Source organism: Paramormyrops kingsleyae, chromosome 2, assembly GCF_048594095.1.
Source record: "Paramormyrops kingsleyae isolate MSU_618 chromosome 2, PKINGS_0.4, whole genome shotgun sequence".
Lineage (NCBI taxonomy): Eukaryota > Metazoa > Chordata > Actinopteri > Osteoglossiformes > Mormyridae > Paramormyrops > Paramormyrops kingsleyae.
Genome location: NC_132798.1, coordinates 20,925,070 through 21,060,193, shown reverse-complemented (window position 1 = coordinate 21,060,193; position 135,124 = coordinate 20,925,070). Strand labels below are relative to the sequence as shown.

The 135,124-nt window shown below is 46.4% G+C and overlaps 14 protein-coding genes and 1 non-coding gene across 29 annotated transcripts; 12 read left to right on the top strand and 3 right to left on the bottom strand.

The window, feature by feature from the left end:
* Window positions 1-9,174: 9,174 nt before the first annotated feature.
* LOC111839286 (uncharacterized) lies at window positions 9,175-10,160 on the bottom strand. Its single transcript, XR_011986050.1, has 2 exons — window positions 9,662-10,160; window positions 9,175-9,330 (listed from the first exon to the last, which is right to left on the bottom strand). It is a non-coding gene; the product is annotated as an uncharacterized protein (transcript).
* Window positions 10,161-15,311: 5,151 nt separating this feature from the next.
* Window positions 15,312-20,660, top strand: LOC111839176 (transmembrane protein 233). Its single transcript, XM_023802837.2, has 3 exons — window positions 15,312-15,841; window positions 18,673-18,807; window positions 19,408-20,660. The coding sequence occupies exons 1-3, from the start codon at window positions 15,668-15,670 to the stop codon at window positions 19,417-19,419; spliced, it is 321 nt and encodes a 106-aa protein (XP_023658605.1). The 5' UTR covers window positions 15,312-15,667; the 3' UTR covers window positions 19,420-20,660.
* Window positions 20,661-22,250: 1,590 nt separating this feature from the next.
* Window positions 22,251-28,510, top strand: prkab1b (protein kinase, AMP-activated, beta 1 non-catalytic subunit, b). Of its 2 annotated transcripts, none has more exons than XM_023803142.2 (8): window positions 22,251-22,660; window positions 24,144-24,303; window positions 24,532-24,701; window positions 25,074-25,167; window positions 25,610-25,724; window positions 26,799-26,932; window positions 27,203-27,271; window positions 27,426-28,510. In XM_023803142.2, exons 2-8 carry the CDS (start codon window positions 24,154-24,156, stop codon window positions 27,501-27,503), a joined length of 810 nt encoding a protein of 269 aa, XP_023658910.1. In that variant the 5' UTR covers window positions 22,251-22,660; window positions 24,144-24,153; the 3' UTR covers window positions 27,504-28,510. The 2 variants fall into 2 exon arrangements, with proteins under 2 accessions (XP_023658910.1, XP_023658911.1); XM_023803143.2 differs by having other exon boundaries at window positions 22,646-22,785.
* Window positions 28,511-28,914: 404 nt separating this feature from the next.
* On the bottom strand, window positions 28,915-30,125 carry LOC111839332 (phospholipase A2-like). The gene is made up of 4 exons (XM_023803144.2): window positions 30,083-30,125; window positions 29,793-29,949; window positions 29,483-29,610; window positions 28,915-29,217 (listed from the first exon to the last, which is right to left on the bottom strand). Exons 1-4 carry the CDS (start codon window positions 30,120-30,122, stop codon window positions 29,096-29,098), a joined length of 447 nt encoding a protein of 148 aa, XP_023658912.1. The 5' UTR covers window positions 30,123-30,125; the 3' UTR covers window positions 28,915-29,095.
* A 4,286-nt stretch (window positions 30,126-34,411) lies between these two features.
* Window positions 34,412-36,242, top strand: LOC111839311 (phospholipase A2-like). Its single transcript, XM_023803101.2, has 4 exons — window positions 34,412-34,536; window positions 34,877-35,027; window positions 35,376-35,509; window positions 35,616-36,242. Exons 1-4 carry the CDS (start codon window positions 34,449-34,451, stop codon window positions 35,732-35,734), a joined length of 492 nt encoding a protein of 163 aa, XP_023658869.2. The 5' UTR covers window positions 34,412-34,448; the 3' UTR covers window positions 35,735-36,242.
* A 2,868-nt stretch (window positions 36,243-39,110) lies between these two features.
* On the top strand, window positions 39,111-42,291 carry LOC140587695 (phospholipase A2-like). The gene is made up of 6 exons (XM_072709235.1): window positions 39,111-39,126; window positions 39,499-39,627; window positions 40,777-40,834; window positions 41,175-41,325; window positions 41,674-41,807; window positions 41,914-42,291. Exons 3-6 carry the CDS (start codon window positions 40,786-40,788, stop codon window positions 42,030-42,032), a joined length of 453 nt encoding a protein of 150 aa, XP_072565336.1. The 5' UTR covers window positions 39,111-39,126; window positions 39,499-39,627; window positions 40,777-40,785; the 3' UTR covers window positions 42,033-42,291.
* Window positions 42,292-49,066: 6,775 nt separating this feature from the next.
* Window positions 49,067-52,638, top strand: LOC140577619 (phospholipase A2-like). Its single transcript, XM_072707885.1, has 4 exons — window positions 49,067-49,195; window positions 50,072-50,222; window positions 52,108-52,241; window positions 52,334-52,638. Exons 1-4 carry the CDS (start codon window positions 49,105-49,107, stop codon window positions 52,450-52,452), a joined length of 495 nt encoding a protein of 164 aa, XP_072563986.1. The 5' UTR covers window positions 49,067-49,104; the 3' UTR covers window positions 52,453-52,638.
* Window positions 52,639-54,640: 2,002 nt separating this feature from the next.
* Window positions 54,641-65,503, top strand: LOC111858678 (phospholipase A2). The gene is made up of 9 exons (XM_023840636.2): window positions 54,641-55,389; window positions 57,815-57,965; window positions 58,445-58,578; window positions 58,671-59,017; window positions 59,637-59,718; window positions 60,366-60,480; window positions 60,690-60,796; window positions 61,411-61,876; window positions 65,440-65,503. The coding sequence occupies exons 1-4, from the start codon at window positions 55,305-55,307 to the stop codon at window positions 58,787-58,789; spliced, it is 489 nt and encodes a 162-aa protein (XP_023696404.1). The 5' UTR covers window positions 54,641-55,304; the 3' UTR covers window positions 58,790-59,017; window positions 59,637-59,718; window positions 60,366-60,480; window positions 60,690-60,796; window positions 61,411-61,876; window positions 65,440-65,503.
* On the bottom strand, window positions 59,019-66,883 carry LOC111858676 (hepatic lectin-like). Of its 3 annotated transcripts, none has more exons than XM_072707878.1 (9): window positions 66,602-66,883; window positions 65,361-65,448; window positions 64,641-64,823; window positions 64,458-64,541; window positions 64,258-64,353; window positions 63,863-63,895; window positions 61,847-61,986; window positions 61,343-61,455; window positions 59,019-59,706 (listed from the first exon to the last, which is right to left on the bottom strand). In XM_072707878.1, exons 3-9 carry the CDS (start codon window positions 64,756-64,758, stop codon window positions 59,574-59,576), a joined length of 717 nt encoding a protein of 238 aa, XP_072563979.1. In that variant the 5' UTR covers window positions 64,759-64,823; window positions 65,361-65,448; window positions 66,602-66,883; the 3' UTR covers window positions 59,019-59,573. The 3 variants fall into 3 exon arrangements, with proteins under 3 accessions (XP_072563979.1, XP_072563978.1, XP_023696399.2); XM_072707877.1 differs by lacking the exon at window positions 66,602-66,883 and adding an exon at window positions 65,699-66,052; XM_023840631.2 differs by lacking the exons at window positions 65,361-65,448; window positions 66,602-66,883 and adding an exon at window positions 65,136-65,178.
* Window positions 66,259-68,080, top strand: cox6a1 (cytochrome c oxidase subunit 6A1). Its single transcript, XM_023840757.2, has 3 exons — window positions 66,259-66,417; window positions 67,300-67,442; window positions 67,781-68,080. The coding sequence occupies exons 1-3, from the start codon at window positions 66,318-66,320 to the stop codon at window positions 67,868-67,870; spliced, it is 333 nt and encodes a 110-aa protein (XP_023696525.1). The 5' UTR covers window positions 66,259-66,317; the 3' UTR covers window positions 67,871-68,080.
* A 147-nt stretch (window positions 68,081-68,227) lies between these two features.
* hps4 (HPS4 biogenesis of lysosomal organelles complex 3 subunit 2) lies at window positions 68,228-79,446 on the top strand. 6 transcript variants are annotated; one of them, XM_023840754.2, is made up of 13 exons: window positions 68,228-68,544; window positions 69,144-69,288; window positions 69,445-69,535; window positions 73,558-73,701; window positions 74,038-74,145; window positions 74,418-74,534; window positions 74,762-74,856; window positions 75,301-75,373; window positions 75,714-75,850; window positions 76,214-76,847; window positions 77,241-77,370; window positions 77,726-77,852; window positions 78,126-79,446. In XM_023840754.2, the coding sequence occupies exons 2-13, from the start codon at window positions 69,257-69,259 to the stop codon at window positions 78,295-78,297; spliced, it is 1,860 nt and encodes a 619-aa protein (XP_023696522.2). In that variant the 5' UTR covers window positions 68,228-68,544; window positions 69,144-69,256; the 3' UTR covers window positions 78,298-79,446. The 6 variants fall into 6 exon arrangements, with proteins under 6 accessions (XP_023696522.2, XP_023696523.2, XP_023696521.2 ...); XM_023840755.2 differs by having other exon boundaries at window positions 69,144-69,291; window positions 75,714-75,823; XM_023840753.2 differs by having other exon boundaries at window positions 69,144-69,291; window positions 76,214-76,844.
* Window positions 79,447-79,601: 155 nt separating this feature from the next.
* LOC111858736 (uncharacterized) lies at window positions 79,602-82,908 on the top strand. Its single transcript, XM_023840756.2, has 3 exons — window positions 79,602-81,381; window positions 81,760-81,895; window positions 82,185-82,908. Exons 1-3 carry the CDS (start codon window positions 80,955-80,957, stop codon window positions 82,531-82,533), a joined length of 912 nt encoding a protein of 303 aa, XP_023696524.2. The 5' UTR covers window positions 79,602-80,954; the 3' UTR covers window positions 82,534-82,908.
* A 2,771-nt stretch (window positions 82,909-85,679) lies between these two features.
* pop5 (POP5 homolog, ribonuclease P/MRP subunit) lies at window positions 85,680-89,307 on the top strand. The gene is made up of 5 exons (XM_023840630.2): window positions 85,680-85,835; window positions 86,316-86,458; window positions 86,831-86,980; window positions 87,128-87,211; window positions 88,891-89,307. Exons 1-5 carry the CDS (start codon window positions 85,810-85,812, stop codon window positions 88,986-88,988), a joined length of 501 nt encoding a protein of 166 aa, XP_023696398.1. The 5' UTR covers window positions 85,680-85,809; the 3' UTR covers window positions 88,989-89,307.
* A 2,283-nt stretch (window positions 89,308-91,590) lies between these two features.
* rnf10 (ring finger protein 10) lies at window positions 91,591-101,076 on the top strand. 3 transcript variants are annotated; one of them, XM_023840782.2, is made up of 17 exons: window positions 91,591-92,162; window positions 93,874-94,067; window positions 94,318-94,523; window positions 95,778-95,868; window positions 96,060-96,244; window positions 96,338-96,474; window positions 96,907-97,067; window positions 97,320-97,439; window positions 97,580-97,745; window positions 97,975-98,108; window positions 98,224-98,341; window positions 98,463-98,564; window positions 98,940-99,080; window positions 99,226-99,317; window positions 99,594-99,651; window positions 99,736-99,900; window positions 100,004-101,076. In XM_023840782.2, the coding sequence occupies exons 1-17, from the start codon at window positions 92,000-92,002 to the stop codon at window positions 100,081-100,083; spliced, it is 2,313 nt and encodes a 770-aa protein (XP_023696550.1). In that variant the 5' UTR covers window positions 91,591-91,999; the 3' UTR covers window positions 100,084-101,076. The 3 variants fall into 3 exon arrangements, with proteins under 3 accessions (XP_023696550.1, XP_023696548.1, XP_023696549.1); XM_023840781.2 differs by having other exon boundaries at window positions 91,592-92,162; window positions 99,733-99,900; XM_023840780.2 differs by having other exon boundaries at window positions 99,594-99,900.
* A 222-nt stretch (window positions 101,077-101,298) lies between these two features.
* On the top strand, window positions 101,299-133,468 carry LOC111858686 (uncharacterized). Of its 5 annotated transcripts, none has more exons than XM_072707838.1 (13): window positions 101,299-101,906; window positions 107,365-107,451; window positions 108,393-109,669; window positions 110,307-110,400; window positions 113,377-116,532; window positions 120,124-120,249; window positions 128,405-128,520; window positions 129,568-129,715; window positions 129,830-130,001; window positions 130,186-130,319; window positions 130,537-130,679; window positions 130,815-130,902; window positions 131,147-133,468. In XM_072707838.1, exons 3-12 carry the CDS (start codon window positions 108,408-108,410, stop codon window positions 130,888-130,890), a joined length of 5,427 nt encoding a protein of 1,808 aa, XP_072563939.1. In that variant the 5' UTR covers window positions 101,299-101,906; window positions 107,365-107,451; window positions 108,393-108,407; the 3' UTR covers window positions 130,891-130,902; window positions 131,147-133,468. The 5 variants fall into 5 exon arrangements, with proteins under 5 accessions (XP_072563939.1, XP_072563943.1, XP_072563942.1 ...); XM_072707841.1 differs by lacking the exon at window positions 101,299-101,906 and adding an exon at window positions 102,067-102,085; XM_072707840.1 differs by lacking the exon at window positions 101,299-101,906 and adding an exon at window positions 104,672-104,970.
* Window positions 133,469-135,124: the final 1,656 nt, after the last annotated feature.

Below are 135,124 nucleotides of genomic sequence, written 5' to 3'. Positions count from 1 at the left end.
GAGCAGAGCGTGACACCGCACGTTGATAATTAGCTTCAAGTCCCATCATTGAGCGGATTGCGCGATTATGAATTCCTGTGTGCTAATGTACAGAAGGCAAATAAAGGATCTTGAAGGATGTATTGCTGGTCATTTGCATTTAATTGCTTAGAAACTATTCGGGCAAATGATATTGGAAACATAAAAATAGGTTTGTGGCTAAACGCCCTTTTTCATGAGCTATATCCATGTTTAATAAGGAATCTGCTTCATGCTTAAGGGACAAAAAGGGGGGTCTAAACTGAAACAAACACGTGCAAATCTGGCAAGCGTGTCAGAATATACCAGCTAGTATATACCATTCATGTTAACAGTCACCAGGGGTAAGTTGCAGGAGCTTGAATACCCAGGAGATTCGGGGAATGGGGGAGGGGGGCCACTTCACAGCAGCCACTAAGCAAAATTATACGATTATATAAAGTTAGGCTTGGGGGGGCAAGGTGACATTTTGGCAATGGGGTGCAGAATTTCTAGCTATATCCCCGATGGTCACAAAACTTGGAGGATATACTGTATATACCGAAATTCTGCATCTTTACAAGTTCTCAAATTTGTTAGCCTGTCCAATTTAGTTTTATTGTATAAGATATGGACGATGCTCTAGTCCACATGCTCCACAAAGCCTCCTTCCAACTGGACAGAGCTGAAACGACAGGACTGTGTTCTTCAGCCGCTCTAGTGCCTTCAAAACCACTTGATGTCTCCATAGTTTCATGAACCTCACCACTACCTGACCAACAGATGACAGTTGGTGAGGCTCCAGGACATTGTGCACAGGTGGTTGTGAGCAACATTGAGGTAGCTCAGAAAACCGTCCTGTGTCTCTTCCTGTTTTTGCCATTGTAGTGGGCAACAACATGGAGTCAGTCTACAGAAGTGTAGTGGAGGACTTGTGGTGCAGGGTGAGCAACCTGCAGGTCAACATCAGCAAGACAAAGGAGCTGGTGGGGAACCAGGCAGCGCTGGCCTGACATTCCCAGGCATGGAGGTCTGATTGCCATACCCATGCAGATGTGCATGTGCAGCCTGTGTGATCTTCCTGTGTTCCTCCTCTAATCCAATAACATGTGTTTGGGTGAGCTGGTGTCTCTACATTTCTCAGTGTGTCCCCTGTGATGGACTGGAGCTGTTATGGGCTTCCTGGGGTAGGATCCAGGCTGACTGAGTGGTAAAGGGAAAGGGATTGACTAGAAAAATCAATCAGTGTCTTTGGCAGTGTGGAAGCCGGTGGAAGCCCATGTGGAGCCCTAGGCAAGTTTCACCGCCAGCCCTTGTATCCCCCCCCCCCCCCATGGCAAGTTTCACCGCCAGCCCTTGTATCCCCCCCCCCATGGCAAGTTTCACCGCCAGCCCTTGTATCCCCCCCCCCATGGCAAGTTTCACCGCCAGCCCTTGTACCAAATGGCAAGTTTCACCGCCAGCCCATCCCCCCCACCTCATGGCAAGGTTCACCACATGCCCCGCCCCTCCCATGGAAAGCTTCACTGCCAGCCCCCACCCCTCCATTGGAAGTTTCACTGCCAGCCCCCACTCCTCCCATTGCAAGCTTCACCACCAGCCCCCCCCCCTACAGCAGGCTGCACTGCCAGTCCCCCCCATGACAAGCTTCACTGCCCGGTATGGTCCATGGACAGTCAAGACAATGACAGTGGATATTGAAAATATTGTTACTGTAGAGCAGGAATCACCAAGGACCACATGAGTTACCCGCAGACCTTTTCTAAAAATAGCACAACTCACCAGTGAGCAGCGTCTAAAATTTAATGTTATCCTGTTGCTATTCTTCTTTGATCACATTTGCATTTATATATATTTAAAAATTAAAATATCTTTAAAAAGCATATATAACTAAAGGTAAACTGAGCAAATTTGTTATTTAAGAAGAATATATCAAACTGGTAGCCCTTCGTATGGCTCAGTGCCCATGAAGTAGCTCTCAGTTTCAAAAAGGTTGGTGACTCCTGATGTAGAAGCTTTCCTGTAAGCCTCAGAGTGGATGGCCAAGTGCTCTCAACGCGTAGCTTTTAATGACCAACGTCCAAGCAGTCTCTGCAGGTGGGTGATGTTCCCGTTTATTACAAATCTGCGGTTCACATGAAAAGGACTTTTAGCTTTAACCTACCACACTTGTGCTGTATGATGTGCTGGCGGCTTGCTGTTGGTACCATGCTGCCTACAGGGGCTACGGTATGAACCGTTTTACCTTTGCCATCCTCCCCGTCCAAGTGGAAAAACATCCATTCATACCCACCTATTGACACATGACCACATACCCACCTGTAACCCTGGTTAATGTGTCCCATTCATTTGTCTAGTTGACTATGGGATATGTGTTAAATAAATAATTGAACTCATATAGCTCATATGACACAGATAGAACTCCTGATATAACTAAATATATAAATTCATATTGTTTCTAATGACATAAATAATTTGGATAGGATGAAAATATTAAAGTTAGTTAAAGAATAAACACACACATGTATTCACATTCCCATGAAAGGGCTTTTCATTGTATAAAAGGAAAAATGACTAATGTGCTTTTCCTGACTGTGATAGAAACATAGGTGATATGGAGTTCATGTGCTCGAGCTGAGCCAATCAGAAGTCGTCAGTGACGTTGCGCAGTTAGCGCGGGTTTTTTTCTTTTCTTTTTTGACGGACCGAGAATGAGGCTACTGCTTGCTGAAGTTCGCGGCAGATTTGTAACTTGAAAATTCGGTGTTTTTCGTTCTTTGTGCTGCTATTGTAAGCGCCAACAGGACGAAATTTATCCTGGCCGATTCATTGCCGAAGGATTTCGTGTATTGAGACTGGAAGAGTTGTAAGTACATTGATGGCTGTGCCACTAGTTTAAACCATTAGCGTATGAACAGTGGAAAATTCCGTTACAAAGCTTCACGTATATGAACTCCAATATTCCTTGTGTCTTTAAAAGCGGTTGGAACCTGGACTGGCGAGAGCTGTGTTCATCGTAGTGACTGTGTATGTGTGTACAAGACTTTAATCTCTGGTGAGTGAGCATTCATATTAGCAAATGGATGACATTTTGAATGCGTATAGGTTAAGTTGTTAGTACGGATGAGCAAGCTGTTAATTTCATATGTGGTATTAGTGAAAGGGAATGTTCATACTATGAAAATATGTAACTTGTTCATATTGTACATGGCCCTCACCTCATTTTTCCTGGGGGTGTGGCCATAATACAAGACATGAGACAAAGTTGATATTTAGGTATTTTATTTGTGTGGTGTTGATCATTCATATATATATACACTCACCTAAAGGATTATTAGGAACACCTGTTCAATTTCTCATTAATGCAATTATCTAATCAACCAATCACATGGCAGTTGCTTCAATGCATTTAGGGGTGTGGTCCTGGTCAAGACAATCCCCTGAACTCCAAACTGAATGTCAGAATGGGAAAGAAAGGTGATTTAAGCAATTTTGAGCGTGGCATGGTTGTTGGTGCCAGACGGGCCGGTCTGAGTATTTCACAATCTGCTCAGTTACTGGGATTTTCACTCACAACCATTTCTAGGGTTTACAAAGAATGGTGTGCAAAGGGAAAAACATCCAGTATGCGGCACTCCTGTGGGCGAAAATGCCTTGTTGATGCTAGAGGTCAGAGGAGAATGGGCTGACTGATTCAAGCTGATAGAAGAGCAACTTTGACTGAAATAACCACTCATTACAACCGAGGTATGCAGCAAAGCATTTGTGAAGCCACAACACGCACAACCTTGAGGCGGATGGGCTACAACAGCAGAAGACCCCACCGGGTACCACTCATCTCCACTACAAATAGGAAAAAGAGGCTACAATTTGCACGAGCTCACCAAAATTGGACAGTTGAAGACTGGAAAAATGTTGCCTGGTCGGATGAGTCTCGATTTCTGTTGAGACATTCAAATGGTAGAGTCAGAATTTGGCGTAAACAGAATGAGAACATGGATCCATCATGCCTTGTTACCACTGTGCAGGCTGGTGGTGGTATAATGGTGTGGGGGATGTTTTCTTGGCACACTTTAGGCCCCTTAGTGCCAATTGGGCATCGTTTAAATGCCACGGCCTACCTGAGCATTGTTTCTGACCATGTCCATCCCTTTATGACCACCATGTACCCATCCTCTGATGGCTACTTCCAGCAGGATAATGCACCATGTCACAAAGCTCGAATCATTTCAAATTGGTTTCTTGAACATGACAATGAGTTCACTGTACTAAAATGGCCCCCACAGTCACCAGATCTCAACCCAGTAGAGCATCTTTGGGATGTGGTGGAACGGGAGCTTCGTGCCCTGGATGTGCATCCCACAAATCTCCATCAACTGCAAGATGCTATCCTATCAATATGGGCCAACATTTCTAAAGAATGCTTTCAGCACCTTGTTGAATCAATGCCACGTAGAATTAAGGCAGTTCTGAAGGCGAAAGGGGGTCAAACACCGTATTAGTATGGTGTTCCTAATAATCCTTTAGGTGAGTGTATACCAAAGCGCTTTTTACCAAAAAAGACTTTTTACCAAAGCGCTTTACAATGTATGCCTCATTCACACCACACATTCACACACCGGTGGCGGAGGCTGCCATTCAAGGTGCCAACCAGCTCACCGGGAGCAATTTGGGGTTCAGTGTCTTGCTCAAGGACACTTTGATGGGGTCAGGAGTAGAGATGGGCGATCCACGTTTTTTCAGTTCCGATCCGATTCCGATACACAACTGCCGATACCGATACAGATTCCGATACAAGAGCTCTTTTTACTTTGTTATACTTTACATATTTTTTTTTTTAAGCTAGTAAATACAGATGGAAAATACATACATAACGTACTGTTCCACCTCATTTGTTTTAAGCGTTTTTGAGGCATTTGCAGTTCAATATGAATATCTTCAAAGCAAATATACACAAGTGGCGAATGCTTAAAATTTTAACAGTTTTTCTCCCATTGGCATCAGCGCAGTTACACTTTTGTTGCGATGGCAGCCCCTCTTGTATCACAAGCTGCAACGAGTTCGCAAAACAGTCCAATTAAGTTAGCGACTCCCAAATCATCCATTGCTTTGTTTTGTCTCGCAGTTGCGTGCGCTTTGTTAAATGGGATTTTCCATTAAACGCTATTCCCACCTCAAAACCTTATTTTACATAGATTGCAAAATGCTGTGCTTCCGGTTTCTGTTAAAAGCCTAAAATACTCCCAGATCGTCACGTAAAATACTCCTCGTACTGCGAAGGGTATGTGCATGACCTCACAGCAGGCGGAAGTCACTGTACTCACACCCACTGAGTAGCAAAAAAGACTTAGGGGCAGTGATAGCCTTCGATTTGAATTCCGCAAAAACACACATGTAAAATGGGAAAGAGCTGTCGTGCGATTGATTGCCAAAAACTAAATAAGTAAGTATAGGACGTGGATCGGTCACGCATGGCCGATTCCCGATCCGTCAAATAGGTCTGGATCGGCGCCGATACAGATCCGAATATCGGTATCGGTGCATCTCTAGTCAGGAGGACCCGGGGATCGAACCTGCAACCCTCCGGTTGCCGAACGGTTGCAAAACGGTTTGATTGTTACTACCTCCTGCACCACCATCACCCCATATATATTCTCATTCTGTTGTTAAGAGTAGTGTTGTAACCCCATTTTGGCCGGGTCTTTTCTTTATTATGGTTTCCCGCCTTCTGTGAAGCCCGAAGTCTGCACATGGACTGCTGTGATCACTTCAGTTTTTTAGAGGTGGACGTAGATCCCAGTGATTGTGACGAGCCAACCTAATTGGAGATAAGAGCTGTGTTATCAATCTGGCTGATATACACTCACCTAAAGGATTATTAGGAACACCATACTAATACGGTGTTTGACCCCCTTTCGCCTTCAGAACTGCCTTAATTCTACGTGGCATTGATTCAACAAGGTGCTGAAAGTATTCTTTAGAAATGTTGGCCCATATTGATAGGATAGCATCTTGTAGTTGATGGAGATTTGTGGGATGCACATCCAGGGCACGAAGCTCCCGTTCCACCACATCCCAAAGATGCTCTACTGGGTTGAGATCTGGTGACTGTGGGGGCCATTTTAGTACAGTGAACTCATTGTCATGTTCAAGAAACCAATTTGAAATGATTCGAGCTTTGTGACATGGTGCATTATCCTGCTGGAAGTAGCCATCAGAGGATGGGTACATGGTGGTCATAAAGGGATGGACATGGTCAGAAACAATGCTCAGGTAGGCCGTGGCATTTAAACGATGCCCAATTGGCACTAAGGGGCCTTAAAGTGTGCCAAGAAAACATCCCCCACACCATTACACCAGCACCACCAGCCTGCACAGTGGTAACAAGGCATGATGGATCCATGTTCTCATTCTGTTTACGCCAAATTCTGATTCTACCATTTGAATGTCTCAACAGAAATCGAGACTCATCCGACCAGGCAACATTTTTCCAGTCTTCAACTGTCCAATTTTGGTGAGCTCGTGCAAATTGTAGCCTCTTTTTCCTATTTGTAGTGGAGATGAGTGGTACCCGGTGGGGTCTTCTGCTGTTGTAGCCCATCCGTCTCAAGGTTGTGCGTGTTGTGGCTTCACAAATGCTTTGCTGCATACCTCGGTTGTAATGAGTGGTTATTTCAGTCAAAGTTGCTCTTCTATCAGCTTGAATCAGTCAGCCCATTCTCCTCTGACCTCTAGCATCAACAAGGCATTTTCGCCCACAGGACTGCCGCATACTGGATGTTTTTCCCTTTGCACACCATTCTTTGTAAACCCTAGAAATGGTTGTGCGTGAAAATCCCAGTAACTGAGCAGATTGTGAAATACTCAGACCGGCCCGTCTGGCACCAACAACCATGCCATGCTCAAAATTGCTTAAATCACCTTTCTTTCCCATTCTGACATTCAGTTTGGAGTTCAGGAGATTGTCTTGACCAGGACCACACCCCTAAATGCATTGAAGCAACTGCCATGTGATTGGTTGATTAGATAATTGCATTAATGAGAAATTGAACAGGTGTTCCTAATAATCCTTTAGGTGAGTGTATGTATATTTCATGCACTTAAGGACATTTTATTCATTTCTTTTGTTTGTTTGTTTTTCTGTTAATACAACATATGTAAAACTTACCTGTAGTTTGTCTGCTTTCATACTGTTCCGCTCAATGCAAATTTTGATGTTCCTATCTCCAGTGGAGAATCTAAACTTTTGATGTGCTGGTCCAGAAGTAAACACATAGTAGCATAGGTACTTGTAAGCTCTATCAATTACTATTAATAGTGAGAGCGGAGGTGGGCTACACACCTATCCTCACGTGATCAAACCACCCCATGCAATACACCTCATACTGGCCAAAAAACATTATACACCCCAACGTTATGAATGGCTCCCAAAGTCTCTGAATCAGGTTTGTAGGTCACAGAGCTATATTTGTGCTTTAATTTTCTGTATTCTTAAATATATGTATACATTTTGATTAAAATGGTTCTTATGTATCTTAGTTTTGTCTGATGTTTTTAAACCTTGACTTAGGAAACCGTGCAAGAAATCCAATGTAGGCCTACTTGTATTTCTGTGCCTGTGTAACTGGCACATATAGTTTAAATTGAATTAAATGAGTGAAGTGTGGATGGATCTGGGCCATTTACTGCCATCTGTTGGAAGTTAGGAAGGCGAGCTGAGAACCAGAGAAAGCAGCTGCCTTTTCACTCAGATAAGCATATGTGCGAAGCAGGAGTAGCCAAACTTTTCCAGAAATGTGGGTTTTCAAAGGAGCTCCCTAATTAGAGGACTGATTGTAGAGGAGTCCTCACACCTGGGCCTGAGCAGCTGACCTAATCCAGGGGCGGTTCTAGGGAGGGGTCGTGGGGAGCAGTGCCCTCATGACCCCCGTAAATAAATATGCTACTTAGGTCTGAAATAAATGTGTTGTTATTATTTACATTTATATATGTGAGCTAAAACTTTGTGCACTGGGAACAGGCGAAACAAACATGGGTGCAGTGGGAGGTCAAGTCGCTTCGTTTGGTGAAAAGCGAAGTTAATAGGAAAAATAATCAAGCTTGTGGAAGCAAGACAGTCTGAACAAGAAATCGGAGTGAGTTACATATTTGTAAAAACTGTAAAATGTGACTGCAAAGCATTGCATAAATAACATTGGTTTTCATAATTGTCTTTTGCTTATTAATGCTGGCAATGTAGTGTATGTGATACCTGGAGGACATTAAGGTCAAATGCAACTGCCCCCCCCCACAGAACAACTGGCCCCAGTCAGCCCCCAGGTAGAATGGTCTAGAATCGCCACTGAGGTTATCCCAAAAACCTGCCCCTTTGTGAATAAGACCCCTGTTATAAAGTGACCAGATCAGATGCTTCAGACACTGCCTGCCTAAATTTAAAACATGGGTTTATGTTCTTCATAGTTATGCTTCAGTACTGTGAATATAAAGAACAATTTAAAAGCTCTTAAGGTGAGCGGCTTTTGGCTGATATTTGGGCACCTGTCTGTGCGCTAACCAGACTGTGTTTAATCATGTGAACAGGCAGAGTGTAGCCCACACGGCTCCTTTGAAGTGCAACACATGGAGTGGAGCATTCATAAGCGGTTAGCACCCCACTGGCCGGGACCTCCGCGCACTCTCACCCTCCCACCGATCTAGAACCTAAACCCCTTCTGTAAACACACACACACAGACTCACACACACAAGTACACACAGACACAAGCACATGCACGCACACCTCCACTTACTGAGGCAAGACAGCTGACAAAATATTTAAAATTTATCTACAGAGGGCTCCTATGTTGTACGTTGCTGCTTTACTTTTAATGAAGCAGATTTTCAATAAAAACAAGAACTTTTATAAGAATATTATGCGCCATGCAACTATTACATCACACGTAGACCTGTCATTGTGTTATTCAAGAAATAATAATTCTCAAAATCACACCAACGTAAATTCATAAAATAACCTTCAATTAGGAACATCGGGCAAATGATGACATGAGAAGGGAGATGTATGACTCGACTCGATATGAAAACTATCTCAAAACAGCCTCCACAGCGTGCAGCAAATTTTTTGTCACATCAATTCATATTTTTATGCAATTAGAAATAAAGCAATATTGAGCACAATGAAGAAGACTTGCGTGCGTCTTTAATGAAATCTTTACAAATCGGGCATCATTTATTTAACTTTACGGTGTAGGTCGGCGAATTGCAGAGTACACAGCTTCAGTGAATTCCTCATTTCTCGGGCTTCTCGGGGACTCGGGTTTCATTTCGATTCCAAGATTCTGGAAATTAAGTATAGTCGTTTATTTTTAAATAGCATATACTGTCCGAGATTAAGGATAGAAACACGCTCACATATAGAGTGATTTCGCCTAAACGTGGGAGTTATAGTTAGTATTAATGAGCATGTAACCTCATGCCGCTATGTTACATGTATTTATTAGTAGTCCCATTTACTACAATAAATTACACATAACGCTTTCAGAATGTACTGCATCGTATGTTTTTGCTTATTTCACTCCTTTCAATCTTCTGGCTATTTTGATTGTTACATGATGAACATATCAAATCGAAATAAAATCTAAACGCGCCCGAAGGAACGAGAGGGGTCACCTGTCCTTGGCCGTCGCGGCTGTTAGGGCGCGGGGATTTTAATCTGACGTTCAGCGTCGCGTACTGGACCTCGGACTCCAGAGCATCAGATACCTGCGGGCAGCGACAGCACAGCAAAGTTACTACTGCCGTTACTGTTAGAAACCTTCGCCTTTCCATCAAATGGAAATTATGTTTTACGGGTCTGGATCCCCGAGTGCATGGAACGTACCTGACAATCGTTTTCGCCGGTGCTGGAGGCCGGTTTAGTTCCTGAAAATTATTTAGGGCTTTTAGTTTACAGTATATAAGAGAGTGGTAATAGTTATTGGTGTATATTTTTTTTTCTTAAACGTAAATCCAGTGTTCGTATTTTATTAGTTGGGTGAAAGTTAAGCCTTATTTGTTTAAAGCTTATTCAGAAAATCTTTCACGGCAACAATGACCTAATTAGACTACATATTTTACACTTTAATATTTTATAGCTGTTTTAGTAATATGCCTACATGTACGTGGCCAACCTATGTTATGAAAGGTTTTTAACATATTGTAATTTCCCGTTTAAATTGGGCATACTTTTGTACTTGCAGCAAATTAGGAAGCCAGTTCCCACAGTTAACGCCGCCATCGACAGCGCCGTCCACAAAGCGATGAAGAAGATGTGCTTTCGGGTATCACTGACGGCAACTGAGTCTGATACAAAAAAGACGTGATTTAGATGAACCTACGTTTCTCTGTTTTAACGTTTTTAAGATACAAAATTATGCTCTTCGTGGCCGATAAAATTTCAGCATGTACTGGCTAACGGTAGCCTATATCTGATGTAAGTTTTATTATGCAGCTGCTGGCGCGTTCCAAACTAAATCTCATTTTACTTAAATTGACAATAAAGCATTTTTATTTTTACATTTTAACGTCTATCATGCAGTTTTAGGATTTACACAGACAGCCTACAGAAAGTATTTCCCGAGAGCGCAGTTAATGACAGTTTTTAAGAAACAATGTTGAGGAGATTTCGCGAATCCTTCTTACCTCTTACAATAAGAACAGTGCCGTTTCCTTCCATATGTGATAATCGGGGTATTTCTAGACTCACTTCACAAACGTACGTACCGCTCTGATTACTTCGTACGGATGTTAAGTTTAGACAGACGAATCCGTTCTGGATTCCGGTTACGTTTACAATATCTGTGGTAGTAATTAATAAGTTGCTCTTCCAGTTAACCCGAATTCGCCCCCCTGCAGCGAAGTTACCCTGATAATGACATTTCATGGTAACATTACTGCCCGGCGCCACTTCCATCACCTCCGGCTCCTGCCGAACGGAGAAGAGCGCAGGGGCCGCAGCATTACCTGAGTACAGACAAGTGAAGATATTTCAGCAAATTACCACTCAGCGTGTGAAGAAGTGTTATCTGCGAATTATCGTTTCAATTTATATAATGAGTACGGTTCAATATGATTCATTATCTTTCAAAAAACAATAGTTTTCTTTAAGCACGTAGGTTTGGTTTCAACATTCGCAGGGACCTCATCGGCCCCGAACCCCCCGCCCCCTTAAACCGTCCATATCCAAATGTACACTATTGCTTTGCTTAAAGTTTACTTAGGAAATATATAAAACGATCGTCGAAATCAAACTCAGATTTTCTTCCTGTAATCAACAAGCACAAATATATACGTGTTTCTTACCTGACGTGCATTTCAGATTAGAAATTAATGACAAAAAAATAAACCAAATCATTGTGTTTTGGCAATAGGCCCACTGATTGTTAGTAGGGAGTTCATCAAGACACAGAGGTTAAATCAAATTTGTATGAAAATGTAACAATCTTCTTACAGAAGTTAAGTTGCAACCTTGTTGCAGTGAGCTGTGAAAATGAGGTTTTAGCGTCACAAACCTTTCGCTTTATTCGTTTCCTTTCTGACGTATGTGTGTGGAAAACCACCCGCATGGCTGCTGCTACACAATCGCTATGGCTTCGTATTAAATACTGGAGAAAGTTTATAAGTTTCATGTTATTTCATTAACTTTTTTGAACGTATGCCTGTATATTTTTTTCAGCGTTAATCCTTCTGTGGTTGAGCTGAATCTTTTAATAGTTTAATATAATAGTTGATTATTATTATTGTTATTAATAATCATAATAATAAAAACAACAACAATAATAATAGTTTTATATTCGTTCGTAATGTTAATTTTTATATTAATATTAATATTAAATTGCAATATCAATATCAGTCTGACCTTAGTGGTGATTAAGAGACGGTTGTAAGGTAAGTTTGGGCTTAAATAACTACCAGTATAACTCAGAACATCCTGGTGATTATAACAACCCGCGTGATTCTGAGGGAGCTACACCACTTGATAGTTACAGACATGAGTGGATTACGACTTCGGGCCACAGGGCCCCGACCCAAGGGCCCCGAGCGAAGTCCCCCGCTTTGGGACCGCGGTCCGTGGCCGTCCCACAGCTATGGCCGTGCTAGTTATTTAATAAGAGCCAGAGCTGTCTTACATACTACACCGTATCTGGCCAACCGTGGTTTCTGGGGGCCCAAGGCTCCTCCACCTCAAAAGGCTCATGCCCACACTCTCAGAAAAAGGGTAAAAATTTGAAACTTTGCTTGTCACTGGAGCTGTACTATCAAGGGTCTGCCAATTGTGCCCTTAGCTGTAGGTAATTGTACCTTTTAAGGTACAGAAATGTTCCTCATAGTCCATTTCTGTATCTTAAAAGGTTTGGTTGTTGGTACATTATTACATCAGTGGTACATAAATGCTGTTTGTACCATTGGGATGCTCCTCTGAGTCCATTTCAGAACATTAAAGGGTAAAATTACAAAGGAACAGCCCCAGTGACAAACAACAGTACAATTTTTTACCCTTTTTCTGAGAGGACATGGGCCTATGATTTCTTAATCTGCCCACGGTTACAATGTACCGATGTTTCCAAATTAACAGGCTGCTGATTAATTTGTTCATGCTCTAACCTCTTTACATGGTGCGCTGGCGCCTCTCGCAGGCAGTGCAGGGCACATGGCTGGGGGAAGTCATGGATGGAAGGCCTGTCCCTGGAGTGATTGTGGATTAAGGGCCTTGCTCAGAGGCCCAACGGTGACATCGCTCCACCAATCACGGGACCTTCTGATCATGATCCCAGTGTCCCATACCTGCAGAGCCACACAGCACCCCACCTAGAGAGCTGTGGTCAGGGGCGCTGCTAGAGATTTTGAGCCCCAGGGAAGTGTATCATATTGTGCCCCCAACCCAGGTCAATCCAATTATTCTCCAATTTCTGTTATTTATGTTATTTCCAGTCATGTGACTTAGCAAGCATGTTGAGTGATTCTGCCGGCATAACATGTTTTGTCAGTATTGCCAGTAATGTTCTTATGAGAATCATTGTTACCCATATTTAGGCAATTGTCTTATAGCTAAATGTCAGGGTCAGTACCGGACAGTCCCTGCCCTTCATGTCACTTCCCCACTTTGCCAGCAGGTGTTGCTGACCATCCTATTCCATCCCGTCTTTGTACTAGAGCCTTGTGTGTTTCCCCTGCTCCCCAGACCATAGCTCAACAGGCTGAGCGTGTGGCACAAAGGCTGTAACTCTGTAGCTCCCTGTGTTGCTCTATTTCCCTAGTGTGACGATCGGCAAGAATAGAGCAGGCAGACCCCAATATGCGGGAGCAAGCGGGTTTATTATATAGATCGGGCACAAACAAATACAGAGGGGCAATCCAATCGGGCAGTCGGATCACAGGCTGAGGTCGGGTTCCAGGAAGATCAGTCCTACACCAAGGGGCGTGACGAGGAGACGAGAGGCAAGGAGGAGCAGAGTCTGCAAGGCAACGGGGCGGGATGGAGGAGGCAGGTAGGCAGGACACAGCAGGCAGGACGAACAGGGAGAACAGGAGACAAGGAGAGTGCTCAGCAAGGCTCATTCAGAAAATGGCAACAATACTTCGTGAGTAATGTCTTGACAGCCAATCTTAAGTAACGAGGTGATCAGCTGGCGATCACCCGCCGGTGTTCGGCCCCGTCCATGTGGGCGTGACACCTAGTTGTTATCTTTCGATGATTTTGTAGTTAGTTCTTGTTTCTCCGATTTGCTTTTGATCCCACGTGTCCTTTTATTTTGTGATTTACCCCTTGCTGTTCCATTTTGTCTAACAAACCGCTTTTGTCTTAGAGCCTTAAGAGGATCGTCACCCTTACTTCTCCCTGCACCATGCCCCACCACTGCAACAGATAATTATTCTCCCTTTTCATAGTGAAAACAGTGTCAGGGCCCCAACCTAGCAAGGATCCATCCTTATTCTTGGATGGAACCTGACCCTTCCCTGGACATCCTCAAGTGTATATTACAACTGCATTAGATAAATACCAGTTGGTTTCATTACTTCATTACTACTATTGCGAGTTCACTCTATACTGAGCTTTTCTCCATGTTGTTTAGATTGATAACTGCCATTCGATTTCTGACCTGCTATCTGTTTTCTCGACACTCTGACTTGGTTTCTGATTCTGGTTTTGTTTCTGACCTTCTCTGTTTTTCTGCATGTCTGTTGTCAACCTTGAGTTTTTGGATTCTGTTTTTGGTTTGGGTAATAAATGGCCATCGGATATTCTACGTGTGGCTCTCCACCTAATTTGTTACAGAATACCATCCTGTCCTGCTAGGAGGAGAATTTGAGTGAGCTGGTTCAGACCCTGCATTGAACAATAACTTCTCTAGGTTGACTTTTACTGCAGCACCTCAGATCTGTGTTCCACCATCTGTGCCTTCCACTCCATCCCTCACTGATTCAATGGCAACCAGAACCAAAATCGCCTGAGAAGTGTGCCAGTAAAGGCCCTGCCAATTTCTGCAATTTTCTGCAGCACAAAGCAAAGTATGAGCTGAGTGCATCGTGCATTTTAGCGAACCTGTGCCCAGAGTTCAAATTTATTAAACTTGTGCATGCTGTGATCTGACATATTTTTGGCACAGCCAATAGGAAACTCATGGGAAAGATGGAAGAGAAAACTGTCTTGGCAGTGGGGCAGCATGATTCTAGGTATTGTACCACCGGAACATGCTGGAAAAATGTAAATTGCCTATTGTTTGTGTTATTGTTAATACTTGCTTTGTTCATGATTGTTGTGGGTGCCCTTCTTGTGTCTTGCATGAACCCTGTCTGGTCGTCACATTGCTTTAGCTATAGTATAAATTACCCACCGTGTGTATACCTTACAGTCCAGCTTTAGACCTCCCTGGCTTTCCCCATTATGTGGTTCAGTGGTTGTTTAGTGCCTGTGTTTGTCTTTTTAAGGGCTTCATAAAAGAGTGTTGCTCTCCTTTAAAATGTGCCTTCTCATCTGCTACCATGATGCCTTATTTTGCCAGACATTATACTGGTGTCAGAAGTGGGATGCCGGAAGCGGCCCCACTGGCACTATTGGAGCGGGTCCTCCTGGACTTTGATCTGACAGCCTGCTCCAGACCTATGGAAGGCTGTGGAGTGGAAGAGACTGCAGCGGCTGATTGCATGTTGATGACTTTGAGTTTTGGGGTTTTGTTTTGGTTTTGGTTAGAAAGCAGCCATGGAGACCTTCATCTGATTCGTTACACCCAGTCACTTCCGTCTGCAAATTAAGTTTGCAGTCTACGTTTGCCAGTCTTTACTTGGAATGCCAGGAATAGACTACCAGAATACAGCTGCTCTCCTCCCGTGCTCCTCCTTCCTTGGGTCTGGAACAGATCCAGAGGGTGTAAATCTCTGCAGCCCTCTTTATGCCCACCCATCTCTCTCTCTCTTTCTCTCACCCACTCTCCCCTCCCTCTCTCTCCAAGAGAGATTGTATTTACCCTTAAAAATAATTTAGTCGCTCCTCAGCTGTAGGGCAGCCCTTCCCACAATCCTTACTCAGACCCAGTGAAGGTCGTTCACTCTTTCGCAGTTTGTAGCTGTATTCATATTACTGCAAATTTTAAGTGAAATTTTTATCTTTGCTTCTATTTGTCGTCTTTGCCTGCACCAATGTCGCTTGGGGCGGCGGAGCGGAATGTCAAGCGTCCACTGGATGAGAACCAGTGTCGGCGAGACGAGGCAGAGGAAGCCCCCCCACTACGGAATTACCTGGCCTTCACCATCTTCACCTGCTTCTGCCCCGCCTATCCCATCAACATCGTGGCCCTGGTCTTTTCCGTGTTGGTGAGCACCTGTGGGAATCTGGGTCCGGGCACCCAGTCATCTCATTAGGCTGGAATAGTGCTGGGTACTGCGTGGATATCACCCATTATCATTAGAATGGGAAGCACCTTGGGAAAACCCTATACCTGAAGCCTAACCTTAACCCTAATCTAAACCCTAACCCTAATCTAAAACCTAACCCTAATCTAAACCCTAACCCTAATCTAAATCCTAACCCTAACCCTAATCTAAACCCTAACCTTGGCAGTGGCAGCAATCATTGGTGGTTATATATAAAACTCAGTGTGTTGTTATATTTTCTTGTGTTCTTATATTTTGACTGTTTGTTATGTATGTTTCACTGCTGGCTGTTTTTAACTTGTGCTGTTTTCATTTTTGTGTTTCGTCTCTTGTTCAGCGCTTGGTGACATCTTTCTGTGAAAGGTGCGATATATTAATAAAATGTACTTACTTACATCCTATGTAACCATGGAAATTCCTGGATCTGCAGAGGAACACTCTTCCTGTCTTTGTAATTCTGCATTTAAACAAAAAAATAGAAAAATGACATTTTAAATGGTCTCAGATTATTGGTGCTGAGTTTGTGCTGAATAAAAGCATTTGTAGCATTTTGGGATAAATGTTTTTAGATGTCAAATATCTAAAATATCGGGGCAGTGGTGTCTTAATGGTTAAGGATGCGCACTTGTAATTGAAAGATTGCTGGTTCGGATCCCCCCAAGCACTGCTCCCCGGGTGCTGAATTAGCTGCCCCCTGCTATGTCACGATGTCACATATGGGTTAAATGCAGGGGACACATTTCATTGTTGTGTGCTGTGTCGGCATTGACCACTGATCACCAAATTCTAAAAATATTTAAAAATGTCAAGGCATGTCAGATTACCTCGAAAGTGACCGGGAGGCCTCACACTCCAGAAGGTTAAATGTCTTACATCACTATCAGAACTTAATCACAGCACTGTGGAGACAATACAGAACAGCTTACAGCCCACACTCATGGTGTAGGTACAAAGGTGCTGGCTTGTTTGGATGTCACTCACCAGCTTAGTGGGTGTTCCCTGTATAGGCAAAGAATGTCAATGACTTTCATAAGCAAGACACTTGGCAGAGTTAAGTAAATATTGATCATGCATTTTAATCACACTTGGCTTGCTTTGCTGTATACATCTTCCTACAGCAATGCAGCGGCTACTTTTGCAACTGATGTGGTCTGCTAATGTCACGCTTTGCAAAAATAGATCTATTTACGACTTCAGGTCTGTGGGATGCTGCCATATGCTGGCTGCAGCTGCATGATGGCGAGAAGCTCCTACGCTGGTTTCTTGTGACCGACGTGTAGGGGCTCCCTGGGCCAGGCACACGCGCACTGGCGGTCTGGTGTGGGATCCAGAGCTGCGTGTTGGCCTAGGCGGCTAGGAGACTTGGTGGGCCCTGCACGCTTGGTCCTGTTGATAATTTTTTATTTACCCTTTTTGGTGGTTATGACATGACCTGTGGGTGCAGGCCTTCTGCAAACGGGTGAGAACTGATGCGGTAGGCAGGCTGTCGTGCAGCCTCCCTGCCCAAACCCTACCCCGCCCCCTCACATGTAAAAAAGTACAGTGGCACACATCGTGGGACACCAGCTTGCCCCCTTGTGGTCCTCATGGGCTCTAATGAACATCTCCCACTCATCTTTGTGAATTTCTTCGGAAACCTCTGAAAAGCCGCCGCGCTCACCCGTACGAGCCCCTCCAAAGGAACCATAACCCGGCAGGAAGGAAGAGATCGCTGCGGTTCCGTCTTCTGTCTTTCATCCCGTGATCAGTGCAATCGCGCGGTGCACACGGGGCACCTGCCTTTGTTTGTCTCACAAAAGCTTCCTTCTCCATGCATGTATCTAGGTCACATTTAGAGCTGCCTTTTTGCCCCCAGCTCCTTTTCATTGAATTTAAAACATTGACAAAAACATTTTTTTGACAGTTAAACAGATCAATGTATTTTCGTGAGGAGTTTGAAACAGAGAGTGGCTGGAGGTTTATGGGATATAAGTGTCGTTTGGGATGTGGCTCCAGGGAGCCCCTGTGCAGACTGGGCCAGGAGCCCCTGGTTGGTCCCGCTAGTTAGCGCCAGTCATGCTGAGAAACCACCAGCTTGTAGAAGAAATTATGTCCTTCAGCAGCTGGTCAAACCCCTTCCTATGGGCTTTGTTATGTATTTTATCCCTGTTTTCTGACTCTGTCTTCATATGGTGCAACCACTGACTCTTACTGGGGAAGCGTACTGGTCTCACCAGAGGTGTTTGATGGCTGTCTGGCTGGACCGCGGCCTGGTGCAGCTCACAGGAGGGCGTTTGAATATCTTGTTCATTGTCACATGCCACCACAGACTCATTATGAGTGTGCAGACATTGGTGCTTTTAACAGAAGGAAGCAACTAATCTGATATCTCCACTGATAGTGTGAATAAATGAACTGCTCTGACTTATTGTGGGTGTGAGAGCAGCCTCCACATAGTACGGCCGGAAGCTCGCTGATAAAGCTGCAGAGAAGCGGTGCCAGAAGCAGTGTTTGCGGATCCGAGCCTGTAGGTGGTGCTCTTCAGCCCGCTCTGCATTTCCGTGTCTTAGGTCACGCTGACATGTCAGCATCCTCGTGAGAGTGCCCTCTCTCCTTCTCTCGGTCCAGCTCAGTCACCGGTGGCTCCTTCTACTCTGGGTTCATTCGTTTCTGATGCCTGGTTTAATTCACTCCCGTAACTGCCGTATCTGGGATCCACCCGGGCCTAACTGTCTCTCCCCCCCTGTGCCTGTCCCCCTGTCCCTCCTCCCCCCACCTACAACCACCCGCAGTCACAGAACAGCCACGCCGAGGGGGACTACGAGGGCTCTCGCCGGCTGGGCCGCAAAGCCCTGCACTTAGGTATCGCCTCCATTGTCATCGGCCTGCTGCTCATAGCTGTCTACTGCATCGTCCACTTCACCACGGTATGAGCTTTGGGCCCGTCTTTGCCTGCCCCCCTCACTGCCAGCAACCTCAAGCTCATGTACCCCCCCCCCCCCCCCCAATCGCAGAAAGGCCGCCGGCAGCTGAGGCTTGAGTCATGTCCATCTTTGCTCGTAACATAACATCCTAATCCCCATGGGGTCCGGTTACACGGCCCCCCAGCCAGGCTCGGCACACACCCACTCACATCTCTTCCCGCTGCTTCCTACACTTGCGAGCCACATGCTACATGACCCTAAACAAATATAATCACAGTACCATCCATCTGTAAGCCATACTGGTTACCTGCTATGGGGGCGAGGTGATTATCGTAAAAACTATTTACATATACAGCAGTGCATATAGAGGTCATGATTCGTTGGTTTAAATTTGGTTCACAGTTTATGATCAGGGTGTACGGTGCCACGGTGGCTAGAAATGTGACACTGATACGTACCGCACTTCATCTTATGGCATGTTTTGCATAGCAGTAATCATCTTTTTATATGTTCAGTCATTTCCTCTTCCCAGACTCCGCACAGCGGTATCAGAGTCAAGATTGGAGAGGCTGTCGATTAAACTGCTCCCCTTTTATTTTCCAGTATGACATTTGATCGGTGGGAGGAAATGAGGGGATCTTCAGCGAAGGAGTCCTCTTCATCCGAGAAAGGAGCAGCCGGCTGCACATTCACACTCCCTTCCTCTGTCTCCGGGCCCCTGGGTCTGCACATCATCCCACAGAAGATCTACCAGAAGGCCACAGCTCGGTCTCTCCTGCTTTGGTCTCTCCTGTATTGGTCTCTACTGCCTCGGCCTCTCCTGCCCCTCCTACAGACTCTGATTTAATTCCCATATGTCAAGAGCTGATTTTTTCTACAATGAGGGAGAAGCCTGAGAAAAAAAATTGTCTCCCACTGACAGTTTATTCTGCATTTTTGCAAGTTTAACCTGTCAGATGAAAAATATAAAAACTGTCCATTAAAACTGACAATTCAACCAAAATGATTAGACACGAATCAAGATGCATTTCTCTTATTTGTGATGCAGGTAGATCAATATCATATAGTTTCAGGTGCTGCTTTTGAGGGCACGGGTGGGGGATGTGCTGCACATGATCTTTGACCTCTGAGGAGCTGGTGTGACCCTGGCAGCAGGTCAGCATGTCTGCTTGTACGCTTCACAGCACATTCTTGCATAACAGTTCGCCAGTTACCTGTCTTCATTGGTTTCCTTTTGGGGCATCACTTTTCTAAATACTATAGAAATAAACAATGATTGGCTGCAGAAATAAATTCAAGCAACTTACATAATCATTGGTATGTAGATAATTTATCAGTTAAAATGACCTATGTGAAGCATTCTCTGGTGAAGAGCCTTGTGCAGTGGTTAAATGAAATCAACCCGCAAAAAACCCTGCAAAGATACAGCTAATTGTCAAAACTATAGACATCATTTCAGAACTAAACTGTCCAGATGAGGGGTATGTTTACATAGCCACTGATTTGATAAGTCAGATGCACAGGGTTGGGGGACACCCTGAGCAAGATTCCAGTCCATCATAGGGCATAGGGCTGGGGTACACCCCAAGCAAGATGCCAGTCCATCACGGGGCTGGGGGACACCCCAAGTAAGATGCCAGTCCATCATAGGGCATAGGGCTGGGGTACACCCCGATCAAGATGCCAGTCTAAACACACACTTATTTACATACACATTCATACACTATGGGCAGATTAGGAACATAATATATTGTGTATTTCATTTCCAAAATTGTAAAGCTATTGCAGGACTGTACATAATTAAGCTTGTTGTGTAAAATATGCTATACAGATAATAAAGAATAAATGCTAAGCTAGTTACTGGATTAGTTACTGGATCTTAAGAATCTTTGTTGTTTGACTGGGTTTATCTGCAGGTATATCAGAGTATATCAGACTGAGCAACACATCAGTTCAAAAGTTAATTTTGCTATCGATGAATAAGACACAGACTCATGTTCCTTTGACAAGGCTAATTGCCATCTATTCTGCTGGATTTTCCTCCACCAGTCATTTGTTTGTTTTTGGTTATCTCCTGCACCTTTATTAACATTGCCATGTATAAAATCAACCTTGGCCTTTTATTTTCAGAGTTACAAACAGGCACAGATGGTGGTACTGATGTGGGGCCACAGGGGTTGCATAGCTGTGTTGTTGGAGGAGGGGGTAGACTGCAGGGGGGGCTGTCCTCTCACACTCACTGCCCACCCCCCAAAACCCTTCATGCCAAGCGCAAACCGAGAAGTCCGGAGGATCCGATATTCCGATATGTAATCCTGTCAGCAGTGGTCTCTAAATATAGCAGATGTCTGCAGTGCTGGCACAACGCAGGACAGACTGCAGTTGATAGAAACAGACCACAAATTAAATTTAATCCATGAGCGACGTTTGATGCCGACGAAGACGGCAGACCCACAATGTGTTTAGCCTATAATTAACACAGTAAACAGATACGAGAGTCAATTTTCAACCAGCAGACTTTAATGTCATCTACGCCTCACGCCAAACCTTTATTTATTTACGTTTGCATGTGTTTTTTGGAGCCACGTTGGACGTGTCACCTGCTGCCCAGAAGATAGCGATGGCACACCCCGTGAGTCAGGAAGAGACGGGACAACTGTCAGGAATGCGCTAGGAAATCCCAATTTACCCAAGTAATCCTGCCTGAAAGAGGGAGTCATTAGCACCGCGATGTCTTACGCCAGTCAGCTTCAGCCAATGTGATTACAGGCGTTTATTATTATTATTATTATTATTATTATTATTATTATTAAGAGTGACTTCAATGACAAGGACAATAAGAAATACCATGCTTAAATCAGAGTTTTTACAGAAATTCGTATACAGCTTTATTTTAAATGTCTTCTTAGTGTCAACAAGAATTTACAGTATGCTTACTGGCTCTGTCAAGTGCGCCGCTGGGTATGGCGAAAAACGTGAACCACGGGGAATTGTGAGTACAGGCAGTCCCCGGGTTGAGAATGTCCGACTTACGAACGAGCTGCCATAAAGCCTATTATGTAAAAAAAAAAAATCGAGGTTAAGTATAGTGGTATGCAGTATTCTGTGACGCTCATGAAAACATTGCGTGGCTTCAGCAATTCGTCGGCTTAAGGTTCAGTACGGTATGTAGTTACTGTTATTATTACTGAATTATATATAATAATAACAATTATAACAACAGCAATAATGTTAAGCATGTGGCTCAGTGGGTTAAAGGCTCTGTGGCTGTGATTAGAAAATTGCCAGTTCGAACCTGGCCTCAGCACATCTGATGGCCCTTCAACACGGCCCGTAGCCCCCGCCTCCCTGGGTGCCGCTATGAGCGGCTGACTTGAGCAATTTGGGGGAGGCGTAAAGGGAATTTCGTAACCTGAGGACAGCCTTTTACGCCGTCTCAGCATTAGTGAGGATTTATTCTAATAAGCAAGTTTTTTTTAATCACTTATTTCAATGTATTTATTTTTAATTAATAAATTTAGATGGACTCCTAATACATTTTACTGTCTGTTGGAAAATTACTCTGTCCGGACGAGCCCGGCGTAGTTTGTCCTCGCAGGCTCCCGTACTTCGGGCTCGCGCACGGCGCGTCGCTCAGCAATGACTCGGGGACCGTCGTTTGAGAGAAAATGGCGAAATAAGGGAGATTACTGAAAAACACACAAAGATATTAGTTACAGAAAAGGCAACTGGCTGACGCGCTGATTTTTCTGAGATACAGTTCTCGGCAGACTCTTGGCGGATTTTTTTTCTGCGTTTGAAGGAAGTGCTTTGCGCATTTTGGAAGCTGAGCCCTGGTTGCCCGTGCAGCGCTGAGGTACTGTCCATGGCGGCCTTGCGGGTCACCACACACGGGACGAGTCACTGCGATGTCAACTGGCGCCAGATTTCATTAGTTACCTAAGTGAAAGCAGGTGGCTATCGAGTAAAGGGCGAAATACGGTACGGGCTGGTATATAAAATCCCGATATTCGCCAGATTTTCCCCTTTTTAAAGACTTCCCTGACATTTCTCTACATCTGGGCGTTCATTTTCTAGGTGCTAATCGTCTTTGTAGTAATGCAGTTTTGCATATGATTGTTTATTAACAAATGTTGGAAAGTCGCTTGCCCATGGCTTGTATCTGTATAAATAAACATCATTTTGTCACCAGGGGCCTGTACTACGAAGTGGAGTTACCGGCTTATCGGGGTAAATTGTCGGATTTAAGGTAGTCTGGGCAAAATGTAAGTGAACGAATATGAAGTCTATTTAAACTGTGGTCAGGGTGTCCGCGGGGTTTTAAAAAGTATTAAAAGGTATTACACGCAAATTTACGAGGTATTAAATTTTAGATGTAGATTTTTTTCATAGTCATCATGGGTAAGTGCAAATTTGCACGCAAGTGGTTAGAGGACCCGGCGTTTAAGGACTGGCTAAGGCCGGTAGCAGGAAAATATCGAGAGGGTTACTGATCGGTTTGCAAAAAAACCCCATAAATATCATCTGGATGGGGGTTAGCGCTCTCTGGTCGCATATGCGATGCACAACTCATAAATCAGGAATGCATGGATGAGAGCAGTTAATCAACTGCTGCAAATCGACAAACTCATTGAAGAAAAAGCCAAATAATTAAGGCACTTGCCATGAATAGCCTAGTGGATAAAGATATGGACTTGTGACTGAAGAAGTTAAATGCAAGATGTTTTCAAAATCACAGTCACTAAATTTATTCTGTTGACCCATGTTCCCTATTTAAATAATGTTGTACAGGCCAAAATTGTGTAACATTATAAATTTTTAAATCAGTTTGAAACTTGTTTTAAAACGGTTGCAACTCAATGCTGTGCGGGTTTTAAAAAATATTGAGAAAGTATTTAAAAAAGGTATTAGAAAGTGTTAAATTTAACCTCTGGATTTCTGTATATACCCTGTGTGGTACCTTAAATCTGAGAAGTTACCCCGATATGCCAGTAACCCTGCTTCGTAGTACAGGCCGCTGGTGTTACAGAAGATAGTCATGGTCCTAACGAATAGAATCCATCTATGACATTATGGCTGTATGACCTTATAGCAGACGAGATCCCAAAAGCCAGACTTTCAGATGTACGATGCTTCGTCTGACAATGTCAAGAGAAAATAACTGCTAAGCACGTTCAGGCATTAAAACAGCATTGATTATTTCCAAGTGCTGAGGAATTAAGTGAGACGTCACGCTAACACTAGGTGAAGGATGCTGCTTTAGCAGTTACTGGAATCACCCTTCACAAACAGTTAAGCATTTGTGTTTGTTGCGTTTTCATTGTGTTGCGTTTGGCCAGCGGTGGGACCATGGGAAACACCAGCAGCGAGAGAGGCAGCATGGGGCACGGCGACAAAGCCCACCGGCGCGACAGCCGCGGCCATAAGGAGGGCGACAGGCCCAAGATTCTGATGGACAGCACCGACGATGCCTATATCTTTCAAGGGGTGGACATCAAGGTACATTTAAAGAGATGTCCGATCGCTGTGACGCTGGGTGAGCACAGTACGCATGGGTGAATGGAAGGAATACGGATGCTAAGTTTGATTACGGCATTTCATTTACTTAATGGACCCTATTGTCACACCAACATATAGTCTCAAAATAACAAATCATGCATATTGATTGTCTTCTGCGCCTCCGTCTGTATTTGCATTTACGTGTAGCTGTGTTTCGTACCCGGGTAGGCTCCGGCAGAGAAAGACGAGTACCTCGCCTGGCAACAGGACCTGGAGGCTAACGACAGAGGTCCCACTCAAGCACGGCCTACCGTGTTCCGCTGGACTGGCACCGGCAAAGAAGTATTCCTGTCCGGATCCTTCAACAACTGGGCAAATAAGATCCCCTTGAACAAAAGGTACGCCTGGGCTACCCAAGAGTGAAATACTGACACCTCTGCATTCTTGCTGTGTGCGTGTGTGTGCGTGTGTGTGCGTGTGTGTGCGTGTGTGTGTGTGTGTGTGTGTGTCATTTGTTCACCACCAGGGGGCAGCATACATTGATTAGGCATCACTGATTTGTCCAGTGCTGCTAGAACCATTTGCAGATCTGGCACATACAAACTCTTTTATCACTTTCCCTAGTGTGCTTTATGATGCATTGTTTTTCAGAAGCAGCATTTGTAAAATATTCAGTGTAATGAACTCCTCATACAGCATCTTTGTCAGCTTGAGCATGTCTCTGGAGAGAATATTTCTTTAGGCTTAGTTCTGGCTTTTCTGCTTCTCAGCCAGAATAACTTTGTGGCCATAGTGGATTTGCCTGAAGGGGAACATCAGTACAAGTTTTATGTCGATGGACAGTGGACCCATGACCCGAAAGAGGTGAGCGCACAGCAGTTTTCAGAGGGTGTAGCTTACTGCCCGAGGGTTCTAGGTTCAACCCTAAGGTATAGAAACCAGGGCTCCCCACCTATTTGGAATGTTTCATTAGCAATATAAATCTTCCTGGCGGGGGTGGGGGGGTTATCATTTATCCGTTTGCCGGATTCAGTTGTATTTTGTTTTGCCGGTTCGTGGTCACTAATCAAAAGGTAAAATCCATCTCTGGATTTTACCATCTCTGTGAATGGTCCAAATAATATGGGCTCAAAGTTTTCACTGTTGTGTTTATTATTTGTAATCTACAATAGTGCACAGTAGTGAGAATACAGCATGATGGTGAAAAACAGAAGTACAGCAGGAAGTGAATAGGGGTTCAAATATTATAATGTTAATAATAAAAATTAAAATGTTTTATGCTGATACTTGATTACTTTCTGTTCAGCCTGTTGTAACCAACCATCTCGGAACTGTCAACAACGTCATCCAAGTGAAGAAGACCGATTTTGAGGTGTTTGATGCACTTATGGTGGACTCACAGAAGTGCTCGGATATTTCCGGTGGGTGAGATGGCTTTTTGGTACATTACAAACACTTATTTCCCCCATAACGATAGTCGTATTGTAATGCACAAAAGTTAGTAATATGTATAAATTCGGCGTATCTTTGTTTATTAAATTCAGTTAGCGGAGCACGCCACATACTACTATTTTGGTATGTCATGGAAGCTGTAAGCACTGAAGTGGCGGTGAAGAAAGGGACAGATCAGCAGCCATAACATCTGTTTTTAAAAGGGGAGATATTGTGAATAAACCAGGTAAAAAGATGTCGGTGGTGTGGTGGTACTCAGTAGCAGTTTGAAGTTTGACAGGTTTATTAAACATAAGAATATGCCGAATTTATACAGATTACTAACTTTTGGGCTTCACGATATGCCTCAGAGTAATATTTTAGGTGTACTACTAATCCACTTAGCAAATTGTGGGTGTAAGTAAGCATCCCTATAGCAACAAAAAGCCGGTGATCGGACAAATATTTATGCCCATCATTGAAGGCCCTGGAATCGCCTCACATTTTTCAGCACTAATTTGTGTCTGTTGACACACTTGATTGGTAGATAAGTTCTATTTCACTAGTTTATTTTGGGTAGTTTTCATTTCCTTTTTTGTTTTATAGATATATTTGCATTATAATACGTTCAAATATTTGAAATATATACATCACTATGTGATATGATGCACCCTACTACACGTGTTTGACTGTGCCAGAGGTTGGAATGATTCTGTGGATGTTAACCAGCTCTTTAATAATACAGACATAGAGCTGTGGTTCAGGATAAAACACAGAGCCCCGGCGAGAGCCGGTAGGATCCACGCAGGGAAATTGTGCCATCGCCTACCCCATCTTACTCTCCATCACACACGTGTAGGTGAGAGCGAGCTTGGCAGTGAAGGGCAGCCGTCTGCAGCAGGGCCCATGGAGCTGGGGGTTAAGGGCCTCGATGTGACTGTTCTGCCAATGCCAGGCTCAAACTGGCAACCTTCTGATTACAGGCACAGATTCTTACCCCGCTGGGCCACATGCTGCCCCCATCTGCTGCTTCTGTTGACCTGAGCCCATGTGCACCTCCACAGAGCTATCCAGTTCCCCCCCGGGGCCATACCAGCAGGAAGCCTACGTGTCCAAGCCTGAGGAGAAGTTCAAATCCCCCCCCATCCTCCCCCCTCACCTTCTTCAAGTCATCCTCAACAAAGACACTGGCATCTCTGTGAGCTCCGCCGTCCTCTCTTCATCACTGATAAAGTTTTTTTGGTGCTTTTTATCTTTTATTCTATACTAAGTGTATTTCAAACCTTGTAGTTTTGATCTTTTAAAACTTCTAAGATGTTTTTTTTTATTAACAGGCATTTTTAAATCTATAGGTATGTGGACCAGTGCCCCCTGCTTGTTAGGGAGTTCCACTGCATGCATGTCTGTATGTTTACCATCTGCCCTAAGAGTAGTGTGTCTGACTCCGCCTACTCTATTTTAATAACAGTGTGACCCCGCCCTGCTGCCAGAGCCCAATCACGTGATGCTCAATCACCTGTATGCCCTCTCCATCAAGGTGAGGCCAGATCTGCATTTGGGCTGTAAGAGCTGCTCTTGAATTAGATGGATTTTTCAACATTTTCAAAAACAGAAGTTTGAGCCTGATAGCAGTGCTGCCCTCTGGTGGTCCCGCTGCTCATGTCTGCTCTGCCTTCATTGTCTCCCCTCAGGATGGCGTCATGGTCCTGAGTGCTACTCACCGCTACAAGAAGAAGTATGTCACCACCCTGCTGTACAAGCCCATCTGAGCCGCCGACGTGTGCATCCTCTCTACATTCTCTCACTTTTTACTTCCTGTTTCGTTCAGTATGGATAAGTAGACCTTTGTTATTTATCTGTTCTTCGTTATGTGCCGACACCAAACGACTGCCTGCCTGTCTCTCGCGTCGTTTTTGTGTCACCTGGCTGAGAGGTGGGCAGTGGGGGCAGAATGACACTGGGCTCATTTTCTGAAATTACAAACCAATCAGATGAATGTACTGGACTGCACTGCCTCCCTGACCTTCTGTAACTCCCGGCGCAAGGCGTCCCGTCCTCCGCTGATTCTTCAGTGGTGTTTGGTGTATGAAGTTTCTTTAGTATCTGTGCACAGTAGCTGACAATGGTGGAAAGGGAGGCACATGACACAGGTGGTGGGGGGGAGGCTGACAGACTCTGGGGATGGGGGGGTGACAGCAGAGGGGGGTGAAAACAAGGCAGCCTTTTCAGCACCGGCATGACGGAAAACGCAAGGGGTCATGTCCCGAAAAGGGCTGCCACTGGGTGTGGGGGTGGGTGTTGGGTTGGGTCCCCTGAAAGCAGCAGCCGTTAGGAATGGGGATGAGCTGCCCCCACCCACCCATACACACACACACACACACACATTCCAGGGTTCCTTTCTCACTATCATCCAGGTGCCTTAATTTTGCTGTCCCACAGATGGGGGCTTCCACAGTAAAGTAGTCAGATCCATCATTTATTATCCAGAGTGACACCAGGCAGGCGGTAGGTTGTGTCCCCAGCTGGAGCATGCTAGATCTTTGGTGTAGGGGAACCTGAAAGGGAGAAACCAAATGTGCCTGGGTGGGGGGGGGGGGGTGACCGTCTTTTGTATTGTCTATAACTATGCAGTGTTCAGAATGAATGGTCTTTTGTAAATTTGTAAGGTCCATAAGGAGTAATGGTGAATGTACTGTACTTTTTGCGTTCTTCACATTTCATGGTGGGGTAAATGAATATTACAATTAATACTTGTATTAAATCACTGACACCATCATGGCTGCTGCTGAGTGTTTAGTTTTTCTTCCAACTTTTTCTGGTATTTCAGCTCTGACTAGCTGGTGTCAAAATTGTTGTTCAGCATTCTGCTGTAGTACCTAAATTCAGCAAGAGTTTAAGTGACCCTGTGCGTGTGTGCACGTGCACACTCATATTCACACTCAGCCATGCTGCTCCACACACATATTCACACTCAGCCATGCTGCTCCATATTCACAATCACTCATTCTGCTATACACTCACTCATGCTGCCCCACACTCACACTCAGCCATGCTGCCCCACATTTAAGCTCCACACTTACTCACACTTAGCCATGCTGTTCCACACTCACACTCACTCATTCTGCTCCACACTCACACTCGTATGCACCCATGCATAACAGATTTAACTTTATTGCCAAAATTGATTGGTTACTTTCTACAGTACCCACCACATTATCTGTTTCCATATAATCTGCTGCACATTGTGAATATGTAAGATAGTTATGTGAATCACTGAGAATACAGAAAAGCTGTTTGAGGCAGGCTGTCATGGATCACACCAGCACCACCTCAGTGTTGCTCTGCTCTTGGGGATGTGGCTTCATTTGCAGTAGATGCTCTTGTCCAGGTTCTTGTTCTCTGGGTTGTATGTGTGCTGGGAGAAGCAGAAAGCTGCAGCCTGGTCACAGTCACACACGGTAGCCTGGCAGGCATTATTAGAGGCTGTGGGAGGCATTTGGGTTAAAGCATCATTGGATGTTTTTTATAGGAGGATGTGTATTGTGCCCCTGGTGGACAATATTATAGATGTGACACTTTTCATTGTACAAGTAGTTAATGTGTAGAATTTTATACAATGCAAAATGCGTATAAAGACTTAAGTTCTTTCTGTAATCATTTATGTCTGAAACACTTTTCCCGTCTTAGTCCCATGCGCGCACACACACACACACACACACACACTAGGACACGTCTCTTTGTTTGTTACCTGAGCATTCGACCTGAGAAGCAGTGCAGGTGTAGTCATACTGCTTGGTGTATGGCACATCCACCAGGGGGCGACATGCTGGATTCTTCCTGGCGGCCTGGTAGCAGAGGTCATGGGCATTGCAGCACCTGAAGAAGAGTTAAGGAGCATAACCGGAACTAGAAGGTGAAGCAACCAGTGAATTTTGTGGCACCTTTTTTGCCCAATAGTAGTAGGAACAGTGTATTTCTTTACTGCTACTCCAGCCCTCACCGCACCACTTCCTCACTTTCTGAACAAAGAGCTTCACCCTGTAGGGGTGATAAATGACCTGTCCACTCCATCCCTTGGGGTTCCGGAGCCCCCAAAGCCACACCAGCAGCCGTAGTTGTTGTAGAGGAAGGGGTTGACTCCTGGCTGATAGCACTGGATCATGCTTCCAAACTGCCACAGAGCGAAGGGCACCTCGGCGCCAAGGGTGCCGTAGGCTGTGAGGTGGGCAAGAGGGGGGCAACACAGGGTCATCAGTTAAATTAGATGCCCCTCCATCCGCCACAAGTATGCGCCAAAAAGCATGAAGGTCTCCCAGGACCTCAGGAGGAAAGGATCGGCCGGTCTCACCGAAGAGGAGCGCCGCCAGCAGGAGCAGTGTGGCCTTCATGGTGACCCGTGGGGAGATCGCAGCCCTTTGGAGCCAAGCTCTTAAATAGGAGACAACGGAGAGAGGGAGATAAGAGGAACGGGGGGAGTTGGGGTAGCGCTATGGGCGGCTGCTGGACGGGGGGTTGGAGACCTTTCCACAGAGGCCCGTCTGTGACGAGCCCAAGGACCCAGATATGCAATAAGGTGGATGGATGGTATTAAGATACATTTTGCAAACATGCCAGAAGTGAATGCTTTCACAAAACGTCCACACTGGGCCTGCGCCAGGGCAAGTTCCTCACATCAGCCAGTGAGAGAGTGCTCCTCTGATAGCACACACTGTTAATGATTGAAAGCGTCCATTTCACCTTCTTCAGTGTGTGTTAAAATAATTGTTTGCTAACAAAGTCTTGTCTTCATAAATGTCTAACCAGTTACTGTCAGCTCAGGAATGACTGAAAATGAGCAAAAATAAATAAATGCACAAAATGATTCAAATCTTCTGCTCAAGCATGTCAGGAGGGTCTATATTTTTAACTGTTTCCCATTTTATCGAGCAGTACGGTTTTCTTTCTGCAGGATGTAGGTTTCCATGTATCTGAAGAATGTATATCTAAAATAAAAATAACAGTGCCTTCTGGCATGGAAATCCATCACCAAGGGGAAAAGCAAAGAGCTCTCTGCTGAAAAGAGAGAAATTATCGTTGCCCTGCAAAGATCTGATAATTACAAAGTAGCACCAGACCAAAAATCTATGAAGTTTAGGTGCCTGGGAACACTGCAAATCTGACATGAAGAGAACATGTGCCTGTTCCCCCCCATGTACAGTAAGGAGGAAGAATTGAGAGGATCTTGGGGTTACCGGGTTTAAGAAGAAACTGTTAGACAGCACCACCATATCAACAAGCCATCAGGAAGGGCTGCACAGACAAAGCCTTGTTGAGCACAACCTGTACATGGCAGTGCCTGAACTTTGCTAAGCATCTGTAATTTACTGTACAAGGCGAATTGTTTATTTTCAGTAACTCTTGAGGTTTATGTAATCTCCACCTTATCGCTTTTTCCACCAGAAGGACACCAGAGGTTAGGAATACCAGCGGGGCTGGGAGGGCGGTGAGTTTCCCTACCGTAATTCCCATGGTGCAGACACTCGGTATGGTTGACCTGATCTTCTATAAAAGGGCACTGCCCACTCACAGAGCTGTGGGAACCAATCACCTGCGCAGATTCCCACGGGCCTAATCCAATGTTTACCTGACTCCAAGCAAGCACGTGTTGGGGAACATTTTAAACTAGATTTGAGAAAGCACTTCTTTACTAAGCGTGTAGTTAGAGTATGAAACAGTCTTCCTGTGGTGTAAGCTAAAACCTTGGGTTCCTTTAAACCAGAGCTATTTATTGAGTTCTCCCCAAATTAATTTGATGGGCCTAATGTAAATTTTGTTCATTTGGTTCTTATGTTCTACCATGTTGCTGTGCTTCTCGGGGATCATTAAACCTCGTCTCTGCACATGTGTGTATGCTTGCATGCATGTGCTTGTGCAAACATATGTCTTTCCTCATACATCTTCTGGTGGACAATGACCCATGGGAGACACAGGGTGCATGAAACATACCCTGGGAGGGCAAGGTTTTTTTTAATGAAAAAGAGACAAAGGTTCGGGGGTTGGGGGGGGGTCTTCCTTCATCAGGTGGCCACAGGGCGCAGCAGGTGGTGTTTCTTGGCTTCAAAACCCTGAGAAAGGATATATCCCAACCTCTGAGATGTTACCAAAGAGCCAAATGGGTGGCTCAGAGTCAGGGATGCAGAGCACCGGTTCAGTGCTGTGGGCCTCTTTTAGTCTGCAGGATACTATCAGGCTGGCCCTGCCAGGTGTGACCTGAGAGGGGGCAGCTAGAGAGTAGAACCCGGTAAATCCCAGGAAAGCTCAAACCTGGTTCTTGGTGACAGTGTTAGGAAAAGACTGGATGGCTTTAATCTTCCTTTCTTGGACCCCATCCAAAAATGCACCCCAGTGTTGGGCACCGGGGAGCCCCTAATGGTGCTTGGTGGGTATGACCATGAATCCTGTCTGGCCGATGGAGTCTTGCAGCCCATGGAGTCAAACACGTGCATAACCACAGACCAATTACAGTGCCCGGGCTGACCCGTATTCACTACTGAAAGCTCCTTCAATGGGCAGAGCAGCATCACGACTGGACCATGGAGCAATGGTCTGATGAGTTATGTTTTCTGTTACATCATGTAGACACCTGGGTGGAAGTGTGTCCGTTACCTGGGGAAAAGATGGCACCAGGATATACTATGGGAAGAAGGTGAGTTGATGGAAGCAGGGTGATGCTCTCGCTGGGCAATGTTCTGCTGGACAACCTTGGGTTCTGGCTTTCATGTTGATGTCACTTTAACACAAACCACCTACCTAAACCCTGCTGCAGACCAATACATCTCTTCATGGCAATGGTATTACCAATGGCCTCTTTCAGCAGGATAATATACTCTGCCACACTGCAAAAATTCGAGAATGGCTTGACCAACATGAAAAAGGCTTCAAGGTCAACACTTGGCCTCCAAATTCCCCAGATCTCAATCTGATCAAGCATGTGTTGGATATGCTGGACAAATAAATCTGATCGATGGAGGCCCCAATTGGTTAGTTACAAGACTAAAGGATCTTCTGCTAATGCTTTGGTGCCAGATACACCTTCAGGAGTGGAGTCCATGCCCCAACGAGTCAGAGCTGTTTTTGCAGCACAAAGGGGACCTACACAATATTAAGGAGATGGTTTTAAATTTATGGCTGAACAGTGTGTGATATAAATCATGGGGTATTGAATTAGGCATCATTGTTCAGCAGTGGTACCATCTGAACATAGGGACCATCTCAATAGAGCTGGACGTAGGGCTTTCAGACTCCAGGATCACATCAAGTAGCTGCATCTTCTTAATCTCTTCCTCAGATGTACATCGCTGTGCCTGAGTGATCTTGTAGTACCTTTGCAGGATGAACAGCCCAGTGGTACATCTCAATATGATGTTGTATGAGATGTCTTCCACTTTTATGCAGTACAGCAAGGGTTGTTGTTCCCAGGCTTCATTAACCTGATTGGGCAGGTCCTGGGGTCCTGAAAAAGAGTTTGAAGAGGGTGAATCCACTAGAGTCTTCAGGAATTTTCCAGACTGTGAAGAGGAAGTAGGACAGCCAGTTTTGGCCTTCCAGGTAGATGAGGCATCGTTAAGATTAAAATTAACTTTATAGATCCCAGGGGGAAATTCTGGCACAATGCAGAGGTCAAAGCATCTGGCTGAGCATCTAATTGAATCTCTCATTGAGACTGTCTCTTTGGGAATGGTTTATTTTGGTGTGGAGTGGTGGACCTTGAGGAGATTTCTTTCATTAGTCAGGACATAACTACTGCATTTTAGTCTGTTGGGGATGTATTTGGGGATGTCCACACAAGCGAAACATTTGAAGTAATCCTGGGTCATTCCAGAGCAGCACAACCTTGGAGTACCTGGTAGCGTAGTCCATGATGACTAGGATATACTAGTGGCTGTACAGCAGACATGCTCCTGGCCAATGTGTACTTCAATAGTAGGAAGGGCCACCAAGGCACCACATAGTGGCAGATAAGAAGCTGTCCACCGGCAAATTGGGGATTTCTGTCCTTGATGGCAGCACTCATCCCCAGCCAGTGTAAGCAGTCCCAAATCTGATCTTCCCTGTTAGCCAGGAAGCACCATAACTTTGACCAACTACTCCCCCATTGGTCCCACAATGTTCACCATAACAATGGTACTACCAGAATCAGGTAGGGCTGACACAGGACAACCCTGGACTCAATGAACGTGAGGTGGTGAACGGTTCAATCTGGTGGATCCTGCAGACAGCTAGCCAGTTTTTGGGGCTGGATCACAGGCCATGTTTGTTGTGCATGGAAGGGTGGTCCCGGGTCTCTTGGTGGTTCTCTTAAGCATTCTCGGCATCAAGTTTGATGAGGAACAGGTGAGCACTGGATTGGGTCTCCTGGCCTCTCACCAGTCCCAGGGCACAGAGGTAGACTGCAGATGTAGTGAGATCATGCCTATACCTGCAATAATCTCTTGGTCCCATCACTAGGACATATGCACCAGTTGCTACAGCACATCAACATTTTGGGTTCCTTTTGATCTCAGTTTGTGGGTAAGTTGTCTCCCAGACTGTCTAGCTGTAGTAGGAGAGAAGGCATAAGCAACTTGCTTACGCAGGACTTTCTGTTTGACCTTCACAATCTGTATCTACAGCTCTCTTCCTAGCCCAGGTGTTTATCGTGGCTACACATTTTTCAAGGTCTGAAGGAGTTATAAATGGTCTCTTTATCCTGGGCCTTCGTCCAGATCACCAAGATGAAAACCCTCCAAACTTTCTTCATGTTGGCTTCTAGCCTGTCCATCGGTAAGTGTTCCAGTATGTCCTCTATTACTTTGTCAGTATCTATAAGCAGGGAGTCGATTCTGCTGGCAAGCGTTAGACGGCGGACTTGAGAGGCGAGTCAGCAGGTGTAGGCAGGTGGCTAAGCTGAGTCTTTGAAAAGGTGGGACATGGAGTCACCTGCTGTAATGACAAGATCAGCATTCTTCAACCTCGAAATGAGATTTGAATTAAAGTTGGTCTTAATTTCTCACCTGCAGTTTACTTGGCTGAGGCCCATCCTGTGTGTGAGTGTGTTTTCTATCTGAGTCTCTGTTACCTGGCTGGACTCAATGCATCCTGTCTTTCCACCCCTGCGTCACAGTGATGATGGACCCAGACTACAGGTCACTGTCGGGCTTAAGGGATATGATCATCTGCAAGATCCCTAGCAGCTGGCCTCTGCTGGACTATGGAGACTATGGCTGTTACTGTGGAAAGGGAGGCGCTGGGACACCCGTGGATGACTTGGACAGGTCAGGAGTCACAGAGGGAGGATGCTAATAGGAGTGTGTGCTTGTACTTTAAAACAATTTAGCCTGCATTTATTTTGCAGTTTAAAAGGAACTTCATAGTCTGAGGATAATGAAGCCAGCCAGGACTAGGGTACAAAGCTACAGGCCATTACTCCACTGCCTGAGGAGATGAACCAATAATCTTAATACTATCAAACATCATCCTTTTATCCTACAACCACATCCACTCCTGGGCGTGTGTGTTTTCTGGTTACCACCATTGGGATTGATCAGTGTGGCTTCTTCACCGCGATATTTTGTCTGCTAAGCAGAGCTGCACAGCTGAGGGCTCATTCTTTATCTGTCTAGGTGTTGCCAGACCCATGACCACTGCTATGACCAAGCCATGAAGCTTGAGGCCTGCTGGCCTGTCTTGGAAAACCCTTATACCCTACCCTATTCCTACAGCTGTGACAAGGCAAACAAGACTATCACCTGCAAAGGTAAGTGTCTCTGCGGTCATATTAACCTGACAGCTTCCTGTGAGTATGTACACATACAAACACAAACTCACACAGACACTGCTTTACTTTCTTCTCTCTCTGACAGAGTCCAACACTGTCTGCGAGATGTTTATTTGTGAATGCGACAAGCATGCAGCCATGTGCTTTGCTGGGGCGGGCTACAACAAGGAGCACCACAACATGAACCAAGAGCTCTGCAAGTGAGCCAGTCAGCAGCTCCATCTCATCACAGCTTGTATGTCAGTCCTTTTCATGAGACCCTTGCATGCAACCATTGAGCTATAAAGAAATAAATATGCAATGATTCATACAAAAATACAAATGCTGTCATCTGAGTTTGACCTGGAGAAATGTGAGGACACCGTGCAGAGCTCATGCTGTGTCCTCTCTCTCCCTGGATGCTGTATGTATGCTTATGCACAATGTGCTCACTTATTATAAACTATTATGCCAATAAACCATCCTTTACCATCAGGCTAAGCTGATGGACATATTTTACAGTATCAATCAGGCACCTAATCAGGTAGCAAACTTACAAGTTTGAACCCCTATCGAAACCTATCAGTAGGGTTACCTGATGCCCCCAGAAATCCGTTTCCAGCTACAGGCCTGCTGGTCACATTCATTCTTTGATAAAATTTTGCTATCAAGCTAAAACTTTGGGTTCCTTTAAACCAGAGCTATTTTTTGAGTTCTCCCCAAATGAATCTGATGTGCCTAATGTAAATTTTGTTCATTTAGTTCTTATGTTCTACCATGTTGCTGTGCTTCTCAGGGATCATTAAATGCTCGTCTCTGCACATGTGTGTGTGCTTGCATGCATGTGCTTGTGCAAACATATGTCTTCCCTCATACATCTTCTGGTGGACAATGAGCCATGGGAGACACAGGGTGCATGAAACATACCCTGGGAGGGCAAGGTTTTTTTTAATGAAAAAGAGACAAAGGTTCGGGTGGGGGGGGGGTCTTCCTTCATCAGGTGGCCACAGGGCGCTTGGCACTACTGTGTGACAGTCACCTCAGGCTGTTTGTCCTCTTGCCTGCTTAACCCCATCAAGCAGGAAGAATAAGCAACTTAGCGAGCTTACTAAGAATATGCTTTCTGACCTTTTCCTCTGGTTTGGGGATTTAGGAGTTGCTAGCCATGCCCTGGTAGCATTCCTCACCATCGGTTTATAAACTACCTGCCCAAATGCAGTGCATGAGGGAGAGAAGAACCCAGCAAATCGCAAGAAAGCTCATACCTGGTTCTTGGTGACAGTGTTAGGAAAGGGCAGGCTAGCTTTAATCTTCCTTTCTTGGACCCCATCCAAAAATGCACCCCAGTGTTGGGCACCGGGGAGCCCCTAATGGTGCTTGGTGGGTATGACCATGAATCCAGTCTGGCTGATGGAGTCTTGCAGCCTAAGGAGTCAAACACGGGTTCACTGCCCAGCTCTCAGTTTGGATGATAATATTAGCTATTTAGGCTACTGCTTACTCTTAGTGAGGGAGAAGAATGATGTCCATAAGTCTCTGGAAGGTGGCAGAAACTATATTGACTCAAAAGGGGAGGATCCAGTACTACCAGGGCCCTCTGGTAGTCTTGGGATCAATGCCTTTTTCCACACATAGATAATCAGAAAATTTTCCCGATGATTATTTATATACATCATCATTTTTCTGACAGAAATAAATAGGAGTAAAGAGACAAAAGCCTAGCTTAGCCTAGTTCACATACACCAAAACATACACCAACAGCACAAAAGTCGGGGTGAGGGAGCTGAGCAAGGTAACTTTGTAATAACTATAGATTTTATATCGTCCTCTTGTGGTCTCTGAAAGTTATTATACTAGACGCCATTGAATGAATTGGACAGGATATGTATTAGGCATATAATTTAAATGTATCATTTAATACAATGTATAATGTATAATTTTAATGTCAGCTAATTTTAATACATCAATGCCTCAAAAAACATCAATAAAATAACTTGATATATACATTTTTTATTGCAACCCTACCACTGGGTTTGGGTCTTGGCACCCAGCCTGAGGGGATCCTGTCAGTAACCTTTGTTGACGTCTATGATATATACTGATCAGCTATAACATTTATGCCACTGAATGATGACATGAATAACATTGATTATCTTGTCACCATGACACCTATTAAGGTTGCCCTTATAAATTAGGCATGTGAGCAGTCAGTCCTTGAAGTTAATGTGGTGGAAGCAGGAAAAATGGGCAAGCGTAAAGATCTGACCAACTTTGACAAGAGCCATATTGTGATGGCTAGACTGGGTCAGAGCATCTCCAAAACGCCAGGTCTCAATATGCACAGTATGCAGTGGTCTAAGGAAGGCAAAGCAGTGAACTGGTGATGGGGTCATGGGTGCCCAAGGCTCATTGATGTGTGTGGAGTGTGATGTCATGCCCTGCTCGTGCTGATCCTCCTGTGTGCTCCCCTTGCTACCTTGTGTGGAATCCTCGTGCTACCAGCTGTTTCGAGTCATGTGGATTGTTGTTATGTCCTTAAGTCTGCGTTAGAGTTTGTTTCCCCAGTCCAGTCATTAACATCTTAATGTCAGTCCTGTGTGTTGCTCAGTGTTCCTAATTGTATTCTTCGAATAAATCCCTTGTTTAGTTGACCCCACGGCTTCTGTGACGAGTGAAGCCAAGCCCGTCTGGTGTGATCCCACAGGAGACCTACTGTAGCAGAAATTGCTGGTAAAATTAACACTGGCTATGATAGAATGATGTCAGAACACATGAGCATCACGACTGGACCATGGAGCAATGGTCTGATGAGTTATGTTTTCTGTTACATCATGTAGACAGCTGGGTGGAAGTGTGTCCGTTACCTGGGGAAAAGATGGCACCAGGATATACTATGGGAAGAAGGCGAGTTGATGGAGGTAGGGTGATGCTCTCGCTGGGCAATGTTCTGCTGGACAACCTTGGGTTCTGGCTTTCATGTTGATGTCACTTTAACACATACCACCTACCTAAACCCTGCTGCAGACCAATACATCCCTTCATGGCAAAGGTATTACCAATGGCCTCTTTCAGCAGGATAATGTACTCTGCCACACTGCAAAAATTCGAGAATGGCTTGACCAACATGAAAAAGAGTTCAAGGTCAACACTTGGCCTCCAAATTCCCCAGATCTCAATCGGATCAAGCATGTGTTGGATATGCTGGAAAAATAAATCTGATCCATGGAGGCCCCAATTGGTTAGTGTCACGCCCAGCCCTGCATTCCTCATGTGTGCCACGCCCCTAATTACCCATGTGTGGAATCTGTGCTTCTCTCAAGCTGTTTTGTGTTTCTTAATTAGTTTCTTAGTATTTAAGTCCGTGTCTTACCTTTCCTTGCCAGACTTATCATTAATGTTCGCTAAGTTCGTGTCTTGTTAGTCTTGAGCTTAGTTTTCATTGTCATTCGCTGGTCTGCTCCCTTTTGTTGTTTTAAACCTCATTAAAACCCCTTACTTTGCTGATCCTCATCTCCTACCCATTATTCCTCGCCTCCTCCCTGGACGTGAACGTGACAGTTAGTTACAAGACTAAAGGATCTTCTGCTAGTGCCTTGGTGCCAGATACACCTTCAAAGGTCTTGTGGAGTCCATCCCCCCAATGAGTCAGAGCTGTTTTTGCAGCACAAAGGGGACCTACACAATATTAAGGAGATGGTTTTAAATTTATGGCTGAACAGTGTGTGATATAAATCATGGGGTACTGAATTAGGCAACATTGTTCAGCAGTGGTACCATCTCAACATAGGGACCATCTCAATAGAGCTGGATGTAGGGCTTTCAGACTCCTGGATCACATGAAGTAGCTGCATCTTCTTAATCTCTTCCTCAGATGTACATCGCTGTGCCTGAGTGATCTTGTAGTACCTTTGCAGGATGAACATCTCAATATGATGTTGTATGAGATGTCTTCCACTTTTATGCAGTACAGCAAGGGTTGTTGTTCCCAGGCTTCCTTAACCTGATTGGGCAGGTCGTGGGGTCCTGAAAAAGAGTTTGAAGAGGGTGAATCCACTAGAGGCTTCAGGAATTTTCCAGACTGTGAAGAGGAAGAAGGACAGCCAGTTTTGGCCTTCCAGGTAGATGAGGCATCATTAAGATTAAAATTAACTTTATAGATCCCAGGGGGAAATTCTGGCACAATGCAGAGATCAAAGCATCTGTCAGAGCATCTAATTGAATCTCTCATTGAGACTGTCTCTTTGGGAATGGTTTATTTTGGTGTGTAGTGGTGGACCTTGAGGAGATTTCTTTCATTAGTCAGGACATAACTACTGCGTTCTAGTCTGTTGGGGATGTATTTGGGGATGTCCACACAGCCGAAACATTTGAAGTAATCCTGGGTCATTCCAGAGCAGCACAACCTTGGAGTACCTGGTAGCGTAGTCCATGATGACTAGGATATACTAGTGGCTGTACAGCAGACATGCTCCAGGCCAATGTGTACTTCAATAGTAGGAAGGGCCACCAAGGCACCACATAGTGGCAGATAAGAAGCTGTCCATCGGCAAATGGGGGATTTCTGTCCTTGATGGCAGCACTCATCCCCAGCCAGTGTAAGCAGTCCCAAATTTGATCTTCCCTGTTAGCCAGGAAGCACCATAACTTTGACCAACTACTCCCCCATTGGTCCCACAATGTTCACCATAACAATGGTACTACCAGAATCAGGTAGGGCTGACATAGGGCAACCCTGGACTCAATGAACGTGAGGTAGTGAACTGTTCAATCTGGTGGATCCTGCAGACAGCTAGCCAGTTTTTGGGGCTGGATCACAGGCCATGTTTGTTGTGCATGGAAGGGTGGTCCCAGGTCTCTTGGTGGTTCACTTAAGCATTCTCGGCATCAAGATGAGGAACAGGTGAGCACTGGATTGGGTCTCCTGGCCTCTCACCAGTCCCAGGGCACAGAGGAGGACTGCAGATGTAGTGATATCATGCTTATACCGGCAATAATCTCTTGGTCCCATCACTGGGACATATGCACCAGTTGCTACATCAGATCAACATTTTGGGTTCCTTTAGATCTCAGTTTGTGGGTAAGTTGTCTCCCAGACTGTCTAGCTGTAGTAGAAGAGCATAAGCAACTTGCTTACGCAGGACTTTCTGTTTGACCTTCACAATCTGTATCTACAGCTCTCTTCCTAGCCCAGGTGTTTATCGCGGCCACACATTTTTCAAGGTCTGAAGGAGTTATAAATGGTCTCTTTATCCTGGGCCTTCATCCAGATCACCAAGATGAAAACCCTCCAAACTTTCTTCATGTTGGCTTCTAGCCTGTCCATCGGTAAGTGTTCCAGTATGTCCTCTATTACTTTGTCAGTATCTATAAGCAGGGAGTCGATTCTGCTGGCAAGCGTTAGACAGCGGACTTGAGAGGCGAGTCAGCAGGTTTAGGCAAGTGGCTAAGCTGAGTCTTTGAAAAGGTGGGACATGGAGTCACCTGCTGCAATGACAAGATCAGCATTCTTCAACCTTGAAATGATATTTGAATTAAAGTTGGTCTTAATTTCTCACCTGCAGTTTACTTGGCTGAGGCCCATCCTGTGTGTAAGTGTGTTTTCTATCTGAGTCTTTGTTACCTGGCTGGACTGAATGCATCCTGTCTTTCCACCCCTGCGTCACAGTGATGATGGACCCAGACTACAGGTCACTGTTGGGCTTAAGGGATATGATCATCTGCACGATCCCTAGCAGCTGGCCTCTGCTGGACTATGGAGACTATGGCTGTTACTGTGGAAAGGGAGGCGCTGGGACAGCCGTGGATGACTTGGACAGGTCAGGAGTCACAGAGGGAGGATGCTAATAGGAGTGTGTGCTTGTACTTTAAAACAATTTAGCCTGCATTTATTTTGCAGTTTAAAGGGAACTTCATAGTCTGAGGATACTGAAGCCAGCCAGGACTAGGGTACAAAGCTACAGGCCATTACTCCACTGCCTGAGGAGATGAACCAATAATTTTAATACCATCAAACATCATCCTTTTATCCTACAACCACATCCACTCCTGGGCGTGTGTGTTTTCTGGTTACCACCATTGGGATTGATCAGTGTGGCTTCTTCACAGCGATATTTTGTCTGCTGAGCAGAGCTGCACAGCTGAGGGCTCATTCTTTATCTGTCTAGGTGTTGCCAGACCCATGACCACTGCTATCACCAAGCCAAGAACCTTGAGGCCTGCTGGCCTGTTTTGGAAAACCCTTATACCCTACCCTATTCCTACAGCTGTGACAAGGCAAACAAGACTATCACCTGCAAAGGTAAGTGTCTCTGTCGTCATATTAACCTGACAGCTTCCTGTGAGTATGTACACATACAAACACAAACTCACACAGACACTGCTTTACTTTCTTCTCTCTCTGACAGAGTCCAACACTGTCTGCGAGATGTTTGTTTGTGAATGTGACAAGCATGCAGCCATGTGCTTCGCTGGGGCGGGCTACAACAAGGAGCACCACAACATGAACCAAGAGCTCTGCAAGTGAGCCAGTCAGCAGCTCCATCTCATCACAGCTTGTATGTCAGTCCTTTTCATGAGACCCTTGCATGCAACCATTGAGCTATAAAGAAATAAATATGCAATGATTCATACAAAAATACAAATGCTGTCATCTGAGTTTGACCTGGAGAAATGTGAGGACACCGTGCAGAGCTCATGCTGTGTCCTCTCTCTCCCTGGATGCTGTATGTATGCTTATGCACAATGTGCTCACTTATTATAAACTATTATGCCAATAAACCATCCTTTACCATCAGGCTAAGCTGATGGACATATTTTACAGTATCAATCAGGCACCTAATCAGGTAGCAAACTTGCAAGTTTGAACCCCTATCGAAACCTATCAGTAGGGTTACCTGATGCCCCCAGAAATCCGTTTCTGGCTACAGGCCTGCTGGTCACATTCATTCTTTGGTAAAATCTTGCTCTGGCAATTTCCCAAAAATTCACCAGCCAGCTGGAAGATATAATCTTCTTAGGTCGGCCCTGGGCTTCCATCCAGATCATGTCCTCCTAAGGAATGTCCAGATCATTCCTTGGGAGGTGACCAGGTGGCTTCCTCATGCCGAACAATCTCAGCTGACTGTGCACGATCCGAAGATGAATGGTTCCACATCTCATAACTCCTCCCTCTTTCCATGAGCACCTGCTCTAAAACCTTTAATGCACAGACTTTTGCCTCTGCAACTGACTGTGCTGCAGCCCATCTAGCCTACTGCTACTTTTCAGTTGCAAATCTTGCCCCAAAGGCTTCTTTAGCTTGGCAGTTTCCATCATCACAGGTGTCTATTAGTAGATCCTAGAGGGTCACCATCATTACAGACACCAACTCCTATCCAGTGACAGCCCTTTGCAGCCACTGCAACAATTGAAACCTTTCAGAATCAGTGCCACCGACCTCACTCCTGCATGTGGGAAAAGCTTTTTTTCCATCTCATGACTCAACTACTGAAACTCGTATCTTACCGCCTGTGCTGTCAAATGGCTGCAAATAATTCCAAATCTGGCTGCATCTCTGGCATTTAATCAGCTTAAATGCTCTCATATCACATACCTCCTTGTCTCTCATCACTAGCTCCCTATAGGTGCTTGCATAAAGTTCAAGTCCATAGTGGTTGGCTTTCAGAGACATCTGTGGTGTTTAAAAATGCATAAAAGCACCATATAAATTTGTGTACTGCATCAAGGCTTTTTGACTTTGTCAAAAACAAAATAGAAAAAAAAAAAATTAATCACTAAATTATAAATGCTTTGGTCAAGATTATAACAGCTATGGTGTTCGGGTCAGGTCCCAGTTATAAAATAAAATTATAAAACAACAATTAGTGCCCAAGTTGAAATCATAAACACTCTGTCAACTCACTAACACTGTCTCTCCCTGGGCAAGCAAGCAACACAAACGCCCAAAGGCAAGGCATGCCCAGACACGTAAAGCAAGATAAGACCAATTTAGTTTAGAGCTGGTGACTTGCTGAGTACACATCTCCAGTTTGCAGCCTGTGAAAATGAGAAGGAGATTTACAGTAAGCCAAGCTCCGGATCATGTCTTGGCTGAAAACGAGGCAGAGGACACGGAGCAGTACAGTGATATGGATGAGCAGGTTTCCGAGAAGGAAGACGTTGTGGAGTATCAATCAGAAGACACACACGTCTGATGAGGAGGTCGCCCGTGCCGAAGCTGCTCCCACATTCAAATCCAAAAGTGGTAACATCTGTTGGAGCTCAGTACCTCCTGATGTACATGGCAGGACAGCTGCTGAATATATCATCAAAATAACCCCTGGGATCACAAGGTTTGCTGTGATGAGAGTAAGTGACATCAATACTTGTTTTGATCTGTTTATGCCATTGTCACTAAAAAAAGTCATCATTGCTACGACGAACCTGGAAGGACGTCTACGGCAACATGTGGCATTACATTGATGAGGAATACCTGGATGCTTATATTGGTGTTGTTCTTCTTGCTGGAGTGTACACATGTTCTTGCACACAAAGACTTTTTTTGGAACTAGAACTTGATTTCTATTGGTTTCATTTGCTTGAGTGATTGTTGTTTGTCTGACCTTGCAAATCTACTTTTTGTATTATTACTTTTCTGCTATTTATTTTGTATTTGTATTAAAGTTCTATTTAAAAAAACAAAAACTTTTATTTATTTATTTATTTATTTATTTAATTCTCTTGAGGTTTATTTTACCATTATTTTTATTGAAAACGAAAGGTATGCTGTCAAAAGAAAGGTCCAGAAAGCCACACCAAAAATATTAAAGCCAATCTTTTCATGGATAAGGAAGCCTAACAAGGTAACCAAGAGGTAAGAAACAAATTGGAAATATAAATAATTGTTTTGAGGGTATTTTATGGCTGATTTAAGACATGGGTCTGCACCAACCCATTTAACATAAGAGAAAGGAATAAAAAGCTAACATAGGACTAAGGACAACAGGAACTCATCTTCATGAAGATGCTTCTCAAGCAGAGTACTACATTCTATCTTGCCACTCTGGTCAGTAAACCAACACTGCATAGAGATTATCATATAAGTAATGTCACTCTAGGCATTTCTCATGTATGGTCCCCTAATGTAGGAATGAGTTGCCATGCAGTCATCAGATTCCCTTTGAACCTTCAAGAAAAACCTCAAGACTCATCTCTTCTGCGAACATCTCTACTAGCCTACACCATTTGAATGCTCCTAGTATTACACTTCATAGTTTTTTTTTAATGATTCATTATAAACGCTTTTTTGGTTTTGCTCCTATTGTATGTATGTTTGTAATACCCAATCTGCTTCACTTGAAACGTCCCTTCAGTCAAAAATGTTGCTAGATAGATAGATAGATAGATAGATAGATAGATAGATCATGCATCTAAAAAGTGGATCACATACTAGGCACACATGAGCTGTGACATATTGTTAATTTCATACTACATTGGTTGATACTGCATTATTATTGTAGCATTTCAATGCTACAATAATAATAATTGACAAATTCTTATTATTGACGAAGTCACACCACTGTTGGCAGGATCAAAGTCAAGTAAAAGTCAACTTTATTGTCAATTCTGCCACATGTACAGAACATACAGAGAATTGAAATACCGTTTTCTCACAAACCCTAGTTAACAGTAGCATTTATACAAATAAAAGAATACAAGTAAGAAAAATATGAATAAATAAATACAATATATAAGGGCGCGTGGCAAAAAAAAATGTTTTTTCTCATTTTCCAGGATGTGTGTACAAACACGTAAGGAATGAATTACGTGTTCACAAAGTGCTGGAGTATGGTGGGGAATACCTCAAACTAGTATAGGTGCAGTTAGGCCAAGGGGCTGTCTAGGAATAGGGGTTGCAGTTGCTTTATCTTTGCTCTTATTTCTGGGGCTTCCTTCCTAATCAGTGCCTTCCAGGTAGCATGGTTCTGGCTTTCAGTAACCTTAGTGCTGATTTGGTCCCAGAGGGACTGACAGTCCAGGGCCGACATAGATATGGGAGAGCCCATCTGCACTGGCATTTCCACAGCCTGGCCAGTGCTGCAGCTGGAGTGCAGGGTCATGCAGGGAGTGGTTACACTGGGTAGCCCAGGCTTTGGTGTCCTTCACCTGAGCCATCCACTGACGGGGCGCATATTTTGTGATCAGTACAATTTCTTTCAGATAATAAGCTCAATCAGCACCCACTATATTGCCAGGGCTAGCTTCTCCATAGCATATATGCCCCATTTCCACAGGTATTAATTTGCAGCTCCGGTGCAGAACATGATACTCCTTACACCAAAAGTCCTGAACCAAGACTGGCCTGAGTCAGGTGTTGTAGGTGTCATTCTGGACAATAAAGGTACAGTTGAAATCCGGGGCTCATAGGACTGGCTCTGATGTGAGGGCCTGGAATGTTGTTTCCACCATAAGGGTCCCGATGATCTTCCCAACTGACTTTCGTAAAGTCTGACAGCTGAATTCCCAGGGCTGAAAAAGTGGGGATGAACTACTGAGTGTACCCTGTCATCCCCAGGACAACATGCACTTGGGTGTTTATTCAGCATTCAATATCTTCATCTAATCAGAAGCTGACAGAGAACCTCAGGCTACTGGACTTCAACATCCCTCTGTACAACTGGATGTCATGACTGAAAGATCCCAGACAGTATAATTGGATAAGAACCCCTCAAGAGCACATGACTGCTACTGACTATCCTTACCACATTCTACAAAATCTAGAGATATTTGATTTTGAATGTTGAATGTCTTAATAAACCACTAAACTCCATCTTGCAAGTAGTTAGTCTTTTCTGCCTGTGACAATCTCACCACCTAACAAACTACTGAGAAAGGCATGGTGTTCCGCTGACACCAAGACCTCGGTGAGACAGTAATTGAAACCAATTCTAAGGAGAAACTGAGCTGACAGTTCAAGCAACTCCTCGCCAGAGCACTACCATACCAAGAACCTGTAACTTTTTTACCAGGAACCCAAGGCCTTTTTGTAATCCCCGATGGAATGACAATTGGAGAAATACACTATGTGGACAAAGGTATTGGGACACCTGGCCATTACACCTACAGGAATTTTTATGACATCCCATTCTAAATCCATAGGTATTAATATGGAGTTGATCTCCCCTTTGCAGCTATAACAGCTGCTTTTCAAAAGATTTTTGAGTGTGTCTGTGGCAATTTTTAGCCCATTCATCCAGAAGGCACTGATTTTGGACGTGTTGGACCATCTCCATTCTAGTTAATCCCAAAGGTGTTCAATGGGGTTGAGGTCAGGGCTCTATGCGGGCCAGAAGTTCTTCCACACAAAAATCACTAAACCATGTCTTTATGGACTTTCCGTTCTGCACTGGGGCATGGTCATGCTGGAACAGAAAGGGCCTTCCCCAAACTGTTCCCACATAGTTAGAAGGATAGAATTTCCCTAAGTGTCTTGGTATGTTGAAGAAGAGATCCATTCACTGGAACTAAGGGGCCTAGCCCAACTGAAAAACAACCCCATACCCCATAACCTCCCTCCTCCACCACTGCTCCAGAGTCCAGTGGCAGTGTGCTTTGCACCACTCCATCTAATGGCATTGTGCTTGGTGATGGGAGGCTTTGTGCTGGATATAGACCAAGCTGGATCTCAGAAATGCCTAGTCCACATTTAGTCCACATCCATCTGGGGGGTAAATATAAGCCTTCAAGACACCTACTGGGCATTACTGAATACTTAGTCATGCTTATCGGGCTAACTAATGCACCTGCTGTTTTCCCAAGTATGATTAATGTAACATAGTTAACCACTTTTTCTTCATGTGCCTCAACCAGATTTCAACAGCAAAGATCAAGATGGACCTGGAGAAGGTACCTGCAGTCACAGAATGACCAGCGATATAGCATAGCAGTCACTACATCCAAGACTGTGGTCAGGGGAGTGTTGTCCCAGCACTCAGCAGGGAATGCTAAGATGCACCCCTATGCATTGTATTCCCACTGGTTGTCCCCCACAGAGTACAATTACAACACTGGAAACCATGAACCTCTGGCTGGCAGGGGTCCAAGAGCCATTTCTGGTGCTGATAGACCATCACAATCTTGAATATTTGGTGTTGGCCAAACATCTCAACATTTGCATGTGATTCATGTTCTTCTTGTGCTGTAAATTTATCTTATTTTACTATCCTGGGGTGAAACTCATGAAGCTGGATGCCTTGTCTTGTAAATTCATCTGACCTAGAGATCCTGAAACTATTCTGCCTCTATCCGTAGTTCTCGGCTTTCTCACCTGAGAGATTGAGGATGAGCTCAGGAGAGTGAATTAAGGTAACCCATTATGCTCAGCTTGCCCTGAGAGTCATTTGTATGTCCCAGACCTGGTGAGACCAAGAGTGTTGTTCTGGGCACATGACTCGAATCAAGCCTTCCACTTGGGAATTAACCACACATTTGCACAGCTGAAACAACACTTTTGGTGGCAAATGAAGGAGAATGTTTAAGATTATGTTAAGCCTGCACTGTTTGTGCCCAGAATCAGAACTCTGATTCTCTCTTGGGCAGTCTACTCCAACCACTCTACCTCTTGGGCAGTCTACTCCAACCACTCTACCTCTTGAGCAACCTACTCCAACCACTCTACCTCTTGAGCAGCTTACTCCAACCACTCTACCTCTTGGGAAGTCTACTCCAATCACTCTACCCATTCAGTGACGACCACAGGCTGATATAAGTCATGGTTTTTGTTATGGTGTTACAACCCTCAAGAGGCAATACAGTTATCTTGACCATTATTGATAGGTTCTCCAAGTCAGCTAACTTTGTTCCCCTAACCAAGTTACGTGATGCCAGGACCACAGCATGACTCATAAACGATCATGTTTTCAAGTTACGTGGACTCCATCACTTAGAATAGAAGTATCCAATTTGTATCCACTGTATCTAGTCTATACATTTCTGTCTCCTGCACTAGCCCAGTGTCTGCCAGACAGGCAACATTCTATAATCATTTTATATTCTGTAATGAACCTGAGCCTTATCTATCACCTTGTGGGTGGTGAGCCCAAATGCTCCACATAGTGATTTTGGGCTGAACCTCAACAACTAATGTGGGTAGCCCAGCCACCATTTTCTTGCCTGTGAACACCACATTCTGGTCATATTGCAGGGGTTGGACCCAGATAATGTATTACAACCAGGAAATTTTAATTAGCAGTTCAAAGCAGGTCTATTTCTGTTCAAATTCCTGGTAGCTGCTAAGGTATCTCCATGCAATCTCCACCTTATCACTTTTTCCACCAGATGCACACCAAAGGTTAGGAACAGGGAATGTTTACCCACCATGCCTTCCACTGTGCAGGTACTAGAAACGGCTGTCTGTGGGAACCAATCAGCTGGTCTCAAACCATACTCAAGTGACTTCAACCAGGTATGCAGGATTGCAGCACTGTCATTTTTTATGGGTGAACACAACCGCCCATGACGCACATGCGTGTTTGTACATACATCTGCATCGGCAGGTTCCTTCCTAGCTCAGGTGTTTATCTCAATCACTACCATTCAAGGTTATAAAGGAGGTATAAATGGCCTCGAGGTCCTGGGGCTGCTCCATGCCGACCAGGATGATGAAAACCCTCCACACTCTCCTTCTGTTATCGACTAGTCTGTCCATCGGTGAGTATCCCATCGTTCCCCCTATGCCGCTCACCTGAACACCCCATGTCCTCTAACTTGCTAAAGACCAGCCGCTTAAAGGACTGAAGAAAAAAAAATTGATTTGGGTAGAAGGACTGTGTGCTGAGTCAGCCAGCAGGGCTTTCTTTTTTTATTTATTTGACGTAGAAGAAGACACAACAAAAGGCATCCGTATTAAATATAATAATAAATAAAAATTGTAACAGGTCACATACAAAAAATTAAACCCCAACAACTGTTATATATGGGTATACAATAGAATTAAGAAAATAATGTGAAAGTACAACAAAAGGGAGGGAGCACCACTGTGGGGTGCAAATTGGGTTCTAGGGAATTTGTTCTGGGGAGCTGGGGGTTGATTTATAAAAAATATTTGCACATTTTGATGGGAGAGGAAATGTTCTTGTGAAAACTCGACGTTCGTACAAAAAGTAAAACATCCATCGGTGTGACAAAAATGCCCAACGGCAGAATGGCAGCATGTAACTGCTGCTGTTAAGAAGGTCAAGCTGGACAGAGACAGAAATAAAAAATAACTGCATTTAACATCCATTTGATCGGCGTTCCTCTTCTCTATGTGGTTGGTGTAAATGGGTGTAAATTAGACTTCTCTGGACCATTTGTAAATGTGCAAACTTTATCAGGGTTTGTTTCATTTTTGTTGAAATTTTCCTTAATAAATCCCAAAATCTTTGTATAAATGTCCATATGAATGCTTCATGGCTACAGTAATTCGTTCATACAAAGCCTTCATAAATGAGCCCCCTGATCTAGGGGAATGAAAAACAAATGAAATTATATAGCAGCGATCAAAAACATGTTGCAGGTTTTCTGACTCAATCACCTGTGTCACAGTAATGATGGACCTGGACTACAGGGCGCTGTGGCAGTTCAGACGTATGATCATCTGCATGATCCCCAGCAGCTGGCCTATGCTGGAATACGCAGACTACGGCTGTTACTGTGGAAAGGGAGGCACTGGGACACCCGTGGATGATCTGGACAGGTCAGGAGTCATAGAAGGAGGATGCATTACTGTGTGTGGTTATGTACTTCTGTGAAAATAAGTGTGTGTGGTGTGTGTAAAATGTGCATGTACTGACAGTTATAGGTCTGCAAGCCTGATGGGGTCTGACAAGACCTAAACTGACAGGCAGATTTGGCCTGGGCCAATTTATTCATGTATTGCTTGTGTTTGTGCCGGGCTCACAATCATTGTAGCATCACGGCTTTATCTCGTACTGTATGTGCTGATCGCTGTAATAGGTGGAAACAGGAAAGACTGGAATTCAAGCAAGAGTCAAAGTATGACATCAAAGTATGTCCATCATGGAAATAAAGAATAAAATTGCGCAGCGAGAGCTTTTAACTGTTCAGAATAGTTGTGGCCTATTTACAAAGATCTGTTTGCATGTTCGAGCTGATAAGAAAGTCTCCCAGTTCCCCACTTCAAAATTCCATTCAGATAACTTGTGGAGGAAGAAGGTGCACTGGGTGTAACTTGGTAGGTGGGCTGAGAGAGGACTGCCCCTATTCCAGTTTCTTATGGGTCCACCTTCACAATGAAAGGCCACTTGGGGTCAGGTCACTGGACTTTGGCCTTGGGGTTCCAGGAGTCAACTGGTGTGAAGAATGGCTGAGGGCAGCTGCAACTGAACTTAAATTACAGTTAAACTGTAAAATCTGCAGAAGCTTGCAAAACCAGAAACCTTCATAGTTCCTTCTTGGTCTTGGGCTCTGGCCACTTGGACAGTGTGGTGCTCTTAGCGAGACAGCCCTTGGGGTGTTATACAAGAAACTCACATGCTTTAACAAACATGGAGACACTGTAGCAGTTGTTGGATGTGGGATATATATTTGGGAAGAGGAGTGGATTAGCTGATCATTGATATACAATCAGCAACTGGTTTACTACTGGTTTACTGCTCCTGTTTCAGTGCAACTAGAATAAGATGAAGAGGAAAACGAAACATGTCTGACCTCATTCTGTGCCAGATAATCTATACAGGGATGTCATCTCCATGAAGAAAAGCTTTGACACTGCAGGAGAAGTGGATGGTCGGAAAAACCTTAATTGCAGCACTTCCACAACATTCTGTTCCATAGCCTATTCCTCTGGTAATGTAATGGGCTAAACCCTCTCTTAGGTAAAGGAAACCCCAGAGACAGGTTGATGGTGCAGTCACAAGGCTGGTGTCAGGGCAATCAGGTGACATTAACCTTGGTGAATACATCCGAGACATCGGGGCTTTCCACAGGTGTAGCAAGCAGGAGTAGCTGAAAGCAGGAAGTCACTCCAGGAAGTGAGATGCCCAGTTCTTCACAAGAGCTCCACTGGGTCCACTGTGAGGGGAGGAACAGATTAAGAAGAGGGGACCCCAAATGCAGAGCAGACCAGTAGCCAAAACACTAAATGAGAATCAAAGTCAGGGATAGATGCTGAGATCAAAAAGCTGGGGAGTCTATCCTGGGGAGTCAAGTGAGAGGGAGACACCCATGCAGATGTGGGTGTATCGGTACAAGCAATCACACTCAGAAGGGGATCAGGAGACGCACTCACCAGGCTGGGGATCGGGAAATATACTCACACCAAACCACACAGGAGGGAAAGCAAGCATTCGGGATAAGGTAGGGCATACATCTGCAATTTCTCTAAAAACTAGAGCGGCTCTACTGCTTATATAGCCCGAGTGATCACAGCACAATTCAGAATAGCTGTCAGTACTCCATTAAATACACCTGGGCGAGGGGGCATGGCCATGGAAAGCAATTGGGATCCATCTTCACATTCAGTTGCCACCACTGGGACCAATCAGTGTGGCTTCTTCACAGTGATATTCTGTCTGATGAGCAGAGCTGCACAGCTGAGGGCTCATTCTTTGCCTGTCCAGGTGTTGCCAGACCCATGACCACTGCTATGACCAAGCCTTGGGGCTTGAGGCCTGCTGGCCCATTTTGGACAACCCGTATACCGAGAGCTATTCGTACAGCTGTGACATGACAAACAAGAACATCACCTGCACAGGTAGGAGTCTCTGCTGTCATGTGACCCTCTCAGCTCCCCAAGAGTGTACCCGTGCACTGCTTTACTCAGCAAGTCTCCCTTCTCCCTAATAGAGAAGAATAATGCCTGCGAGATGTTTATTTGTGAATGCGACAAGCATGCAGCCATGTGCTTTGCTGGGGCGGGCTACAACAAGGAGCACCAGAACATGAACCAAGAGCTCTGCAAGTGAGCCAGTCAGCAACTCCATCTCATCACAGCTTGTATGTCAGTCCTTTTCATGTGAAACACGGTGGGCATGGGACCCAGCCAGTGAGCAAGAAAGAAATAAATTTGCAATAATTCATACAGAAATGCTAACACTGTCATCTGAGTTTGTCTGGAGAAATGTGAAGACACCAGGATGGAGGGAAGTATGGAAAATGGGGCATTGAAAAAAACACAGCTTGTATGTTTTTTTAATGAAAATCTTTCCAAATATTGCACAACTGAATGGACGGAAGTAATACTGCAAACGGAACTGTCATTTGAAAGTTCTGAAATGGGAAACTGTTAACTATTTCATATCTTCAAGAGCTTTTAATAAACAAGGTTTACTAATAAACAACTGAAGGGCCACATGTAATCGAAACTCAATAAAATAAAAAGTCAGTCCTACACAGAATGAATTTTAGTACACAATCCAACATCCCAGAATAACATTCATTCTTTATAACTGAGTCAGAGTTATAATTTAGAATTGACTGTCTGCAGTGTAGCTGTACTCCAAAAACCTCAGGGTTTGGGGATTCAGATGCAGAGCAAACAAAATTCCGAAACAAAGTCAGTGGTAAGAGTTGGGGTCAGTAAGCTAAAAGGTCTTCCTTGGACTGCAGGGAAAGGCAGGCACACATGCAGATATGGGGAAGTTGAGACATACTCACTGGGCAGGGAATCATAGATCGAAAACACACAGAAGTGCACTGTAGGAAACTCAGAAACTTGAGAGAAAACGAGACAGTAGAATGCTCTGTAATCGCCGATAAGTCAGTTCCTCATAGTGGGCAGACTGCCGTTACACAGTGCTAGTTAATCACGGGACTGAGGTGCAGATGTCAGTGTTCATGAGAGTGAGAATAGAAAATTAGGCATATCCGAGGTACACAGTAGTCCCTGATAAGTACTGAAAGAATGGGAAATTAAATGTTTTATGGAGCCTCTGGGTGGTGTGATGTCCCAGGGATAGCCAGGGCACTGAGCTAATTCCCCAGGATTTCACTGATACTAAAAATGTGAATTGCAGTCTGTGTTTCACAGCTCATTGGAGTGAAGAACCTACTTCCCTGGTGAAAGTCTGGTTTTTGACCTATCACAAACTGTACTAACCTTTAATATATCGATTTTAACTCCCTTCGGACTTAACACATACCCTAAGAAGGAAATTGTGGGCATATGTAACTCAATTGTCTCATGTTTAGCCTGAAGGTGATATTCTGCAACCTTTGTAGGACAGCCTGCACATGTTTAGCTAGGGGAATATATCAGTATGTTATTTATGTATCTGGTAAAGAATTTATCAGTCATGTTGTGGAAAACAATTCATAAATGACTGGCAGACAGAAGGTGCACTGGTTAAGCCATACGGCATTACCTGGTATTCATAGTGCCCCATAGTGATGATAAATGTGGTTTTTCACTTGTCACCCTTTCTAATGTGAATTAGATTGTATGTGCTGTGAAGGTCAAGTTTGTAAAAACCTGAGCCTCTCATCAGTTTCAGAACTACCAGGCTTAAAGAAAGGGAGTCCAGAACATTACAGCAGCATCATTTATGGCTCAGTTGTCTACACCAGGAAGAAACTGGAGGCTGCAGGTGAGGTAGAGCATCTAATGAACCCATTAGCTAGTGCTTCATCATTATACTGGTCTAAAGCCTCACTCTCTTACCGAGACAGAGGGTATACCTTACTTCATGGAAGACGAGCACAAAGTAGTAGTTGGTGCAGTCCCACGAATGACTGAGAGCAAAAACAGATCCCCTTTCCTTAGTAAACGTCATGGTATAACTGATATTTGGGTGGTATTGGTTTGACTGGATCTGAATCCGAACTTTCACCTGACATGGATTGACATGGTATATTTATATAGTGGGTGAGACCGTCCACAAAAACCTGAATTATGTTAGAATAACCAGGGGTGCCCTGATTGTTGTGACCACGGGTAGCGTACAGGCAGGAAGCGGGGAAGGACGAGGCTGGCAGGCGAGGATGAAGGAAAGCGGGGTTTTATTAGGGTACAGACAGGGCAGACGGCGACGAACATCAATGACAGATCTGGGGAAACTAACTCAGACGCAGACTAAAATAAACAGGACAAGTCGAAAACAACAGGCAACAGGTGATCACAATTGGGAATTAACACGAGGTAATGAGGGGGGGGTGGCACACAGGAGGACTGAACACGCAGGTCATGACAGAACCCCCCCCCCCCCAAGGTAAAGATGCCCTCTAGTCTCTAAGTAAATAAGCTCTTACATTTGCAAAAATTAAACATTTTAAGAAGTTACAGAAATCCCACACTTCATTCGAATAAGGCACTGGTTATATAGTATTTGCATTTCTGTATGCTTCAAGCTAATAGCGCTTTGAGGTGTGTCTCTCAGATTAGTTTGAGTTATGTCAGTGGAATCCAGATCCAGCATCCAGCCCAGCACTTCCACTACTTCCAGCTCAGCTCTCCCACATTGTGCCTCACCTGAGCATTGAGATCACCTGCTGGTAATTAGACCGCAAACAAATTTTTCCAGTTCCTGCCTTGAGGTGCCGTGTGATTGTCGCCATGACTGAGCCTTCCCTGCTTTTGCTTGGCTGCCTCTTCCTGACCTCTTTGTCTTTTGCCGTCTCTGATTTCATACTTTGTTCTGAAGCCAATTTGCCTGCCTGTTTTTTTTACCAGTTTTCATTATCTTCTCTGTGTCTGGGTTTTCAGCTTGATCTCTGTTAGCTTGCCTGGTTTTCACTCCTGCTTCCCGGATTTGACTACAGCTGTAGATTGCAGCATTAAAGACATCTTGCTTTCAAGATCAGAAAGGAGGTGTAAGTAGTCATGAGGTTCTGGGGCTGCTCCATGGTGACTGGGCAGATGAAAACCCTCCACACTCTCCTTCTGTTATCGACTAGCCTGTCCATCGGTGAGTATCCCATCGTTCCCCCGATGCCGCTCACCTGAACACCCCATGTCCTCTAACTCACTAAAGACCAGCTGTTTAAAGGACTGAAGAAGAAAAAATGATTTGGGTAGAAGGACTGTGTGCTGATTTAGCCAGCAGGGATTTTCGCTGAGTCAGCCTGGGGGTACTGAGTGGAGTCTCCCAGCATGGATTTTAGCTGAGTCAGCCTGGGTGCGCTGAGTAGAGTCCGCCAGAATGGATTTTAGCTGAGTCAGCCTGGGGGCGCTGAGTAGTGTCCGCCAACAGGGATTTTAGCTGAGTCAGCCTGAGGGCACTGAATGGAGTCCGCCAGCATGGATTTTAGCTGAGTCAGCCTGGGGGCTCTGAGTAGAGTCCGCCAGCATGGATTTTAGCTAAGTCAGCCCGAGGGCACTGAGTGGAGTCTGCCAACAGGGATTTTAGCTGAGTCAGCCTGGGGGTACTGAGTGGAGTATCCCAGCATGGATTTTAGCTGAGTAAGCCTGGGATCGCTGAGTAGAGTCCGCCAGCATGTATTTTAGCTGAGTCAGCCCGAGGGCATTGAGTGGAGTCCGCCAACAGGGATTTTAGCTGAGTCAGCCTGGGGGTACTGAGTGGAGTCCACCAACAGGGATTTTAGCTGAGTCAGCCTGGGATCGCTGAGTGGAGTCGACCAGCATGGATTTTAGCTGAGTCAGCCCGAGGGCACTGAGTGGAGTCCGCCAACAGGGATTTTAGCTGAGTCAGCCTGGGGGTACTGAGTGGAATCTCCCAGCATGGATTTTAGCTGAGTCAGCCTGGGGGTACTGAGTGGAATCTCCCAGCATGGATTTTAGCTGAGTCAGCCTGGGGGCACTGAATGGAGTCCGCCAGCATGGATTTTAGCTGAGTCAGCCTGAGGGCACTGAGTGGAGTCCGCCAGCATGGATTTTAGCTGAGTCAGCCTGGGGGCACTGAATGGAGTCCGCCAGCATGGATTTCAGCTGAGTCAGCCTGAGGGCACTGAGTGGAGTCCGCCAGCATGGATTTTAGCTGAGTCAGCCTGAGGGCACTGAGTGGAGTCCGCCGGCATGGATTTTAGCTGAGTCAGCCTGGGATCGCTGAGTAGAGTCTCCCAGCATGGATTTTAGCTGAGTCAGCCTGAGGGCACTGAGTGGAGTCCACCAGCATGGATTTTAGCTGAGTCAGCCCGAGGGCACTGAGTGGAGTCTGCCAACAGGGATTTTAGCTGAGTCAGCCTGGGGGTACTGAGTGGAGTCTGCCAACAGGGATTTTAGCTGAGTCAGCCTGGGATCGCTGAGTAGAGTCCGCCAACAGGGATTTTAGCTGAGTCAGCCTGGGGGTACTGAGTGGAGTCCACCAACAGGGATTTTCGCTGAGTCAGCCTGGGGGTACTGAGTGGAGTCTCCCAGCATGGATTTTAGCTGAGTCAGCCTGGGGGCGCTGAGTAGTGTCCGCCAACAGGGATTTTAGCTGAGTCAGCCCGAGGGCACTGAGTGGAGTCTGCCAACAGGGATTTTAGCTGAGTCAGCCTGGGGGTACTGAGTGGAGTATCCCAGCATGGATTTTAGCTGAGTAAGCCTGGGATCGCTGAGTGGAGTCCACCAGCATGGATTTTAGCTGAGTCAGCCCGAGGGCACTGAGTAGAGTCTGCCAACAGGGATTTTAGCTGAGTCAGCCTGAGGGCACTGAGTGGAGTATCACAGCATGGATTTTAGCTGAGTAAGCCTGGGATCGCTGAGTAGAGTCTCCCAGCATGGATTTTAGCTGAGTCAGCCTGAGGGCACTGAGTGGAGTCCGCCAACAGGGATTTTAGCTGAGTCAGCCTGAGGGCACTGAGTGGAGTCCACCAACAGGGATTTTAGCTGAGTCAGCCTGAGGGCACTGAGTGGAGTCCGCCAGCATGGATTTTAGCTGAGTCAGCCTGGGGGCACTGAATGGAGTCCGCCAGCATGGATTTCAGCTGAGTCAGCCTGAGGGCACTGAGTGGAGTCAAATTAAGGCAAGTTGTGCAAGAATGCAATACGTGTGTAAAAATCCAGGTATGCATAGATGTAAACTTTGTGAAGAATTATCAACTCATGTCACATTTCCGAGCATTCTTGATCCCGCCCTTTTCCAGAGTGCCTGCTTCTCCTCTGGTTTTGCGTGAGTTTCTGTACCGATCCCCAGCTGTATGACTGTGCGTTCCAATTACCATATCTACCATACCGGTCTTCTGCTTCTCTGCTAGGACAGCTCCTTCACTCCTGCTTGTACAAATATTTGACCCCAACCTTCCCTACTGTCATACTGCCCTGTCTGCCCTGCAATTGGACCTCCAGCTCCTAAGACCTTTCGTTACATTTATCAGATACATCTTTGTAAATTACATAGCAGCAATCAAAAATATGTTCCCATTTTTCTGACTCAACCTCCTGTGTCTCAGTGATGATGGTCCCGGACTACAGGGCGCTGTGGCAGTTCAGACGTATGATCATCTGCATGATGCCCAGCAGTAGGCCTCTGCTGGACTACACAGACTACGGCTGTTACTGTGGAAAGGGAGGCGCTGGGACACCCGTGGATGACCTGGACAGGTCAGGAGTCACAGAGGGAGGAAACATACAGGAGTGTGTGCCTGTACTTATATCACTCAGGCTGGCTGTGGGTGGGACCAGTCAACACCCATGCGGTGCCCTAGGCAGGCCCTGCTAACAAAGTGAAAGTGGCTTGTTAAGTCGGCAGCCCCTCAGAAGATGTTGCCCTAGGTGGCCACCAACGTTGTCTAATGGATTGTCTGGCACTGTATTAGTCTTCTCAGAACTAATTTTATCTAGCAACTTACCAAGCTAATTTAAACAGTTTAACCTACATTTTTTGGGAGTTAAAGGGAACTTGGCAGTCTGAGGATGCTGAGGACAGCCAGGACTAGGGTTGGGGTGCATCACTCCCCCACATGCACTCCTGGACATGTTCAGTTACCAGCCCTGTGACTGATCAGTGTGGCTTCTTCACAGTGATATTCTGTCTGATGAGCAGAGCTGCACAGCTGAGGGCTCATTCTTTGCCTCTCCAGGTGTTGCCAGACCCATGACCACTGCTACTCCCAAGCCAAGCCCCTTGGGGGCTGTCTGCCCATTTTGGACAACCCATATACCGAGAGCTATTCGTACAGCTGTGACAAGACAAACAAGAGCATCACCTGCACAGGTAGGAGTCTCTGCTGTCATGTGACCCTCTCAGCTCCCCAAGAGTGTACCCGTGCACTGCTTTACTCAGCAAGTCTCCCTTCTCCCTAATAGAGAAGAATAATGCCTGCGAGATGTTTATTTGTGAATGCGACAAGCATGCAGCCATGTGCTTTGCTGGGGCGGGCTACAACAAGGAGCACCAGAACATGAACCAAGAGCTCTGCGAGTGAGCCAGTCAGCAACTCCATCTCATCACAGCTTGTATGTCAGTCCTTTTCATGTGAAACACGGTGGGTGTGGGACCCTTGTACTCAGCCAGTGAGCGAGAAAGAAAGAAATTTGCAATAATTCTTACAGAAATGCTAACACTGTCATCTGAGTTTGTCCTGGAGAGACGTGAAGACACCAGGATGGAGAGAAGTGTAGAAAATGAGGCACTGAATCCACCCACACAGCTTGTATGTTTTTTTTAATTGCAATCTTTCCAAACATTGTATAAATACTGTTGATATCATTTGCAATGTACTGAAACATAGGAAAGCGTTAACTATTTGACATCCATCTTCAAAAGCCATTTCTAGTTAGTAAATAAGGTTCAGAAATAAACAGCTGAAGTGTTAATCTTGAGTCAATGAAAAAACAGCCCTACACAGAATAAATTTTAGTATACAGTACAAAGCAAAATTCCAGAATCACAGTCATTCTTAAAAGAGGTGGATAGTTCACATCTAGAAAGTAAAAATCCAGACCAAGATTTTATTTCAACCAACTAGTTGAGTACTCTGTGACTGTGACTCCTCATGATCAACTGGTTGGTTGTAACAAAGTCTTGATCTGGATTTGTACTTTCTGGACCTGAACAATCCACCTCTGATTCTTAATAACAGACAGTTTTATCATTTAGAATTGATTGTCTGCTGTGTAATTTCTGAGTACCAATGGATAAAAATGCAGACAAATAATTTCCTGGATCCTCTGAGCACTGTGCTGTCCTAGGGAGGCCAGTGTGCCAGGCTAATTGGCTGGCATCTCACAGATGTACTTATAAAACAAGCTGCACTCTGCATCGTTCCACAGCCCGCTGCCATGAAGCTGCCCACAGTCTTCCTGCTGAAACCAGTTATCCGGTTGGCCAGAATCCCAAAACCTGAGAGCGAATGTAAGAGAGAGAGGGAATGCATGACGTACCCTGCATAGGGTGACCAGGTAATCCATGGCAAGGGGACACTGTCAGCTACTTCAGGTTTTACAAACCACTTTTAAACTGAAAGGCTCATATACTTTGTTGAATATTTCAATTCCTCTTGTGCTTTTACTGGTTTGTTTCCTTGATTGAAAGACTCATCCAGCTGTTTCACATTAACATTAGTGACACATGCATGATTATAGGAGACTGACCAATCAGCACACAGCAAGAACTCAGTGCTTAAGTGACATCCAGGTCCTGTTTATTGAAATGGTAGCTTACAAACCCTGTCCTAGCTCAGTGTCCCCCTGACATGGATTAGGTGGTGACCCTCCCCTAACCCTGCAGAACGGCCCTGTTACCATGTGACTGTGTGTCTCTGAGCTGTAAATAAATTCCTCATACATGCTAAATCCTTGCAGGTGATTCTGACTGTGAATCTGATACAGCTACATTTGCAGTCTTTTTTTCTCCAAGTAAATAAGTTCTTACATTTGCAAAAATTAAACATTTTAAGAAGTTACAGAAATCCCATACTTTATTCAAATAAGGCACTGATTATATAGTATTTTCATTTCTGTATGCTTCATGCTAATAGCACTTTGAGGTTTGTCTCTCAGGTTAGCGTGAGTTATGTCAGTGGAATCCAGATCCAGCATCCAGCCCAGCACTTCCACTACTCCCAGCTCATCTCTCCCACACTGTGCCTCACCTGAGCATTGAGATCACCTGCTGGTAATTAGACCGCAGATATACTTTCCCAGTTCCTGCCTTGAGGTTCCGTGTGATTGTCGCCATGACTGAGCCTTCCCTGCTTTTGCTTGGCTGCCTCTTCCTGACCTCTTTGTCTTTTGCCGTCTCTGATTTCAAACTTTGTTTAGAAGCCTATTTGCCTGCCTGTTTTTGACCAGTTTCCATTATCTTCTCTGTGTCTGGGTTTTCAGCTTGATCTCTGTTGGCTTGCCTGGGTTTGACTCCTGCTTCCTGGATTATGGATTGTACACTATATGGACCAAAGTATTGGGACGTGCCTCTTAATCACTGGATTCAGGTGTGTTATTCAGACCCATTGTCAAAGGTGTATAAAATCCAGCACCTAGCCATGCAGTCAAGTTTTTCAAAAATTTCTTTAAGAACGGGTTTTGCTGAAGAGCTCAGTGAATTCAAGCATGGTACTGTCATAGGTGTCATACTGTCACTTTTGCAATAAGTCAGTTTGTGAAATTTCTTCCCTGCTAGATAATTCATGGTCGACTGTAAGTGGCATTATTGTGAAGTGGAAGCGTTTAGGAACAACAGAAACTCATAAAGTAACAGAGCGGGGTCGCCGAGTGCTGAGGCACATAGTGTGTAAAAGTCGCCAACACTCTGTTGACTAAACAATGACGCTTCTCTATCTGGCAGATACCTGGAGAACACTACCTGATTGCATTGTGCCACCTGTAAAGTTTTCTAGAGGAGGGATAATGGTATGGGGTTGTTTTTCACAAGTTGAACTAGGCCCCTTAGTTCCAGTGAAGGGAACTCAATACTTCAGCATACCAAGACATTTTGGACAATTCTATGCTTGAGGGGGCTGCCCTGCCCATCAGCTCACTTTGGGGTTGTGGTAAAGTCAGTGCCATCCACCCAGCTCCACTTGTCCTCATTTTCTCTCTCCACCAGCCCAATCCAAAGTTGCTCCGCAAGGTCATTTCTACTTATGAACTTCTGGGAAGCAGGAAGGAAGGGTACACATCATCCAACAGGCACCAATGTGACACTCACACCTACTTGCTAATTTGCTGTACATAAAAGATGACGTTCCTGTGCTTTGTGCATGACAGTGAGCCCTGATTGATAACAGACGCCTGGATGGGATGCAGGGCTAACACACTCACACACATACACATATACACAGTCACACTACCTGAAGGAAACTCACAAAAACATGGGGAGAGAACCCAAACTCTGTAAATAGATTAATTATTTCTACTTTCATTGTTAATATTGCCATGTATGTTTATTCAAGGTGGAAGTTTAAAAGGGTGCGTATTTCATTGGACCACAGAGGTATGACAGTACGCCCCAAACCCCCCCATGGCAGCTCTGTGCCCCTTACCTGCTCCTCCGCATCATTGATGACGATCAGGTGCGCCCCCATCTCCACGCACTTCTTCTCAGCGCCTTCCCACGACAGCTTCTTGCTGGAGATCTGGTAACAGCTGCTCCGGAAGGACACCCAGCTGTCTTTACAGGAGCCTGGGGGCAATGGAGGGGGGAGGGCAGAGCCAGAGCCAGAGCTTTTACAGTGGGGCAGCCAGACTCAACCCAGTGATTTTACTGGAGTGGCAATGGGGTAAGCCTAAACCCAACATCCAAAGACAGTGACAATGTGGTGAAAATGACAAACATCACAACATTCACAGCGGAATTAACAATTTTAAGGCCCCTCAGCCCAGCAAAAAGGGAAAAAAGTGCACATGAATATACGTTGTCATGTCTTTAATTCTTTTTGGATAATATGTCACACAGCTAAAATGGCTTGCATACAGACTCTGGAGTGTACAGTAACGATCAAAATTAGGGAACAAGTAACATTTTATCATTTACAATATTGCTGCTTATCAAATCTCAAAGTATTTTTAACATAAAGAGATGTATTTTAATCATATATTATCAGTGAAACCACATCACAAAATGAAAGGTTTCAACAAGAGATTCAAAAAATGTCTGTGATCAAAATTAAAGTATTACAATTACAACAATTTTTAAATTGTCAACTATTTTTGATCTGTAAATAAACCCCCGTTTTGCGGAGCCGTTAGTGGATCGTCACCTTCTTCTCCTGCCAGCACCGTGTCTCGCCCCGTAACGATTTTGTCAGCACTGCTTTGTATCTGCTGGTACCACCAACTTATTCGAAAGACTTTGTTGGTAGGTTCTGTTTGGTAGGTTCTGTTTGGCTATATAGTAGTTGAGTATAATTTTCAACTCTTAAATATGGCAAAACTTCATCGTTTGTACTCTTATGTAAGATAATGCGGCTACATGACAGGACTAACCTTTCTTTTAGCAGCGATTGTTTTGACATAGAGAAATCGCAGAAAGTAAATTAAATTATTTGACTCAAAGTCAAAGTGATGACAAAGTCAGGCTAGGCTACTCTGAGGGGCTAAATTCACATACCTATGGCTAACCTCGCATTATTGGGTGAGTCCATCAAACCCGAATGTGTTCTTTTGTATTTGCATTACAGTCGTGCTATGGTGATATGTAAGTTATGCTCTACAATATTGACAGATGGATGTTTTCATTCACTTTTAATATGAAGCACTTCCACACAGCTAATGGTTTTTGCTCTGTTTTCTCCTTCATCCGCTATGCAGACTCCCTTCCGCCATATTGCAAAGTAATCGAGAAGAAAAAAATTAATAGATACTTTTAAATAATCAAGTAATCAAGCTTATTCAAGCAATTGTGGCAGTTGTAGTTCTGACACTCATTATCGTCCACCTTGCCATGTAGCATGTGAAAGGTCTGACTCCACAGCAAAGGGCAAGTCTAGCCTTTTCAGTCTTCTTGCTGCTGAGTGGCTTGGTCACCGCAGAGTGGGCTTTCAGTCCATATTGTCCAAGACAATGACGCCCTGTCAAGACAAATTCTTGCCCTGTCCAGCACTGAACTGGTGAGCAATTCCAGCTGTGGTGTTGAACTGAACCCCCCAAGATTCTCCTGATCATCCCGTTCTCTCACATGCTCATCTTATGTGGACGACTGGCCTTTTTTGGAACTTGAGTTAGTTCCTTTTACACCTGTAATATTTAAGAACTGAAGCACGTCTCTCTCAATACCTAAGGGAGTCAGCCCTCATCTAAACAAGCTGATGTCACCTTGGAGAGTCTCACCATCACGTGAAATGCCTACTAATGTTGCCGGATTGGGGTTGCCAGATAGTTAAAGATATTTCAGATTAGAACCAAAAACTGTCAAGTTTAACAAATCATCCTCTGAGTACAGACCTTCAAATTTCTTGTATAACTTTTTATTTTGTGATGTGCGATAGTTTTCACTTTGTAAAAGACACTGTGGGGTAAAAATACTACAACAAAAATATCATTTATTGTATTATTCTTACCTTGTCCATTAGTCAGTCCACCGGTGTAATGCTCTGTTACGACAGAGTGACAGACGAAGGGATCAGGCTCAGTGTGTGGATGGGTGACAGATGCATAGATGGATTCATGTGTCATTACGAGGGGATTCGCTGCTGCACCTTTATGAGTGTACTCTACCTTGTACCTCTAATGACTCTGTGTAACACTAACTACTTAGGTGGAATATTTTACTTTAAGCTTGCACAGGCTTAAAGGTGCTCTGGTTGAAAAAGCGAAATCAACAAAATCCAGCAAAACTCCTTCACAGCAGAACAGTTTTAAAATGATTTGGTGCAAAACTCAGTCTCCTGGCATGCTGCACATGAACTGTAGATGCGGCAAGCATGCTGAGAGTAATTTCCACGCATTCACAAACCTGCTTTGGGAGGTGCTTCCTCTACGTGTAACAGTGAAGCATTGATGGAGATGAGGAAGAGCTTCACCCCCAACATCTCCTGGTTTAGCTGGGAGACTGCGGGATGCAATGGTCAGGGGAGCGAGGTTAGTAAAGTGAGGAGCAGAGAACCGCAGATGTACACAAAAAGGGCAACAAGAATCGCTGCAATCAAACCGTACATTTAACTGCAGACACCAGCAGCAGGACCAGCAGCAGGAATAACACAATTGAGTAGAGCAGAATCATCCACCTCACACGCCTGCCTGTAGGACAAACAAAAAGAGAGAGGGGTCTTTCTGTACATCCTTCTCAAAACAAGCCTGCACTGCTGGTGGCCAAAATAAAGTTTTATGCAATCCTACCTGGACATAGCGTGAACTTTGGTCCCGGAAAACTGACATCTGGGTCAGACCCACTGAACCTGTTGTATGGTGCTGAATCCATCACTGAATCTTCACTGAGGCCTGTGCGATTTTTCATCACTGTAGGTTGTTTAAGACTCTTGGGGACAAAACTGCATTCAGATGTCTCTCTCTCTCCAGATGCTTTGATTGCATTAAAACCAGGGGAGGGATTAGGTGAAAATGAGACAAATCAGTGCAAATCAGTATAGAGTCGACCTGTAATCCTGCTTCAAGGACATTGCTCATCTGTAGTAAATATTAACTAGCCAGACCGATTAATGTCTGGGAAAGTCAAATCCACAGCTGGAAATCATTCATTACAAAATATTCTTGTTATAATAATAATAATAATAATAATAATAACAATAATAATAATAATAGAACCACCACCCAGACAGATACATTTGATTCTAATTGTATAGGACAGTTTAACAATTAGGTATCCCTACTCACAGATCTGTCACATATAAGGCTGATCTTGTTGCCTTTCGCCACATCAGCCTTTGCATTTCTTTTAAATAAATAAATTTAAAAATATTTAAAATAAAAAAATATAAAGCAAAGGATGTAATTTTTTTCAACATTTTGTAGAATAACACCAATGATCTTTGACGGCAATATGTTGTTCCTATTAACTGACAGAAATGCTGGATTCCTTTATAATTCTTCTCTACTTACCTTCTAAACTGTCTGTGTCCGACCATCCGCGGCCCGTTTGCTCAAGGCTGTACTGCTCAGATCTTCTTTATGCCCCCAGGTCCTCTATCTATACATGTGACAATCAAGGCGAACGTTTTCTGAGAAATGTGCCCATAACAGAGAGGTACAATGCTGCTAGACCCCCTACTCCCCTAATTGATTTTCCAATAATGTTACTGGGATTTTTACTGGGATCCCTCATATTTACTGCTTACTGCATAAGTGTTGCCAACTTTACTCAGCTGGCTGGCGTGAGATTTTCAATTCGAGACAATTAGTCAACACACTCATTTACATGTATATAATAGTTTTGTTACCTTGTAAATAGTCCGCTTGGTTTGCAAACTACCCCGACGCTTTTGATACAACTAATTTTAGGCTTATAATGGAATAATATAGATTTGCCGTAAGATTTCTTGCGTGTGCGTGACAGTCAGAAACCGTGTCACGCCAGATATGTGAAAGTTGGCAACCCTGTTTATTGGTTTTTGTGTTTCGTGACTGTTGTACCTGCTTGTGTTTGGACTATCGATTTGTCTTTGTTTGCCTCTATCTATTTTCTACCATTTGTCATACTTTCGACTACGATTCAGGAAATATACGTATTTTTTACTGGACAAAGACAGTTGAAAATGTCTGATTTATTAAAGCTATTTATTTATAAAACCAACTAATACACCACCCCCCCAATAATAATGTTTCCCCCGTAATGGGTGGAGACCTCAACCCCCCAATGTTCCAGCCAAAGTTACGCCCTTGCTGGCACCCTATCGGGGATGGACACAGTTGTGATAAAAGCCGACCCGTTTCCTCTGGAGAGGTGCGTTGCCCTCCACACCAGTAGGCGGCAGTAATGCTTAGAGTCGCAGGTCTTTTGGCGACGATGAAGGAATAAACCCGAACTTCCTATCCAGTGTCCGATAGATTGAAGAGAAGATGGCGGCGTTTAGGCGTCTGTCTCAGGCTGTTCTGAGGTCCTCTTTCAACCAGAGTCGTCAACTATCTGCGGTTGCCCATGGCGAGCAGCACCAGTCTGGTGCGTATCGCGTTTTAAGGCCGAGGGTTAAGTTTAATCCATTTGCGAAGGTTTTAGTTGCGAGATGCGATAGTGTCATCTGCTCTAGTGTGACCTTGCTAGCCAATGTTTTAAGGGACTAATGATTTGATATCGGGCCATAGTTTGCTTTCAACTAAATAGCACCACAAATCAACCTTATTACCTGCAGTTTTATAAACAGAATTGCTCCTTCGGGGTTTTTGTCTGGTATTAATGACGTAGCTTAGGCCTTCCGTATAATGATTTGCTTTTCACTTCATTTTGCGAATTCGGCGGATGGGGGTGAAAATGATCCGTCCCTGGCCGTTATGATTGGTTTTGTGCAGCACGTGCTGAAGTATCTTTGTAAAATTACCAGTTTTTAGGCTATTTTCATTTGGTAAGTAGTTTTACTGATCATGAAACTGGTAATTTGAGCTGGTAACCATGTAATGTCTGAGGCAGTGTGTTTAATTTAAACCTGGATGACTTCCGTATACATTTTTCCAAATACGTTTAAGGCTCTGACCTTCTAGGAATGTTTTTTTGTAACGCATGCGCTTTACAGTCTGCCTAAGCACTAAATATGGCATTGAATGATGGTCTGGAATTCAATGCTGTCGGTATGTTTAGTCCTTAGAGGTTTAAAGAAGTACTTTTAATACATAGGTGGTAGTTTTATTTGAATAGAACAGTGTGTTTACTCTTTTCTCAGTGTTCATTGGAGGGTTTTGGCAGTAAGGATAACCATTCAAATTGAATGTTGTTGATGAGAGCAGAGGGCAGGGAGATGGGTGAATTGGGGCTGTGTGGAATAATGTTGGTTAACTCCACTGGTTGCTTAAGTGCCTTACCAGATTCCTGTTTCTCTTTGCCTACCAGGCCGCACATGGAAGATACTGAGCTTTGTTGTGGCCCTGCCAGGAGTGGGGGTGTGCATGCTGAACGCGTTCCTCAAGGCTCAGCACCACAGCCATGACCAGCCCGAGTTCACCCCCTACACCCACCTGCGCATTCGCAGCAAGGTCAGCCTTTCAGCAGCTTCTGCTCTTAGCCCACAGTCATGGACATTGCTCTGATTGTGGTCCGTGAAGAATATGCAGCCTTTGCTGTGAAGGGTTTGCTAAACATCAACTGCTCCACAACCCGGTGGTGTTAAGGGAAGACTAATTAAAAAGGCTTTGTGGTTGCAGATTAATTACTGATAAATTGTTTGTTACAGGTGTTTTTCGGCTCCATTTCTGTGGATGCTTAAATTCGGCCGTTGGCTTTTGCTGATTCCATTGTGCCGTTAAAGCCATGGATCCTGTCCCTGGCCAGAGATGTAAATACTAATGCCGCTTTCTCTCCTGCCCTTGCACAGCGCTTTCCCTGGGGTGACGGGAACAAAACTCTGTTCCACAACTCCCACGCTAATCCCCTCCCTGACGGATATGAGGGCCATGACCACTGAGCGTCTGAGGAATCAGCCCCCGCGTGTGGGACCAGGAATCCTGGGCCTAATGACCAGAATTTGACTAGGCCACCTTGTACTGTTTAACTCTCTGAAATGACCTCTCTGCTTCAGTGCACTAAATATCGGGCACCATATGCAGTCACATCATACTGGACCATTGAATTCAATGTTCTCTTAAGCCTGTCTAATAAAGATTACTTAAATTGCTGTTTGTTTTCTGAATGAAATGCACACCTTTTAAAATGTAATTTCTATATAGTTGGAATTTCAGTATACAATTATACAAAGTACACAGAGGTGTAATGTGTTGGACAGTTTTGAATGGGCAGCACTGTAATTTGGATGCGGTAAAGTATGAGGTGCGATGAGCCACATCGGCGTTTCTCTGTCGCGAAATGAGCTCGATGCAAATACCGGAAAAGCCCGCTGCTCTAATTGTCCCTGCTCGCTCACCGTCGTTGGCAGGATGTTTTCACATGACTTCGCTTGTGATCCGCATTACTTAACTGCTCGGTTTTAAGTCTCCGGATGACTGAAAAGAACAGGGAAATGGATGAAAGGAGCCGTTTTTAAATTTTATGTGACAGTTTTGAAAAGAAAAACGCGTTTACATTTCTGCCTGGAACTTGTTGATTTCCTGTTAATGCCGCGAATCGTTGGGTCACAAAAAGGTAAATAAGGAATTGTTTTTTTTCCACCAAGTCACTGCAAAGAGCTCATCCTAAAAGTTTACAAATGTCCTCGATGTGTTTTTGTCGGGCTGCCCTGTCTATCAGACTTGTGTCTTATAATTATGTGGGACTGATAGGTCGTTGTTCCCTTATGAGGAAAAAGCTCAACTGTTTTCTAAACGAAGTTTGCGGCAGTACAGCTACTGGTTGCAAGACAAACATTTAAATGAGATTACAGAGGTAATAATCAACTGATATCATTATTAATAGAGTTTCTTTTGTAGAAAAAGTGTCCTCAGGTGAAAGCAAGTGCTTTTGCTCTATGTGGTTTTTTTTGTAGTTCACTATGCGGGAGTGTCTAATTTCTTCTTTCCATAAAAACTTACTCAACCTGTAACGAGGGATTTTTTTTTTCCTGATCCCAGTAATGACACTAAACGTGTACTTATTGTCCATTTCTATTTGCGATAGATATTGGGATGATTAATGGATGATTTAATGGTATTTCTTTACGTCATACACCATTTAGAGCAGACTCGTTAAGCCTTCGTAACTTTTTTAAACATATATGTGAAGTACATCTGGTTGACGGTTGACAGCTGTTGTGCGATTATGGCCGTCTTGACAAGAACGTAAGGGATGGAAGATGGGGAGATGGCGCGGAGCAAAGCAGGGCTGCCTGTAAACCAATGAGAGTGACTGCTTCCTGTCCATGATGGCTGAGTCCACCACACTCGAGCCCAGGTGGTAAGAAGACCACGGTCAGAGGAAATAGTACAAAGCTGTAAAGGAAGATCGTGTTTTTTGATATTAAGTAAATTCACTATGACGACTTGTGTTGTAGTAGATTTTGTTTAATCTTCTCTTCAATTATTTATTGTAAAATCTTTGAATTTGTAGGTGCAGTTACTTCTTTCTGTATGATGGGTCAAAGGTCACAGAAGAAGGTGACCCTACCAGAGCTGGCATCTGCTACTTCTACCCAGAAGAGGTATGGTGACACCAGAGAGAGAGAGGAAAGCAGCATTAGATAATAAATCTGTTATATAAACAGATGTTTAAGTGTGAATTAATGGGCTTTGTAAGGCAAGCATCAGGTCATGCTTCAGAAAACATGGAACGGTTCATTAAATCGGCAACATTTGAGCATCCATGCTGATGTCAGCCTGGGGCCTGATAAATTAATACATGCATGTTGGTTTTAAATGTCACAGATTATCAGAGGTTATTAGCTGTTCAGTCAGATACACTCTACGGACAAAAGTATCAGGACACCTGGCCATTACACCTACAGGAAATTTTATGACATCCCATTCTAAATCCATAGGCATCAGTATGGAGTTGGTCCCCCTTTTGCAGCTGGCACTCTTCTGGGAAGGCTGTCCACAAGATTTTGGAGTGTGTCTGGGGACATTTTTGCCCATTCATCCTGAAGAGTATTTATGACATCAGGCACTGACGTTGGGCATGAAGGCCTGTCTTGTCATCTCCATTCATCCCAAAGTTGTTGAATGGGGTTGAGGTCAGGGCTCTTTGCGGGCCAGATAAGTTCTTCCACACCAAACTCACTGTTAGAGTCAGACTCCGCTGGGTCCGTTGATGAGAAGAGATTCACAGCACAGTCGAGGAGTAGTTGCAAGTCACCAGTTTATTCTCTGACAGATTCTAATCAGGGAGCGACTATCTGACATACATTCAGCATGTACAGCAAGAAGCTCGAACCCTAGGTATCAGCTCTGTCCCTTTATTGGCCTTCTGGGGTGTTGCCCCCCTTCTCGGTACTTTTCCATCTACGTGACTACAACATATTTTGACATTTGCTCTAGTTAGTCAGTGAGTACATGTTCCCCCCTTTTTGTTAAGCAAAAGTTAAAAGAAGCATCGGTTATATGATGGGTTCCTGTTTTCCCGTTGTCTGGGATGAGGTCACCCTGACCTGCTCGCCCTTTGTCAGTTCCTGATTTTTCCCAACTGCATGGGGTGAGATCACCCCATCCTGCCGGCCTAGTATCAGTTCCCATGTCTATTGTCTGCATTATGTTAGACGCTGTATTATTATAAATTAGTAGTTGCATTATTGTATAATTAACCCCTCATCACCCAACCATGTTGTTATGGACCTTGCTTTGTGCACTGGGGCACAGTATGCTGGAATAGAAAAGGACCTTCCCCAAACTGTTCCCACAAAGTTAGAAGCATAGAATTGTCCAAAATGTCTTGGTAAGCTGAAGCATTAAGAGTTCCCTTCACTGTAACTAAGGGGCCTGAAAAACAACCCCACACCCATGGGTGTAAATTTAATTTAACAGTAGGGGGGGACAATCATGGGCGTAAATTTCATTTAACAGTAGGGGGGGACAATAAATATAAAATTTCTCATGAGCAATTTTTGAAGGGGACACAAATAATACAGTCAAATTGTACTTATGAAGATATGTCCCCACAATGAAAAACTTTGCTTCTATCATTATCATTGTAGCATGGAGACTGCGTCATTATGGTTATTTTCAAAGGTTTTCTCAGGTTCAATGACAAAGCAGATTTTTCTTCAAAACTATTTATTGCATTGTTTGTTATGTTGTTTACAGTCAAGCCATCAACATACAATAAAATTTAAACATGACTTTAAATGCATAATAGAAATTGATTATACAAAAAAATACAGTGGGGTCAGTTCGGACGTAGCACAGTGCTCATTTAGTAAATGCACAGCTAAACAATATGCTAATTGTGGCCGTTAATGTTAAGTTAACATTATGCCAAGTCGTCACAAATAAAACAATGCATGGGAAACGGCTTTGGCGTGTTAGTTGCAGTGCACTATGCAACAAGCTATTGTAAACAAGCTAACGTCAACTAGATAAGTAATATTTTAATCGCTAATATAGCAGATTCATGGAAAATTACATCGGTAATCAACATTTTTGCCGCAACTAATTTATGAATGAGTCTGCATCAACTACATTAAAGAGAATCGCTTTATTTAAAGTGAATAAAATACCCTACTTACTGGAGTTCAACATTAATTGAGCCACACACCTGACTCGTGCGTGTAGCTGAGGTGAACTGGGAAAGCAGGCAGTTGGCCAAACCACTGTGAGGAAGGGGAGGGGGAACTTAACTGTTTCTAAATGCATTTTTTGCGTTTGTTTTTTTTTCTACTTACAGAATTATTTTAGATATACATACATATATTTTTCACAATAGATAGTGCGATTTTTTTTTTATTTTTTTTTTTTTTTTGGGGGGGACAACCCTCGGATAGGGGGGGACATGTCCCCTCCGTCCCCCCCGGGATTTACGCCCATGGGGACAATAAATATAAAATTTCTCATGAGCAATTTTTGAAGGGGACACAAATAATACAGTCAAATTGTACTTATAAAGATATGTCCCCACAATGAAAAACTTTGCTTCTATCATTATTATTGTAGCATGGAGACTGCATAATTATGGTTATTTTCAAAGTTTTTCTCAGGTTCAATGACAAAGCAGATTTTTCTTCAAAACTATTTATTGCATTGTTTGTTATGTTGTTTACAGTCAAGCCATCAACATACAATAAAATTTAAATGACTGTTTAAATGCATAATAGAAATTGATTATACAAAAAAATACAGTGGGGTCAGTTCGGACGTAGCACGGTGCTCATTTAGTAAATGCACAGCTAAACAATATGCTAATTGTAGCTGTTAATGTTAAGTTAACATTATGCCAAGTCGTCACAAATAAAACAATGCATGGGAGACGGCTTTGGCGTGTTAGTTGCAGTGCACTATGCAACAAGCTATTGTAAACAAGCTAACATTAACTAGATAAGTAATATTTTAATCGCTAATATAGCAGATTCGTGGAAAATTACATCGGTAATCAGCATTTTTGCTGCAACTAATTTATGAATGAGTCTGCATCAACTACATTAAAGAGAATCGCTTTATTTAAAGTGAATAAAATATCCTACTTACTGCAGTTCAACATTAATTGAGCCGCAGCCACACACCTGATTCGTGTGTGTAGAGTAGGTGAGATGAACTGGGAACGCAGGCAGTTGGCCAAACCACTGTGAGGAAGGGGAGGGGGAACTCAACTGTTTCTAAATGCATTTTTTTTTTCTACTTACAGAATTATTTTAGGTATACATACATATATTTTTCACAATAGATAGTGCGATTTTTTTTTTTTTATAATTTTTTTGGGGGGGGACATGTCCCCTCCGTCCCCCCCGGGATTTACGCCCATGCCCACACCATTATCCCTCCTCCACCAAACTTTACAGTTGGCACAATGCAGTCAAGCAGATGATGTTCTCCTGACATCCGCCAAATCCAGACTCGTCCATCAGGCTGCCAGAGAAGCATGATTCATAACTCCACAGAACATGTTTCCACTGCTCCATAGTCCAGTGACAGTGTGCTTTACACCACTCCATCGTACACCTGGCATTGTGCTTGGTGATGTGAGGCTTGCATGCAGCTGCTCGGCCCTGGAAGCCCGTTCCATGAAGCTCAGTTTTTCTGCTGGGGTTAATGCCATAAAATCTGGAACTCTGCAGTTATTAAGTGATTTACTCACGATACACCTCAGCACTCGATGCCCCCGCTCTGTTACTTTACGTGGTCTTCTACTTCATGGCTGTTGTTTCGAAAAGTTTCCAGTTTGCAATAATACCACTTAGAATTGACTGTGGAATATCTAGCAGGGCAGAAACTTCATGAACTTATTTATTGCAAAGGTGGCATCTTATGACAGCACCGTGCTTGAATTCATTGGGTTCTTTATAATGACCCGTTCTTTCACAAATGTTTGTAAACCTGACTGCATGACTAGATGCTTGATTTTATATCCCTCTGGCAATTGGTTTGAATAACCTACCAGAATTCAATGATTAAGTGGTGTATCTCAATACTTTTGTGCTTATAGTGTATGTGTATCGATGTAGTAGTTTGCTGTGTATCTATTGGATTCACATAGGAGGTCTGTCTGCACTGAGTGTTGTCCACTTCGGCTTTGCAGACGCCACTGGACCAACAGGAGCTGCTGTGTGGGCAGCTGGCTGGTGTCTGCAGGTGTATCCATGAGATGTCCCGCTCACCTGCAAGGCTGGTCCGCCTGCGCAGGCGTAAGTTCGCCATCCGCATGCGAGGAGACTTCCTGTGGGTGAGTGAGGGCTGGGGGGACTTCCTGTGCCTGAATGAGGGTTGGGGGGGTGATTTGCTATGGGTGAGTGAGGACTGGGGAGGGACCGTCAATAGAGGCATTAAGTGTGCTCTCTGAAAAATGTGTCATGCATTTGTGTGAACTGGTGTCCCTGCCACAGTGAGTATGGGGGTGTGTCTTGTGAGATATTGGCTTCCTATCTATGCCGTGTGGATATTTCAGATTTCCTCATTACCCTGCCTCCCGCTATACTCCTCACTCTCACGTTTTCCCTTCTTGTCGTCCTTTTACTGACCCTTAATTCTTTCTGTCCGTCTCTCCGCGGTGCTCTCGCAGGCGCTGGGCTGTACCATGGATATTCCAGATGTCAGCGCCTGGGCTTTTCTGGATCATCTCATCAGCCTTTTCCGTTTCTACAACGGCTCCATACGGCAGAGCTACCAGGTACGACATTCTTGGTTGGGCAGCTTGGAGCCTGAGCACCCTGCTGGCCCCACAGTCGGGGGGATGGGGGGGTGGAGAGACTGCTGTGTTACCACTAAATCGAAAGCTTTGGATCTACAACTGCCTGACTGCATGAAATGTAAACTCTGTAAGTAGCTTGTACACTTGTCAGCAAGGCGAGGAAGAATAGAATGATTCATCTCAATGGCTTTAGATGCTAAAAAAACAATTGCTGTCTGTACTCTTTGTTTGCCTGAAAACCACATGTGAAGCTACGCAGTAAGGAAGAGCTGGCGCCACAGTGGTCACATTACCTGGATCACTTGCAGGGTGGCGCCAGTGAGCTCCACCACATCTTCAGCGCCTTGCACACCATTGATTCGACACATGTAAGTAGAAGCCTTGAAACCATTTGTAAAGTAAAGGGAAGGATGCAGTGAGACACACAAACCAAAGCGTAGGCCCTCTCAGAAAGGGTGGTCTAAAGACACCTGGACTGTCAGCCATTTTGATGTAAAGAACACTTTGAAATGATTGTCCTCTTTGCCCCACTCATTCTTGTTTGATTACTCTGCAGATCACGTCAATGCTTGCTGTCTCTCTGCCTCTTTCTCAGATCGACCCTCTGCTTCTCCTCAAGGCTGCACTCATCCTGCAGGCGTGCCAGCGCTGCCCCTTAGTGGTCGCTGGCTGCATCTCATACCATGGCAGGTAAACTGTCGGAGAGAATCGTTCCAGACAGGACAGTGGACAGAACCACGTGACATGGAGATGGGGAGGAATAGGGACTTTGAAGGGGTCTGGGAAGAGGGATTCAGGGACTGAAATGCTGGAGAGGAACAAAACTAAATTATGGAGGGAAATGCTCAGGAGGTGGACTGTGGGAGGGGCTACCGTGCGGTGCTCACTGGGGCAGTGGGGTCATGCTGGTGCTTTTATGTCCTGGATGTTGTAGTGGAGGGCATTAAGAGGGCCTGTTGCCTGATGCCACCCCTCACCAGGACGTCTTGCACCATCCTGAGTGTCCCGGGGCATCCCGAACGTCCCAAACGTCCCCCACAGTCTCAAGTGTCCTGGGACGTCCCACACTGTCTTGAATGTACTGGGACATCCAGCACAGTACTTCAGCCAGGCTGTCTCTGCCATCCCATACAGGGTGGTCAGCACGCAGATGCCCCCTGAGCTCACAGCTATGGTGGTGGTCTGTCAGCGGGACCCTCAAAACCTGGTAGGTCCACGAAGGTCACTCTTCATTTTCACTTGCATATTTTTACATGTATCTTGTACCTTTTAGACTTTTATGCTCATCTTTCTCATGCATCCCTTTTAAACATGAATCTTTTTCACATGTAACATGTACACTCACCTCATCATTTCATAGAATTTTATGAATGAGGAATGATATCAATGCAGTGGTCTGGCATCTTGTCAAAGGCGTCCACTGCCCTGTGCCGGCTCACTCTCACCCTCATATTTAATGATAAAAGATGGATTCTGGGCTTTTTTCACATGGGTTGATAAACAGAAGCGATGTGCCGTTAATAATGACTGTCTGCTTATGTTTACAGGACTTTGCACCTGTGGCCAATGGGCTTGGTTCTGCTGGACCCCAAACCCCATCTACCAGTGTCAATTCCACAGCTGTGTTCCTGTCCCCCGCTGAGCTCCATGCTCTACGGTACCCCCCGGTGGACCGGGTACACAGGTTTCCTTGCCGGTCACTACGTCCCCCCTCCCCTAGGCCTGTGAATGGTGGTAGAGCTTTCCTGCTTAGCCCTCGGCCTCTTGGCTTTGTATCCAGACCTGTTTAATTATCTATATTATATATAACACTACATTTACATGAACAATTGCCATTATAATATGTCTCTTAAGCACATGGAGAAATCTTCAAAGCTTGGAGGGATGAGCAAAGCCTTGGAATATGCTTGTTTCCCAGCCTGGTTGTCTGGGGATTCCCAGGACAGCTCACCATAAACCTTGTGGTCATTCCCATCTGAGCATGTGCTTCTGCTTTGGAATGAGGTCCTTCTGTTAATGGCTTCTTACACTGCCCTGTCTCCTGTAGGTCTGTCAGCCACCCCCAGCAGACCACCTGCGCCGGCAAGCCCCGCCTCCTGTCCCGCACCCTGTCCGACATACCTGAGCCCACAGGCTTAGTGGCTCCCAGAGCATCTTTTCAGACGATGCTCTGCTCCACCGGCTCCTCCCTGTCTGACGAGGGCGGCTCTGCTCCCAGAGTTTCCCCAGAGCCCACCCATCATCCCTTCCCCAGCCCCGCCTCCGGGTCTGATGGCCAGGCCCTTCCTCACTTTCTGGCCAATCAAGAGGCCCATCAGGCAGGATGGCCCAATGGGCTTCCATTGCCCAGACCCGAAGATCTGAGGAATGAAGGAGACCTCCAAGGACATACATACAAGGACAGCATGAGCTGTGACAACAAGGGTGAAGGGGCCACAGAGAAAAGGGGCTTCGTGAACCAGCTGGAGAAGCTCAGTTGTGTGGAGGACAGGGACGGCACGAGAGGGACAAAGGAGTCAGGGAAGGGCAATCAGGAGGATGACCACAAAACCTCTGAGCCTGTGGAGGAAGAGCTCCCCCTGGTGGCCATGACCCTGTATCGTCACAGGGTCCGAGGACTGGTCCTGGCACTGCTGGTGGAGCCACACTTTCAGAACGATGCCGTTGCCATGGAGGAGGTGGTGAGGCTGGGGACATCCGTTTGGGCATCTGTCTGTGTCTGTGTCAGCCAGCATGTGATGTCACACTGCATTGTGATGTATTACCAGTTCTGTGTGTAATTTCATTACACACAAATGTATAGAAAGATGACAGGGACGTGACCTGGTAGCATAGAGCGGACGGATACACCATAACCAGGGAGGCTCTTCACACCGACGCCGCTGCTGAGGATACGGCGCGTTCTGCCTTTAGGAGCACAGAGCCTGCCTTACATGGTGTTTAAGCTTTGTGTTGTCTGTTTGTCCATTAGCCAATAGGATATGAAATGTAAGCACAGCCTGGGGACAAGGTTGGGGTGGGTGCAGTAAATGCAGGGACTGCAGGAGTTACCTATAGAATTTCCCCCCACCCAGTACCACAGCAGCCTGGCGTCTCTGAACGGCCTGGAGGCTCACCTGTGCAGCACCGCCCTGGAGCCCTCCAGTGCACAGGGCTGCCCGTACACGTTCGTGCACTATGACTGCCTGCAGAACACGCTTGCAAGTGAGGATTCCCTCCCTCCGCCTGCCACACTCTTGCCCTGAGACTCCCCGTCTCTCTGCCGTTTCCGTATCCTTTTGAGACTCCCCGTCTCTCTGCCATTTCTGTATCCTGCTGAGACTCCCCGTCTCTGTTGTTTCCGTATCCTGCTGAGACTCCCCATCTCTCTGTCATTTATGTGTCTCGCTGAGACTCCCCTTCTCTCTGTCATTTCTGCATCCCACTGAATCACCCTGTCTCTGACAAATGTCTGTATCCCACAGAGTCTCCCTGTCCCTTTGTCGTTTCTGTACCCCTTACAATTTAAAGCTGTTGCTAAGAATTCCAGTTCCATAATAATGGTTGCTGTCATCTGCAGCCAACCTGCCCTTCACGGGCCCTCCGGTCCCAGCGGGGGAAGCCCAGGGCACCGTGCTTGTGAAAGCTGCAGCCCTGCTGCACACACACTTCTCCCAGGATGCCATGCTGCAGGAGGTTATCCTCAGGTTAGTGTGGGTTTTCAGATCACTTTGATATTTTATTGTGCCTTCTACCAATCTGAAATACATCCACTAGGATTTTTTAAATTATCTGTCTGTGAGTGTGGGATTATTAATATTATGAATACAGCAGACAGTTTGGGTCACCTGGTGGCATGGCAGTTAGGAAGCTTTGCTACTTCCTGGAATGGGGGTTATATTTTTGAGTGAGTCACTCATGTAATGCTGGTGTCATGGGGATGCATCTTTTAGGCATTTCTTTTGCTTGGTTTTTGTTAGGAACGCTGGATCAGCTGTGTACGGAACTTGCAATTCAGCCCAGGAGACCTATTTTCTTCAGCAGGGGGCAACAGTGAGGAACTCTGGGGTTCCCAACCCACAGGACAGTGCCTTCTCCTTACCCACCAAGGCCAGACACAAGCTGCTGAAGCACGGGCTCAACCTGCTCTGACCCGTCTTCCTGCAGTGCCTATTCGCAATAGCAATAATAATAATAGTAGTAATGCACCTGTTCACCTCCATGATCAAATCCACCTCTTTGGTCTATGACCATATCCACCTCAGTCTGTGGTCAAATCCACCTCCTCGATCTGTGATCAAATCCACCTCCTCGATCTACACAACTGTTCACCTTCTCAATCTATGATCAAATCTACTTCCTCTGTCTATATGCTGATGTGTATATCCTGTGAGTATTTATGCGAAGCTGCAGGTGAAGGAGCTGATTATTTGGCTGATCAGGTAAAGCCTCAGGAATTATCTGCTCTGCTGTGGGAGGACAACGGCACGTATTATACTTACGCTGAATCATCTCTGTAAACTAATGACCTGTATGAATAATCAGTGGTGGAAAACTACAAACTGTGCAAGTGCCTTCAGATAAATGACAGGAGAGCCAAAGACAGGAAGACTCATGCCAGTGAGATAAAAACATGATGAAAGTAATGTAAGACAGAAGTAACACTGAGTTTTCCCAAATCCGGGCCAACCCAGCTTCAGATCTCGGCCATTGGGTTTCATCTGACTTGCCGGAACCGAAAAATTTGTGGCCTACATTCAGAGGTCTTACCCTAATATATTTAATCCAGCCTTTTCCTGAGTATTGTACCTTTAAAGGCCTATACTTGGCTGTTGCATTACATGGTCATTACAAAACAGCAACATGTATTGCAGTTTATCAGTCCATGGAAAAGTCAATAGTACAGTGACCTAATGTGTTGTAAAGACACTTATTACTGCTGCATATCTCAATAACTGAAATGGCTGAGTAACTGATATTTTTAAAACAGAAAAGGAGATGGAAAAATATCTAAAATAGACTTTAGCTAAGTGGAAGTTATCTACCAACAGAGCAAGTCAAATAAGTTGGTATGGTTGCCAATTATTGCGCATGTGCATATCGTGCAGAGTCTCGATTTTTATTCAGAGCCACTTGAAGTGACTGGGCCCCTGTTTTAACAGTCCTTTGTTAATATTATATGTATTTTAAGACATTATCTTTATGTTCGCTCTTTAAATCTGGCCTTCAAAAGCTGTGTTGTCATTCCCTCTACGTGCTGCATTTATCTTATGCTGCAAATAAAGACACCATTGTCACGTCTTCGCTGGCTGTGTTCCTGCCACCTTATGTGTCTCTGGCTAATTTGCCTGACCTCACGCTTGCACTCAGCCTCAGAGGCTAATGATTCAGGGCTGGAGTTGAGAGACCGTGACTTGGCTGCAGCGTGTTCATGCTGCATCGCCGGTGTTACAGTGTAATAAGCCTTGAGCGCCGGAGATTCGCCTGCCACGTCTCAGGCTGCTTTTGTTATGTGGGTTAACCAGAGGATCGTAGCACCTCCAGCTGCCCATGCATGCCGGCAGTCATGCGGACACACTGTGCTGCGCTGACGACGGGAACGCCCCAGTGGGACGGTCCCGATGCTTAACGGCAGCCTGCTGCATTATGCAGGAATGCTGTGGCCCATTGACACATTCTGCAGTCTGGCTGTCCAGCCAGCAGGCTCTCGGGGCTCCCCGACACTCACTGACCATGCATAAACTCTGTAAAGGCATCTGGCATAAATGCAGCTCAGGACTGAATGAGGCTCAAGCGCTCTATCTCTTGGAGCTCTGCAGAAGGCTTGTTGGGAATTTCAAAGAGGGTGCAAAACCCACTTCTCAGGAGACCCCTCTTGGGAATCGTACAAATGGGTCTGAGGCAATAAAACCACTGCTGGGTCCATCACAACTAAAGTGTGGTTGTTCAAATGCATTATTTGCATAAGACACGCTGTTGTATGAGAGATCTACTTACAGATGGAGACCATCCCCACTATCTGTAATCAACCTATCAATCCTCAGGGAAGAAAATTCATAAGTACTTCCTGAATATATATGTATTATATATACGATGGGTTGTCGCCCCATCCTGGGTTGTTCCCTGTCTTGTGCCTGTAGTTCCCGGGATAGGCTCGGGAACCTCTGCGACCCTGAATAGGAAGAGCAGTTACAGAAAATGGATGGATGGATTGATGAATGGATTTGTATTCTACCGCTACTTCTGTGTTATTTAAATATTAATTCGAAACCCAATTTAGCCTACAGATTGTGTGTTACAATGGATTTTTTAGGGGGTTTAAATTTAAGAACTGCTCAGAAGTTAGTGTCAGCGGTGGGTTAAATAGCTCGCTGACAACGACGCAGTAACAGCACATTAATGCCAAGCACCATGGGTTTATAATCTTTTACAACTGGCGTCTCTTCTCTTGCAAATGAGTTCATTCCTAATGGTCCAGATATAGCTTAATTGGGGTTATTAAGACGGCAGCTGAATGTCAATGGGTGGGAGTCGATGCGTTTAGGGCGCCTTATTATGTAGGCACATTGTACGTGTCTGCGGGGGTGCGAATGGTTAAGACTGAGCTGCGAACAAAACGGGGGGAGGGGAGTGGGCTAGGAGAATTCAAATTTAAAATAGCAAAAACTCTCCATTGTCAGAGCAGAGCTGTAACCATATAACTGCCGTGCCAGGCAGCCGACCTGCATCAAACGGCGCTGCCCGAGTCTCGGAGGCACGATCGCAAAGCACACGTATATATAGGGATAAGGGCGTGGGACCACTGGGCCATGCGACCGCAAGACCTTACTGCCATGACTGCGCGCTGCTGCCCTTGGGTGGTCTTCATATTGTGCATGAGTTGGAGCAGAGGAGGTCAGTGTCTGCCGATGCCGCAAATGCCCACGCTGCCCATTGCTAGCGAACGGGACATCGCGCTGGGGACGGGGCCCGCATTCGAAAGATGGCGGCGAGAAAGCATTGAGATGCAGCGGGAACACTGCGCGCTTTTGGCGGCGCCCTGGAAGGAGACCCGAGGCGGCGGGGACCGGGGACATCAGTACCGACTCAGGATCCTCTCCCTACCGGAGGGGGGTCCTCGTCGCGCAGTCTTCCCTGAACAGACGCTGTTCAGCTTCGTAAGGCGGGTTTACCGATGCTGTCAGATGGGATTCCTCTGCCGGAGCATCAAGGGCATTCAGGGCCAGCTGAGTGCGGGTGAGCGGTTCTTCCGAGGTGTCCCTGTGCATGACGCGTTACCTTCGTGGTATTTAATTTCTTCTGGATTGTCATCCTATGTAAGAAACTGAGGAAGTCCCGTACCGTATTTATACTGCGTATCTGCTTGGTTCGTATTTTATTGGCCAACTGGAAATGTATTTTGTCGTCCTCCGTAATATACGACATAGATATTTCATTTCAGTGGGTGACTCCTGCGTCATATAGCATCATTTATAAGATGACAATAAACAAGACTATGGACTCTAGTATGTCTCAAGTTTTTTGTGCTAAGTTAGACAGGAGACAAAAATGATAAAGGTTCTGCTTTTTGCTCTATAGTCTGTGCTTTGCATTTATTATCAAACTGTTTTTCAGACTCTGAGGTGGAGTTTTTGCTCAGTCCTGACGTCTTGTCAGCGACGGTGACGAGAGCAGAGGTACACCTGCACATCTCCAATCCACTGCACCTCAGAGTGGAGCCATGGCTGGCAACACACAAGCGTCCCACACGGTAAGAGCCCAGGGCCTCGGCACGCTACCTCGTAATGCTGCCTCAGCACGCTGCCTCGTAGCACTGCCTCACCTGCTCCCGTGTTTGTGTAACTTCTGTCTCACTCTGCCTATCCTTCCTGTCTGTAAAGACAAATTAAACACAAAGTAAGGTGCTAAAAGCAGGGGCCAATTGTACAGAAAATCAATAAGACAAGAAATACGAGTACAATTATGGTGAACAATACATAAACAGATATTGTGGTGACTGTGCTGCAACGTGATGTGATGGCGCCGCTCTCTCCCTGCAGATACCGCGTCTGGGCGGGGCACGGCAAGCTGGAGCTCATGCTCGACCTGCTCTTCCTATTCCAGGGCCTTCAAGAGGCCATCGGTGGAACTCGGGGGGGGTCCAGCCTGGTAGACTTTCGCAGAGTGGGGGGCCTGGCGAGGCAGAGTGGGGCAGGACTTAGGGTGGGGCAGGTTGGCTCCTCTCCCCAGGAGACAGACACTGGTTTGTGGGAGGGCCCCCTGCCCTGGGCTCTGGAGCTCGGCCTGGTGTTGCATTGCACCAGGGAGGGGGGAGGGGAAGCCGTGCCCTGCGAAAACAATGGAGTGCACCTCCTTTACACACCTTTCTTTGCCATATCCTACCAGTAGGGGGTGTCCCTGCCTCACCCCCATCTGCCCCCTAAGCCTTAGCAGCCCAGCACACTGTGATGTGTGAAGAGCTGCCTCCACTCACCCTGCCGACCAGGGTTACAGAATGGCTATCAGCTAAAGGGGGTGGGACAATGAATCCCCTATCAGAGTGTCTGCTGCCCCCTGTGGCTCCTGCCGGTGTAACCTTCCCGAGATTTCGATATGCCTGGACGCTCTGCACTTCCTCTCATGGCTGAATGTGTTAAGTTATATTTAATGTTGTTGTTTTCCCAGTGCTTTAACTGGAAATTGTAAATCATGTACATAATCTGGATAATTTTATATCAACTATACTCTTGTATAACTTTTATTAAAAAGAGAAATTAAATGGTATATGTTACTGGACCTTTTTTGCACGTGCACGTGCACACACACATAAGGACATAAGAAATTTACAAACAAGAGGAGGCCATTCGGCCCATCAAGCTCCTTTGGGGAGAACTAAACAAATAGCAAATGTGTGAGTATTTCATACTGAAAATCAATTCTAATGTTAACATGTCTATTTTGGCCTGTTAATTGAATGTGAAGTGCAGACTTTATAGTGTCCATAGCAGAGGAACGCCAAACCTGTGTGTCTGGTAGTGCATCTGCCGGTGTGACAAAAAAGCAGAATGGCAGCGTGTGACTGCAGCTGTTATCTGCTAGCCAGAGAATTAACATAAAAGTCTATTTATTACTATGTCTGAACAACAGTACTGTACTGTACACTTTGCATGTCAAATTGCTTTGTCATTTCCTATCTAAAAAAAATTATATAACACTACTATACGCACTGGGAGCACCATGCTTTGGACCCATCACTCAAAATGCACAATAAGGGCAGTGAAAAGTCTAAACTTACAGTCACAAAGACAGCTAAACCAAGTGATGCAGGTTACCATGACAAAGATGTACGGCGTAGCCAAGGCAAGACTTTTTTTTATTATATATTACTAATATTTAAATAATATATTATTTTTTTGTGATCCAAATCAGTTCAGCATTGATTCTGGCTTATGCGTAGTCTACAAGTTTCTGCGATGTTTCGGCAACATGCAAAAATATTCCCGTCTAATTGTTCACGGCCAACTCGCGAATAACCAGAACCGCAAACGTCAAGGGGTCACGTGGGTTCACACGCGTTGATGCCTGTACTTACTTTGCCTTTTCAGATATATTGCTTTATGTCAGATATAATACAAAATGTTCCTATTTTTATTAATATTTCACTAAGCGCTAAAACCAACCGTGAATGCAAGTTTTAGATGCACTAAATTATATCTGAACTCTAGACGTCGCCTTTTCTGTTTTCTCCAAAACGTTCGGTCGACTGCTTTGGACCATTCGTAAATGTGCGTAATTTTTCAGGGTATGTTTTATGTTGTTCCTTTATAAATCCCAAAATGACTTTCTGCTATTTCGTTTGTATGAATCGTGTATAAATGAGCCCATTGGTTCGTATATGAAAACAACATTTTATTTTCTAAATGGGGGGGCGGTTCTGGGGGGGAGGCCAGTGCCCACCGTGAAAACATGCATGGCCCATGCATGGTATGCTACTAGGACCTGAAATAAATGTATTATTATTATTACTTAGATTTATATAAGGTGGGCTAAATTTCTGTGCGCTGGGAATAGACGAAACAAACGTAAGTACGTTTTCTTGACGGACTCTTAACGTGGGTGTGCAGGGTGATAGAGTCGCTTCTGTTGGTAAAAAGCAAAGTCGATTTTCATGCTGGCACTCTAGTGTGTGATTCTTGGAGGACATCAAGGTAAAATGCGTCTGCCCCCCCAACAGAACAACTGGTCCCAGTCTGCCCCCCAGTTGAAATGGTCTGGAATCGCCACTGTTTTGACTAAAAATGCGCTGCATGCATTCACTGTTCGCACAGTGCACACACGCACATTAACAAGTGCTGAGGCAATGACCTCAGATGAACAGTTTTCCGGGGCCTTCAGGAGTCGGATTACTGCATATTTAAAAGATACTACTGTCGAAGTATCCGCTGAACATCCTATTACTAGTGTTTGCGCCTGAGTTCGAAACCTCCTTATCGTAATATGTTTAAGGGTGGAGAGGAATACAGAAATATAGACCGAAGTCGGTTCCTTGTTTGGATTTTCCTGTCCACCTTAAATGCTGCGCAGTCAAATGTAATGATGCGACTGCACCTGTAGGGGGAGTCATTATTTAATTTACCTTCAGAAGTTCATTTGGGAGGCGGCACGGTGGTGCAGTGGTTCGCACCTCTGGGACCTGCGTTTCAGTTTGTAACAGGGTTCCGTGTGTGGAGTTTACATGTTTTCTCTGTATCTTTGTGGGGTTTCCACCAGTCCATTTCTGTACCTTAAATTAGACTAAAAGGTACATTTACCTACAGTTTGGGTACAACTGCATGGCAGACCCTTGAGGGCACAGCCCCAGTGACAGTGTGTGAACTTTATTAGGAGACAAACACAAGTGTTAATCCATCCCCAATTCTGAATTCTCCCTCTATATAGTTAATTATCCTGTAGATTAACGAAATAATCTTTAAACATAGAGACACCGTAGACCAGGGGTGGCCAATCTTATCCGCAAAGGGCCGGTGTGTATGCAGGTTTCTGGGATAACCTGTAGTTATATAACTTGTTATCTGTCTGGCCCAAAGTTGCTTTCACTTTTAAAATCACCTTGGAACATTGCACGTGTACACATTGTCATTATGTCATGACTTCCAGGCAAGAACTCAAGGGGTTAAATGCTTTGAGCCAGTGAAAACTCACTTCAGTATATGATGCCTGCAAGTTATGTCACTTGTTGCCTGTCTAGCCAAATGTATATTTCACTTTCAAGTCGACTTGGGAACATCGCTCATACACATATTAGTTGTCATTACCTAAGGATTTCCAGGCAGGAGACCAAGGACTGAGATACCTTGCTCCACTGAAAACTCACAGGTTTATGACAAAATATGACATCTAAAACTCATTTCACTTGTTTACTGCCTGGTCCAGCGTATACCTCGCTTTTAAATCTCCTGGGAATGCGGAAATTTACGTCCCGCTCCCTACAATAATATTTAAGTGGTGTAGCAGTGTGTTCGGGTTCCGCAAAGTTTTTTCAAGCAAGCCCAGTGGTGGTTTCATCGGAATTGGCACATTCTGATGTCAATCAATGCTTAAACCCGCCCTACGAGTCTTTCTCAGAAATTATTGGGCGAACTGGACATCGAAGCGGAAGTTTGATCAGGACGTTGGAGGGAGCACATGAGTATGGTGCGTTTGAAAGCCAGGTGAGTGGCTTGTATATTTTCATTGTATTTCATAATTACTAGTAAATTCTTATCGTATAGAGGCAATTAAACATTGGATCGCCTTCACTAATTTTGTAAATCGCAAGTGTGCTAAAAGTGAAAGAAGTTATTTACAGCATTTGCTAGAAGCTCGGTTCATAAAATGATTAAATTCTAGGGATAAAGGGTTCGGATTCAGTTGCGATGATGACATAATCACATTTATGCGTGAAGAGTTCTTGGGACAAAACAGAATCGGAAGCGACACTTTTTTGGGGGGCGGTTATCTTTTCGTGTAAACTGAGTTACAGCTATGCACGGTCTTATAAATATAACGTGGGCCAATTCCGTATATAATTATTCCTCAAACGTTTGGTAATAAGCGCACCTTGTACGTATCAGCTACCCCGGGAGACTCAGGGACTCCACGCCGATCCTTAAGTGCATCAGCCCCTGTCTCCAGCTACTCCCTCTCTCCAGGTATCTGCTGTGCGAGATTGGCGTTTCGGAGCCGGCGAGCTTGCAGCTGCTGGACGAACGAGCCGTGTACACTGCAGTGAAAGCGGCCGTATGTCGGGCCCACGGAGACTACGGCGCCGCTCTCTCCAGCATCTCTTTCGCAGGTGCTACTAAAAACAAAAGACGCTGCTACCCCTGGGAAGTGACCACCGAATGTGGTCTATACGAAGTTCCAGACGGGAAACAAGAACTATCGGCTTTACTTGTCTGCGGGGGTCTCTGCGACTTACTTGGCATATTTTTAAAACGGTATACCTAGTTTGTATGAATGCACTCTCAGGACTGACACGATATTCCAATTTATATGATACCCAGAAAGCTAAACGGGTCCAAGTAATGCAATAGCTCAGTTTTCACTCATGCAGGTAGACTGAAAGTGCACAGCTAGCTTCCCTGCCCCAGGCTTTTGAACACTACAGATCAGAACGATCTGACGTCACCGACAGGCTCGTGACTGTATGTCTCCGTCTCCCCAGTGAAGTACGTGAACGCTCATACAGGTGTGGTGTTTCTGCGATGCCGAAAGAGATACTATCGACTGATCTGGTCAGCCCTGGCCTTCATCACCAGCCTGGACAGTCGAGGGAAGAAGATCCCTTGTTTTTTCAACTGCCTACATGTAGGAGGTGGGAGATGAGTTTGCTGACTTGGATATACGCACAGGATGCAGCATGTCTGTCAGATTACGTCCTTGGGAATGTGATAGATCAGCCTTATAAATATTGAAATGTTAATGTGAAGGCACTGTGAAAATGGTTTTCCTTGTCTTTCAGGAACGATTAGAACATGCCAGAAGTTCCTGATCCGTTACAACACTGAGCAGCTCCATCGCATGCTTCCCCGCTGTCGGAACGAAGGTGAGCAGTGCTTTGTGCAGGTTGAAGCAGACATTAATTTTACAGACTAAAGACTGCATCCTTCTGCTTAAGTAATCACTGGGGGTTGGTTCTCCCATGCAATTAAACCACAGAAGTTTTGTAGCTTTTAAAAAAAAATTTTTTAAAAAGCTTCCATCATTATTTCAGAATTGTAGATAAATGATTATCAATATCTAAGACTTTGTGATTGATATCATTGGTTATGGGTTAAATAGTAGGGATGCTCCGATCAGGCTTTTTTGAGCCGTGTTCAAAAGACATTTAATTGTGCAGTAACTTTTTAAAAGTGTTCTATTAATTGTGTAGCATTATTTATTTACATGTATAGCAATAAGAGTAACTATTAGCAGCACTGGAGATATATTATGAGGAAGCATCATGAGTTGCCAACTGTTTGTTTATTACTGGAAGGCTTCTAATCTCTTTCTCATTCTAATTTTTTCTGTACGTTGTCAAGTATAAAAAGACCCAAAATGAACGCTGTTCATTTCGCTGAGCCAATATAGTTGATTACTATAAGCAAATCATTTAAACAGCTTCACTATAACTGTGATCACTATAAGCGGTTTCCACTGTACAGTGGTACCTCGGTTCTCGAGCATAATCTGTTCCGGACTTCGAATCGAATCCTAAAAATCGAATTTTTCCCATAAGAAATAATGGAAAACCAATTAATTGGTTCCCGGCCCCCCAAAATTACACCTAAATATGTTTTTTTTTTTTTTTTTAGCATTTAAACACAAAATGAACACGATAAAACAAGAAGAGCATTTTTTTTCTTAATGGCTTCCAAAACGATAAAGATCTTATCCCAACATTACCCCTGTCCTGCCCCGGTGGTCCGCTCCTTCCGTGTGCCACGCCCCCTCGTTAACCTCGTGTGGGATCCCCATGTGATCAGCTGTTTCTGGCTGTTGTCATTAGTCCTCTGTATTAAGTCCGCGTTTCAGTTTGTTTCCCCGGTCCAGTCATTGGGTGCGTTCGACTTGCTTACAGTGCTGGCTTAAAGCAACACATTCTGATCCTGACGCAATGCATTACTGTTAGATGCATTGCAACCTCTCACCCGGCTGCACAAACTGGAACCGCCTCCCTGACGACACACCTTTGCCCTTATTGGCTGAAGTTTAGTTACACGCATGACGTTTGTATCCCAGGCAGTTCCGATGTGTAACCTGCTATTTCTCCCGAATATCACGTAAAGCAGTGAGAACTGGTTTTCAGTTAATTTACCTGTTAAAATAAAGTTTAAATAAACGACATAAATGCTCTAATAGTACACGTAAGTTAGTGGTTTATTTATTGTTAGTTACTGTAATGTTGAGCTGCTTTATTTGGTTAATCGTCCAGTCTGTGAAGAAGGCATTCAAGTAAGAATTGCATTGTAGTATGACTCGTTTCCTGGCGCGTCACAATTTATATTAGGTCAGCGTTCACGGTTCGACTTCTGATATTCAGATCGAGTTCTAGGTCAAACTGGTTTGTTTGACTTTAAAGAAATTTGAGTTCTAGTGAGTTTGAGAACCGAGGCACCACTGTATAGGTTTAATACAGATTAAACAATGTTAAATGCTACAGTATTAATGATCGATGGCTGAACGATCGGAGCATCCTTATTGCATAGTATGGTATCTTGAGTATTTTCTGTGGCTCCACAGCTGAGCGGTTGGAGGTACAGAAGGCAGTCCGAAGCTGCTCTCTCAAGTGTACCAGACGTGAGGAAGAGGAGGAGGACGAGTGGGATGAAGATAAATAAAGCCTGTAAGCAGATTCAGCAGGATAGTGTCACCCTGAATGTGCAGCTCTGAGCTCCAGGTTGTACTTGACCATTTGTGTGAAGTTTGTATTTAAAGGGAGAGATTTTTTGTGTGTTTTAGTATTATGTATGTTTTTCTAAGAACTTTGGGCCACTGTGTGTATACAGTATATTTGTATTTGTGTCCAGATAAGATGCTTATTCTGTATTTACAGTAAGAATACAAATCTGACATTTACTTTTGTGGTTTAATTTACAAGTATTTTATTGCATGTATCAAGGTTGTCTTTATGCCTAAATAAATTCTTTTATTCAGAGACTTGGAGGTGTGCCCATTAATGCAGCTTTATAAAAGGGACTTGCTCACCTTTTAAAACTGAGTTATATATGATGGAAAATATGTCTCCCAAATATGGCAATTGGGAGGTTGGGATTTGTGTGAATTTCATTAGTTATTTTACATAAAAGGTATTTCAACATAATTCAAGCTTGGAGTACCTGACATCTGGAAATCAGCAAGAGCAGTTTATGATGGAAGTGGCCACATTTTCTTTTATCTGATAAACGATATTGTGATGTCATTGCCTGATGATGTCATTGCGTGGTGCCGCAAACCCCATCATTATGTAGATTACTCAATGTTGAGCAGATTTATTGGTCATGTTGGTGAGAAATATGATTAGAAATTTGATATCTGATAACCAAACTAAGCTTTTATTTTTTGAAAATAATATGAAGACACTTTTATAATAAATATCTTGATTTTTAAACTAAACACTTTAAATCCTTGAATACTTGCACTTCATTTATTTTCTTGTTGACTAGCAAAACTACACATTCTAACCAATTATACTTTTAATCAGTGCTAGTTGGTTAACATGCTACATAACTGATCAATAATTGTGTACAAGCTAATAAGGTATATCATACCTGCTATCTTATTGAACAATTGCAACTTGCAATAGAATAGGCACATCTCTGTCCAGGCTACTGTGCTGCATGAACAGATATTGCCATTGTTCTCCCTTGCACTGCAGTGCACAGCTTGTTAGCTACTAATAATAACAAGCTTAATAACAAGGCAGACAGATCGTGTTGTGACAGTTTTTTGTGTCATTTAGAGAGAAAATGCTTGCATTTTAGTGTTTGAGTAACACATCAAACGTTGCTAAAAGTTACAAGAAACTCTAAAAGTAGCTAAATTTGTTGCTAGTTGCTTTTTGCAAAAAAAAAAAAACTAAGTTGCCAAGTCTGGAAAAATTGCTAAACCCAGCAACAAAATTGCTAAGATGGCAACACTGACACAGACACTTACCCTCCAAACTGAGCACTTGGGCAAGAGGTCAACTGGTAAGAGATCCCACTCTGAGGAGAAAAACTGCTGAAAGAGCCATTGAGTTTAGTGGCTTCATTGAGAGACAATGTGCACCAGGCAATCATCTCTAAAATCCCATATCAAAACTTAACAACAAAACAAACATCCTTTTTGTTTGTACCAGTTCAGGGACATTGAAAACCATCTCTTCACCATCCCTGTCTTGCTCTCCATAGCTTGGGGGTTACAGTGCAGAATCAGCATCCCTATAGCTGGGGGGGTCAAGGGCTTTGCTCAAACTGGTGACCTTCTATTCACAAGCACAGAGACATTCACCCCCCCCCCCCCCAACCCCCACCCAAGTGCTTGCAACAAAACACATGAGTAATCAGGTGAAATGGCAAGAGGCACTGTGGGCTGCTGAGACTGGATTTCATGCAAAGTGGGTATATCTGGCACAGACCCAACACAACACATCAAATCAGCCAGGTAAAGCCGTCCCTACAGTGATGCATGGTGGGAGCGGCATGATGGCATCACACAACCCTGGAGTGAGCAGCCATCCCTATGGTGATGCATAGTGAACAGATTTGCTAACAAGACTGAAACACTGACCTATATGTAAAGACCGGGAGCCTCTGCCAAAAGTGCTTGAAATAAATATTCAGTTCAAGTATTTGAATACTTGTGCAAACAAGTTTTAATGTTTCAAATGTTTTGCGATCTACAAGTTGTGGGCAGTGGTGGCTTGATGGTTAAGGAAGCGCACTTGTAATTGAAAGATTGCAGGTTCGAATTCCTGACCAGCAAGACACCACCCCCAAGCACTGCTCCCTGGGTGCTGAATTAGCTGCCCCCTGCTATGTCACGAAAGTCACATATGGGTTAAATGCAGAGGACACATTTTGTTTTTGCGCACTGTGTGCTGTGGTGTGTTGACAATGACCACTGATCACCAAATTCAATTCAAGTTAGTCTAAAATAATTAGTCAAATTCATTTTGAGGAAGCTGAGTTGATCTTTTTCACTTTTAGTTAGACTGTAATTAAACTGTTGTTGTTCAGTTCCTTTCTGGGACATATCTACTGGATAATCTTCCTGGCCCTAGGTGTGCCTACAGGTGTTCTAGTACGTGATGCCTAACATCATTGGCGCCTTCCCGTCTGATTCAGGTGGCTTTAAATGGTCGACACAATGCAGTAAACTACATTATCCATAACGCAAAAGAGGCTCCACAGAACTTCATTTCCCATAATGCACGGACGGCAAACTATAAATAATAGCTTCATCCGGGTCTCAGTGGTTCCAGTTTGGCGACTCGTCGCCATTAGTATTTGCTCGTTTTTACGAGGGTATTCTTTGGACGATTAAAAAAAATAAACGCGACAATTTGCCCGTTCTCCATTCACTGGAGAGCGGCTAACAACTTTTTTTTGGACTCGGTGCTCCCTTGCGAGGGAAACGCTCGGGTTTCTCGGGGTGTCGGCCCCGAAGCGTGAGCGCTCGTTTACTCCGTCGCCACCGCCTCGGTTCTTCCTGCACTGAGACGCCTGATCCGTCTCTTTTTTTCTCGGTTTGTTTTGCTCTCATGATGTCGCCGTAATGGAGTCTCCGCGTGTGACAGAAATGAGCCAGGGCCTTAGCCGCCTGACCCGCACTCGCAGCAGCCCGTTGTCCTACCCCCGTGCCCCGTTTAATGTTAGAGAGCTCGAACGCTCTCTGCCCGGAGTCCGGCCTCGTACATCCGCAAAGCAGCAGCGCCAACATGGAGAAAACACCCAGCAGCAACGCCAGCAACAAGGGACCGCCCCGCTCTGGTTCGACCGGCCCAACTCCTGGCGAGTCTAAACCTAAAGCAGGTAGTTATGTCGGTGGGGGGAAGCGTCGTTGCAGTAAGTGCCAGCTGCCCTATCTGTTCGACAACTCGAGGCCGAGGCTTGACAGCGCGGCCAGGCCCGTCCTGGCCGGATTGTTTACCTCGTGTGACGGAAGCTGGCTTCGCTCGCTGGGACGAGCCTTTGGACGCGTTACTTTGGTTTTAGCGAACATACTCTGCTGATCAGTTTCTGTATGTTTTTAAAGGTGCTGTAATATCATTCATCCCTTTACTTTCCCCCAGCATATTCGTTATTCACTCTTGCAGATGGAAAGTAGAACTCAATTCTTTGACTTCTGAACACATTATTCTATTTAAACGTTATTTTCCCTGCATGGATCATGTCATTCATAGCTTTCACCGTAAAGCTTTTTTGATCGTTTATTCAGTGCAGTATCAGTGCTTTACAAACCCATTTGTTTGTAATTTATCAACAGAAATCCCTGGTTTAAGTTGAGCAATAACGGTCTACTGTTTAGTCAAAGCAGCAAGCCCCTTTATATTGAATTAACGTTCAGCGCTGGCAGATTTTAAAATTCTTTCTCCCCTCTAAATAGTTTTCACTTTTAAACAGGGTGTCAAAGTGTACTGGTAGTTATTTTTTTAAAACATTAAATAAAGCAAATGAATTGTCCAGTTTTCTTTGTTTCATAGGCTTGTCAGAATCAAATGGCTGTTGAAATATGTATTTTGCCGGCCAAGCCTTTATTTCAATTAGGCAGTTGAGGTAAACAGAAATTGGCAAGGACAGTGTCAGGATACAGCCCTTCCATTAAGGCTGAGTAGTGTAGCTCCAAAGCAGTTTATGGGCTGGGTGCCTGTGATGAGAGTGATGATACCTGCATTATACAGTGATTATAAATAATGCCTGTGTCTGCCTAGTATGCATGTGAGTCCACTGGGTAGCTGGGACTTTGTTGTTTTGACTGCAGGGGCTTGATATCGTCGCATGCATGAGGCTCACACCCTTTTGGCTTTCACTGATAAATGTGAACAGCAAGCTCAAGTGAGTGTGCTTGGGAAGAAGTCATAAAGGCCTCAAGATGCCACACCCAAGGCTGACATTTTAATCCACTGTGGACTCCGACATTTTAAACGTGCCTTGTCAGAGTCTGTTAGATGTCATCATAAACAAAACCTTGAATGTGGTCCCAAACAGGAACTGTAGCATAACTGGGTGTTAACATTAGGCAGCTGCTAATTACAGCTGCTGTTCATATTTTCTGATTATCATACAAAAGAGTGTGCATTTTAGCTGCTTATCCCTGCCTTGGTCAGGTGGCCCACAGTCTGTGTCAAGTCTTGAATACACCCAGACTGCATGTGTGTGTTTGTGAGAGGAAACCTGCGTGACACAGATACGTGGACACACACACACACACACACATTTAGTTTAAATGGTCTTGTTTTAAAAAACTATTACAGGAATATTCAGACAGTATTCCTTTTGACTGTGAAACCAAGAACAGTTTTGATTATAATTTAAGCAGTTTATGATAGTAGTATTACACTTCCTGTATTACATTAAGTTCTGGCTTTTCCATATTATACTGGATCGCTGAACCAACGCTGCTTTGATTGTTCCAGCTTAAAAGTGCTCTGATCTGTGTCAAAGAGCTGGTCAGGCCGCTTGGGTCCGGTGCCTGATGGACGGCACTGACAGGCGACATGTTTGTGCCCCTTTTTTTCCCCAGATGCTAAAAATGGTGGTGGGCCCAAGCGCTATAACCGCAAGCGCGAGCCCGCCTTCCCCAAGAGTGACAATTTCCTTGGCCCACGGCGCCCCAATCCACAGAAAAGCAAGAATTTCGACAAGAGACCCCCTCAGAGAGGAGGGGGGAGTAATGGGAAGCAGTATGGCAGCACAGGTGGTGGCAGAAGGGAAGAGGTGAGGAAGCAGAAGTTTCACTGTGTGTTTAGCTCTCCGCTGGAAATGCCGTGGTTAGCTACTGAAACACACATCGCTTTAATCGCTTCATCGTTTGGCCTCTCAGACAGGATGTGGTGATTGCACTGACATTAATGCCTGTTAGTCTGTCATTTTATGAATCTTCAACATCTCCAGACACACTGTAGTTTAGATCCATGTTCTTCCTGCTGGGTCTAAGTGCTCCCCCCTCCTGCCCCCCCCCTCTCAGGTAGCAGAGGCTCGCCGGGCTGAGTTCAGCCCGGCTCAGTTTGCAGGACCCAAGAAGATCAGTCTCAATCACCTGCTCAACTTCACCTTTGAGCCACGGGGCCATGGAGGTGCTGCCGGGGGAGACAGCCACACCAGCTGGGGGCACCGCAACAAGTGGGGCCACAAGCACAAGCCCTTCAATAAGGAGCTCTTTCTGCAAGCCAAGTGAGAGCGCTAACCTAAAACCATACAGCTCCACCAGAGTATGGCAGCCAGTCCTGCAGAATGTTTTGGAACTGTATGTAGAGTCTTGAGGCTTAGGCCCAATCCCAATTCTATTTTCTACCCCTTTGCCTACCCCTCGCCCCTTCCCCTTGCCCCTTGAAATGAAGTGGAAAGGGGTAGGGTTAAAAAATTTCCCCTAAGAAATGGGACACCACTACTACACTGTTATACGTCATCATCCATTGTCACTACCTCCTAACGTTACGTCAGAGGACATGCGCCGATGTTTATCACAAATTCCAAGCTGTCGCCGTCAGCATCGTAGCATGTAAAGATTACTCACTCCCAAAGTTTTTTTGCGCCGTATTTGGACTTTAAAAACAGATGTTCGTTTTCACCTCGAAAACGTATGAGCCTTCGGGTTTCCTCAGCTGTCCTTATACAGAATATAATTTACAAAAATGTTGTCATGTTGCAATAAGTACGAATAGTGTAAGCACTGTTCATTTACATGTACACATATGGCCGTAAGCAAAACAAAACAACGCGTTACCACATGCAGTCAGTTACCGGGTAACGTTATATGACACAAAAATATATTTCCTAATATTGTGCAATCAGTGCTATCCGCAAGCAAACTTTAGCGATTTTTTTTTTCAAACGTTTCTTTACAGAACATCACCGTAAAAACACAAACACAAGATTGATGGTAATATACATGTAATGAAAAAATGTCATAAAAATCCTTATTAATGGCAAAAATTACTTAACATTTATGGGTCTGCTTGCTCGAGTGGGCAGCCATGTTGTAAACTTCTCTTAGCCCTTCGTTTGAAGTGAGGTCCCGAAAAATCTTTTGATGGCTATCTAGCCCTTCCCCTTACCCCTACCCCTCCAATCAAAAGAGAATTGAGACACCCCTACCCCTACACGTGAACGTGCCAAACGGAGGGGTAGGGGAAAGTGTAGGGGTAAGGGGTAGAATTGGGATTGGGCCTTACTCTCTTCCTCTTACAAGGCAGTAAAAGGTTTGGTCCTTTTGTGTCAAACCTGGCACCAGTCAGACCTTCTTCCTGCTCTTAGAGCCCAGCAGTGTTTCCAAATGTGGTGGGGCCACACCCCCTATTTAGATATAATGTCTGTTGCACATACATACCACCAGATTCAGCTGTTGCAGCGTGGCTGTATGGAGGATGGTGGGGGTGGGGAGGAGCATCCAGTGTTAATCTCACCCTGTCTTCTCTTCCCTTCCAGCTGCCAGTTTGTGGTCTCTGAAGATCAGGACTACAGCACACACTTCACTGACCCCGACACGCTGGTCAGCTGGGACTGTGTGCAGCAGGTGGTGAGTGTGCTGTCGTTTCCCGGCCCGGCACCCGCCACACTGTCTCCAGTCTGTCCTTTAGAACATGCTTGTGTTACTGTGTAGCTGTGGCCCTTCCACTGTACGCAGTGGTGCCTGATGCAGCGTCAGTGTGGCGTTTGGCTTGCTGGCCCCTGCCATGCTGATTGCCCCTGTGTCTCTCCCCCGTCCAGCGCATCTACAGCCATGAGGTGCCCTCATGCCCCATCTGCCTGTACCCGCCGTTGGCTGCCCACATCACCCGTTGTGGCCACATCTTCTGCTGGTCCTGCATGCTGCACTACCTCTCCCTGAGTGACAAGAGCTGGTCCAAGTGCCCCATCTGCTATGAGGCCGTGCACGACGGTGACCTCAAGAGGTCTGCAGGACGGCCGCCTCTGGGCTCCGCTCCGTCTTCCGTTGTTTTGCTTTCTGTCTTATTTTGACCCCCCCAAATCTCTTCTCTCCGCAGTGTGGTTGCCATGGAGACCCGGCAGTACCTGGTGGGTGACCTCATCACCATGCAGCTCATGCGACGAGAGAAGGGTGCTTTGGTTGCACTGCCCAGCTCCCAGTGGGTGAAGCTGGAGGAGCCCATTAAGCTGGGGGGTGAGACCCACATGCGCACACGCACACAGTCACTCCCCACCGGCACGCAGCAGCCGGATCCTCAGGCTTTATGGCCTTCATCCCACAGCTGTGGCTCCCCCACTGGCTGTGCTGTCAGCTCTCAACCTCAGGGGGCAGTGTGTGCAGCTGTTTGGCTGTGAAGCTCCCATTGTCCAATTAGAGGCATGAAATGGCCCACAGGCATAAACTCTGTGTGAGTGCTGAACGGCCAGCGGGTGTCTGAGTGGCAGAGACGTTGCTCGTCTGACGCGGCCTTTGTCAGTCTGCGGCCTGGGTGACGAGGATGCCGCTTTTCTCCCCCAAGATGCCATGAATGGGCTGGATTTTTCATTCCGCTGTTAACGATGCTGGCTGGCTATGACACGGTCTGACGTGGCGTGTTGGGGTCTTCCCCGCTGTCCTGTGCCACAGACGCTCCGCTCAGCCCCTACTCTAAGCTGCTGCTGGCGTCCCGCGAGCAGGTGCTGGGCCTGGTGCGGGAGGAGCGGATGGCCTTGCAGGCCCAGCTCTGCGTGGAGGACGAGCACGAGGCCCAGGCCTGCTTCATCCAGGCCGCCCTGCAGCTGCTCCAGGTGTGCCGTCTTCAGTCACCATCACAACGCTGCTTGTTACTGTCATGTTGCAGTAACATAGCAGGCACTTTGACCTGTAGGTTGTGGGTTTGAGTCCCAGTACATAATTTTTCCAGTGACGTAGCAAATGGGCAGGACTGTGACTCACTGTGTTTAAAATCTTTTTGCCAGTGGTGTGTCATAATATTCTGTAGAAGGAACTTGTTAGTGAGGCGTTGTCACAGTCTTTGCTTATGGCGGCTCCCTCTCCAGGAACGTGAAGAGGCACTGAGGAAGGCCAGCCCCCAGGATGCTCTGAGCCTGGGCCGCCTGAGCTTGTGCAGCTCCCCCGGCCGGGAGGCGGAGCTTCCGGCCCAGCCCGGCAATAAGAAGGTGGGTCAGGGGTGGGGCCCATAAAAGACTGGCCTCTACCACCCACTGTTAGACACTCTGTTAGTTAGGGGTCTTTGTAAATGGGTGAGTGCTTCAGCTAGATGGCTGTGATCACATACACCCCCCCCCCTCTACTGCAGAACTCGTCTGTCCTGGCTGGAGAGGTGGGGCAGACTGGGGACGGTGGGGGGCCCAAAGCGTCCCCCAAACTTCAATGCCAGTCCTCGGAGGACGTCCCTTCCAGCCCAAGCGAAATGACACCCCCCCAAAACGTGGAGAATGGGCCCTGCTACTACTTCTACCAGGGTACAGTGCACCCCCCCCCCCCGCCGCCATCAGGTCTTTGTGTGTAAGCCACGGACGCAGGGCTGAGGATGGTAACAGCGCTGTTGGTCTCTTCCAGCTCCCCCAGCTTCTGCCCATAGCTTCCCCCCCAGTCCTCTGAGTGAGGTCACAGTTTGCGTTTGGGCCCATGATGCTGGCTATCTGGCCAACTAACCTTTTCCTGCCCCACCCCCCTACCCCCCCTTCACAGCGGAAGACGGCCAGCAGCTGTTCCTGCACCCGGTGAACGTGCGCTGCCTGATGCGCGAGTATGGCAGCCTGGAGGCTAGTCCCCAGTCCATCACTGCTACGGTGGTGGAGATTGATGGCCACACCGTCACTGAGGTGCGACGCGGGGGCGCTAAGGGGTTCAGCTGAGTACAGGCCTCTAAAATGCATTAGAATGGTCAGTGATCTGTGTGAGAGTTTGACGAGTGCCCGCCCCCACCCACCCACCCAGGAGGTACGCCGTCGTCATCGCTACCTGTCCCACCTGCCACTCACCTGCGAGTTCAGCATCTGTGAGCTGGCACTGCAGCCGCCAGTTCTGTCCAAAGAAACCCTGGACATCTTCGCCGGTGAGCCACCACTTGTTTCATCCTGGGGGGTGGGGGCTCGGGAGTTCCCGTGGCCTCCCCTCCCCTCTCGGTGTGTCTCCCCGTCACCTCCTCACTCTGAACATCTCCTGTACCCCATCAGATGAACTGGAGAAGCGACGGCGCATGCGGCAGAAGAAAGCAAGGGAGGAGAAGAGGAGGGAGAGACGCATTGAGATGGAGGAGAACAAGAAGCAGGGCAAATGTGAGCAGAGAAAGGGATGAATGGGGGGGGGGTGGTGTCGGGGGCGTGCTGATCGTCTCGGCGTGACCTTGTCCTCATCAGCCACTCTGACACCCCAGCTATACTGGGATAAATGCAGAGAAAGCATGGAGTGAGCCTGTTGGCGAGGGAGCAGTGTGATCTGAAGGGTGCAGTGGCCTGCAGTGTAAATGGGGAACTGGGCAATACAGAAGCTGTTAAATAAACATGCCATTGTGTAATTGTAGTAAAGACAGACCACAGCAGATGAGTGCGGTTAGTGCGAGGCCAGGACGCTCTGGAAGGCTTAAAGCTCTTGCCGCCTGCGGTCAGTCGGGGCCCCAGTAGTGCTGTGTGACTGGGCCGCTGTCCCCTTAGACCCGGAGGTGCACATTGGCCTTGAGAACCTGCAGCAGTTCCCAGCCTTCGGCTCGCCCTTCCAAAGCGGGGACCCTGCGCTGCCAGCCGACCTCTTTCTGGGGCCGTCGGCCTCCCCCCTGTGCGGCAGCCCCGCCTCTGGTGAGTGAACTGCTCTGCCAGCACGCCAATGTGGACAGTGAGAACTGGTCTAGTGTAGCTCGTAGGAATTCAAGTCTTGAGCCGGCATCTCACCAGTAAATCACATGTGGTCCATCCCCCCCCCCCCCCCCCCGCCCCCATGCAGATGGCATCATGTTTCCGTCCCTCAGTGGGTCTAGCCCGGCCCTGAGCGTCGGCAGTGTCGACGATGATTCCCACTGCCTCTCCTTCGCTCAGGTCAGTGTGCAGCGTCAGCGCTCTGAGTGATGAACAGTAAACTGGTTACTCTAAAGGGCCATGAACTGTTATGACGTCATCAACACCTTCAACCTGGAGGCTGTCTGTGAATGTCCTAGACAGTATGTTCGAGGCTTAATGCAATACTGAAGCTGTGTAAATGTGTTAAAATGGCTTATTTCTAAATAATTAACTGTCATTAGCGTCTGTGTTGTTTCACCAGCCGGGATAAGTGACTGTATGAAATGTGGCCTTTCCCACCTGCTCTGCTGTTAGATGCTGAGAGATGGCAGAGCCCGAGCTGACCCTGGGCCCAAGGCCGTCCCAAAGAAAGGTGAGCCAATGTGCAGGCAGCCACCGCTCTGTGCCTTGCTTCCGCACCGCATTCACATCAGGCCTCCCAACCCCCCCACAGCAGAGACGATGCTGGCCCCCCCAGCTGGCGACAGCGACGGGGAGAGCGACAGCTCGGACCGGGTCCCAGTGCCCAGCTTCCAGAACTCCTTCAGCCAGGCTTTCGAGGAGGCCCTCCTGCAGCTGGACCACGGCCGAGCCGGCCCACCCGAGCACGTCCTCATCCCTGGTTAGCGAGCGCTTGCCGCGGCCCTCCAGCTCACCGTGTTAGAATGAACCTTCTCCGGCTGCGTGTGTCTAACCTGGCCCTCTTCGGTTTCTCATCCTATCAGCTGAGGAGAAAGGGGGGGGGAAGAAGAAGAAGAAGAAGCAGAAGCTCTTGTTCAGCACCTCCATGGTCCACACCAAGTAGCCGGCACTGAAGCAAACGTCTGCCACAAATGCGATCTTCCCACTTTTTTTAGCATCTTAGCATTTGACACATTAATCAGTCCCAGCCTTAAGCTCAGCTCAATTTTGCCAAAGCAGTCAACATCCCCACCCCCCACTCCCACTCCCCTCATCTCACCTCCTCTGCTGTCACTTCCTCAAAGGGAATCTGTTTACAAATGCATTGCATAACACCTTGGAAACCTAACCTGAAGAGATGGTGCTTTAAACCATCTGAATTTTACACCCCTGCCAGTAGGGGGTGCTACTCCACGTGTTGGTTAATGTCCTACCACAGTTTTCCCCCAGAAGTGTCATTGATTTAGGGGTAGCAGTCAGCCAGCTGCAGGTCTCCTCCAGCTTCACAATGCACCTTCTGGTCAGAGGTTTGCTGTGAATGTCCTGTCCCCACCCTGAACACCTCAGCCATCCCTGAACCATGAATTATTTACATTTACATTTCTACAAGCAGCACCCCCATTTGCAGCTAAATGTACTTAAACATTTCACATTTATTCAGCATCAGTATCACATGCTTTGATCCTGGTTTTGGTTGTATTAAACTCCTTTCGTCCCTTTGGTCCTTTCAGCCTTGGTGGATGGACCCCGACGGCAGACACTGGAGAAAAACTTATTGGGGGGGGGTGTGTATAGGTGAAGCTTGTACGGCCCGAGTGTATATTTTTCTGGATTTTGTTTTTCTTACCCCTCCCAGGATCGTATAGGTAAGGGTAGAGTTTGTTTCATAACCATTAGCCCTGGTCTCTTTAAGTGTTGCGGAGATATTTTAACATAGTTGGAGCTTGAGAATCGCTGATTCTTGAACACTTCGTTTGTACCATAATGCCCAGGTGAAATATGGATATGTAAAGAAAAACATGTTTCTAAAGCAAGTGTTTGGGTTTTTTTTTTTTTTTTGTTCCCCCAAGTTAAGAAACGGCTGAAAGTCTGAATAAATAATTGTGCACAATCAAAAGCAGTCTCTTCGTTTGTTGCTTCCAGGAACAAGTCAAGGAATGTCTGTTGATAAGCGGCGCAACTAGAGCGAATCGTTTTAATACGATTAGTGGTGGAAACGTAACAAAAAATATAAATGAACTTTGCCGGTGCCCTTTCTGAACTGCGAGTATGAGACAGGCCACAGGGGGGCGCCGTGCGCGGCCCCTGCCTCCGCCACCACCCTGCCCTGCGCTCCGGCGCTCCTCAGGTTGCCTCCGGGCTGAAGACCAAAACAAAGCAGCTTGTCTTTGGTGCAGCTGAGTCGGCGCTCCATTGGCCAGGCAGGCCGTAAGCAGGCTAGTGTGCGGCATGAAGTGGGTGGGGGGAAGGCCGAGGAGCCCGAGTGCGCCCTCCCCCGTCGGCTTCCCCGCTCGTCGGCGCTGAACCGCCTTCATTATCCTCGTTATTAGTATTTATTCGAACCGCTCCCCCGGGTGTGATCGCGGAGCCGCGCTGCTCCGGTTGCCGGACGCCAAAGGCATTCCTTTCGTGAACCCTCCCTCTGCCAGCCGCCACCAACGCTCAGGACCAGTCTCCTCGTTCCTGGGCGGAGGGTTGGTTGAGGAGCGAGGCCGTTGGCACGGGAGAGGCGAGCTAGAGAGGCGGAGGTAGCGGGCAGGTATGGGAATGTCTCACTGGAGCTAGAAGACGGCGGAGAAGCCGAGCCGTTCCTCATCGGCGCCCGGACAGTACGCACCGTCAGCCAGCCTCGGGGAGCTGCGCGGCTGCTCGCTCTCAACGGCCCATGTCACTGTACTTTGTGACTTCGGCAGGAGGCAGCGGACAGAAACTTTTCGCTCCTGTCAGGTAAGAGGCGCACTTCGCGTCCCCGCAGCGCGGACGCCTTTGCGGGATCGGGGTGAACTGGGTCCGGCTTTGGGGGTGGTGCTGGGGCGAAACAAAGGAATTGCCGCAACAATGGGACAAAAGAAAGTCCGAGGAGGTCGCTGCTCGCCTGGACCGAAGCGCAGCTCGGCGGCTTGGCTGTGAGTTTCGGCCGTGATCGAAGCCTGACTTGGAGCCGACGCTCCACAGCCCGAGTTCGGACACTGGCCGCCTTGTCGCCTTTCCGGAGCTGTCGAACCGGTCAGCGACGGCAGCGCAGGAAAAAAAGATTCGAGCGACATGTTTGTAGTCAGGTCACCCTCTTCAGCTACGAAAAATTTACAAATTCGTGCGATTTCTTTCCCTGCATTTGAAGTCACGACGGCGATCGTCGCCTTTGATTTGCTTGGCAAATGATGCGCTGGTCGCATCCCTAAGATCGGCGGGGGAGCTGCGGGCGCCCGGCGACACTGCCCTCCCTGCCTTTGTGGCCCTTTGAGCGAAGGGGCAGTGGGAGCCCGTGATTTGGGTCTCTCTGCTTGCTCCGGAAGGCAGCGCTGGTTTTCACGCCCTTTGTTTTTTTATGTTAATACCGGTTTCCAGCCGCTGTTTACGTCTCGCTCATCCCCGCTTGGTTCTTGTCTCCCCGCTTCCTTTCACCATCTCTCCATTTCCAATTCAACACGTAGTTGTCTTTGTGCTATTATCGGGCACTTTATACTGGGATAAGTTAGGCAATTTAACTGGCCCCTGGTTCATTGAAAGGCACTGCTTTATCTTTCAGTGGCTTTTAAAAGCTTTTTAAAAGCCCCCCACACAGCCGAGTGTCGTTGTCACCGCCGTTATGGGGATATGCTGTAGAATCACCTTATCCTCTCTGGCTTTCTCAGCCTTTCAAGCGGGATTTTTGTACAAAACAGGCCAAACCAGAGTGTCTGTATGTGTGTGTGGCACATATGGAAATTCATGTGAAGAGGGATGTGTCACCTGCCAGTCACTCCGCGTCTTTGCTAAACACCGTTTGTAAGCCGCTGTCAGAGTCGGTCGCGGCCGCCGGATCCTGAAGCGGTGAGACCAGTGATGGGGGGGGTCATGTTACTGCCTGGACCATGTTCCCATTCTAGCAAAATAGAATTTGATGAGTCGATCTTTTGTGTAGCTGCGCAACGTTTCGCCTTTCCCCAGCAACAGTAATGTCTCTGCTCTCTGGAAGCGTTAAGCGTGTGTGGCTGCAGTCACTCCGGGTCGCTGCTGGCTGTTTGGGCTGACATGTGCGCCTCTGGCCGCAGATCTGTGTCCTCTTTTTTGCTGTCAGGGGATTAGATGCGGTAAACATCTCTCAAAATGACATGTGCTTACGGATGTAAGCTGTCAGTTAAGCTTTGATTACTGCCGAATTACTGTTCGCATTAAATATGTAAAATGTGCAACATGTTTGTTTTGTATACTCATTTCGGGGTATATCATACACTACCTCTTGATCTTTTTTTAAACATTTTTTGTGCTTTTTATACTGTGTAGTGTTTGCCAGGTTGAATGTCTCTGCCAAATCATGGAAAAGGAGGCTTCTTCTCCATTATTCATTTCCACTGCACACTATAACCTTGAGGATCTGGATGGACATCTGCATTGTCTCTGGCTAGCAAGGTCTAACTGTTTTGTATCTACATAACAAATCCTTCCCTAGATGTTTTCAGCTAGCTGTTGATTTGAAAAGGCTATCTGGACATTTTTTTCTTAAATATGTTCACCGTTCAGATTTATTGCTTTCCTTAATCAGAGATTTTTTTGTGTGTGTGGTTCTCCGACAAAATTGAGTCACAAAACGTGGCCAAATTGTAAACATGCCATCTGTAGAATGTGAATCTGTGCTATTTGAATCACTACATTTGAACTGACTCTGCAGTCCCATTATCTTATTAAACAATATTTTGGGAAGGCAGTTCCCCCAAATGCTCTGCCTTCAGTTTTTTCTATGGCTTTCTCCTAATTCTCCACCCACTCGTGATGTGAAACAGCAGCTTATTGTGTATCTCTCTGACGTAGATTCTGTACAGCTGAAGGTTTGTTTCAGTGTCTTGTTTTGCTCCTTTTGTAGTACAGAGGACGGGTGAGGCCACTCAGCGTATCAACCTCAACTGACTAGCCCTTATGCAGGACTGCTTACATTAGGAAGCTTTACGTTTCTCAGTTTTTTGCTGAGGTTATCTGATCCTATCTCATCTCGATTCATTGCCTAAAACAGCAGTTACCAGAAACACGACAAGCTTTTCTATCATGAAGATTTTCTTTCTCAATGACTAGAATTAGGTTGATTTAATTGTATTATTTCAAAGAGGCCAATAAAAGCAGATATTGATTTAAATGTGGAATCTGTAGCAGCAGACACATTGTGCTTAAGTGGCTTTTCTCCTGGTGTTGCTTTTGTTGTCATTTTAAAGAGTCTCGTGACTTAATGTCAAAAGCAATCAGGTTTTTCTGCATTTATCCTGCTCGCTGTCTTCCTAGGGACTGCTGTCATGCTGCGTTTGTTGGAAGTCATGCAAATTTGTTTCCTGGCTTTGACTGTCGTGTTGAGGTTTTATGGCATCCAATTTTAACAATGTCACACTGGGCAAGAATGCCCAGTGTGACTGTGTCACACTGAATTTTGGTCCCATTTCTCGTTTAAGGAGCCAGAGCTAAACTCCGTGTGGAAACCACGCTCCCTGGACCCCATGAAGCCCCTCTGGCCAAATCTCTGCTACTAATAACCGTGGCCCTCTTTGGCTTTATTTCTCTGATTTGCTTTTGCAGATGGTCAATATCCTGTAATTGGCCCAATGCTCTACCACAACACAAGAGCAAAGTTCAACAAGGACCTATAGAATAGAAACAGAGTATCTAAAAGATAAATAGCAGATAATCAGTGAGTGAGGGTGTGGGCCTGCCTGTGGAATCACGCACCTGCGCTTTGACCCGGGAAGTTTGCTCACCTTGTGGCCATCAGTCTTCCCACTGTCTGTCAGGGGCTTTGCTCAGATGATGCTCATTTCACCGACTCTGTGTGAGTATGCCTGCCTGCCTGCCTGTCTGCCTGCCTGTCTGCTTGCTTGCCTGTCTGCCTGCTTGTGTGCCTCTGCCTGTCTGCCTGCCTGTCTGCTTGCTTGTCTGCCTGCTTGCCTGTCTGTCTGCCTGCTTGCCTGTCTGCCTGCTTGTGTGCCTCTGCCTGCTTGCCTGTCTGCAGCCTGTGTCTGTCTGCCTGCTTGTGTGCCTCTGCCTGTCTGCCTGCCTGCCTGCAGCCTGTGTCTGTCTGCCTGCTTGTGTGCCTCTGCCTGTCTATGCCTGCCTTTGTGCCTGCTTGCCTGTCTGCAGCCTGCCTGTATGCACCTGCCTGTGTGCTTTTGTCTGCCTGCTTGCCTGTTTGCCTGCTTGCCTGTCTGTGTGCCTGTGTCTGTGTGCTTGTACCTGCCTGTGTGTTTGTTTGTAATCTCTCTGGTAGTGTTTCCCTTTATTATCCACTGCTAATGTAATTTCTCCCATTTTTCAAACTCGTGCTGTAAATCATTTTCAGAATCAACCGCGGGGCTATAATGTCCCTCTCAGGGCAGCTAATTGTTCTGTAAAACCAGTCCTGTCCTCCCTGTTTTTTTTTTTTGTTTTTTTTTACGCTGCTGGTTTCCTCATTCCTTCCTTTGCTCTTTTGACTTGGTCCAAACCCTCCCAGCTGCTTCCCCCTGCCTCTTATTCATGTCAGTTCAGTTCCTGTCAGGAGAATGTCCCCAAGCTCATGCATGTTTTATGTGTCACCTCCCCCCCCCCCCCCATGCCCTTTCCATTCCACCCGTAAACTTCTTTTGTCCTCTTCCATCTTTTTCCCGCACCAAAGGAAATGTTGCCCCACAGTCTTAGATCAGTCATTTGACTTGAACGGGGCCTTAGCCTCATCCTGAGTATGTGTGTGTGTGTGTGTGTGTGTGTCTGTGTGTGGGGTGGGGGGGGGGGGGTTGCGTGAGTGCGTGCGTGCGTGCGTGTGTGTGTGGGAGTGTGCGAAGCCATGTGACAGGTCAGGTAAACGTGGTTGCCAGGCCAACGGGACAGCGGCCGGTAATCTGCAGGTTGGCCACCTCGCACTTGCAGGGAGCCTGCGTCCCTGTAATCGCTGCAATAACAACGCTCATAGTCGCTGCTCACTGGGGTAAACCTTCAGGATTTCTTTTAGCTTTTTAGGGATTTACCAACATCGACTTGTTTCCGCTTAACCGACAGTCGTTAATCTGGTTTTAGTGACTGGACTGCCAACCAGCAGGTCCCAGTCCGGGAGGTATACCTTACATGAGGTTCTTGAGTTGCTTTGTTGGAACGTTTTACTGTAAGGTATGTGCTGTGTCTAGATTTGGAAAAAAATCCATCTCCACTGTTTCTCTTGGATGGGACTTGCTGACTTGGTGGGCAGGCTCGCTGTCCAGAGGCAGCTGCCTTCCCATCATGCCGTGTTCTACATGTGATCCCAGGGGGTGATCCATGTGGTTTTGGGAAGGTCTCTATGGAGGCTGCCCACCCCACAGCGAATGTTTGGCATTCCAGCCTAGCGGAGGCATTTCCTGTCAACAAGACCCCTGGCAGACTTGCGCGCCTGATCTCTGCTTCCCGCTGCTGTCTCCATCCCTCTCGATCCCGGCCTTGCTTCAGCTCGTGCTGGCCCTCGACGAGGAGCGCAGCTGTCAGCGGCATCTTCCCTCGGGATGCTGACGGGAGTTGTGCCGAGTTCTGTCAGACTTGTTTGTTTTCCTTTGTCCGGGAATGCTGCTGTGCCGGAAAGACTCACGCGCTGGGACCCGGAGCTGCGGGCTTGGCTGCAAGCACTGGGAGGGGTCATAGTAACCGGACAAAGGCTGAGTCACGCATCTGATAGGTTACGAGGTGATTTGACGCTTTGCTTACGGGAGGCTTTCCCAGGCCTGCTGCTGGAACGTCTAATCAGGCTCTGAGAACCGGGCTGGGCGGTTCTGCCAACTCCGAGGTGCAGCTCTTTTGCTTCTTGAAGTCTGGTATTGCCTGGTGCTGGTCTGCCGTGACTGCATTTGGTTCAGCTTTTGAAAAAGTGTTTCTCCAGAAGATTCCAGCAGCCAAACGTTCCTCGGGACTCATTCGGTCAGGGCACCTGATAACGTCGGAGATGATACAGGCGGTTATCGGGGTTACTCTGCTCCGCAATACCACAGGAGCCTTCAGGACCAGGGAGCTGCCCGGTTTTAAATGACTGCTGCCACAGAGGAGAGCAAGTAATTAAACAGAGAGGTGGAATAATTAAAGAGAGCTGGAACATTTTGGATAGGGGACAGAGAAGGTTCTCCAGAGACCCAGCACTTTCTGGAATTAATGTGAGGTATCCCGCTTGGGTCTGTCCCTGGGAAATACGGCATCAAACAGAGATATTGACATTATCCCTTCCTTCCAGGACACGGTCTCTCTCTGCTTACTGTGATGACGTTGATGTGCTGTTACCATAGAAACCAGGGTCCCAGTGCAGACGGTTGATGTCCAGGTAGGTGGGATATTACAGGGGGGAATGTGGAGTGATGTGGGGGCAGATTTTATTTGCCTGTGTATGTATGGGCATAACATACCCTGGCCGTTCTGAGCTTTAATGTGGTGGAAGAACATTGGTGAAGGTGAAATCCTGGGCAGGTCATGTGGGTACGGAGCCTGGCAACCTGTTACCTACGCCAGATGTTCCACAAGTCCAGTCCTGATCCTAAATCTGTGGATTCCAGCCAATACATGCATCTGGCCAGAGGAACAGTTTGACCTAGTTGATGTTGGCTATAGAGACAGTGATGGCACTCAGCCAGGTGGCATGCCGCTGCTAATGTGGCCTGGGGGTGGGGGGGGGGGGTCATTCAGCTTTTCTCTGGGTCCCTAACGGTTCCTGCTGAACTGGGATCAACCTGGATAAATGGCCAATCAGCTTGTGTTTCTCTGCCTTTCACTCAGTCCAGGTGTTTTTTTCTTGGCTTGGGAACCATTCACACTCCCTTTGACTCCTTGGTGCCCGTTAATCTGCTCCTCTTGTGTTGCATGTGCAGTGTGCTCCTCCTGTGTTCTGCTACGTGTTTTCGGCCAGCTGCTGTCATGCTCTGGGAAAAGCCCGTGAGGCAGCCATAATTCGGTCTGCCGTTCGCTTTGGGGGCGCTGTCGCAATGGATAGCTTAGCAATTCAGCCATTCTAAACCCCCAAACAGATCCAAAAATTCACTCACCATCCTACCGTTCTGCATTCATCCATTTTATGTAAACAGTTTCCCCTTTCAGTCTACCCAGGGCACTAAGCACATTGACAAGGTCCATCGAAGGGCACAAACGGGATGATTTAAAGTTGCAGATTCACTTCCGTGTACATTTTTGAGCTGTGGGAGGAAACTAGCATACCCTAAGGAGAACATGCATACTCCCAACATAAACTAACCCACGCACCTCCTGTTCCAGGTGCTGAGTAAGGTGATGGCCATGCAGGTGGAAGTCAAGTCAGTGGATGTGGGGAGAGCCGGAGGTCTCGGGGGTCGTCTGCATTTGAGTCCCCTGACGGACTCCAGCAACAAGAACCCCGTGGAGGGCTCTGGCCCAGGCTCCCTCATCCTTAGCCCAGAGCCAGCTAAGCCTGTGCCGGGGCCTAAGCCACGCCTCACTCCCAAACCCTACATGTTGGAGAAGAATGCCACGGTGAGGCCCATCCTTGCCCCCAAACCCAACACTAAGCCTCGGGTTGACTTGGCCCAACCTGGTGCCCTCAAGTCGGACCTGCCCAGCACCGCTAAACCCTCAGAGTCTCTGGCTAACTACCCTGCTCCAGCTACGACGACAACCACCCACAAGCCTGGCCTCACACAAACCCCGAGGCACCATGTCCTCAGCATGCCAACCTCTATTTCGGCAGATGTTGGGCCGCAGGGAGCAAACTTCAGACAACCGAAGGCCAAGCCTTCTACTTCAGCAGAGTGGTCCGGCACCACAGAGCGGGGGGAGGCACAGGAGAAGCCAGGAAGTCGCGAGCGGTCCATCGTCAGAGCCAAGTCCATGGGCTACCTCTCCCATCAGGAGCGGGACAGCGCCAAAGAACAGGTTGCTGAGGATTCCTCAGCCAAGGGTGTGACTTCATTGAGGACAGGAACCTGGAGGAGCCTCAAGACACGGCCTGTCTCTGCCATTTTGCTGCCAGGAGAGGCCCAGGCAGAAACTGTAGCCCCCGATCCCAGTCCCCGCTGGAAGGGTCGGCGGCCTCTGTCCACGGACCTCACTGCCAAGTTTGAGTTGGTCGGTCTCTCACTGCACCGACGACCCAGCAGAACTGATGCCAAGGAAAACACTCCAGAGAGGGTCAGCGAGGATAACAGCATGCCCTCAGGGAGGGGGGAGTGTGAGAAAGGGGCAGAGTCTGTGACATCCTCTGTCCCAGAACACCAACCAAAGCCCTCCTTGCCTGAAAGGAAGAATGAGAAAGAGGACAGCCGAGAGGAGGTACGGACAAGTGATGGCATAAAAAGGAGGATCACCCGTCTGTTTGACTCCACCCTCCTGACCCCTGCTGCCGAGTCCTTGCCTGCTGGGGAGCCTCGAACCCCAGCACAGCCCGCTGTGAATGTGGACATCCCAATGGGTGTGAAGCAGAGGATCCAGAAGCTGACTGAAGATTCGCCGTCCACTCCAGCTCCCACTCCGAGGATGTTGTTTAAGCCCCGCCCCCTACCCCCCGACCTCACCAAACGGTAAGAACAGTTTGCCTCTTCCTGCCACTTCATCTTCATTTCAGATTAAAAATACGTTATGTACTGTGTTCACAGAAAGTTCTTGGGACACTTCCTTAATTCTTAAAGGTTTAATTTATTGGGTCCATTGACAAACAGTGTTTATCATATCTGCACATATGTTCTACATAGACATTTTAAGTGTCATTTTTTTGACTGACCCATTCAGTTCTGTTATTGCCATTTTGACATTAATTGCAGTTGTCATTGCCTCCTAAAGAGATACTAAACTGAAATGTTATGTCATTGCGAAGGTGTTACTAATTAAAACTGCTTGTCAATGCAGCTCTTTTAGAACTTTAATTTGGGTTTCAACTTATTACTACTTGAAATTAATGTGTTACTTAAAATGACTGGTTGTTTCTAATGTAATATATAGTACCTAAACAAATGAATTAAGTAATGATTTTTGTTATAAAAGACTTTCTGTGAGCACTGTATACGTACTGTTATTTGGTATATTCTCTGCTTACCTTTACGTAATCATGCTGTTACATATGAGTACATTTGTGTGTGTGTGTTTGTGTGTGTGTACGCGTGCAGTAATCTGCATAAATGTGCGTGTGCTTTGGTGACTGTAACCATGTGTCTCCTCCAGCTTTGCTGTGGAGAAGTCGGAGGAGTTCAGCTGCTCTCCACCAAGCCCTCAGGGGAGGGAGGTGCCGAAGCCAAACTGTGGGAGCGACGGGAAGGTGAGTTTTGGGAAGGCCCGGCAGCACAGCTGCTTGCATTTCTGCTGCAGGAGTGGCTTGGCACTCCTGCTTCTTTGAATATTACCAGTCTGTTCCTCCTTGTCGGACCGTCTCTCTTCATATTTTTATTCCATATTAATAATAGTGTAATTTAAGGTGTTCATGCGCTCACAAAGCCAAGCAACATATGAGTAGTGACCTTTTGATCGGGGTGTGGGTAGGAGAAAGAAGACCCCTATTTAACAGAACATCGGGATCAGATGCTGGACAAGGTCTCATTTAGAGTTAGCTAGCTATATGTGTAGGTAGGCTAAGCTTCCAGTGAATGCCCAAGTATAAGTGTATGCACTACTGGAGCATGAGCTATTCAACATCTTCCAAACAAAACAAGAACCTTATAAGACAAAAATTCATTAAGCAAAATGTTAAGGTCAGTCAAAGAATGTGGAGTGAGGTTGGCTTGTAGAGATGTTGTTGGAACAGATGGACCTTGAGGTGTTTTTTGAAGGTAGAGAGGGAATCTAATGACCTGATGTGCTTCATAAGTTCATTCTGCCACTGGGGAAGCACACATGAGAAACATGATACTTCTTGCGTGGTGGAGGGTGGTGTTGGTTTGCTGACTGAAGAGCCCGGCATGGGACGTAGGTCTTATAGAGTCTCTTGATGGACACTGTCCATTAATGGCTCTGAAAGGAAGCACCAAGGACCTTGATGCAAGTGTCTATAGAAAGCTGATGTGTGACACCCCTCCTTAGCTCTTTCCAAGTATTTAGGCTGGTTGAACACCTGTCTTGCTGCCACATTTTTAATAAATTGTTGCAGTAGTCTAATTGTGAGAAGTGCCTGGACTAGAAGTTGTGCTGCATACTTGGATAAATAAGGCCTCATCTTCAGATGATCAGAGTGAAGACCAGGAGTTAGCCACTATGTGGCCAGCAGAAGACAGCTGGTTGTATATCATTACCCCGAGGTTCCTGGTTGACTTTGGTGGAGACAGTGTGGATGTTCCAAGCTGAACAGTCTTGTCATGGTGGATAGTAGTGCTGGCAGGGAAGACAAGAAGTCTGGTCTTTACAGTTGGAGCTGGAGATGATTCCTGGTCTAGGCTGCAACGATGGCAAGGTATGCAGGGATCGTGATGTCGTCAGGAGGGAAGGCTTGGTTTGCTGGAAGGTCAGATATTGTCCACAAGTTCAGCTGACTGAGTTCCTGTGGCTTCCCTGTAGCTGTGGCGGAATATTGTGGCGCTGAGGCAGTGGGAAGAAGGCACCCACACCATGCTTTTGTGGGTAGGTGGCACACAAGTGCCCTTATTGTTTGCCCATCATGTATCAACAATCTATGCGGCATCTGACCTTGCTGGTGGAATTCGAGTAGGAGCTGTGCTGGTTCTCCAATAGCCTCCTGGGTGGTTCTTGTATCAGTGTCACGAACCCAGGTTGCAGTTGCTTTTGTTGTTCTGCCTTGCTGGGTGGATATATCTTTGGGTGTGTGTTTTATGTTCTGTATCCCATCAACCATTATATCAGTGTAACGCTCCTTTCCCATTGGCTGATTCCCAGCTTAACACTTACTTTAAAAGTCCTGCCACTGAAGCAGGAGACCTTTGTCTCTAACCTTTGATACCTTTTGTAAACTTTCATGATTGGAAGTGTAAGTGTGCCTCATGACCTGTCTTTTCCAGAAACACCTCAACTAGCTCACCCAACCAGTGATGTGATCAGTCTTCATCTGCTATGATTTAGCTGGTCTTGACTACTCTTGAAGCTCTTGCATTTTTGCCTTTGATTTTAATAGTGCTTATGTTGGGTTCTTGCAATATTGTAATGTATAGCTCTTCTGCCAACTTCCACTTGTTAAAGGCCGTTCATTGGAAGCTCAGTCCAGTAGTTGCCATTACCCTACTTACCAAAGAATTTCCTCTGGAATCAGTAGTGTATCTTATCGCAGACTGTCCAGGCCCTTATACCCTGGTGGCTGAATCAGGCTTGCCTCGTAGTGAGCTCTTCCACGGTGCAGGTTTACATTCATCATGGGCTGTTGCTGGCTCTATTAGGATGCTAGCTGTCGTTGGCTTTTGTGCATCTCATTTCCGCTTGGTGTGCCTACAGAGCAGCAGTTTTTTTTTGCTCAGTTCCTCAGATGAGGCTGTTTGTTTTTCCCACATTTACCAACTGGCTCTTTTCCTTCTGCCTGAGACTCCACAGCCATTCTGCCGACACTCCAGTCCACCTCCTCTTGATTACAGTCTCAGTTTTCTCATTGGCTTCCCTCCACTCATACCTTTACTTTTCTTAGGAGGGTGTGTGTTTTCTGTAAAACTTCTGGTGCTTGGGTCATCCGAAGCACAGCAAGGCACTCCATCAGCCAACCATTTCGGCACCAGGGGTGGAGTGTTTGGTTTGCCCTGGGAACTGGCACTGGCTGGGAAAGGTCAGCAGGCTCCTGCTTGGGTTACAGTGTCTCCACACCCAGACTTTTATGGGCCTGACAAAGAGAGGGTGGATCTGTGTTTTCCAGGTCTGTGTGCTGCTAAATCCCTCTTTCTTTGTTCCTCCCATCCTTTTTGTCTTTGGTCTCCTGTCCAGTCTGCACGCTCTCTGTCCCCTCACCTTTTCCCACCCCCAACCTCTTCCTTTTTCACTCCCCACCCTTTGTCTCCAGTTTCAGTCAGTAGGGCTTACCATAGATGCAAATATTGTGTCCCCCGCAGACTGCCATATCATCAGGGTGGGGCCCTAGAATCGCTCCTTTGTTGCTTGTGTGGCTTCATCCATCCCTCAGGTGCCTGTGGAATTGGCCATTTTGCTCTACCAAATGATGTAGCATGAAAGTACATGGGTTATAAGAAATCATTAATGAGCAGGGAAAAGCTTCCATACAGTGAATCACCTCCTTTAACCTGCACCCTTTATACCTCGAACACTTGAAAACAGGCTGAAGTTAGAAAACCTTTTATTTCTTTATTTTCAGTTGGATGATCTTGCCAGCACTAATCCAATGGAGGGAGAGGAAGGGGAAGACAGGTTCCATATCCTAAGTGACTGGCTCCTCCAGGAACGCCAAGACCTATCAGCTGAGGGGATAAAGGGAGGCATCCAGACAGACAGCAGATTAGTGCAGGGTGTACCTGGTACCATGGTTCAGACGGTACGAGCTGCCTTGTTTGAAAATGTGGTGGAGAGGCATAGTGTGCAAGTGCTGGAGGAGCCCACGTTTGTAGCTCGGCCTCGGAGGAGCCTTTCTCTGCGGTACGGGGATGAACAGGCAAGAGCTCACAACCCGCTCCGTGTGGATCACATGTTTGACACTGTACCTGCCGTGGGTGAGCGGAAAGCAACAAGTGAGCGTGTGTCTATTGCCCAGTTGGAGGAGAAGGCCATGACCCTGCGATCTCGCCGGGGAGGTGCAACTGAAAGTTTGCTCGAAACCACTGCACCAGAGGAGATCCAGGGACCATCTCTGTCCCTGGGCCCCAAGACAGAGCCCCGTGTTCTGAGGGTGGGAGCTTTGCAAAAGTGGCTCACTGAGACTGATGGAGAGATGCTCGGAGGAAAGGAGAAGGTGACTGAGAGGCAGAGACAGATTGAGAAGGAGAAGGGGCAGATTGAGCAGGAGAAGGAGAGGCTGAGGCAGATTGAGAAGGAGAGGCTGAGGCAGATTGAGCAGGAAAAGGAGAGGCTGAGGCAGATTGAGCAGGAAAAGGAGAGGCTGAGGCAGATTGAGCAGGAGAAGGAGAGGCTGAGGCAGATTGAGCAGGAGAAGGAGAGGCTGAGGCAGATTGAGCTGGAGAAGGAGAAGCTGAGGCAGATTGAGCAGGAAAAAGAGAGGAAGAGGCAGATTGAGAAGGAGAAGGAGAGGCTGAGGCAAATTGAGAAGGAGAAGGAGAGGCTGAGGCAAATTGAGCAGGAGAAGGAGAGGCTGAGGCAGATTGAGCAGGAGAAGGAGAGGCTAAGGCAGATTGAGCAGGAGAAGGAGAGGCTGAGGCAGATTGAGCAGGAGAAGGAGAGGCTGAGGCAGATTGAGCAGGAAAAAGAGATGAAGAGGCAGATTGAGAAGGAGAAGAAGAAGCAGATTGAGCAGGAGAAGGAGAGGCTGTGGCAGATTGAGCAGGAGAGGCAGATTGAACAGGAGAAGGAGCAGAAGAAGCAAATTGAACAGGAGAGGAAGAAGCAGATTGAGATGGAGAAGGAGAGGCTGCAGCAGATTGAGATGGAGAAGGAGAGGCTACAGCAGATTGAACTGGAGAGGCAGAGGCAAATTGAGCTGGAGAGGCAGACTGAACAGGAGAAGGAGCGGAAGAAGCAGATTGAGCAGGAGAAGGAGAGGAAGAAGCAGATTGAGCAGGAGAAGGAGAGGAAGAGACAGATTGAGCAGGAGAGGCAGATTGAGCAGGAGAGGGAGAGGCTCAGGCAATTTGAGCAGGAGAGAAGGATTGAACAGGAGAAGGAAAAGAAGAGACAGATGGAGCAGGAGAAGCTTAGGCAGATTGAGCTGGAGAGAGAGAGGAAGAGGCAGATTGAGCAGGAAAAGGAGAGGAAGAGGCAGATTGAGCAGGAAAAGGAGAGAAAGAGGCAGATTGAGCAGGAGAAGGAGAGGCTGAGGCAGATTGAGAAGGAGAGGCTGAGGCAGATTGAACTTGAGAAGCAGGTTGAGCAGGAGAAGGAGAGGAAGAGGCAGATTAAACTGGAGAAGGAGAGATTACAAGAGATCGAGAGGCAGAAAGAGCAGCAGTGGAAGAAAATGTCAGAAACTGAAAGAGAGGATGTTGGGGCACCCAAGCGTTTAAAAATGTTGGAGGCTGAGGAGCAGTCTTGCAGACCCAGGGCCACCTATTTCGCCTTAACTGGACAGATCCAGGACCCCATAACCCAGGGTGACAGTGAGGATAGCAAGGTTGCAGGCACAGAGCTGCTCTTCAATGACTTTTCCACTGGATCTGGCAGGAGGGGCACCCAACACAAGATGACTTCATTGCGTAGGAACCCTTCACTGGATGCTGCGTTTCGTGGGGGGTGGGCCGCCGGCTGGACAGAGGAGGAGGCAGAGTCCAAGGCCTTGATCGAGTCTTCAAGTTGCAGTGAGGTGGCGTGGGAGATGGAACGAGAGGCAGAGGGCACATCACAAAAAGAGAGTATGGGGGTTGCACAAGCTGAGCTGGACAGGCCAAGGCAGAAACTATTAGAGCTGCAGAGACACATCAAGGAGGAGCAGGAGAGACAGAGGCACAGAGAGGCTGACGTGGATCTGGAGAAGTGGCAGGAGCAGAGGGTGGAACTCAGCAGGCAGAAGGAGAAGCAGCGGCTCCAAGAGTTGGACAAGCAGCGTCTGGTGCAATTGGAGAAGCTGGAGAAGGGCTGGGAAAAGGAGAAGATGAGAGTACCAGCTATGCAGCAGGAAGTGACCGAGGGGCAAGGTGAAGCCCCATCCTTGCGTCCCCAGGTGCTGGATTTGGATACCATGTCCCTCCAGGACCGGCACTGGGCAGGCAGCCCTAGTGGCTCACGAAAACAGCCATCCTCTGATCCTGACGGACTGTATCATGTGGCTATCTTGGACATTGACTCTTTCCAGGGCCAAACTCAATCAGATCTCACAGTCGACATCCAAGGTGTAAGCAGTGCACCTCGGCCTCAGCCCACCATGTCCAGACAAGCAGGTGTGCCACCTGTAACCACAGGGGATTCTGAGCCCCCAAGGACCCCATTTCAGATGGAATTCCTGGGGCAGGCAGAGAAGACCTCACTGGTGGGGGGGGCACCAACATCAACTCCTTTGTCCCACAGCAAGACACCCAGCAGCCTTCTGACCCCTGTTCCTCCCGCCAAAGTGGCCCCCAAGCTCAGCCTTGAGCAGCTTCTCCAGCGGCACACAGAAAAGTTTTCTGGGAGTGGAAGGGCTTCTCAGGAACGCCGCTGGTCCACTATGTTCGAGGAGGCCAATACACCTGAAGTTGCCCCTCTGGACAACTGTAACTCCTTCCCCAGCTGGGAAACCTTGACAGCCAGGGTTCCTGACCCTCACAGGCTAGGTCGGCTGACCCATACTACTCCAGAACATTCCAGATGGCCCACAGAGAAGGGAGTGGAGCAGGGAGGTGTCCAGAGGAAACAGGACTCGCCAGCTAAGGTAAGGGAAAGGGATGGACGATGGGGGGGGGGGGGGGTGTGATGCTGGGATTAGGACTGCCACTAACGACTATTTTTCTATGGATTAATCTCATGACTATATTACCGATTATTCGATTAATCTAAATGATTAATTTTCCTCCAGAAAGTTAAATAGTTTAATTTTATTTTGACGACAACAAACTGAATGTTATTGCAGGGCTTTAGATAAGGGACGCCAGCTTTTTGGCACTATGCAGACATTTTTTTCGCCCACAATTCAATAAGCAAATTAGAAGTATGCCTAAAATATTAATGAGATGCGTATTGTGACACTGCATAAATTCAGCGTATCCTTATACTTATTAAATTTGGTTAGCGGAGTACATCACATGCTGCTTTTTTGGTAAATCATGGAAGCGATAAGCACTGAAGTGGCGGTGAAGAAAGGGATCAGCGACCAAAACCTCTTTTAAAAGAGAGGATATTGTGGATGAAGAAGGTAAAAAGATGTCGGTGGTGTGGCAGTACATTTAGCTAATTAAAGTCCAACTTTTTTTTTGTAAATATAGTTTTCATTTTTATTTCAGTTCACAAATTATTTTCTTTTATTTAGTGTCCGTTTTTGTTTCAGTTTCACAATAACATCATTGGTCCCAACAAGCCTAATGAGCAAGAACACACACTGGCACCATCAGTCCATGTAGAATAAGCCCAGATTTTAACCTAAACATTTTCTCAAACACTTATTCAATGGAGATTCTAAGATAGCAGGCAGACAACGTTCTGGCTTTAATAATGAGTGTATGTAGCAGATGCAAGGACAAAAGCTCTCCAATTTAATAATTGAATAATTTAATTTAATAAACATGAATAGACAACATGGTGGTTTTGCTAATTCTGGCGTTCCATCATCCAGAATAGCACCTGTGTGTTTTCTCTTCTGGTACTCGTGCATAGTGCTGGTGCCCATGCAGTATGCCATCGAATTTTGCACAGTGTAAAACCACCTTTTTGTTTTGTGAATATATGAACTAGTCCCATAATTATGTAGTTATATTAAAGGAAAACATTTGTTATAGTGTATTGAAGCATTTTCGAAATCATAATGGTAAAATTTCATTAAAATAATAAAAACATAACGATGCGTCGATTTAAAATATGCGTCGACTAATCACAGCAGCCCTACCTGGGATCGTGCTGGGCTGTCAGTGTCCAGCTGGAGATGGAAAGATGGCTTGACTTGTGTTTGCTACCATTTGATACAGAATTCACCAGCAGCATGTAAGTTTACGACTGCAGTATTGCATTGCCACGTGTGTTTGCATGCACAGGCATGCGATCGACATGCTTTTATGGCTGTAGAAATGTGGAAAGGTGCCACATTCTCATGATTATATTGCTGATGTGTTCTAATGATGTCATGCATACTTCATGGCCTTCAAAGCACTCAAAGTCTTTCCTGCATGACAAGAAAAAGGAGCTTTTAAAATGTGACCCTTTATATTGGATCCTCCTCCTGTCCAGGCCAAAGCCCCAGATTATCATCATCTAATGATTTGTGTTTTACAAAACCAGCACTGGAAATTTCCTTTTCGGTGTTGAGGTGTGGAAATAAACCTTGCACTCTCATAGATTTTAACATCTTTGAACAGATTTGAGCAGACAGCTCTTGTGAATGAGAACAGGGTTTCCGCGGGTCTTAAAAAAGTCTTAAAAAGTCTTAAATCACTTTTCCGTGAATTAAGGCCTTGAAAAGGTCTTAAATCAGACCAGCAAGTCTTAAATTCATATGATTATGGCATTAATTTTTGTGAGGGATTGTTTCCTCGTGTGTTTTGATTTTAAAGAGAAGCGAAAGCGTAATTTCTGTGCTACATGGCTTAGATCGCTCAATATTCATTGAACGGTAGATGGCGTTATGTGCTGCTTCATCTGTCAGTAACCCGAAGAAGAACTTGACAAGCATGCGCAGATGAACCCTTTCTTCTAAAGCGCGCTATTTAGACATGTAGTGCGATTGGAAGGCCGAAGAATACGTATATTCTTATGATTCTTATGATTATAATATAATATCATAATTCTTATGATCATAATATATTCTTATGAATTTCCCTACGATATTTTTTTTTTCCTTAAATTTTCTTTATTTGGTCTTAAAAAGGTCTTAAAAAATTTACTCTGAGAAAACCTGCAGAAACCCTGGAGAATGAAATTATGAAATTTTTATGAAATTAACATTGAAATTAAAGTTAGGCGTCATTAATCAAAACAGTTGAATGGCAAAACACAGCTGTTGTAACACAGGTGCCTGGAGGCAGTGTCTGACATCCCCCATGTTGTCTGTCTGTCTCTGTAAAATGGAGCAAGCTCATGTAAATATGGCCTTTCAAGATTAGTGTTTCCTTGGATGAACTGACAGCTCTTTCTGCAGGTCTGTCCTGTTAGTGTATGAAATGTAGTTTACCTATGGTTGCTAGAACTATCTTGACTTTAGAGGGTAAGATTGGGGCTCCCAACCTGTCGGCAGATCAATTGGCGATTTTCATAAGTTTGACCACTGGTGTTTTTCCCTGACACAAACAAAACAGCGTTGTGAGGCCCAGTGGAATGCTGGCTGTGCGATGGTACTGGTCTGTGGACCAGGGGTTGGGAACCATTAGGTTAAGACAGTGGTGGTTGCAATTCTTACAGTTCCCATTTAGGGCTCTTTCCCATTGACTTCCAGTCGAGTACCAGTACCAAAAGTTTCAGTACCTAAAGTACCAGAACAGCTGGGATACTACTTTGGTACTCTGGGGCTTTTTATTACAAACATGTTGATTGTTGATTGGTTATGTAAATAGCCTGCTTCTAAACACAATACAACAGCCATCTAGAAAAAAGCTGCAAGTAAATGGCAAGTAAAAAAAAAATAAAAATAATAATAATAATAATAATGGATGTGTGGATAAATGAAGCTCCAGGCTTAAACTGCAGTCTGGTCAGAAGAACAGATATAATATCAGGGTGGCATGACAAGAAGTATTTTGTATAAAATACTAGGACAGCACTCTGGAAACTATCACAGTGTGATTTTGTTGTAATAAACACTGGGGTATTTATAAAGCAAAAAAAAAAAATGAATTCAACAAATTACAAATCCATCTAGGAGTGATTTAAACAGCAAGGATGAAAATGATTATGATTGTCTCAATGCATGCAGTGCTCATGCAAAAGCAGTGGAGGTAAACTTTAAACTGATTTTTAAATATGTACTAGATAATCTTTAAAAGGAATAATCATTAAAATTGCAAAACTTGCTAAGTTATTTTTGTCCTATGATAGAGTAACAATGTTTTAGCGAAGCTTAAACTCCCTGCACTACAATGTCTGTAGAGTATGAAGCTAAGAAAAAGCCTGATCTTGACTAGTGATGTAAGAATTGCATGTGCATGACGTGCGATGTTGGCATTAACATCACATTGTCCGGCCCTATAATATTCTACAGCCATTTTTTTTTATTCAGTAGTCTACAAAACAGCCGGTACCAGTTATTATGGTAGTGGAAAACTGATGCCTTGAAGTACCGTATTGTTGGTTACTTTGGACTCACAGCTGGCTCTGTGCGCAGGACGTGTTGCGGATGCGGTCCCGCAGTGTCTCGCGGAGGTCAGCGCCAGTGGAGAGCAACCTGGAGGGGCCCCTGTCCAGGATGAGGAGCCGCAGTGCCCACAGAGAGAGGGGCCGACACACCTGGGTAGGCTTCCAGCTGCCTTCAGAGTCTTAACCATCGCCTCTCTGTGTTCCCCCCCCCCACCCCATCCAGGCCACTTGCTTTGCTATGCAGTGGCTGCTCTTTCTCACCAATGGTCCTGTGTCAGCTGCATCAGTCTCCTGTTGCCACCAGAGGGCAGTATGATGCAACAACTGTGACTTGTCAGAAAGCTTTTTCCACATGGCCTGTGTTGTGTGCGTGTGTTTCTTGGGAGAACACCACACTGGAACCCCTAGCTCCTGTTTAGAGATAAACACATATACTAAGGAACAGAGTCATCTTTTCAGACTGTGGTGTGTGTGTGCACGTGCGTGCGTGCGGGTTTACCTATCCTTTTGGGGACACAATGTCCCCATAACGTGATAAATATTCGTTTTTTTCTCTTATGAAGACCGGTTTCCTGGTCCCAATAAGGGAAAACTCTATTTCATAAAAATCAGTGACTGCTATGAAAAAACTAAAAATGCAAAAACCCTTGTATTTTGTTAGGTTACTTATGGTTATGGTTAGGGCAGGGTAGGGGTTAAGATAGTTATCGTTACCATTTTTCCCATTGAAATGATTGAGCTCTCCCCATAAGGATATGTTTACCCTACATGTGTGTGCGTGTGTTGTGCGTGTGTGTGTGTGTGTGTGTGTGTGCTTGCATGTGGTGGCTGAGTAATAAAACAGGCATGGCCTCCCTCCTCTCCTCCTCCTCTGCTGGCTTTACGCTCAGATGCTCTGCAGCTGGACAGGATGGAGGGAGAGAGACATCTAGCCAGCGGAGGAATATTCCGATCTGCCAGGGTGGAGGGAGGTTAAGTAAACACACTGGCTGCTGGATTGGCAAGATGCAGATCTGGATGGCGTTCGTGGGTCAGCTCTGGGATTTGAAACACGTACATACACACACACACGCACATACACACACACACGCACATACACACACACGCACGCACAGACGCACACACATGCACGCACACACACAGACACCACATACAAACATGCCCCCCCCCCACTGTGTGTAACAGAGCCCCCGCAGGAAGCTCAGTGTCACTGCACAGTGCTGTTGCTCTTCTGGGTTCTCTGAACTCCACGTGACCCCTGGGCCCCTTGGGCTTGCCGATACGGAGCCCTGGCCAGTGGCACGGATGCCAGCCCTGGAGTCAGCACCCCTGCGGAGGAGCACCCTGCCTACCCACTTCATGCTAATGGGGTTTTCCAGTAATGGAGACCTGCCAAGGCAGCTCTGAATGGCTGCCAGGCTGTGGGCTTCCTGCATTACTGCTGCGCGTGACTCTCTCTGCTGCCCTCTGCTGGCCATGTTCAGATATAATGGACTCTGCATTTTATTTATTGTCCAGCTAGAAGGAAGTTTGTATGCTGAGTGGTTTAAGTGCATCACAGGCATAATGGCAGTTACTTCCTGCCTCATATTTCCTCACCGTCCAATCTGCATGAGTCCTGTCCGATCTGTGAGCGATTGAGCTTAGGGGATGTTGTCGTTGTTTGGTATAATTGTCATGTCTCCTATTGGATTTCTGTAACTCATGATTCTCATACCAGGTCATTAATGATTATTTTGTCCAATATCAGCTGCTCTCTGGCTGTCTGTGTGTGTGTGTGTGTGTGTGTGTGTGGTCATGAGTTTGCCTGTGTGTGTCTGTGGTCTCTGAAAGGAAGTACGCGCCTCTTGAATTATACATCCTTCCCTTGCACCACTGTATTTTTGCTCGCTCTCTCTCTCTCTCTCTCTCTCTCTCTCTCTGTCTCTCACTCTGAGTTGGAACAGCCTGCTGTTCGCTGCCCCTCTGGTGTCGGTGTCTGAGCGTGTGTGTTCCCTAGAGTGCTGCGTGCGGGCAGGGTCGACGGGGCGTGCAGAGGCAGGAATAGCAGGCGCAGGGCACAGAGCGTCAGCGGGATGGCATACTATGCGTGCCCGGCCTGCCTGTGGCCCCTACAGTGGCTGTGGGTGAGTGAGCGAGCGAGCGAGGGAGAGCCACTGAATGGCAGGCAAGCCCCTGATGGTGGACCAGAGGGCTCCCCGGGGAGGGGGGGGGGGTTCTATTTAAAAATGAGTTTTTATGCTGGCTTTTGTGAGCCCGGTCTCCTTCACACCTCCAGAGGGGGATGCCAGTAGGGGGTACTTGCTTTGTGTACAGTGTTTTCGTGATGCTGGGATGCTGTGAGTTGGGTCTATGATGCCGGGAAGTGCTTTTGGTCCTCAGGGTGGTGAGTGAGATCGGGTGGGGTGGGGTGCAGCACACGGGCAGCCGGCGAAACCTTTCCTGGGTCCTCCTGCTGCTGTGGAGAGCGCTGGCTTGTACGGCTCCAGGCAGTGGGTTCGGTTCTTGCAGGTGTGGAAATATCTGCTGTGATCTTTCATCGCTGGCGATCTGGAGATAAACGTGTTACAATAGCTTGGGCTCTGCAGGTGCGAGGCGCCCTATAAGGGGAAGCTGCTCTCGCTTTGGCTCTGTGCTCTGCCTGCGTGTCTGACGTGCCCGCAAACGTCCTCTCAGCTCAACTCGGAAGGTCTTCTGTTCCCTGGACGTTCATGGTGTTTGTGGGGCACTGTTTGGGTGAGGGGGGGGGGGGATGCACTGGCCAGGTTGAGTGGGGCCCATTTAGCTTAGTACTCACAGTTCTACATTAAATTTGTTAATACATTTAACACAAACTGATAATATTCTGTTAGTCTACAATGAGTAAAACAAACTGAAACTGGGCCTAATGGATGTCGCATGAATTTATAGAATTTGCAGCTTACCTTGAATGGGAATTAATGGCAGTAAGCATGACCATCTAGATAAGCCCAGACACTCGCTGGAAGTTGCACTTGAACAGCTGACATTCTGCCTGTGAAGTCGATGTGACTTTCCAGCTTACGGGGATGATGAGCACACTCTTACTTCACATGCAGTGCTTGTGAAATGTCATGCTATAATAGCTGTGTTCTTTTTTTAAAAAAAAAAAAAAACAACTGTCGATGTCTCTGTCTCTCTTCCTTTCACTGTGGGCAGTGGTGGCTTGATGGTTAAGGAAGCGCACTTGTAATTTAAAGATTGCTGGTTCAAATCCCCGACCAGCAAAGTACCACTGAGGTACCCTGAGCAAGGTACCGCCCCCAAGCACTGCTCCCCGGGCACTGAATTAGCTGCCCCCTGCTATGTCACGATGTCACATATGGGTTAAATGCAGAGGACACATTTCGTTGTCGTGCACTGTGTGCTGTGGTGTGTCAACAATGACCACTGATCACTAAATTCTGTCCCCCTATTTTTCGGGATGCATCTCACGTTGGTGTACACTGCTAACGATGCACACGATCACTGTACTTACAAATCAGTAATGTTTCATTTTCACTTTTGTTGCAACATCAGACAGTGGTGGGGGCTGCAGATGTCCTTCGGGGGGGGTGGGGGGGGGTTTCACGAGCGGTTGTGAGGCTGATCATTGTGGCCTGTACGTCCGAGGGGGGTGGGGCTGCCCCTTCCCACCCGGATGCCCCTAATGGCTCTTCCCTGGTTTCCCCGGTGGTACTGCAGCCTCGTAATATGTGCCCCTCTGCGTGAGCGCCCCCTGTCTGTGGCAGCTGGCAGAGGTTTTCCTGTCGATAGTAAGCGTGTAGCGGTGTGGCAGTGCGGCTCGGCTGAAATAACATCTCCTGCTGTCTGGGGTTGCTGGTAAATCCTGGAGTTGAAGCTTTGTCGCATCAGTGGGGGGGTGTGGGTGCTGTGGTGCACCCCAGGCTCTTACCTTACACCCCCCCGCGCTCTTCCTGAGTTCAGCTTTCCCCCCACGTCTCTGTGCTCCATTTCACTGTGACGCGTTACCCAGCTGGACCAGGACCCCAGTGTTAGCGGGACGCGGCAGCAGTGAGTGAACGGGAGGATGCTGCATCCTGTCGGAGGCGATGGCTTTTTGGTGTGAAGCATTTTAAAGGGGAGCTTCCTCCTCCATTTCTCAGCATCTTTCATAAATGTCAGCATTACATAAATGTTCTCTTTTCTTCTCCTTGCTCCCTCCCTTTCTATGTCTCTCTCACCCTCTTTCTCCTTCCCTCCCTTTTGCGCTCCCGCCCTCTCCCCTGCCTCTCTCTCTCCCTCCCCCCTTACACACACTCTCTCTCTCTTTCTCTCCCCCCATCCCTTCTGACTTAGAAACCCATGTCGCAGCCCCCCCCCCCCCCCCAAAACCTACAGCGATGTTTGGAAACGGGCAGGGAGAGAGAGGCAGCCCCAATATAAACCACCACCCCAGTTATCCCAAGGAAACCCATATCGCTGTCCCTTCACACGCGTGCGCACACAGACACACACACACACAAGCCTAAGCCCCGTGGAACTCACAACAGAGCAGCACAGCGCTGACGCAGTAGCAGTGGACCTGCCTGCTCCGGCAGCAGTGTGCCAGAGACGCTCACCCTGCTGAGGCTGCATCTCCTCCTGCCTTCATCCCTCGCTTGCCCACTTGCCTGAATCCCTCGTCCCGCTTTCTGTTTTTTGATCGGGCTTCTTCTGCACGGATCTGAGCTTGGCGTGTTGATCTGTGCCGCGGGGAACCCTAAAAAAGGACGACCTAGGAGCTTCTCTTCAGGGTGGCAGGGAGCTGCTGCTGGCCTCCTGGGAGGAGCCCGTGTGCCGAGCCGCTGCTGAGTCCGTTGGGTCGGAGGATCGGTTCTGCAGAGTGCGTCAGTCACACGTGCCCTGGGACACGCATGTGCTCCCGTCTGTGTGCTCTGGGGGTCAGACGTGGCTGATCTGGCTACAGCTGCATGTTAAACCTGATTCCCTGACTGAGCGTGCATTTCGGCCACGTTCTGGAGCGTGTGCACAGAAAGAGGACACCGCTGGCCGGGTCAGGGACCGTAAACTGTTAGGGCCACTCTGACTGCTGAGGCCTTGCTCAGGCCGTGACCGCGACTCCGTCACGCTCTGTCTGCGGAGACCAGGCCCCGAACCCTGGGCAACAGGACAGCGAGCACCTGCCACTCTGCACACTCTCATGGACTGTGGGCTCGCCCGGCTTCCTGAGCACCACATTCTGGGCTTCACGGTGCTGCTGAACTGGATCTGTGGACCTGTAGCGCAGCCCCTCCCCCGGCGAAAACCCACCCCCCCAGCCTGACCATGGAGTACCTCGGGGATAAGCTGTCGGTGGCTCACATGCAGGTGTCCGGCTGGGTGGGCAGCGTGCGGCGCTCCCTGCAGGGGGCGCTGGGCCTGGCAGCAGATGGCAGCGGGTTCAAGAGGGCCGCTTCGCTGCGGGGCTTGGCCTCTCGGAGTAGGGAGTCCTTCCGCCGCTTTTCACTCCGCAGCCAGCAGCGGCTCTCCTTACGGAAGCGCTCCATCGACCCAGCTGAGGACCCCGGTTCACTGTCCCCTGTAAGACCCTCGAATGCCTGCATTCCATAACCTGCTTTGGTCACCTTCTAATCAGCCGTCCCGGCATGTGCCTTGACCTCCGGCGGCGCAGCACTGCACAGCTCCGTGCTCGTCATGATTTTCAGGGCTCTGACATCAGCGCGGGATTCTGCAGATACACCTTGCAGGCAGAGCTCGTGGATCACGGGACTGAGGCCGTGTGACACTGGGCTTCTGTTAGAGGTGTCCTCGTGTGTCTCAGAGTCTGGGAGGAACCCTCATGTGCTCCTTGGCTTCTGCGTGACGCATTGAACCTGCAGGGGATCCTGTACCACATACACACACACACAAACGCAAACACACCTCAGCTGAGGTCACTGCGTAAAGTGAGTCCGGACTAATTTCAGTGCAGCCAACGTATCGACTGTGAGTTTGCTGTTCTCTCTGTAGTAGGTCTAAATCTTCAGGGAGGGGGTCAGATGGATGCTCGGGCCATGTGAGAAGGGCTGTCACCATGGATACCACCTTCCACATGCAGCTTGCTGGGGTGTTCGCTTTTGCCGAGGGGCATCTGTGCCTGTTCCAGTTCTGGTGCTGCATTCAATCTTCAGGATGGTTTATCTGTCTTTTTTAACTGTAAAATACACCAAGCAGAGTTTTTTTTGGGAAGGTGAAAGGGCGGGGGGTGTCTAGATGGGTTACACCTGGATGCATGGTGACCGAGTACTGCGAGTATTGTTGTAGTGCTGGAATGGAGGGTGACTGTGTACAGGGAGTACCACTGCAGAGGAGGAATTGAAGTTGACTCCATATGGAGAATTCTACTGTAGGAGAGGAATTGAGCTTGACTGTATGGTGAGTACTACGGCAGAGGAGGAAGAGAGGGTGACCAAGGACAGAGAACCCTGCTGTAGGAGAGGAATGGAGGGTGACAGTACAGGGAGTACTTCAGAGGAGGAAGGGAGGGTGACCGAGGACAGAGAACTCTGCTGCAGGGGAAGAATGGAGAAATTGTTTTGCTCCGGTCCCCAGTGAAGAAACGGGTCCTAAGAGAGCCTCCAGCAGTGACTGTGTGTGTGATACAGGACGTGGACGCACAGAAGTGTCAGCGCAGCTGGGCATTGTGTCACCCCCACCAGCGTGTCTACCGTGGCCGAGGGGTGAGGCTGAGGTTGACCGTGCTCAGGTCGGCCTGCTGCTGTCTGGCTACTCATGAGGCCCCGCTAGCTTATGGAGATGCTGCATGTGGGTGTGGTTTGTTTGTTTATCCGCATCTGGCATGTTCCTGCATCAGGACAGATTGTTCTGTGCTCCTCCTGCCCGCCTGTCTTTTCCTGGGATGGCGGAGTGATGTCACTGTTGCATCCCTGAGAAAAGCCTTTATCACCTAATTTGCTCCAAGGACTAACTGGCCCTGCTCTCAATACGCTTACAGAACCATAAGAACAGGAGCTCCTGTGCAGTGCTGCCTTTCTGCCTTTGCAGGTAGATGGCCCTGCAGCAATGCAGTACTCGGGCACTTTTTGGGTTTGGGGGAGGGGCAGTAGCCCCCACTGCAATGCTGGGCTCCTGTTTCATGCATAGTGCAGCCCCAAGTGTGGTTCTGAACACCTTTAACTGCCTGTAGTCACTGGTGTTGTCCCACGTTCCTTAAAATGTCCCGTCTCCCTGGAGAGCGAGCTGGTATTATGATCTGTTGTTCCTGTGTGAGCAGGCAGTGGGGCACCAGCGAGGCTGAGCTGCTGCTCCTGTTGTTCTTGCCCCTCCTGCACAGTCGCTGCAGGGTGGGGCACCGGCCATCATAGCTGGGCTTCTGAACTGACACTGCTTTTGTTTTTCCTTTGAGGTGGGGGTTCTTGTCACCAAGGCCCCTGGCTTCCTGCAGGCCTTGCGCACCTTCTGCAGGCCGCAATCGCACTCCTGTGTCATGGGAGGAACCTCTGCATGTGTTTCAGCATACTGGCTCCTTCAGATTTTCCTTCCATGTCCTGCTGGGAAGAAATGGTACCATTAACAGCCTCCTGCTCTGTTAAAAGCAGCCACGTGCCAAGAAGTCCGTCACACGGGAAAGTTGCTCTCGGCATAAACCCTGTTGCATTGCCTGTTCCCTTCCCACCCAGGTATTGTTCTATGACTGAGACTGAGACCTCAACAGAGGAAATGAAACTTTTAAATATCACAACTGCTACAACCTCAATGATGGTATTATGCAAAGTTTCCTCTTTGCAGGAACGTTTGGTTACCTCTGTGTGTGTGTGTGTGTGTGTGTGTGTGTGTGTGTGTGTGTGAGTGTAGGTATGTGAGAGAGAGATCAGGGACACCTTAAGTAGGAACCCCCAACCCCGTTTTTCAAAATGGGTTCATGCAATGCACAGTTCTAAAGGGATTCTCTGTTTGCACTGGTACAGGTACATTGTCATGCTGCTTTGCTTGTGTCCCATTTTGCTCTCCATGAGACACACATACAGTCGAGAGCGAAGCTTGGGGTCTGAGCACAAGGTCAGACTGGCTATCAGGCACACTGAGGGCCTTGGTCAAGGGCCCAGCCAAGATGTGACTATCCACTTAAGGCCAAGTCTCGAACCGATGACCTTATGAACACAGGCACAGATGCTCGAGCCTCTGAGCCACACATCGTTTCTTGTCAGCTTCCAAATTAACCTGAACAAGCCAAGGTGGCCAGCAAACGCCACAGTGGCATTACTCCGTATATTTTACTCCTGCCATTTTGCTTCCCGTAATGCCCCTTGTCGGCTCACCCCCTGCAATACTTCATTTCGTCTCTGCAGGAGCAGCTGAAGAGGTGCACAAGCGGCGAGGAGGAGGGCAGAGACACCACCACACTGGTCCGTGAGGCGGACAGCCAGTACGGCACCTGGGAGACAGGCCTGCACACAGAGGACAGGTAGGTCGGCCTGCACTCTAGGCTCCAGGTACAGGGTAGGGTACGCGGGGTCGGGTACAGGGTAGTGTACGCGGGGTCGGGTACAGGGTAGGGTACACGGGGTCGGGTACAGGGTAGGGTACTTGGCTTTGGGTAGAGCCGCTCTAAAGTGAAAGGGGCCGGTGAGCCCTGCACACGTCAGGGTGGGGATCTGTCCTAATCTCATGTGCTCCTGTTTGGGCTCTCTGTGCCAGAACTCAGTCTCTCTGCTTCGCTTTGCTAGGGGGCATGCTAGTGACCACGCTCCGGCATCACACAAAACATCTCCTGCTGCAGTTCCACTGCTAGTCTGCTGCCCCCTAGTGTTCCTTGTGTCATACCTTCAGCCGCTGGCTTAGAAGCTTACCTGTTAAAGGCTGAAAGACTGCAGGCATATGTGAATGTGTGCTGGCACACCGACACAGCACTGAATAAAAAATGCTTTTGCTCTTCAACCAGTTCCGCTTGTAGCGCTTCCCTGGTGAATTGTATTTTAAACCTTTGTCAGCCTCATTAGTTTGACTATTTAGGAACTAAAATAGAAGGGGAACAGACTCTCAGATGGACCCTGCCTCGGCCAGGCTTGGGGGGTTGCCGTTTTTAACTTTTCTGGGCAGGACGGGGCGGTCTCTCGGATGACCTGCTTGGACGGCATGCGGGTAATCGCAGCACCGCAGTGCGACGGGACAGGCAGGACGCAGCCATCCCTCTGGAATTAATGCCTGCCTCTCTCACCTGGGCCTCAGTTGCGTGTTTGGTCACATGATCATGGCACGGTTTCCTGTGACCATATCAGTTTCGCAGATTGTCATGCCCAGTGTCACGCTCCGCACTGTCCTTGTGCGGCGGTGTTTGTTTATGCAGGGGCTCGGCCCTCATGACATGTAGCTCCAGTGGGCCGTGCATTAAATGACACTCATGCGCTTAACGCCAAACACGACCTCCTGCGCCTGGAATTCAGTGAGTTGTCTGCTGCCCGCTGCTTTGCCGTTATTAACTGTCTGGCGGTCTCACCCCCCATCCCCGCAGCCTGACTCCCGCCACCCCCACCTCGGAAAGCACTGTCAGCCCGCCCCCCTGGAAGCCCACCCCACCACACACGCCCAGTGAACTCAATGCAACCGCTGCAGCGATAGTGTCCCCCCAGGGGGAGGCGGAGCCTCTGTCCTTCCCAGAGGTCAGTCACCCCCTCGTCCCATAATTCCAGGCTCCCCCTTTGGTGGTCAGTGTGTTTGTTCAGATCATTTGCTCACCATTGCTGTGTTTGTGTGCACGTGTACGTGTCGAGCAGACCTCCACCACTCTGCTGGACTCCAGCGCCCTGCGCTCGCGGGTGCAGCTGAGCAAACGGCGCATTCGGCGCACCCTCCCGTCACGTGCAGCCCGCCACAGCGCCACGCTATCCATGCTCCAGGAGGGCACCGCAGACCTCAGCCGAGACTGGATGTACCGCGACTCGACAGGTGAGGGTGCCTGCCGCCAGTAATAGGGTGTCTTAGGGTCCCCGCCTGACTGACATGTTAGTGCCTGTCAGCCCATGGAGGAGCAGCCAGGAGAGCCAACATGAGGATGATGATGACACATTTATTGTCATGTAACCTCTACAGTCGTGTTTCGTGGTCATAAGTGTCCTTCATCTCCCCCCAGAGGAAAAGGCAGAACAGTCCAAGCAAGCAGATTCTGACTCGGAGGAGCCGCTCCGGCCATCAGTGCCCTGCACGCCCAGCTCCCAGCTCCAGAGAGCGGCCCTTTTCCCTGGCATGGACCCCTCTGCTCTCAAAGTGCGGCGCCGTACCGCTGAAACGCTTTATTCTATAGTCCCAGTGATAGTCTGCCATACTTTGGTTTTGGCTTTAGCATTTCTGATCTGTGCTGCTAATCAGCTCTTGAGATGTATGGTATACATGCAGGAAGCAAGACTGGGCTTTCACTCTCATCACCATACTTCATTAGAATTCGTCTGCTCCTCAATGCCCCCTGCTGGCCTTTGTCTTGCAGGATCAGCTCAAGAAGCGTGGGGACCCTGACAATCAGACCGATGGGCCTACTCCTGCGCCTTCTCAGCTGTCACGTTCCCCCAAATCTCCCTTCCTCCCCCGGGCCTCCAGAGTGCTGCCTCCTGCTGGTGGAAAAGATAACGAGTATGCCTCTAAGATGGATCTTGTCTGACTTATTATCAGGACTAATTCAGTCCTTCTGGTTAAACTGAGTTTGTCCAAATGACACAAAATATAGAATCATTTTTAACGTCTGAGGTTTGTGTGTGTGCTCTGCAGGGAGGAGTCCTCCCCACAGTGGCTGAAGGAGCTGAAGTCTAAGAAGCGCTTTAGTCAGTACGAAAATGAGGCCTAGTCCAAATGGACGGTGAGCTGTCCCCCTCTCCCGGCCGACTCTCTGAGTTCCTTATTCTGTCACTCTGTTTAGGGACACCAAGTTTACTCGTCACTTGTGGTCTCTTCATTTCGATGAATGCAGCCTCATAAATGAGTGAGCAGTTAATCAAAAAATGTTTTCAGTGACTAACTTGCATAAATTGCTCATCCATGGCTTATAGGTATTTCTTCTTACGTTATCAGAGTATGTTGTTAATTTTTTAATTAATTTTCAGGTTGCCTTAAAACTAGAGAATGTGCAGAAGCTACAGAACAGTGACATCAGAAGCCTTAACTTTTGACCTGGATGTGAACAGACCTGTGCTGCTGCTGACGTGACCTCCATGTCCTCCTTTAACTTCCTGTTGGATGTCTGAAATATGTGCATGGTGCCTTTTTTAAAAGATATATTTTTTTGACAAGATAAGTTGGAGTAAACCAGAAACTGCTTTTATTTTTCCATACCGAATCTGCTTGATCCTTTTACTATGGGAAGGATCTCCAAGCCACTTTGCTCTCTCGCTGCGTGGGGGATGGAGGACCAGGCTGAACCACTTCCTGTCTGCGTATGGTTGCAGTTCTGGAAGATCTGCTTGAAGGCCCTGAAGCCACATCCCTGCAAGCGCTTCCTCAAACTGGAACTACATTCCAGAAACATAAAAAAACTTTGTTTTCTATTTTGATTTAAATGTGCACATTTGGTGTATCTTTGTGGGTAAAAGTTGGCATATTCAGTGAATGGTCACACAAAGTTGCCATAGTCTCTTTTATTATGTTATAGAGAAAAAATCAACAACAACCTGGCATTCAGCAAAATGTAATAACTTCTTATTGTCAACTGTTTTGTATTTGTATTTTTTGCTGATTTAAAAGTGTAAATGTTACTCAAATGCAGAAAAAAATGTAGCCAGTGAAATAAGTTTATAATGGAACCATCCATAGCAGTCATTGTAACTGTCGCTGTAGGAATTAGTGATTTTTATCGCTCAGATGCAACCAAGCAAAATTAGCTTTAGTACAAGAAGCAAATGGCTGCCTTGTCATGAACTGATTCCGCTTCTGAAGAGAAATAAAGAGCTGTACGCTGGGACCCTGGTCAGTTTGTTATTCCTTCAGGAATCTAGCTAAGATGGAGAACGGTGAGCTAAACACAGCTTCTGGACTGGATCTGAGGGTCTTCCATGATACAGACATGAGTAGGTGGGTTGCTTGTGAGGTTTGGACTACACCTGTGCTTGTAGTTGTGTCAAAGGGTATGGGTGAAGTTTAATGTGGTCCATAGTGAGCCGAAGGCTTGACACCTTATGCATCTTGGCTTTGATCATGTGTGTTACCACCCCAGTACAGCAGGTGGCAGTGTGTGTTCTTGCCTGCTCTTGGATGTAATTTTTGTTTGGCAAAAGTAGTGATGTGGAGGCAATGGCAACATCATTTGAAGATTAAGTGATTATGATCATGTTGCTGCAGTATATACTGTGGAATAATTCAGAAATCACGCTGCGCCACCCTCATAAAGAATATATGTGAAACCTTTTGACACAGTAAACCACATCTGAAGGGAAGCTATGGCAGGAGTTCGGACCACAGAGTTAGGAACTAGTTTACAGTGCCATAAGACTGACATAAGATGTGGCCTTAACCCTTGGTCTGTCGCTGCACTTAGGGTTCATCAGCTAAAAGCGAGCAAATCGTGTCCTTAGTGATTATGCAATAGAGCCTCCTAGTGGCTAGTCTGATAAATGGGCTACACAATATGCACAGATCTGGCTGGCTTACCAGTGGGCCACCCTTTGAACGCACTGCCTGATGTCAAAATGTATATTGTTATTGTCCTTTTTAATAAGCAGAAGTGTGACTGAGAGGCACCAGGGAATGGATGGCAGGAATCAGGCTGCGGGCAGTTGAGAGCATCTAATCATGGTGCATCATTAGCACCAGGGAGTCTGTGTTAGAGCTACAAGTCTCCCAGACTGCTGTGACTCCTGGATGGGAAAAGGCTACACTGTCAGAGACTTATTTGCAAAATAATATGCTGACTGCTACTGGGTGCACTACGAATGATATAAATTATTCTACCATAAAGTTTAGAGAGAGAAATGCTTATATCTGTCCAACAGAAATGTATAGATCGATTGCCTGGGATTAAAACTAACTTCTAATTGTTTTGCTGCCTTGTTAAGTTTTCTTGACCATTGACTTTACTGCTATTGACTTTACTGCTTTCCAAAGATTTGCCAGAAAATAGCCGCAGATCCTCCCCTTTCTGCTCTGAAAATTCCAGCAAGCACTTTGAAGCTGTTGATTGACAACAGAAGTGACCAAGTCCTCTTTCAGTAGCATATCCCGCCTTCCATGTTGCTGATCGTCAGGTGTTGGAATGCTGACAATCTCGCCTTGTCAATGTGTTTTGTTTTCCCTTTGGAGTTTGTGGTCCGTCTCGCATGTATAACTTGTGTGTTTTTACTCCTCAGTGCCATTTTGTCAGTCTGGGGGAAACTTCCTTATCTTGTGATATTACAAAATGTGTCCGTTCCTAAATAAAATTTCCTGTAACTTTGTCTGTTGTAGTGACCTACTTGCCCTCAGCCTTCACTCCTAAACAGAGTTTAAATACAGACGTGGCCCAGTAGAGCCCTGTTCTGCCTCCTTATGTCCAAATTGCACCTTGCCTGAGTGCAGCTCTGCCTTCTTTAACATTAAGTTTTTTTTCTTAATGTCCCAAAATTCAGCAAAAGATTCACAGGCCCAGTATGTGACTTAGATGACTAAGCCTCTTTATCCTGGAAGCTTGCCGGTTTGATTAATGGCCTCAGTAGGTGTGACTTGGGCCACGTCTGGAGGCTTACTCTGCCACAATAGATGTGACCTGGGGGCTGTGTCAGAAGGTTTGCTCCTCCCCAGAAGGCATGACCCGGGGCCATGTCGGGAGGCTCGCTCTGCTGCAGAGGGTGTGAGGGATTGTGTTGGGAGGCTCGCTCCACCCCAGTCTGTGTGACCCAGGGCCTGGGGCTGTTTTGAGAGGCTCAGTCTGCCACAGTAGGCGTGACCCGGGGCAACAGGGCCATGTTGGGAGGCTCAGTCCGCCGGAGTAGGCGTGACCCGGGGCCATGTTGGGAGGCTCAGTCCGCCGCAGTAGGCGTGACCCGGGGCCATGTTGGGAGGCTCAGTCTGCCGGAGTAGGCGTGACCTGGGGCCCAGGGCCATGTCAGTGGGCTTACTGGAACTTCCGCATTTCTCCTGCTGTCCTGAAAAAGAGGTGATAGATTCCCAGTGGGACCGCCCATAGGCTAGATGGTGAAGCTGACAGCAGCATGACCAAGGTGGCATGGCACAGCATGGCCCCGGAGCAGCTGCTCCTGCTGACCGAGGTCCCCCCCACCTGACCACCTGTCCCATCCTAGGCTTCCCTTCATTTTAGCCTTTTCTGCCTTGAAGACATCATCAGCACAAAGCAAACGCCATATCAGCAGAAACAAATGTTATTGTTAGTGGTCAGACAGGAGTTTGGTCTAGTAGCCATAATCATTCCCTGCTATCCGGGAACAGATGATACGTCTCACACGGAAATGAAATCAAGGCTGTTAAACTGCATTTTGGGCACCTCAGTTCATTCTGTCTATTGTTATATGATTCAGTTCAAAAGGTAATCAGTGCCCATAATTATAAAGCGTCTCAGAGTTGGAAGAAGGTCATAAGTGGCCCAAAAGTCTCAGAATGACGCAATTTCAGTCCTACTTTTAAGAGTAGGGGTGTTTTATTAATTTTCTCATCCTAGGAAAGTTCTCCTAACTCTGCCAGGATTTAGGAGCGCTCAAAAGCGGCGAGGACCGCAAGAAGGTGGCATTCCGACGCAGACAGGCCCACATCTTCTGAAAAAGGAGGAATGTATTGGAAATGCTGGACAACAATGGTCTTCTAAAAGGATATTGGCCCAACAGGGACAGAATTGTAATAGAGTAAAGAAATGTCAGAAAGAATATTAATAATAAAATAATAATATTATTAATAATAATAATCATCATCATCATTATTATTATTATTATTATTATTATACACGCACTCACACATTATTATGGAACACAGTCAGGGAAAAAATTGTGTCCACATACGTCTCCACATGGCATTTTTCCCCTCTAGACATGGTAAAGAACAAGTAACACGATGCATACAACGGAATACTGTTTGGCCTAATATGCACATTGAATGCATATCTT

What these genes read in the sequence shown, in the direction of transcription:
- LOC111858678 (XM_023840636.2), top strand. Translation starts at nt 55,305, where the DNA reads ATGAGGTTCTGGGGCTGCTCCATGGTGACTGGGCAGATGAAAACCCTC. An exon ending in CCCGTGGATGACCTGGACAG is followed by an intron (nt 57,966 to 58,444) that starts GTCAGGAGTCAC and finishes TTGCCTCTCCAG; the next exon opens with GTGTTGCCAGACCCATGACC. An exon ending in CAAGAGCATCACCTGCACAG is followed by an intron (nt 58,579 to 58,670) that starts GTAGGAGTCTCT and finishes TCTCCCTAATAG; the next exon opens with AGAAGAATAATGCCTGCGAG.
- LOC140587695 (XM_072709235.1), top strand. Translation starts at nt 40,786, where the DNA reads ATGAAAACCCTCCAAACTTTCTTCATGTTGGCTTCTAGCCTGTCCATC. An exon ending in GCCGTGGATGACTTGGACAG is followed by an intron (nt 41,326 to 41,673) that starts GTCAGGAGTCAC and finishes TTATCTGTCTAG; the next exon opens with GTGTTGCCAGACCCATGACC. An exon ending in CAAGACTATCACCTGCAAAG is followed by an intron (nt 41,808 to 41,913) that starts GTAAGTGTCTCT and finishes TCTCTCTGACAG; the next exon opens with AGTCCAACACTGTCTGCGAG.
- hps4 (XM_023840750.2), top strand. Translation starts at nt 69,257, where the DNA reads ATGATGGCTGAGTCCACCACACTCGAGCCCAGGTG. An exon ending in CCGGTGGACCGGGTACACAG is followed by an intron (nt 75,851 to 76,213) that starts GTTTCCTTGCCG and finishes TGTCTCCTGTAG; the next exon opens with GTCTGTCAGCCACCCCCAGC. An exon ending in CCGTTGCCATGGAGGAGGTG is followed by an intron (nt 76,848 to 77,240) that starts GTGAGGCTGGGG and finishes CCCCCCACCCAG; the next exon opens with TACCACAGCAGCCTGGCGTC.
- rnf10 (XM_023840780.2), top strand. Translation starts at nt 92,000, where the DNA reads ATGTTAGAGAGCTCGAACGCTCTCTGCCCGGAGTCCGGCCTCGTACAT. An exon ending in CGAGTCTAAACCTAAAGCAG is followed by an intron (nt 92,163 to 93,873) that starts GTAGTTATGTCG and finishes TTTTTTCCCCAG; the next exon opens with ATGCTAAAAATGGTGGTGGG. An exon ending in CCCAGCCCGGCAATAAGAAG is followed by an intron (nt 97,440 to 97,579) that starts GTGGGTCAGGGG and finishes CCTCTACTGCAG; the next exon opens with AACTCGTCTGTCCTGGCTGG.
- cox6a1 (XM_023840757.2), top strand. Translation starts at nt 66,318, where the DNA reads ATGGCGGCGTTTAGGCGTCTGTCTCAGGCTGTTCTGAGGTCCTCTTTC. An exon ending in TGGCGAGCAGCACCAGTCTG is followed by an intron (nt 66,418 to 67,299) that starts GTGCGTATCGCG and finishes TTTGCCTACCAG; the next exon opens with GCCGCACATGGAAGATACTG. An exon ending in ACCTGCGCATTCGCAGCAAG is followed by an intron (nt 67,443 to 67,780) that starts GTCAGCCTTTCA and finishes GCCCTTGCACAG; the next exon opens with CGCTTTCCCTGGGGTGACGG.
- LOC111839176 (XM_023802837.2), top strand. Translation starts at nt 15,668, where the DNA reads ATGTCGCTTGGGGCGGCGGAGCGGAATGTCAAGCGTCCACTGGATGAG. An exon ending in CCCTGGTCTTTTCCGTGTTG is followed by an intron (nt 15,842 to 18,672) that starts GTGAGCACCTGT and finishes AACCACCCGCAG; the next exon opens with TCACAGAACAGCCACGCCGA.
- LOC111858736 (XM_023840756.2), top strand. Translation starts at nt 80,955, where the DNA reads ATGCGACCGCAAGACCTTACTGCCATGACTGCGCGCTGCTGCCCTTGG. An exon ending in TCAGGGCCAGCTGAGTGCGG is followed by an intron (nt 81,382 to 81,759) that starts GTGAGCGGTTCT and finishes ACTGTTTTTCAG; the next exon opens with ACTCTGAGGTGGAGTTTTTG. An exon ending in ACACACAAGCGTCCCACACG is followed by an intron (nt 81,896 to 82,184) that starts GTAAGAGCCCAG and finishes CTCTCCCTGCAG; the next exon opens with ATACCGCGTCTGGGCGGGGC.
- LOC111858686 (XM_072707842.1), top strand. Translation starts at nt 108,408, where the DNA reads ATGGCCATGCAGGTGGAAGTCAAGTCAGTGGATGTGGGGAGAGCCGGA. An exon ending in CCCCCCGACCTCACCAAACG is followed by an intron (nt 109,670 to 110,306) that starts GTAAGAACAGTT and finishes TGTCTCCTCCAG; the next exon opens with CTTTGCTGTGGAGAAGTCGG. An exon ending in GATGTACCGCGACTCGACAG is followed by an intron (nt 130,002 to 130,185) that starts GTGAGGGTGCCT and finishes ATCTCCCCCCAG; the next exon opens with AGGAAAAGGCAGAACAGTCC.
- pop5 (XM_023840630.2), top strand. Translation starts at nt 85,810, where the DNA reads ATGAGTATGGTGCGTTTGAAAGCCAG. An exon ending in CAACTGCCTACATGTAGGAG is followed by an intron (nt 86,981 to 87,127) that starts GTGGGAGATGAG and finishes CTTGTCTTTCAG; the next exon opens with GAACGATTAGAACATGCCAG. An exon ending in TCCCCGCTGTCGGAACGAAG is followed by an intron (nt 87,212 to 88,890) that starts GTGAGCAGTGCT and finishes GTGGCTCCACAG; the next exon opens with CTGAGCGGTTGGAGGTACAG.
- prkab1b (XM_023803142.2), top strand. Translation starts at nt 24,154, where the DNA reads ATGGGAAACACCAGCAGCGAGAGAGGCAGCATGGGGCACGGCGACAAA. An exon ending in ACAAAGACACTGGCATCTCT is followed by an intron (nt 26,933 to 27,202) that starts GTGAGCTCCGCC and finishes TTTTAATAACAG; the next exon opens with TGTGACCCCGCCCTGCTGCC. An exon ending in TGTATGCCCTCTCCATCAAG is followed by an intron (nt 27,272 to 27,425) that starts GTGAGGCCAGAT and finishes GTCTCCCCTCAG; the next exon opens with GATGGCGTCATGGTCCTGAG.
- LOC111858676 (XM_072707878.1), bottom strand. Translation starts at nt 64,758, where the DNA reads ATGAAAAATCGCACAGGCCTCAGTGAAGATTCAGTGATGGATTCAGCA. An exon ending in AAAGTTCACGCTATGTCCAG is followed by an intron (nt 64,542 to 64,640) that starts GTAGGATTGCAT and finishes TTTGTCCTACAG; the next exon opens with GCAGGCGTGTGAGGTGGATG. An exon ending in GCTGGTGTCTGCAGTTAAAT is followed by an intron (nt 64,354 to 64,457) that starts GTACGGTTTGAT and finishes TGCATCCCGCAG; the next exon opens with TCTCCCAGCTAAACCAGGAG.
- LOC111839311 (XM_023803101.2), top strand. Translation starts at nt 34,449, where the DNA reads ATGGTCTCTTTATCCTGGGCCTTCGTCCAGATCACCAAGATGAAAACC. An exon ending in CCCGTGGATGACTTGGACAG is followed by an intron (nt 35,028 to 35,375) that starts GTCAGGAGTCAC and finishes TTATCTGTCTAG; the next exon opens with GTGTTGCCAGACCCATGACC. An exon ending in CAAGACTATCACCTGCAAAG is followed by an intron (nt 35,510 to 35,615) that starts GTAAGTGTCTCT and finishes TCTCTCTGACAG; the next exon opens with AGTCCAACACTGTCTGCGAG.
- LOC140577619 (XM_072707885.1), top strand. Translation starts at nt 49,105, where the DNA reads ATGGCCTCGAGGTCCTGGGGCTGCTCCATGCCGACCAGGATGATGAAA. An exon ending in ATCGACTAGTCTGTCCATCG is followed by an intron (nt 49,196 to 50,071) that starts GTGAGTATCCCA and finishes CCTGTGTCACAG; the next exon opens with TAATGATGGACCTGGACTAC. An exon ending in CAAGAACATCACCTGCACAG is followed by an intron (nt 52,242 to 52,333) that starts GTAGGAGTCTCT and finishes TCTCCCTAATAG; the next exon opens with AGAAGAATAATGCCTGCGAG.
- LOC111839332 (XM_023803144.2), bottom strand. Translation starts at nt 30,122, where the DNA reads ATGAAGGCCACACTGCTCCTGCTGGCGGCGCTCCTCTTCG. An exon ending in GCTGGCGGCGCTCCTCTTCG is followed by an intron (nt 29,950 to 30,082) that starts GTGAGACCGGCC and finishes CCCACCTCACAG; the next exon opens with CCTACGGCACCCTTGGCGCC. An exon ending in CCAAGGGATGGAGTGGACAG is followed by an intron (nt 29,611 to 29,792) that starts GTCATTTATCAC and finishes ACTCTTCTTCAG; the next exon opens with GTGCTGCAATGCCCATGACC.